Genomic DNA, 142,599 nt, shown 5'->3' with positions numbered 1-142,599 from the left:
CAAGTCAAATGCCCCTTGGTGCATCGATTGAACATTAATGCATAAGCAAGAAAATCATTAATTGTCCAAATAAGACATGCCATTAGTAGAAATTTCTACTTAATGATAGGTCCATATACTCTTCATCCATAAAATCTGGAGATCCTTTACACAAGAGGTTGTAGGTACACATCAATGTCATTACCTGGGCTTCTAGGGCCAGGAATTTTGCAATGTAAGCATCACATAGGGTGGTTTCACACACATCCATGGGGGCAGGTTACAAGGCATTATCATTACAAGTCACATATGTAATTCACCAAGCATAATGCAAAATGTGGCTCAAACCCATCAATTGCCAATCTTAGCCTTACATTCTTCTTATTAGCCACAAATTTAGGATATCTCTAATTGAAATCTTTCCAAGCAGCATTTCATCCTTAAACCTCCCATCCTCATGCCATATCATACTTTTGGCAATCTTACTTGACATAAAATATTGTTGTAACATTAGCATGAGAGGGAAGTACCACAACACCTTTTGAGGTCTTTTCTTCCTTGAAAAACTAACATCTTGGTCAAAATCAACTACCCACTATTATTTCCACTCTCCCATCTTGATTCACCACACTTGTCACACTTGTTCTTTTGCTTATTATCATTCCAAAGAATCATACAGTCCTTCAAACAAGCATCTATTTTCTCCATCTTACACTCAATAGTTGCAATGATCTTCTTGCACTCCATTATTTGGCACCCTCAAGCACAACCTTTAGAAACACTTTCAAAAGTTCATTAAAGGTTGCATCACTCCATCTATACATGATTTAAGGTGGAGAATTATCACATTAAATGACATCACCGTGAAGTATTTGTTTCTAGTCCAAGATGGCTCTTCTACATTAATGAACTGTAAGTCATATTCCTACATGGTTCTTCTAGAGATATTTCTTGTGCATCTCTCTAGTGGTTATCCTCAAAGCACATGGGGTAAATATCCTCAAGCATGCATCTTCCTTACATCTTCTCCACCTCCTACAGTTGTATCTAAATGTGATTTTGATGTGGTTTGATTGACACATGGCCTTCCCTCACCATATTCAGTCTAGACACTATAGTTTTCCATGATCCCCTAATTAATACAATGATTCTCCACCTCATTTCATGACCGAAACCTCACATTGCAACATTTATTGCAAGGGCATTTAATATGATGTTGTGAATTATCAGTGCTATGCTCGAGTGCTAATGCCAATAGTTTCAAGACCTCTAATCTAAATTTATCTAACAACCTGATAGACTAAGGGAAAACACATCAAGAACATTATTATTATTATTATTATTATTATTACTAAATATTTTTTTTTACAATTTCCTAAGCACAATAGGAATACAAAAAAAATGGATGAAGATTACCAATGTGTCTTCATCCATGATTTGTTTGGATGATCATCCATTTTTTGCCTATATTTTGACTATAACCTATTCAACACACATTTAAATGCTTTAGCATCAACCACACAAAAATTAAGAGCTACATTTATTAAGTGTGTAATATACTATTCAGTATTGATGCCTAAATGTGTTTGTATGCCCCTATAGGGTATAGTTTTTGGAACTAGTTTTGCACATTTATTCATCATCGGGTTGAGACTCAAACCTTGACAGCATATAAAGAACAATCATGGAAGGGGTTATTGTTACTCAATAATTAGGCACTGAGGACCCTAATGAAGGAATCTTTTCCTTAGTCATTTTGAGAGCCTAATTTCTTTTTTGTTACTTAACTTTTCACCAAGCTCAGACCCTAGCTCACAAACCCATCTGCATATCCAATCAGATATGAACCATCTAACACTAGTATCCCTTATGACCTCTAGGGCATATTAGTTGTATGGTCAATCCAGCTTTATAGTGACAAGCTAGTTTAGATTTGTGGTGGTTATGCTTCCAACCTACAATTGCCTAGATCGAGTTTGAGAGTTTGAAACAGGGGAGTTTGAGCTAGAAATGGCATTTTCTAGCAATGGCAACCTATGACTCTAATACCATAAAAGATAATGAGAAAAGAATGAATTGTTCGATGTCTTTATTGATCTACTTCAATGAATATATAAGGTACATGTATTTGAGTCTTAACAAAACACTTAAGGCCTTGTTCACTTTTTGGAAAGTTATTTATCCTAGTAAATGCACTTACTCAAATAAGTGTTTCCTGGGAAATACTTACCCGAATAAGTGCATTTAACCATGCTGTTTTACTTTCCAAATAAATAAGACAATAACCATTTTAGCCATAAAAATCCATTATTAAAGGGGGCTATTTTGTCTCATGCAAGTGTTGGCAACTTTCCCCCAAGGTGGGAAAGTTCCTAATCCACTTAGGAGATGAGTATCACTTACCCATGTAAGTGATACTTAGGGAAAATAATTTTTTTGTGGACCCCAACATAAATCTGAAAAAATGATATGGGTATCTTGGTTAATGGGAACCAAAATCCCATTGACCAACTCCCCCCTTCAAAATTCAAATAATAAGCAGGCCCTAAGAAAAAAACATAGGTGAGGATAAGATAGATTAGAGCTCTAGGATCATGTGAACCAAAAGAGTACATAATGTGTCTAATAAGGGAAAAGTAGAATTTGAGTTAAACAAAATTGAAACCTAACTTTTTAAGGAGTTCTTGTACCTTACTTCTATCTCTTTAATGGATTCCTTAAGATTGTGTTTGGTTTGAAAGAAACAATAGGGAAATGAAGGGAAAGGTAGGGGAATGTATAGAAACCTTGTATAGGTTTCCCTACCATTCCCTTCTCTCTACCTTTTTTCTTTCAAACCAAATACAACCTAAAGTGGTGATTATTTCTACTAGAGTTCTCTCTTGCATTATTTTCTCCATTAACTCCAATATTAATTTCCAATGACACTTCGTGAAAAGTAATACGCATGCAAATCATGGATCAAAAACCTTACATATGATTATCATTAAAAGCTTCAAATGGTAATACTAAAGAATATAGATGAATGATCATTAATTGGCAAAATTTAAAGCTTTGAACCCACCACGATGCTATAAAATATAATTGAAAAATCAAAATACCTGATAGCTATGTTACTTTAAGTAAATATTTGCAACAAGTGGTTGATTAATTGGCTATGGTTAAATAAATATTTGCACTAATCAGCTTAGAATTATAGCTAAATGTGTAACCGACAATCGTCAACAAACTATTGGTAATAATAATATATTAAACTCTTAGCAAAATTTGGCTATGATTAGGCCTATCAATGATACTTAAAAATCCGCAGCCCGATCCAATTATCTTGGATTCAGATGATGTATTTATGTAATTAGATCAAATTCAGATTTTGTAATATACATCCAATTAATAATCAGATTGAATTCGAATTTGACTTCATCTGATATGACTAAAATCCGGATCTTGTTATATTATAAAATTTATTAATTTTAATATATAAAATTTGTATAATTATTTTCAGAAATATAAAAAAGCATTTGTATATATTATATTATATATGAATTTATATATATAATAAATTCAGTATGTATTAATTTATTATATATAAAAGTTGAAAAGTAATTAAATTTTTAATTGTTCTGTATTTAAAAATTTGAAGCAAAGTTGGATTCAATCCAAATTCAATTTGAGTCCATTAGGATTCAAATTCAAATCCAAATGGATTTTGGATGGTTTTGGATGCAAGATTTCCATAATCAGATCAAAGTAGGATTTTGTTGAATTCAATCCAAATCCGATTTGATTACAACCCTAGATATGATTAAATAAACTAGTAAGTGTGCATGTGCTTTTGCACATGGCATTTCTAAATGATGATAATGATAGAAATAATGTATCAAACTTTTTCTATAAATATGTAATTTTTTTTTGTTTTTTATTATTAATCGAATGCAAATTGCAAAATCCAAATCTTACATGAGCACCTCATCCAAATATGTGATAATTGGGTCAAGTTTTGAAGTTTCAAGTATCATCGATAGGATTACCTACTTGACTAGATTCTTCTTTCTGTAATGTTTTATCTTTTTTTGTTTATTTATCAAAGAAATATAAGATTTAAATAGAGGGAATTGAATGAGGTGAAAAGTAGTAGTTCAATTTACAATTTAAACCTCATAATTAAATAAGAACTAAATTAAAAATTGAGTATTTTAGTCAAAAGAAAGTTTCACAATATTAATATTTTTAATAGTAGTGTAAATATATAATTATAGGATGCATTCAAATTTTTCTTTTTCTTTGTATTTTTGTGTGCAAAAGTAATTCTAATATGTGACACTTACCTTTTGTTTAATATGATAATTGTATGATATTATACATGTGCATGAATGTTTTTTTTTTTTGCAAAATTTATGTATATTTATACTTCATTATTTCTTTATGGCATTAACTGTTAACACATTTGACCCAAAAGTTGAATTATTGATCTTTTCCAAGTAATAAAATAATTTCATTTTTTGTCAGTTCTAAATTATGTATTTCATTTTCATTATCAACAAAAATAATTATTGTTTATTACACTTATATTTTTTTTAATTTGATTAATAAAAATATCATAAATGTATTTTTTTACATTTTTTGTAATTTTCTATTTTAAAATTTTTATTACCTAACTATGACCTCATAGGTTAATCAAGTTGATTTGGATGTTTGAATTGTTAAGCCACCACTTGGATAAAGAATGGCTTTGTTTTTTAGTTAGTTTTAAAATATATGAGTGTATATTATTAAAAATATTGACATAGATCTAATTAGTAGCATTTATTAGTGAAAAATAACTTAAATATAGGATTTAATAAGAAAAAATGAGAGTTAACACCTTAAGTATAAGACTTAACGGTAGGGATTACATAGTAATAATTGAAGTTACATTTTCAACCCCTCCAATTATAGATGGACTAAATAAACAAATGTGGGCATTTTAGTAGCCACTAAAGCTGGCATTAAAGTTGTATAAAATGACTTTTATACCCTTCCTCAAACAAAGAAATAGAGGGTAACTTTAGTCCAAAAAAAACTTCCACCCTACATCCACACTTTTATATATAGCATAGATATTAGTGATAGTTGATTCATTTTTAGTTACAATGTAATGGCTATTGACAATTGATGATAAATTATTTGCTACAGTTTAGTATATTATTGACAACAATCAAGTGATTATTGATAACAGTTTGAAATTATTGTCAAATATCAGGAACTATTATTTGCTGATGTTTGGTAACAATTGTTCAATTGTCGCTTATTTGATAAAAGTGTGATGGGATTGTTGCCTGAAGTAATTAAAAGAAACAATGGTTCAGTTGTTGGCAGTAACAAGTAAAATTGTTTTCTATGGCATTTATAGTTGATAGGCAATAAAATTATTGCAAATAATTCTTTTAAGCAATGATATAGGCCAATTGTTGTGGGAAAAAAACTTATTTTTCCAAATGGCTTAGTCAGTGGTTGTAAAAGGAACTGGTAGCAATCAATTGTTGCCTGAAACTTTTCACTATGCATTTATTGCCAAGAATTAGCTTTAAGAACACAGTTTTTTTTAATTACTTGTTCCATTGATTATGACTGTTGATGAGCTTTTTTTAGTGTCTTTTAATATTTCAGCAACCAAAAATGAAAAAAAAAATCAATTATTGGACAATAAAAAAGGGAACGAATTAATATTTCATATTAAAAAATCCTCTTTTCAATACAGTTCTTCCTATTGGGAGTACAACTTTATTCCAACCACACATCACACCCTGGGAAAGCTCCCTTTTTCTTCTTATAATGTTTCCAAATGCTTCCATCCTCCAAGAATGAAAGCGAAAAATCAAAGAAAAACAAGGAAAAAAATTAACTTCAACCCATCTCTCTCTCTCTCTCCAACTTTCTCGCCTAGCTAGACACTCAATTCCACACCATTCTTCTCTTTCAAACAGTGTAGTTCTGTTGAATGGTATCAATATCTAGTCCCTTGAGCTTTACCACAGACTCAACATGCCCCTTGAGTGTATTGAGCTCCCTTAGCCTGAAAACATGAAAACATATGTTTTTGGTACAAGATCTATACATAAATATAGACAGACACAGAAGTAAATATAAGCACAATATTTGAAGGTGGACCACTAAGTCCACATTAATACCTTGCAATCTCAGCACGCCTCTTAGCTTGCTCTGCAATCTCTGACAACTCTCTGTAACTGTTCTTATCATTCAAGAGCCCAGATAAATCTGGAGGCTGCAGGCCATGCAAAGTACGTTGAGCCAAAGCCCATTGTGCCTCTCTCTCTTCTCTACCATAATCCTTCTTTGTTGTAAAAGCAGTCTGTAAAAAACAAAAGAAAATTATAACCAGAGTTCCATCTGATAATATTAAAAAAATTACAAAAATGATCCCTAACCTTATTCTCAAGTAGATTGTCCCAAGCCTTGCCACTCAAAGCAAAGCGGATGATGAACTTAAGCGGATCAAGAGGGAAGTAGAAAATAATGCTGTAGACCCAGATCACTCCAGCCCATCCCCATCCGATACCTTGGATTCTAGCAAATCCCCATTTGGCATACACAGCAATCAATGTAGCCAGCTGAAATGAATAGTTATCAGATTAGCCAATTGCATTAGACACTTGAAAGAAAGTGTGGATGAAGCACCAGTAACAATTTGAAATTTTGGGCTAGTACACTGTACACTCACCAGTTGAGCAGCAAGAAAGGCACTAACGAGCAAAAGGCCAGGGCGTTCGACAAAAGACCAGCTCCTTGAACGTGTGACAAAGATGAGTGCCTGACTCACAATACTCACTTGGAGGTAGACAGCCGCAGTGAGCTCATCTTCGTTGTTCCTGATGGATCTGACACCAAAGTGATCCTACCAATGTTTGTGGAAGCATTAAAAAATTGATTCGGGTAGAAAGTAATGAAGGAACAGAGTTAGAAGTGAAGGATATATGCTTTCTTACTGAGAAAAAGTCGGTGTCATGCGCAATGTAGAAAAAGATGACTGTCATCATGGCGAGGTAGGTGCCAAGGACAACACCAGTGGCAAAGATCTCTTGGAGTTTCCATGAATCAGGCACAGGAGATGGCTTGACCCTATCCTTGGATATGGTCATGATGGTTCCATCATTGAGGATAGCAATGATCAGGACCATGAAGGGAGAGAAATCAAACTTCCAAATAAGAGCAATGAGCATGAACCCCAGCACAATACGGATTGTAATAGACACAGCATAGATTGTATAGTTCTTCATTCTCTGGAAGATGGCTCTGCTGGTTAAAACTGCACTTATAATTACACTGAGTCCAGGCTCTGTCAACACTATGTCTGAAGCACTTCTGGCTGCATCTGTTGCATCTGCTACAGCAATACCTATGTCTGCCTTCTTCAGAGCAGGAGCATCATTCACACCATCTCCAGTCATTCCACATATATGCTTTCTCTCTTGCAGTTTCTTCACAATCTCGTATTTATGCTCTACATCATCCACCATTATAGAAAAAAGTCAACTTAATGGGTTAAACAAGGAATGTTCAATTTTGTTTAGTTTATTTAGTTTAATTACCAGGGAAAACACCAGCAAAGCCATCAGCCTTCTCAATGAGCTCATCAACAGGCATTGTTGCAATGGAGTCATCCTTACTCTGGCCTAGAAGAGAGGAAGAAGGATACATGTTGGTACCCATGCCAAGCCTACGCCCAGTCTCCTTGGCAATGGCAAGCTGATCACCAGTGATCATCTTAACGTTGACACCAAGATTGAGAGCTCGGCGAATGGTTTCTGCACTATCATGCCTTGGAGGATCAAAAAGAGGTAATAGACCCACAAACTGCCATGGAGCTCCTGCACTTTCCTTGGATTTTTCTGGTACCATCTGTCCAAGAAGTAAACCATCTAATCCAATTCAATTTTGAGCATTTGGTAAATATATTAGCATAAACAAAGTTTGTTCCATTATTTCACCTGTTGGGCAACACCCAAAGAACGAAGGCCCCGGTCTGCAAATTTGTCAATCATAGAATGTACTTTGTTTTTTGCTTCGTTGTTGAGGTTGCAAAGATCAATAATCTTGCAATACAACATAATATGTTTAGTTGTTTTATCTTAGAGAGAGAGAGAGAGAGAGATTGCTAGTTAGAATTTACCTGTTCTGGTGCACCCTTGCTAGCTCTATGCCAATTGCCATCAGAGTCAATATAAGTTATGGCAGTTCGCTTCTCAACAGGGTTAAAGGGAAGGAAATGTATCTCTTTTATTCCTGCTCTTGCCTGCATGGAAGAAGTTGAAACAATGAAAAGACAAAACTACGTTTACAAATGTGCCATAGAGCAAGAGTACAGTCAGTTTTGGGAGCGATCAGAGGAAAGTTTGAATTCCAGGGCAAATCATATTATTTTTTGGATAGTTTCCTACTTGTCTCTTGATTTTATTATTTGGTTAATTGACACAGAATTTCTATAGATAAAAACAGTCTTACAAGTAAATTTCTTATACAAAGAATTCTGGTCAATGAGGTACCAAAAATTACTTCCTTATTCAGCCTAAATTCTCTTGAATTTTTGCTGCCATTTTCATAAAATAAGGCAAAGAAACAAATGGTTCCTTACCTCCTTGGGGTCAGCTAACATCCCCACAATTGAAGCATCAATAGCATCCTGATTTTCAACTCTGGAAGCTCTAGCAGCAATCAAGACCACAGTGTCTTTGTCCATGTTCTTCACAAAGACCTGTGATCAAACAATGTTTGCACACAATCAGAAGATTCTAAAAAGCAGTCATCAACCATGAATGGAATTTCAGGTTTAATCCCTTTCAATACCCACCTCAATCAAGTTCTTATCGACAGTAAGCTTGTTGAGAGTGAGAGTCCCTGTCTTGTCACTGCAAAGGACATCCATTCCAGCCATCTCCTCAATGGCAGTCATCCTCTTTGTAATGGCACCTTGTTCAGAAAGCCGATGGGACCCAATTGCCATAGTCACTGATAACACAGTTGGCATGGCAATTGGAATCCCACCAATCAGTAGCACCAAAAGATTATCAATGCCATCCCTGTACTTTCGGCGTTGGATGGGGTACATCACAATTATCTCCACCAACATCCCCAATGCAATCGAACATATACAGAAGTTTCCAATGGCTGTCAAAACCTGAACAATGTTGATCATTGTCAACCATCAATCAGTCATCACATGTGAATTCAAATTAGGACAAAATTTTGGCAGTCCATGAGCTCTCTCCAAGCCACACATCAGTACTGTTACTCTTGCATGGAGTTCATATATGGATTAACATGTCATGTAGGGAGAACACACATGGACAGTACAGGCTTCTTAATGTAGACAGCCAAATTTTTTCAGCCAATTAGATAGGTGCAAGCAAGTTTATTTTATCAGCTCCGATCTCCTAAACTTACACCTTTATGCGAAGGGGTACATGCTCAGTTTGGAAGGAGTATAAATACAAATATGTACAGCGCAAATACATACAAAAATAATACAAAAACACAAGGTTTTGCACTGAACATGTTTGTATTTGTACTCTTTCCAAGCTGAGCCTAAGCAATGACAGTTTGACCAATCAAAACTGCCCCCTTGAAATTTTGACGAATTTTCATTGGTTAGTGTTCGCCTTAGTATAAAGGCATAAGTGAGTTCACATTGGCACCCCACATGCACATCTCAGCGTGCATTTGGAAGATCTCCCATACTTGTCATTGGAAGATGTTCTGAATACACAGTTGGGATGTGCTGTGGGACGTGCATGTGAATTCAACTTAAGTGTAGGAGATCTGGATTATATCTTTGCTCTTTCAATGACTTCCCAAAGAATTCCACTGACAAGCATTTCCAACAGCCTCAAGGAGCTAAGTTTTTCTATCCATTTGTTTATTACCATACCTTTTGGAAGTGACCAACTTGGTTGGTGCTATCAACAAGATGAGCAGCCTTGCCAAAGAAGGTGTGGACTCCGGTTGCAATAACAACAGCTTCAATCTCACCTTGCTTACATGTTGAGCCAGAGAAGACCTCATCACCAGGATTCTTGGTTACAGGTAGGGATTCACCAGTGAGAGCCGACTGGTCAATCTTGAGTGGATCTCCCTCAAGAAGGCGGGCATCTGCAGGGACTATATCTCCTAGTTTGATGCTTATAACATCACCTGGTACTAGGATAGCTGCCTCCTGCTCGGTCCATCTCCCATCCCTTAGCACCTTCATTCATTAATGGGTAATTACTTTCAGAACCTGAGTAAGAGGCATCATTTAACACCCCCTCCCAAAACAGAGAAAAAGGCCTACCTTAGTCTTGGGTGCAAGACCTGCCATGAGAGCAGCAGCTGCATTTCCAGCATTGTTCTCTTCAATGAAGCTTATGGTTGAGTTGATGAAAAGAAGTACCACAATACCCACGAAGTCTTGGTAATCTGGGGGCTTGCCCTGTGTTTGTTCCAATTTTTTCCTTTAGTAAATGGGACACACACACACACACACACAGAGAGAGAGAGAGAGAGATACCCCTCCATTAGCCAATGCTATGGCCATAATAGCAGCAATTTCCATTACCCATGAAAGAGGATTCCACATAAAACCCAAAAACTTGAGAATCTTGCTCTCCTGTTTCAGTGTTTATTTTTCACAATTGATATCATGCAAACTTTTAACAAAACCAAATACCAAGGGAATTTTCAACTAATATGAAGATGAGTTGGGAAAAGAAATGCCTTTTTCTCTTCTAGTTTGTTGGGGCCAAATATTTGGAGCCTCTGCTCCCCTTCCTCTGTTGTCAAACCTTCTTTTGTACATTTTAGCTGTTCAAATACTTCTTGCACAGGGATCCGTTCCTATACATAAAATATTAATCATCTTAATACTGAAAGCTTAGAGAAACAAGTATCTAAAATAAATGATAGAACTTGGAGTGAATTAACAAGATGAAGCCAGAGTCATTGCTGAATTTTGTAAGTATCTATAAAAACTCAATATAGAGAGAATATAGCAAGATGAACATAAAAGAGAAATTCTTACAAGATCAACATTCTCGTTCTTGATTTCTTCAAGAGAAATACTCTTGTTGCCAGCCATGGCTACAGACAAGGGAAACCAACACCAGAGATTGTGAAGAAAAGAGCTCTCTCTTTCTCTCCCTCTCTAAACAATAAGAGCTTCAACACAGTCCTATTCAAAGCTCACCCTTCACTTGAACACCGCTCTTGATCTCCATATGATTATAACAAAATTTCTCTTCCTCCTTTCTGCAACTTTTCTGTTATTTTTTTCTGCACATGCTCTCTTCAAAAACCACCTTCGCTTTTATAGCCAAGTCTGAAGTCCATAACGAATACCGACTTGCACGGACTATCAAACTAGTGTCAAGTGTCTCGTCCCCTCCGGCGTATCCGGATCCGATTGTCCAAAGCAACTGGACAGCCCAAGTCACCTCATAAAGATGACCGCATGCTTCATCTGCTGATCGGCAAGATTATAGTAGTGATTGCAGGAAACCCAAACTCCGAATCTGTCCGGATCTTTTGCACATTTTCCTTCGTCACTTTCTCTACATTTTCATGCATATTGAAAATTATTATTAGATGGACGTGATTGCTGTTTGGAGGCTGTGTAACCAATGATAATGCCCCCCATAACAAAATTGCACCCAAAGTGGAGTTAACATCTCCGCCGTGTATTGAGAATATCTCATGGTGATGATGATGGCATCATTGATTCTGATACAGATGTTCTCAATACACGGCGTGAATGTGTTGTGGGGCGGAGATGTGATCTCCCCAAAGTGGGAGATTGAGTGGTTATGATTCATGGGTGATGTGAGGTGTTATGTTATCATTGATTATGGCATGCAGCCAATCCTAATCCTAGTTAGAATAACACGTGTTAGATCCGGAACGCCTAACTGAAACAAGATTTGATGTTCATTCGAGTTATTGAGCTTTGGAGGGAAGGATCACATTGCATGGTGCTATGGTAGTGCTGGCCCCGCTGGATGGAGAGCATGGGTTCGGATTGGTTCCCCATGGGTCTCGTGTAAATTTAGGGACCGCATGTTTGTTAGACAGTGTATGTCATCAACACCAATTTGGCTGATTGATGTAATGTGATATTATACTTTGAAATGTTTCACTTATCTATCCCTTAAATTGGACATTTGGGAGACTTATTAGTTTAGAATGCTTTCATTTATTTGATAAGTTTGGGGAGTTTATTTTGTTAAAACCGACACTATTGTACTACCGAATTGGTGGAACTGTTTGTTTCAACTGCTAGGGTTAAACATAAGGTATAATGAGTGGGTATTTGATGGAACGCTAAACAGTGATCATTTCCAGTTATACCCTATACCTTGGAGACATAGGCAAAACTAGAAAGTAGCACTTAATCCCTAACTTGATAATGATACCATACTAAGTGTTGGATTATGCCACTTTCGATATACCAACTAGGGAGATCATCTAAGGGTCAAATATTTGGATGTATTGTAGCAATTTAGAATATTATTTGAGTGGGTAACCATTGTGATAGAATCAACTATTATTTTCTCTGATGGAAACCTAAAACTGATAGTAATAGATTTCAATTCGTTTTGAAGACAACTTGTAAAATGCATTTGTATTTATAAATAGTTTATCTATACTACTTTAAAAAGCACGAATGGCCACAAGAATATTGTTGGATTTTTTTGACGACAAATTTTACCCCTCTATATTTAAATTTATTTATAAAAATGAGGGTAAATAGGGTAATTGGTTATTGATATTAAATGAGATGAAAAGAGATAATTTTAAGATATTCAATGCATTCAATTCTCTCACATTAAATCCAATATTTAAGGTATTAATTTTCAGCTTCATTGAATCATATATTTAAGGCTTGTTTGTTTCTTCTCATCATTAAATTCTATAATTAAACCCATACATAATAAATTAATAATTTCAATAACATAAAAACTTATACTTTTAAAATCTACCTAAAAAAATAGTATTTTCATCTTGGCGGTGGTAAGAAATTAAACCATTTGGGTCAAATGAGTTAATCTATGTTGCCACAATTAAACAATAAAATTCAAAAATATATAAAATGCACAAAATATAAAAATTAAAAAAGTTGGGAACATTTTTAGCATCATATATTTGACATATTAAATAATAATAAGTATGATAAGTAATGTTTTAAAAACCAACCCAAAAGCCAACCCATTTTTGCCTTCGGGTCATAGGTCACAGGTTCGACTGTCAAGGTCAAACGAGTCAAACCGCTCTGTGTCAACACTATATGTATGTGTGTAAAAATACATATTTTATCAATAAATAATATAATTATGTTTTACATATATTAATTACATATAATATATGTATTATGTTACGTTTATTTATGTTTTTTAATTCAGTTTTTAATTTTTGTTTATAAAAAAATATTAAAAATTGCAATTTGGGGCCAAAAAAGGGGTTTTCGCAAAAATAGCAAGGCAAAACGCCTAAGGCGCTTGGGATGTATAGATCTTGAAAAGTTATTCAAAATATAATAAAAAAGGTAACCCCAATCAAACATCAAAGTGCAAAGTTATGGCTTCCAAAAGTTTGCACAAAATTAAATGTGCAACCTATGACCTACTTACTAGGTCGAACGGGTCAATGGTTAAACCGCCCGAGTTAGACAACTTTTAATTGAAAAGGGGAGTTTCAACAGAACCAGACCTAGAATCAAGGCCGAGTGAGGGTTTAAACGATTCAATCAACCAAGTCAACAACAAGTTAAAAACATTGATGATAAATAAGAAATGTTTTTATTAATGATGGAAATGGAATGTAAAATTTAAAACCAATTGGAATTTGAAAGTAAAACTATTTTCCTATTATCTCACATTAAATCTCATATGTAAGGTATATTCTCTTATTAAATCCTATATTTAAGATATATTTTTCTCATCATGAAATTATACTAATTAAATCCAAAATATTAATTTTAAAATATAAAAATAAATATTTTCAAAAATAATTTGAAAACAAATAAAAAGAACTGGGCATGCCATTAATATTGTATATTCATTATACTAAACAAAAATTAAGCATGAAATGTAAGAAGTATTTTTATAAATTATGAAAACGGAATGCCAAATTAAAATCAACCTAGAATTAATAATAAAATTTTTAAAAATAGAAAATACAAAGAATCACAAAAATAAATATTACACATAAGATATAATATAGTCAAAAGAATATATAAAAATTATATATTAATTATGTCAAACAAAAATTAAGTGTGATAAGTAAAAATTATTTATATAATGTTGATGAAATATATAATTTAAAACTGAACTGATCTAAAAGCAATGATATTTCGTTATTTAAATGGTGAGTCAATGATCCAACTTTTCAAAGAAATTCATGATGACATAATTGAATAATAAATATTTAAAAAAAAAAAGATAGAACACAAAAAATTTTAAAAAAAGTACAGAGTTTTGTCAAAGATATTTTGAAGCATTTCTAATGTTATGTAGTCATCATATTAAATAAAAATAATTGTTAAAATAAAAATTATTTTTATTTAAAACATAAATGGAATACAAAATTTAGTAGTAGTTGTAGTAGTAGTAATTGTTATGGTAATTTAAAATTTTTACATGTGCACATTTAGTACAAGTATTTAAGTTTACTTTTAATCATATTGTTACTTTTATTAATTTACAATTTCTATCTTAACTATGATATATCTAAAATTCAAGTAATTAATATGAAAAAAAATTCATACATGCAACACACATGCTTAATTACTAATTTTATGAAAGTGTTTGTAAAAACAAAAGGTTTTAATCATAGGATCCATATAAGGAAAGAACATAACATTACATCTTATGGTTAAGGATTAGGCCCTTTCCTATGAACAATATATGAATATTATAGGCTGAGAAGTTAAGAGCAAAAGTCTTTTTGAGTTGAAACCTAATGGAATTATTTCTCATGTTAAACCATTGGATTTGGGTTCATAAGATTCTTAAAACTCAAACCCCATTTGTAATAAAGTGTTGGGTTGAATTTAAGCCTAATTATGTTGGGAGTGGTTTACTAAGCATCACTTAGTGAGTTCAGCACATGTGTCTCTATATATGGGCTGAACCCATGTGGTGCAAACTTGGGAGTTTGGTGGGTTCCATGCCATACAAGAAAGATCCCAACAAAGTAAAATAGATAAATACTTGAATGTCTTTATTGCATTCCAACAATGTAAGTTTGACTAGCAACTTACCTAGTTGGACTAGTAGTTGTGTTGTTGGGATTCTTGGCTAAATTAGGAGATTAACATTCCAAAATAATTAGAGACCTTTGGGAAACTAATTTTAGGATTCTAGGTGTAAGATGGTGATATATATATATATATATATATACATGACAAAACTCATTATGAATAATAGCCTTGTGGCACAACAATGTGATATGTAAGTGAAACCAAATTGACTCAATCTCATAAATTCTTGAGCAAGCTCAAGATACTGTCTCACGAACTGCCTCGCAAGATTGCATCATTAATCAAGCTTTGTGAGGTGCCTTGTAGAGTTCTAATGATTTAATCTTGTGAATTCCTACCTTGTAATGCTATAGTATAACCTTATTGGGCCTAGGCTTCCAATGCATTGTTGATTTTGTTAGTAGTATGTGATTTTATTTATGTTTGTGGTTTGTGAAATCGCCACATGAGCCATAAATACTTAGCCCATGAAGAGACTTAAGTTGCTTTCCACACCCATTATGGTTGAATGCATATTATTACCATGATACTTTGTAGAGCATTGTATGATCCCCTTAAGAGTGAGTCCTTCTCTTGTTTTCACTCCAATAGGAGAATTCCAGGACAAACTTAACCTATGAGACCCACATAGAATCTAACTTTGTTAAAGTTAGTGGGAACCACTTTGGTAAAACCTAACTTTTTGGATTTAAAGGTTGTGGATTAGTTCCCTTGCAAATGATATAAGTGCATTAAACAGGGATTAATTTCAGAAACAATCTCTAAAGACCTTCTTTCATTGGTGTGAAAAGTGGACTGATGCAATGAGCAAAGATGCACCATAAATTGGGTAATCTACTTGACTACAAATGATTGTTGGATCACCTCATATAATGATAAGGGCACCATAGACTAGTGGGAGGGGGATATCCTAAAACAAAAGACTCTCTTACAATACCTTAGGACCCTGATATGATGGGTCAACAATTAACTATTGGGAGGGTCTACCCGAAAATGTCTATAAATATTGTCTAATAGAAACAAAGATAAAGATTATTAGAGAGGAGATATGAGATATTTCATAAAAAGTGATGAGGTTTTGTTGCTTAAATAGTTGGCTCCATGCACTTGTGTAATTCCTCACACTCTTAAAGATATGTAAGTTTCTTCATCATTGAGAAAAGAGGGAAATCTTATAAATGAACAAAATGGAAGTGAACCCTAGATAAAGCCCCATTATACGGTGATTAATATGAAATAATAAATTGGTTGTGCATTAATACATTTTGAAATTTTGTTAAAAATGGCAAAGGGACACTTTGCAAAACTTCTTGGGCAAGATTGCCAACCAAAAGGCTTTGGATCCTCTTAGTGAAAGAGCCAATGAGACCAGGAGAAAGGAGTATGTAGAATGGAAGGAGAAAAACTCTTTTGTTATATTTTGGCATCCCTTGACAATTATATTCATAAATAATTTAATACGGTCATATCTTGCAAAGAGATTGTGGATAGTTTAAAGTCTATGTATGAGGAACATAACCATTATGCTCGTCAAATAGTCATCATTGTTGATGACCACCTGATTAACCGAGAACCAACTAGTTCACGATCATGCCATGAAGATGATAGGATTCATTAATGAATTGGAGGGTTTTGGTAGCAAGTTGGGTACATAAAGACAATCTTTAAGGTTAATACATACAAATACAAATTATTATAAGTTACATAAGAATAACACAAAAGATGAAGTAACAAACTACTTCATACTCTGATAATGCTTCTCTACAGTCTCCCTATTACTAGTAAGCCTATGACTAGCATCAAGAAGAACATCTACTTGAAATTTAATCTTAGTTTTCCTCTTAGACAACTCATCAAACTCCTTGAGATCCACAAGATAAGTAGTAATACTATAATGGTTAGCTTTTATTCCCTTCATAGACTAAGAGAAACACAATATTACCCATCAATAGTTGATAAAATAAACAAATAACCAATTCTTTCAACCTGACCTTCAATAAGGAACCCTACATCGAACAAATTGTCACAACTTAACAACTAGTTTAGATAATTTTCCTTTGATGTTGAATATTTTGGACAAGAGTAAATAGCTTAGTACACTATAGCAAATGTACTAAGCATTTAAGTCATGGCCAATTTGCCATGCTTTCGAGAAAGGTGCAGCTTCAACTCCAATAGTCTCTTCACTTCAAACACCAAATCACAAGAAATGGAATAAGTGCAATGAAATGCTTCATGATAAATATCTTTGCAATCATCTAAAACCACTTCAATAACATCCAACCCTTCAATAAAACGACTTCGCAGCTCTTCCAATCACTTTACCACTAGATATTCAACATCATATTTAACCAAAACTCAATTGATGGCCTTAGAAATACTTGAAACTGAAGCATACATCATATCAATAGACTCAGTCACAAAAACTTTATCTACCTTTGTTGATGGAGAAACATCATCATTAATGACTATAACAGAAATCTTAAGTTCAACCTTAGAATCATCCATATCAAAAGAATCAACATTAACATCCTAGCCACTAACTTTAGCAGGTGAGGTACCTATAACTCAATTTCATGAAGAACTAACACCTTATCATACTTTCAAGCAATGTTTTTGTCCTCATCTACACCCTTAATAAACACATTCTTGGCATACACAAAAGCAACCACATTTCCCTTACTACCAACAAAGGGAACAACCTCGCCCTTTACTACATTGACATCAACAGAATAAAAAACCTTGACTCAAGGCTAGCAACATTTACAACTTCTATAGGAACTCCTGCCTTGCCCTCTATCGCAACACTAGTAGTATCTACAATATTTATAGTAGAAACAATCATACTCTCCACAACAACAACTGTAGCGAATTCTCTACACATAATCGAACCCACATTATTATCCTTATGTACAATAGATTTTTATCTATAGACGTTGTGACTACCTCACTTGCACATGCACACATAAAATAATCATTCAGATTCACAAGTATGGGATTTTCGGATGCTAAGGCTTTCAGTATTATGACAATCATAAGTTTTAGATCCATCAGTAATAATAAACCCTAAACCAACATGACAACTATATGCCTTTCCCTTAGGATCAATAGACCCCTTTGTCCCCTATAGATGTGACCCTAGCCCCTGACCAACTTTATATCCTTTCATCCTCATCCAACGAAAGTGAATAGGATTTGACGAGGACAACCTAGCCCTAGAGGCAACCTCCTATCCTCAACCTCTATATCAGCAATAACACTAGAGGCTAGTTCATCCAAAAAAGCATAAAGACTATCCATAACTTCATCATAACAAGAAAAGTTAACACCCAAAAGATTTGTACCAATCCCATTAGACACCCTATCTTCTTTAGTAGTAGGTAAGGCATATACAACATCATGATTAAGAACAACATCCCAAAGCTTGTTACTCTTCTTTAAGTTAGCCAACACAACATTCACATCCTCGCTCAGAGATCTAGCAAGTTCATTAAAAACATCCACTATAGACTCCAAAACATTCTTAAGATTCTCAAGTTATTCAATTTTCTATTCACTATAACACATCGACCAACAACATAGATAAGAAAAACAAAAAAACGAATAAGCATAATGAAAATAAAAAAAATCACCACCTTCTCCACATCCTTGCAATGTTTAACTTCTAATGGATACTCCAACATACTCCCTGCAAAAAAGGCAAGCTTGTCCTCAAGGATAGTGTAAAGATATCTTGATACTTCAACCTAAATAAACATCGAGTTAGACACACCATGCAATAACCAATAACAATCAATAATAGACAAGGCAAACAAACAAATACCCTCAGTTTAGAAGAACTATCACCAGCAGTAGTACCAACATCATTAGAACATTGTACAAAATGATTGATTTTTAAAAATGGAAGACTTTTATCAACCATTACTGCTTTCCCCTTATCATTGTCAATATGGGTGAGTATCGTGTTGATAGAAACAAAGGCTTTAACCATTCTCAACTTTTCTACTAGTCTTACTATAACAGATTGGCCTCTCTTGGGATATGATGATGGTGGCCTCACTACACTTATTAGAGAAGAGACCTCACCTCAAGTCCTAGGCAAGGTGGGTGTATCATATTCTTCATCATCACTTACTATAACTTAATGCATCAATTTCCATGAGACAACACAAGTTTTCTTAGGAGAAGGATCCTTATGCTTCCTAATGCCCTTAGGAGGCATAGCCTTCAGCTTATAAATCCCTTTCTTACCCCCTTCTAGGTGGGAACTATATACACCCCACTTTTGTTCCCTTTAGCCTTTTTGCAACACTTCAAGCTTCGAGCATGCTTCGGCTAACTTTTCAACTAACTTAGGGGTATTTTTGAAATTTTATAAAACTTTAGAGCTCCAAATTAAACTCATCCGACACCATAAGTATGTTGATCACAAAATTCCAATTCCATCGACACCAAGATCACCCAAATCCAACTTTATTTACCCCTTCATCTTAAGACCCAAAGTCGAAACCAATTCTGATCATTCGATCGGTCATTTTGGTCATAAATCTCATCTCACATTAAGTAAGAAATGCAATATCATAGTTATGTAGAACCCAAAATTCCAATCCAACAATACCAAGATCATCCAACTTTGACACCATTAACCCCTTCACCTTGAGACCCAAAGCTAGACTTAATCCAAACCCTCCATTTGGAATCTTCTTCATTGCAACTTTGAACCTAGGGAACCCACATGACCAAATCTTTCTCCCAACCTCTAGAACCATATTTAAATTTTAACCATCTATGAAGTCTCCAATCAATCAAGCTAATCACCTATACTTAGAATATTCATTTTACACAAATTTGTAAAACATTTCACCTATTTTCTTGATTGATTAAGATAGTCTCACATGGTTACCATGCTATCTCTTTCCCACATTTAATCTACCTTCAAAAACATTTTAAACTCAACCGTTGATCTCCCAAACTCAAATTTCAGCCATCCATTACCTTATAGAATTCTCTCCAAAACTCTATAAATACTCGTGCTTTCTCATACAAGCACACACATTCTAGCCTAAGGAGAAAACTCTACACCTATTAGCCTAGAAAATAGCTCTATACCCATCACATTCAATTGATTCCCCGCATTCTCTATCTTTCCCGTGTCCAAATTCAGTCAAAATCATCCACCATATGCTTGAGGCCCCTCTTAAAAAAAATTAAACCTAGGTTCTTTCAATCCGCTTAAAGCTTGAGGTTCACATAGTGCGTTAATACAGCATATCCAGACTTTCAGAAGTGTTTCCTTGCTGTCAGGATACATTTATAGCATTCCTCTCCCCTAGACTGCCTGTGAACTACTAAAAGGCATGAAGAGAGTCTGCATGGCATTACTCGCTTGATGAATGTTTGATGATCAAAGTGAAACCACCAACTACGGTTCACTAAAGATGATGAAGGAAATGCAATAGCTCTTGCCAATTCCAGGTCTTTTCCAATCTGTCATTGAGAAAAACACTTCATTCAACCTGCAATATGTATGGGATTTTCATACAAGGCTGCTCCATAAGTATGACATTTCTTGCTTAATATTTAAATTCTCTTGACATCTATAGATATTCTCTCTTCTATTTCTCATTTTTTTCTTCTTGTTAAGAAGTCAGGTAGGATCGACTTCCTATCCATTTGAAGATGAAACTTATGCTACCTAAATATTGTTAGTTCCTTTTAACCTAATAATCTGCCCTTTTTCTTTACAATACTACTTATTGTGTGGATATGTTAGCCTTCTCTTCTCATTCTCAATTCCATGTGGTAGAATGACTATTTTTTTTAGGTTTGATGATCGTGTGCTTTGCATTATATAGTTATGGCATTATGGCTTTTTTTTATATTATAGTCCAACATTAATTTAAGTGCCTCCATTACATTTAAAAAAAAAGAAAAATAATTAGAGCTCATGCATAAATCAATAGGCTTGCATCTCATAAGTAAAAAGAAATAGGAAATTGTTTGTTTTCTCTATCTCCTTTGTTCCACTAGCGTTAGTTTAATCATCCTCTATCTATATTGCCACATCATGACTAGGGTCGACCATTCTCTTAATTTTTTTTTTATGTCATTCTTCATAGGTTTCTTTTCTCATACAAAGGTAGGCTTAAATTTGCATCCATACATTTTTATACAGGGTAAAATGACAAATCAATAGTCACCAGTTGGACCATCTCGTTTTTGCCACTAATAGCTCCTTTCCCATAGTTCCCTATCTTAAGCACAAGTCTTTAGAGTCATAGTTCAGCCTTTTCGGTGTCATTTTGTTTTACGTTGAATTGGCCTTTAGTTCACTTATTATGTGTGCATGTTGCATCCATTACTTATAACTAGAAATCTATTTTAACCATTACATTCTTAGTTGTATGAGTGAGGTCCCCGTTCTTTTAGTATAATCCAATTATCATCATAGGATATGTTTCATCATACTAAAAATTTGTTGGTTATCAATACTTTAATAAAATCTATCTTATACATTTCATATCATCATTGAATTCTCATAGTCCTTACAAGTGTCACATCTTCACCATTTAGTATAAGTGGTCCATTAATAGCATTGCCCTTTGTTGGCATACTAGTAGATTCGTATAGCCAATCAATCTCTTGTTCCTATTTATTCATACTTTTTTCATTTTCTAGGTTGGTTAGTGATAGATATTTTTTTATTCAATCTAATGGGTAGAATTTGTTGTTTACCATGTTTATTATTGGTGCTCTTGACTATCTTGTTAAGTGTTTAATTTACATTGTGTGCTAGAAATTTTCTTGTCCTCTAAAGAATTTTGATATCTTGCATTTTCTCCATGCTATCTAATTTGTGTGCAAGCATTTCAATAACTTAAGCCCAAAAATTATTAAAGTATCATTGGAACATTGATGAAGTAGAGGCTGGTTTAGTTGGGCACGTGTGGGGTGCCTAACACCTTCCCACATTGTACCTTGGTCCCCAAACCCTAAGAATTTCTATTCCAATAGAGCAAAGAGTCACCAAGAAAAAACATTTGTTTTTTTATCTTGGGTTCCCTAAATTCCCAATTCCCAAAAATTTAGGTGGCAACTCCGTCTCCCTCTGGTTCGGGTAGCCATAGGAACCTTAGACAATAAAGAAGTAGCCCTACCCCAAGAATGATGATAGAAATAAACTTTTGCTAAGCCACTACTTGTGCTATCCAATATTTCTTATACCCATCTAATGTTTGACTGATGCCACCTATTAATCACAAGAAAAGAGGTACAATCCAAAAACAACTCTTTCACCTTTGACACTTTACTGAGCATCCCAACCTCAAAATCCTTATGACTAATAGGAGGGAGCATATCTAACCCCAATTGGTGGTACACATGATTAGGATAATAAACACTATCCACTGAAAGGAATCGTGGCTAAGGGGAGAAAACAACAAAGAATCTTAAAAGTTGCAACCTCCTTAGTCACTTCAAGGTACTCATTGTCTCAACAATAAATACCAAGGAGAGAGGAACACATTTGTCCACACAAGACATAGGGATGAGAAACAAAAGATGATTGATTTTTAATTAAACTGAGCAACAAATCCTTAGGAGTCAACATTTTTCTTTCTTTATAATTGATCCATTGATGACATGATCATGAAGAAATTGTTGTATAACTGTCTGATTATCAACATGAATAGATACATTATGAAGATCTAACCTTGCAGGAGAAATACCAATTGAGGAGAATGTTCACACAAAAACATAAAAATAAAACTAGTATTCACAAAATAATGAGGGGCGTGACCTCCCGAATGTCGAAAATCCTCAACAGCAACATCAAGGCATTGATATAAATAACCCAAGAAACAAGAGGTAAGAGGAAAAGATTTACCACAAGCAATAGCCATAGTTGTTTAGTAAAGACGTTGCACAATACCATCCTCAGGAAAGTAAGGAAAAATGAACCTTGATAGCAAAGCTAAAACAAAGGTAGAAAAGAGCATGACAACATCTCCAAAGAAATTACCAACATCTTGAAAAAATGCTTTATCTTAATGGTAAGCAACATCTTCCCATGAAATCAGTATCAGAGAGTAAGGCATCCAATTTCTCATCTTCAGTCATCAATTTATTAAAAATTGGTCTCAAATGGGGGAGTAAATCAATAGTTCTATACAAAGATAAGAAGCAATGCCATCATCAACACCATGCAAACCAATAAGGACGCATACATCCTCCAAAGTAACAGTAAACTCCCCATGTAGTAATGAACGTATGACTATGATAAGACCGATGGGAAGTTAATCACCCCATAAACACCTTTCTGTTACAACCAAATGCAACAAGTATATCGGTTACTTGTTACCATACAACAACTCTCAATTGAGTAGCGAAATAGGATCAATAAGCATAAAATTACACCAATTGGCCAATTGTTCATAGGAAGATTCATAAGACCTCAAATAAAATGAAGAATTTGCCTCTTAGCCAACTTAAAGTACAAAAAAAACCTATAATAGTTTCAGGAGAAATAAAATCATAAGGAAGATCACTACCCAATTAAAGAGAAACTTGAATAAGAGGATATTTGTAAAAAGGGTTTAAGGCCTCATCATTACTGCACAATTTAACAACATCTAAAATTATAATTAGCATATGTGCATTTGGAGAAGAGATATTAGAGCCCAAAATATTGTCAAACAAAAGAAACTTAGGAACTTAGAAGAGTGAACTGATTTCACACAAGAAGGAAAGAAAACAAGGATATACACAAATAAAGAGCAAGAATGCACAAAATCGCGGTATATAATCACAACCCAACAGTCCGGTAACGGATCCCCCAATAAGAATTCTACCTTATCTAACTACGAAAGTTAAATCATTACATAATATATCAATCCATGAAAAATACACATAGATGCCCTAACAGCCTCGTTGAAAACTTGCCTCGTTGGAAGTTTCCAAGGAAGTTACTAATGATCTATCCCCAACTTAAGTAGGAATTTCGAGTTCAACTTGCCTCATTGAAAACAAAAATGAAAATAACCCGCATACATGCCCTAACAGTCTCACCTTGTATATAAAACATTTATGTTATCAACCTTGCTTCACAAAAACAAAATTAAGGGATCTAATCTTTAACAATTTTATTTTGAATTTTGGGAGCTAGTCTCATAATAAAAATTCCTCAGTATTAGCGATATATTTTGGAAAAAGGCCTTTGCAAGGGACCGCAAACAAAATAGAGTTAAGTCGGCCTCAAGAAGATAAAGCATCCTAGCATCGCAAAACCTTGATAAATCAACCTTGAAAAAGTTGCCTCTCTAGGCCACAAAATCTTCCCTCGCGAGTGTTGCCATATTAAGCTGCAACAATTTGCCTCGAGGAAATCACATTATCAAAAGACCACCTCATAAGAAACTGCCTCGTAAAACTTCAATCTTGTGAAGTTATAACAAGTTTGCCTCATTCAAGCGGAATAGTTGGCCTCGTGGAGTCGTGTTTACTTTATAGATTCCTTGTGGCACTACATATCTTGCAAGGTAAGCCTAGCAATCGGAGAAGTACAGCAAAGGTTAAACTCAAGGTGTGAGAAACATGACTAGTGTCTCAAGGAAACCATGGCTGGTTGTACATGGGCACAGTACCAACATGTGTTGCTCTTTGAGAAAACTTAAGATCGTGCTCTAACCACCTTGTGGTATCGAAAGACACATGTCCCAAAGAGTGAAATTTATGGGATCAGTCTTTAGGAATTACCTACCTAAGATAAGGAATACTCTGGAACTCTTACTTCATGCACATAACATTGTTCCCTTGTTTTTATAAATAGTGAAACCTTTTTTTGTGAAAGGGATGGGAACCCTAGTCCATTAGGAATTCTTTCCCCGCTTCCAATACTCTAGGTCCATCCTTATCCTTGTTGTCTTACACTCCAAAGTGAGCAAAAAAAAAAATAGTGAAATAAATCATATACTTAAAAGTTATGGGTTAGAAGAAGTACACGAATATCCTTTATATGTGTAGAGGTATTATGACCCGATGGGCGGGGGTTATCCAAACATGAACTTGATTTGGGATAAATAATCAAAAGTCTAACCTAACCCTACACCTAATTTGGGTTAAGACAAACATTGAAAGAAATCATAAACTTTAAGGTTATGGGTTAGAAGTTAGACCAAATTACAAGAATACCATTTATATATGTAGGGGTATTATGACTAATGGGCTAGGTCAACCGAACTTGCACCCGATTTGGGTTAAATAATCAAAACTCTAACTTAACCTTACACCCCAATAAGCCTAACCTAACTTGACCATGTAGGGTTGAGTCAAGTTGAATTTACCATTTAAATTGAACCATCAACATCCCTATTTTAGCCACTCTTACTAGGGTTTCAATTTGGCTTGGATTGACTTGGCTCAATTAGAAATGTCATAAGGCTCTTTTTGTAAGCCAACGGGGATAAGGATGGGCTTAGAATCTTGGAAGCAGAGAAGGGTTATATTGTAATTTGGTGTCAATATAGATTGGATTTTGATCCTGATACAAAGAGTAGTCTCATTATTTGTAGATGTAGGAGAAAACAAGACTATGCGCATGAAATGAAGCGACTGGAGCATGTTCTTGGGTCTTCCCAGGGAGCAACATGTGTTAGTATGATACTCAGATACAACCAACCATAGTTTTCTTGGGGTACTGATCACGTATTTGATGCCTTGAGCTTAACCTTCATCATACTCTCTTTTTTGCCTATCTCGTCTCACAGTCAACTAAGTGTCTCATGGGATCTATAAGGTGGGTGTAGCTTTACAAGATGGGCCATCTTTCTTAGGCAAGGTGGCTTCTCATGAGGCATAATTTAAGTCATTTGGCGAGGCAACTATTGTGAGGTAGATCATTGTAATCTAGTGAGGTGATTTGTGAGTTTGACCCAATGTTGCCTTGCAAGGCGGTTTGCGAGTACCTTCTTGTATTGCCTCTATCATCAGGTGATTCTTGGATCTCATTTAATGTCATTTTGTGAAGTGGCTCATGATGTGAGGATATTTCTTCTTTGTAGGACTAAATTGACCTCGCTTTGTATGCAATGCTGTAAAATATTCTTTTTGTCATTCTCGTCGTCTATGTTGACGAGAATTTACTTCTTTGCCCTGAAATACAAGCTTATTGTCTTACATTTTCTACTTCAATTTTGTTATTAACAAGGCCCGTGCATCGCACACTTAATCACAGAGAAAATATATATTGTTTATATTAAAGAAAAAATTTATTAAACTACACTTACTGTTTAGCTAATTGACAAACTGTATCTTTACTATTTATATATTGTCTTAAAGTATCCTCAAGTTTTCTGACAATTGTCAAAAACCTCTTTGCTGTTAATGTCCATTAAGGGAGAGACAAAAAGACCATTTTACCCATTATTTTCTTTCAAAATTTTAAAATGAAAGAGGAAAAGAGAAAGAGGGAGAGAATACAGGTTGAGAGAGGGAGGGAGTGTGTACCAACGGCGCAACCGTCTAGTTGACGGTGAAACAAGGGAGAGCGGAGACAAGGAGACTGTAATGTTGGTCACATCCAGAGAGAATAAAATCTTTGTGTATTCCAGACCATGCTTTCTTTGCACCTATAATACTCCATAATTTGGGTCTCTAAACCAGTGCTTTAGCATGGCAAGAAAATAGAAAGTGGAAACGGAAAGTGTAAGGCAAGAAAAGGCGGAGCTATGGGCCATTCCAAGACGAGGTTCTTTTAGGAACTGGCCTTGTACACTGCAAGCGCTGCTCTGAGCTACTTGGTGTTATTCGTTGGCCTCCGTCAATTAGACCTAAATCGCGTTGCCAGCAAGAAAATCTAGGAAGAGAAGAAAGAGATCGACAAGCGCTTAGGTCGTCCACTTATCCAGACCAATCCCTACGAGGATGTCATAGCATGCAATGTTATAAATCCTGATCATATTGATTTGGAGTTTGATTCTATTGGAGGCTTAGAAGATGTCAAAAAGTCACTCTTTGAAACCACTACGGAGACCTGATTTGTTTTCTGGGAAGCTTCTCAGGCCTGAAAAAGGGGTATTGGGATATTGCTAATATGGGCCACCTGGAACAGGAAAGACAATGCTTGCTAAGGCCATGGCAAAGGAATATGGAATTGTATTTATTAATGCGTGAATCCGTCGCCTACTTCCTCCACCGGTGGTGAATGTCGAGCTTCAACTTATTCCACCTTGAATCACTGAATCTCCGACGCTCATGTTTTTCAGACAAGCTTTTGGTTTTGGACCAAACTTGCGGAGCCTAGAGCAAATTTCAATACGGTGGGCCAATCCATACTTCGCTACCTTTTTTTGTATAAATGAAACTCAGAAGGTTTTGATTCAAGGAGCAATTGAAGAACCAGAGCTCGATTTACAGGTTGAAGACAAAGATTGGCTTTTCAGGTTCAAATCCTGAGAAGGGGACAAGGGTAATATTGGATTTTAAAAAATTTTTAAACTCATCTCGTGTCACAGTGTACGGACTTTGATGGAATAGTTTAAAAAATTTGCCCCATATTAAATTTCTAGGCTGAGTTGGGGCTGTGCGGGATAGGGCCTGGACCCGGTCCGCAGCTTATACCGGCTTGATGCCCGGACCGGGAATTTTCAGGTCGGGTCAGCACGTGCGGGTCTGTCCGTACTCCGTATCTTACTTCCATCGGAACAAGAACATCACTACTATAGCCACTCTGAGTTTTTTGTGAAACCTGAAACGCCCTTGTGAGAATTGACTGTTGAGAAGGCGGGTTTTCGAAGAAACAAAATCTTCGAAGCTTTCCCAGCGTTTTGGTTCATCTAGGGTTTAACATTCCAGTTCGATACCATCCAAGGAAACTTGTTTGGCTTCGTCATTCGTTCTAAATTCGATGGATTCATTTTCGGTTTCTTCGTCTGCAGCAATGGCGCAGCAAACATGGGAGCTCGAGAACAACATCGTAAACATGGAGGGTCCTTTGGCGGACTCGGACGCCATTTATTTCTACGATGAGGCCGCGCAGGCCAAGTTCCAGCAAGAGAAGCCATGGGCAAACGATCCTCACTACTTCAAGAGGGTTAAGATTTCAGCTCTAGCGCTACTAAAAATGGTTGTTCATGCTCGATCGGGTGGAACTATCGAAGTTATGGGTTTGATGCAGGGGAAGACCGACGGTGATGCCATCATCGTTATGGACGCTTTCGCTTTGCCTGTTGAAGGCACAGAAACTAGGGTTAATGCCCAAGCTGATGCTTACGAGTACATGGTCGATTATTCTCAGACTAATAAGCAGGTAAAACGATAAACTCTCCTCCTCTAGGAACCGTAATTTGTTTGGCTTTCTTGCATTCCTGATGTATATTTAAGAATGGTTTCTATTGCATTCTGGGTTTAGGCTGGGCGGTTGGAGAATGTGGTTGGATGGTACCACTCTCATCCTGGTTATGGATGCTGGCTTTCGGGTATCGACGTTTCAACACAGATGCTTAACCAGCAATTCCAGGAGCCGTTTTTGGCAGTAGTTATTGATCCAACTAGGACTGTATCTGCTGGAAAAGTTGAAATTGGAGCTTTCCGAACGTACCCACAAGGTTATAAGCCTCCTGATGAGCCTGTGTCGGAGTATCAAACTATCCCACTAAATAAGATTGAAGACTTTGGTGTACACTGTAAACAGGTGGAATTGTTGTTTCCCATTGTTGCATTTAAGAATTGACAGTGTGGTTGTAGTTAATTTAATGTCATATGGTTGTGCCACTGCAGTACTATGCATTGGATATAACATATTTCAAGTCGTCTCTTGATTGCCACCTGTTGGATCTGCTTTGGAACAAGTATTGGGTGAATACTCTTTCTTCTTCACCATTGTTAGGAAATAGAGACTATGTTGCAGGACAGATATCGGATTTAGGTGAGCTCTATCTTAGTTGTCCTTGTCTTGGCAAGGGCTTATTCACTTCTCTATATCTTTAACTTTTGAATGGAACTTTAGTTTAACCATTTAGTTCACTGGAAGTTGTAAATAATGGAGAGTTGGATACCACCTTGTATTTACTATGTTCTGTTCTGTCTACTAATGTTCATGATTCTGTTCATTTGCAATGAAAACATTTCCTTATGTGATGCAGCGGAAAAGCTGGAGCAAGCAGAAAATCAATTAGCTCATTCACGCTTTGGGGCTTTTATATTTCCCTCTCAGAGAAAGAAAGAGGTCAGTTAAGTTCCGATTGAACAATAACAATACATGTAAAATAAGTTACAAGTTGAATGTCTTGACCCTCAGTCAGAGGTTTGCTATTTATGTCCTTTACTTTTCTGGAATATATCTTAAATACCTCAAGTGTACTGCTTAACTCTTAAAACTCTTTGAATGTGTTGATTTCGGTGGTATTACTGTTTTGGCTGCAGTTTCTATAAATTAAATCAAGATGTTTGTTTTTTTAGTTTTCATTTTCTTCTTTATGAGTTTTATTTCCAGTGTGGGATACTTTGGAATAGATTTTGAGGAGAGATTGTGGGACACTTAAGGATTTTGTAATAGGTAACTTCATAATTGTGTCTGTTTTAGTTGAGATATCTTTTGATGTACTGTTTTTGGTGAAAACTCTCCACTTATGTGTATCCTCTGTTTTTAAATGAAATTGCATTTTACTTAAAAAACAAAAAAGACAGATAGGTTTCCAGTGTGGGCCTGCCTATGACACAGCTTTTAATGTTGGATGACATAATCATCATTTGCTTGTATCCTTAACTTTTTATTTCTTTTTCAAAATACATAACTTTTCTTAGTTCCCCTAGAACTATTCTTAAACTAGCTAAAGGAATTTGTGCATAAATCTTGATTCCTGTTGATTGTGATTCCTGGTACTATGTAAATATGGTTACTCCCTTACTTCAGGAAACTGATATTTGAGGCATGTATGTTCTTCCATATTACACACATGTGAGAGGGTGATATTAATGGACTCATTAATCATTATAAGGATGTCAAGGGTATCTCACAGATGTTCATATATCTCATAGTTGGCAAATGGTTGTTATCTATAGAAGGATTGATTTCTAAGTTGGATTTTTGATCCTTCTATATCAGATAGAATACTTTGAGCCCTAATGGGGAGTTGGGGGTGGGGGAGTATAAGGATATTTGGAAAATGAAACTTATCCTGGTGTCCACTTTATTTGGTATGAGGTAACTGCACCCCAAACTTGATGTACCAGCTTCATGGAGGCCAATTTTCTACAACATCTTTTCCATGTGCAACCTTTTTTCAATCTTGAACACTTCATTGCTTGCTCTCATTCTTATCTGGCTCAATTAACTAGCTCTTTCCAACCTTCCCTCCATCCTCTTCATCACTAGTAGCCTACTCACAGCTCACTGCTTGCTTTAGTTTTCAAGGCATCAAGGTGAGGCTAGGCGATAGGGGGCACCTTGTTGCCTAGTTACCTAGGTGATGGATTTATTTATTTATTTTGAATAAAAACTATGAGTTGTAGGTAAATCCCTAGGTTCCAAATCAAGCAGCAACCATTTTCCACTGGTGTTTGTCTTTAATCTTCAAAAAAGATGTATAAACTTCATTTAAAACATAGAAAGTCAACATATTCATGAAAAAATGAAAGAAAGAAAAGTAATTTCAGAAAATAGAGGGGATGAGCCACTATTTTTGTCCTATGAAAAGAAGAAAGTAATCAATATTTGTTGATTGGACAAAATTTGGAGTTATTTGTTGCTTATTGCTTCAGGTTTTGAAGTTTTTGTGTGTTCAAGATAGCATACATGTTGTAAGAGACAAAACTAAAGTGTTTTGATTTAAGAGCCAAAAATGAAATTTGGGGGATGGACAATGGGAAATGGTTGGAACTGAATTCAGTGGGCCTTTCTGAGGGTCTAGTGATTATTCGGGATCCTAGGTTACTTTAGAAGGTAGGATTGTTTCTGAGGGTTAGTTTAGGTTACTTTAAGGAGAAGGAGGCGCTAGAAAAAATGTTTGGATGATGTTTTGACCAAGCAAGGGGTGGGCAGAAGCAATTTGTTCTGGTCTATATTGTAATTTTCCTTTTCACTCTTTGGGGGGAGCTAAGAAAGTTTATCTCCCCTTCTCTCTTTGAAATTTCTTCATTTTTATTTAATGAATCTCATTTTTTTTGATGAATAAGGATAGTTTTATTACTTCAAAAGAAAATGGAGATCTCATACAGCAGCCTGTGGAGAGGCGCAAGCTGCAGCCTCTCCCAACTGATTACAAAGAAACTTAAAAGGAAAAGATGAACATTACAGCTGAGCCCAAAACAAAACTTCCCTATTTGTCCCTTGCTTAGCTAAGCCATCAGCCAAAACATTTGCTGATCTCCCCACCTATTGTGTACTAACAGACATATTCCTTGTCAGCCACTTAAATTTTTTGACTTCATTTCTGTAGCACCATATAGTTTCCTCAGGGTTCTGCAACCACCCCACCACCACCTTGGATAGACTTGAGGAAGATGGAATTCTTTCCTGGGAGAGAGATGAAATAGAAAGGCTGGAGTTTGAAGTAAAAAGTCTAATTTACAGATAAGAGGAGAGTTGGAGACAAAAGTCCAGAGTGATTTGGTTAAGAGCAGGTGATAAAAACGCATTTTTTTTCATGCCTATGCTAGTGCAAGGAGGAGAAACTTCATCTCCAGATTTCAGGTGGAAGGGGAGATGGTAGAGTTCTGGAATGAATCCAAGAGAAGGTGGTTGGTTTCTACAAGGCTTTATATACCTCAAAAAAGTGGAGATGGATGCCACTTGGAGAGCTGGTCCCAAAGAAGCTGAATGAGAATTCAGCATCCTGGATTGTAAGAGAATTTGAGTTGGAGGAAGTTAAAGAAGCCTTAAAAGACATTAACGGGGACAAAGCCCGAGGCTTGGATAGTTTCAACTTTACTTTCATCAAAGCCTGTTGGAATTGGATGGAGAGAGACTTTAAGCAAATGTTTAAAGAGTTTCATAGAGAGAAGATCTTGGAGAAGATGGCTAATGCTACTTTTATATCTCTAGTTCCAAAAAAAGATGGAGCAGTGGATTTAAAGGACTTTAGGCCAATAAGCTTAATCAGCAGCCCTTATAAGTTATTGGCTAGTGTTATCCAAGAGATTGAGGTCAGTATTCCATGAGGTAGTAGGGAAATCCGTTGGCCTTTGTGGAAGGAAGACAAATTTTGGATAGAGTCCAAGTGAATGCATTGACTCTAGATTGAGAAGTGGCATACTAGGATTAGTGTGTAAGATTGACATGTAGAAGGCTTATGATCACGTATTCTTAGAAGAAACTCAAAGATTGATGGGTTCGGAGAAAAGTGGAGGTCTTGGATGCATGCATATGTGTTCACAGTCTTATTCTCAATCCTTATAAATGACATCCTCAGAATTCTTTCAAGCTTCCAGGAGTCTAAGACAAGGAGATCCAATATCTCCTTTGCTATTTGTTATGGTTATGGAGATTTTGAATCTTCTGTTAGAGAGAAGTGGACAAATGGGCTTGATTAAGGGATTTAAGGCTGGAAGGGGTGGGCATTGCATTACCCATTTGCAGTATGACACCTTGATTTTTCTGGATGCTACGGTGGAACTGATGGTGAATTTAAGAGCAGTATTGGCAAATTTTGAAATGTTAACAGGGCTGAAGATCAATCTTTCAAAAAGCATAATGATCGAAATTGGAGAGGTGGAGAGGGATGTTATGGTGGAATGTGATGATGCTCTTGAATGCAGAATTGGTGGGCTCCCTTTCACCTATTTGGGAATACTGATAGGAGGTGCTTCAAATTCTGACATAATAAGGAAACCAATCTTAGAGAGGGTTGAAAGGAGGTTGGATGGGTAGAAAGCTAAATATTTTCCTTGGGGTGGGGGAATAAAATTAATTAAAAGTGTCTTGTCAAACTTACCCAACCTATTATTTATCTTGGCTGAAAATACCAACTAAGGTGGCAGAGAGAATTGAGAAAATTCAGACTTCAGAGGGCTTCCTATGGGAGGGGGTGGGGGAGAAGGGGGAAAGAAATTTCACTTGGTGAATTGGGTTAAGGTCTGTAAACTGAAAGAGAAGGGGGAACTGGGGCTAAGAAAAATGAGAATCTTTAATAGGACTTTAATGGGAAAGTGGCTTTGGAGATTTGGTTTAGGGAGAGAGGAAAACTCATTGTGGAGGAGGGTGGTGGTTGGGAAATATGGGGTGGTGAGGTTTGGCTGGGAATCTAGAGAAGTGAGGGATTCATATGGGGTGAGTGTGTGGAAGGGGATTAGGAGATTTAACAGGGAGTTTAGATGTCTGACAAGTTTTGTAGTAGGGGATGGATCAAGAATCAGATTTTGGGAGGATGATTGGTGTGGAATAGGCAAGCTCAGTGATTTAGGGCACCTTGTCGCCTAGTTGACTAGGCGATGGATTTTTTTAGTAAAAAACATAGATCCTAGGGTAGTTCCCTAGGTGCCATAACCATATTTCCTTAATATTTATTCATAATTTTCATAAGAAAAGTATAAAGTTCATGTTAAAGTATAGCAAATCAACATATTCATGAGAAGAGAAAGAAGAAAGAAATGAAAATTGAAAAAACATGGGGGCTGAACCCTTATTTTTGTTATAGGAAAAGAAGAAAAGAAAAAGGATATAAATGCTGGAGGGGGGCTCAAAAGTTGTAATCTCTTGGGAAAAATGTTATAGACATGTCCCGTGGACCCTCAAGCATATCTTCAGAGAAGTGGAGAGAATAGCAAAGGATATAAATGCTGATTTTAGGTGGATCAGGAGGAGTGCAAATGGGTTAGCAGATACTTTAGCCAAACAAGGGGCTGCAGGGCAGCAACTATATTGGGCCTCGTTGTAACTTGGATTGTAATCATTGGGGATGACTATTGGGTCATCAGTCTATAATTAACTCCACATAATTTAATTAATGAAGCAATCTTTTTGCTGATAAAAAAAAAGAAAAGAAAAAGTAGAACATATGGAAGAAAAAGTAGAAGAAATTCAGAAAGAAGAATATATGGAAGAAGAAAATGTGTTGAGTAGACAAAATTTTAAGTTCTACCTTACTTATTGGTTCAACTTTTGAAGGCCCTGTTTGGCGTGTCTTTCCGCGCGGTCTTTCGGCTGCTTACAAGCTGGGAAGACCGAAAATCGGTCTATTCCCATTTGGCACGTGGAAGATCTCGCCGCCAAAAGACGGGGCGCCGAAAAGACGCGGGAAGCCCATTTTGGGCTGATTTCAGGAAGCTCCAAATGAAGCTTCCCGCGTCTTCCGCGTTTTAATCTCATGCGGAAAGACCCGAAACGACGCACGGAAAGATGCGCGTCTGCCAAACGGTGGGCTGCCCAGATCTTATGTCAAAAGCTCAATGCGTCTATTGACTGTCAGAGCTACAAGAAGATCTTCTCAAAAAGACTTACCAAATGGGCCCAAAGTCTTTGAGGGTTCAATACAACATTTAGCAATGTTTTTGTTGATTAAACCCTAACAAATAATAAAATGGTAAAAAGAAATTAGTATATAAACATACAAAATGAATATTTTAGTTTAATAATGTCTATTTTAAAATTGAATTTTGATGGCAGCTGCCAAGGTAACCCAGGGCCATCCGGAATTGGTGGGATTCTGAGAGACAAAGACAGCAATATGTTGTCTCTTTTTTCAGGACCAGTGGGTGAAGGTGATTCTGTAAGGGCAGAGTTACTAGCAGCGGTACAAGGTATACAGATGGCTAGTCAAATTGGAGTGAACAATTTGTTATTAGAAGGGGATTCCAAGGTAGTAGTGGGCTGGCTGAATAGCCCAGATACAGCTTGCTGGGGCTATAAGGACCTGTTAAAGAAAGTTAAATGGATGACAAGAAATATGACTTTCAGATTTCAGTGGGTCAGCAGATCAGTAAATGCAATGGCTGATTCTCTGGCCAAGCAAGGGGTGTCAAGGGGAGATCTGTTTTGGGCTACTTTGTAATTTGTGTTTCAGGCTTGGACTTGTTTAGTGTATATGATTCAGTCCTCAGGGGAGGTAACATCTCGTGCCTCTTCCTAGGCTGATTGTATTTTCTTATTTTAATTAATAAAACTTCTCTCGTTTATAAAAAAATGTCTATTTTATAATTATTTATAAAAAATGTCTATTTTATAATTATAATATAAAAAAAGAATAAAAAAGTATTTTATAGTAGTAAGTACAGAACTTCTTGGCAATTAGGCAAGGTGAGCCTCCAAGGGTGCCTTGTCGCCTAGGTGTCGCCTTGACAACTATGTTTATGTCCAAAATTATATAAGCTGACTGAGGCTGAGGTATCTATCAGTCAATGCTATGAAAGAAGGGGGGATCAATTGGTATGGAGCTCAAAATTTAGGAGGCTTCTGCTGGATAGAGGAGTGGAAGAATGTATCTCTCTGCTAGGAGAATTAGAAAGTGTGAAATCTCAGTGCAGCAGAGGAATGAACTTTGGTGGAAAGAATGTAAGAATGGGAAATTTTCAGTTAAATCATGCTATATGTCTCTCAGCAGGTCCAGACTAAGTCAAATCAAAGGTGTTTGGGGAAACCTGGTGCCCTCGAGAGTTGAAGCTTTGGCATAGATGGTGGCAATGGATAGCGTTTTGACAATGGATCATCTGAAATCAAGAGGATTCCATTTGGCTAACAGGTGCTGTCTATGCAAAGAGCTGGAGGAAAATGTCAGTCATCTACTTATCACCTGCAAGTTTGCTAGTTTCATGTGGAGAATGTTTACTACTATCCTTGGGGTTCCTTGGTTTCACCCAGTTTCAGCTGCAGAAATCTTATCTTCGTGGCCAGTGGCCTAAGCAAGGAGGAAGTAAGAAGGTGAAGCTGATTTGGAGCTGCATCCCTTGTGCTATAGTTTGGAACAATATGGAAGGAGGGGAACAGAGGAACACTTGAGGACAGAGCTTGCAGTATGGATAGGATGTAGCTGCTGTTACCAAATCTGTGGCAGACTGGGTCTTGGTTCTCCCAGAATTTAGGCAAATTGATTGTGGGTATTCAAATCTGGGGAATGAGTTAGGGGAGGTTCTGGGTATTCAAATCTGTAATGTGGAAAACTCATTCTGATTTTCAGATTGTATTGTATTTGGGTGATGACTTGTCACCCATCAGATTGTACTACTTTTGTTTTTAATGAAATTTTACTTATCAAAAAAAAGATTTTGGTTTCAGTAAGATGGTGTGGAGCTGCATCCTATTTTCCATCTGTTGGGCCATTTGGAAAGAGAGGAATAAAAGAGTGTTTGAAGATAAGCATTGGAAGATTGAAAAGATTGTGGCGGTCATTGGCAAGTGCGTGGCAGATTGAGTGCTTATTCTCCCTGAATTTGCACAAATCCGCATCTCAGGTCTAGGAGTTAATTTTGGGGATGTACTTGAGTTACAAAATTGTAATTCTGAGAGTTTCTTTTGACTTGCTTTTCCTTAATGTTACCTTAACACCTGAGTAGATTGTAATTACCTTTTTTCTTTTTACTATAAAAAGGTAGCATACATGTTGATTGAACCCTAACAAATAACTTAATAATAAAAAGAAACTAGTATTTTTACTCACAAATTAAATAATAATGTCTGTTTTGTTATTATAATCTCAAAGAGTTAAGAATATAAAAGTATATAATAGAACTATATACAAAATACCTTTGTGATTAAGTGAGGCAACCTCAATTGGTGCCATGTTGCCTTCCAAAGAAGCACCTAGCACACTAACCTTTCAAACAAACCACTTCAACTTCTAGATGGGTCTGCTATTGCTTTCTGGAATTGTTTCTATCTTGTTCCGCTTTTTTTTTTCTTTGAAAAATAAAAAATAAATTCATTAAAAACAAAAAGAGAGTACACAGGAAGGTGATGAGAAATCACCCTAGAGAAGAAAGCAACAGACCAACAACAACCAACTCACACACAACCAAAAAAAGAACCAAGAAATAAACACTATAAATAGACAAAAACAAAAGCACAAAAGCCTCCCTGACTCAAAAACACATCAGTCTACCCCTTCAAATGCTATTTTACAAACACCCATTTTACAACTTCTAGACTTCTCTAAAGTCTTTGAAGTGGCATGTGATGCATCCGGTGTAGGAATTGGAGGGGCTTTTATGCAAGAAGGCCATCTCATTGCATTCCATAGTGAGAAACTAAATGAAAGCAAGCAGAAATATTCAACTTACGAGGAGTTATATGCAGTAGTGCAAGTTCTACGACATTGGTGACACTACTTAATATCTAAGGAGTTTGTGCTCTATACAGATTATGAAGCTTTAAAGTACTTGAATTCCCAAGTTGGTTTCATTCCTACAATAATACACCTTTGAATTCCCAAAAGAAACTATAGGCATGGGAAGCTGGTAGCTCATGACAGCATCCTCACCTCTGATCACCTGAAATCTAGAGGTTTTCATCTTTCCAATTGGTGTTATATATGTAATTAAGAGGAAGAAACAACAGTTTTCCATTGGTTCTTTTCATGCAATATAGCAAGTTTCATATGGAAGTTCTTTTCTTTTCTATTCGGGGTGAGTGGGTTCAATCCCTTGACTTCAGCAGAAATATTCTCTTTGTGGCCAAAACTCAGAGGCAGTGAGGGAGCTAGGGTGATGTGGAGTTGTGTCCCTTTTGCAGTATGTTGGTCTATATGGAGGGAGAGAAATAGAAGAGTTTTTGAGAATAGATCAAACAACATTGAATACATGGTAGCTGCAGTGACAAATGTGATTTTAGAATGGGTTTTCAGACTTCAAGATTTTGATCAAGTATCTAAGGCAGATTTGTTGGAAAATTTCTGGAATACCCTTGAATTACAGCCTTGTAATGTAGAATCATTTTCAATTTGAAGTTTTGACAATGTATGCGGTGTGTCCTCTAGACAACCAATGATGTTAGGATGTAACTCTTTTTCCTATTAATGATTTTTTTTCTTGATTCTTAAAAAAATAAAAATAAAAAAAGAAAGAATACACCTTTGTTCTTAAGCACCAAGCTGGAAATGAAAATAAGGTGGCGGATGTGCCAAGTCGGATGGCTTACATACTTCATTCCATGAATGTCCAAGTCACTGGTTTTGATCAACTAAAAGCAAGACTATGCTGGTTGTAAGGATTTCAGTATCATACATAATGGTTATCTGTTTTATGATACCCACTTATGTCTACTAAATACCTCTTTACAAGACTTTGTTATTGGGAGTTACATGCTAGAGGTGTAGCAGGTCATTTTGGTAGAGATAAAATCATTTCTATGGTGGAAGATAGGTTTTATTGGCCTTAATTTGAAGAATGATATTGCTTGTATAATCAAGCAATGTAGGACATGCCAACTTGCCCAAGGATGAAAGGAAAAGACTAAGCTATATACACCCCTACCTATCCTCATGAACCATGGCAGGATTTATCCATGGATTTTGTCCTTGGATTGCCCAAGACTGTTAGGGGTCACGATACAATCTATGTTGTGGTGGATCGTTTCTCCAAGATGGCTCATTTCTTATCTTGCAACAAAACACACGATGCTTCACATATTGTTACTATATTTTTTAAAGAAGTGGTTCGGCTTCATGGCGTGCCTTCTACTATTGTGTCAGATTGGGACACCAAGTTTATGAGTTATTTTTGAAAGACACTTTGGAAACTACTCAATACTGAGCTGAAATTCTCTACATTGTTTCACCCCCAAACAGATGATCGGATTGGGTACTAAATAGAAGCTTAGGAGATCTTTTACAGTGCCTAATTGGTTATCATACTTCTAGATGGGATCTAGTGCTTCCAATAGCTGAGTTTGCTTATAACAACTCTGTAAATAGATCCATAGGAAGAAGTCCATTTAAAGTGGTGACTGGTATTCAGCCTAAGCGGCCAATTGACTTAGTTACCTGACCACCAGATACCTGTACTAGCATTGAAGTAGAAGCTTTTGCTAGGCACATAAGAGAGATACATGATGATGTTAGGAGAAAAATTGCATTGAACAATGATCGATACAAGGCTAGAGCTGATATTCATCGACGGTTGGCAAATTATCAAGGCTAGAGCATCTTCCTAAACGTGTGTACAAGAAGCTCCACTCAAAGAGTGTAGGACCTTACAAAATCATCAAGAAGATAAGTTCTAATGCCTATGTTCTACAGTTGCCAAATGACATGGGAATTAGTCCTATCTTCAACGTTGAGGGCTTAACTCTTTATCATGGACATGTGGATTCTTTTAAGACTCCCATACGTAAGTTGCCAACTATTGCAGCTCCAAATGACATTCCAGAGGATGTTTTAGATGAGGAAATAATATATACTGCTACGGGAGGGTATCAGAAATTCCTTGTCAAGTGGAAAGGCAAGCCTATGTCTAAGAGTTCTTGGATCACTGCTGAAGACTTTCATCGTCTCAACATAGATCCTTATGAAAGGTACCATGCTTTTAACTCATCGGGGTTGATTTCTTTCAAGCCGGGGAGAGATGATAGGAATCGATCAGCACCCTTGAAGACTTATTCTAGAAAGAAGAAGGCCTTACAATAGGTCCTGATATGGCATGGTTTCTTTTTTCTTTTACTTCGCTACCGGGATGTGGCATCGGACCCATGATATGGCATAGTGATGGTACTTGGGATTTGGACTGAATTGAACACCAAAGGTATTTTTGCCATTTTACAATTTTTTTGTAGGGTCCAATAGTAGGGCTTGATTGCCTATTTATAGTTTCTTTATGTTTAAAATTTCAGAGTCATTGCATAAGTAGGATTAGAGTTATTGAGTCTTCTATGAATTGAAATATGATATGATAGCTTAGTTTGAGTCCTACTAGGATTATCAAGTCTAACAATTTGACTCCTAAGACTATTGTGAATCTAATAGTTTGACTCCTAAGACTATTATGAGTCTATTAGTTTGATTCCTAGGATTATTATGAGTTTAGAGTCTATAAATATGTATGGACGTTTTACACAAAAGGCAATGAAGTTTATGAGTTTTCTTCAGCTTATGCTAATTATGGTGAGTGATTCCCATGCCCTAGAGTGATTCTAGGTATTTTCTTTCTTCTTTCTCTCCCTATTTTCTCTCTTATTCCTTCAAGAAGCCATTACAGCCATCAACAGCCATAAAATTCTGATCAAGAAGACCATCAACATTCTCTAAGGACTAGAACTGAGCTGGTCCTACATCACAACCCCATATGTAACTCAACAGCCTTTTTTGAAACTTTTAATGCCTGTGTCTCCAAACCTTTAAAAGCTTGAGATTCATGACCACTGCCTGTCTTACCCTCAGAGATCTTCACTTCAAATCTTATTCCTTTTCTCTTATAAATTCTTTTGTACTTGTTTGTAAGACCAGCGCCAGACAAACCATCTTTCAATCTTGAGAAAATTTTGGTACATGAATGAGATAGGACTTGCTTATACCTCTAGCTTTCATCGAGACCTCCAAATAATGTTCTAAAAATCGTAATCATATCACAAATCATAAAGAGGTTTGAATCGAATTGTATTGTAAATTGCAAGATTTTTTCTAATTTTTCTAAAAGTTGTAAAGAAAACTATAAAAATGCCCAAACCTCTCGAGGAATAGAAAAAGTGACTCTACTAATTTTCAACCTATAGACATAATATAAGTAGGTAGTAATAGCAAGCCTATGATCTTACTACAATACTTCTAATCTACTATTGAATATTTAGTTATCCTGTGATCTTGTCTCCAAGTTTTTAAGGGAATTAGCTAATCACTAATTCCCTATAGTTTCAATTTAAAGTTTCAATAATTTAAGCCAAACATGCAATTCATGAAAAATACTAAAATAGGAGAGAGAGAGAGATGATTGCTTAGCCTAACATACATCCAATAACATGATAATTCAACAATTAACACATTTATAAAGACTTACATGAGGAGTTAGCAAATTATAAGCCAAACCATGCCCATAAAAGTAACATAAATAAAGACTTAAACACTACCACACTGGATCTAACAAAGAAATCTTCAGAGTTTCAGAATTCAAACACAAACACCTTACCAAAACAACATGGGGCAGAGCCCCTGTTTTCATGCAAAAAAAGACTTGAAAAACCATGGAGTAGAGATCCTATTGTGCATACATAAGGGGATGGAAAAACAATGGGTTGAGTCCCTGTTTTCTGTTAAAAAATGGGGGAAAATGAGGAGCAGATCCTGTTTAGCATAAGAAAAGGAGAGAAAAAAAAACAGGGTGGAACAGGGTGGAGCACCTGTTTTTATGTTAAAACAGCTGAAAACATGATGGAGCAGAGATCCTGTTTCACATTAGCATGGAACCCCTTTTTTGTGTCAAATAAAAATTGGAAAAAATGGGGAGTAGCCCCTGTTTTGTATCAGAAAAGAGAAAACAATAAGAGGTTGGGCCCCCTATTTTTGTGTGAGAAAATAAGGAAGAAAATGCTTCTGTCCTACGTTTAAGGATGAAGGGGCAAAAATATTTGTATAAGAGGAAGAATATGAAGGGCAGAGGCCTTGTTATAGGTCACTACGAAAAAAAAGAAGGGCAGAGTCCCTGGTTTGGCGTAAAAGAACATGAAGAGTCTACCATAAAACAATAGAAGCTTCGGTGGTTCTTAAATACTTACAGGTATAGTGAAGCTTCGGTGGTTTTCAAATGAAGAAGGGTTTCTCTTCTCTCCTTCCCAGGCATTTTCATTCGGAGGTAAGTCTCATCTGATTGCTTGATGAGACAAATAACCCTTAATAATTAAAATGACAATATTGCCTCTCATTTATAAAAGCAAAACTTTAAAATAGGAGGACTACAAGTCCTTTCCTCCTAAAACACTTTACTTCATTAATCACTCAAATTGTTTAAAAGTTGTGATTTATGATTCGATCTAATGATTCGGATATAAATCGCATGATTTTTTCTAAATACAATTCTTGTAACCGATATGTATTGTTTTACTAACGGTTTGATATGAATGATACAATTTGAATAGTAAATCATACGATTTTAAAGACATTGGCTCCAATTGATCAGCAATTCCTTCCTTGATTACCAGCTTCCTTTTCCTTTTTAGATCAAACCCTATCTTTCTAACAATCACTTTGGACCAAACAAAAGCCTCACTATCCTCTGAGTTGCACCTCAAACCTGTACTTTCAACTGAAGACGACAACACTCTTCTGGATTTCTACCATCATCCCAAATACATAAATATATAGATATATACATTTATGGATGCAAAGATGCATATCCATGTGTGCATGAACAGTGAATACAGATATACATAAGTACTTATATGCATAACTACATATTTATATGATATTTGTACATGTAAATCTGAAGTTAAGTCAGGTTCGGGTTGGTCAATGCTTCAACCCTAATCCAACCCAAAGTTAAGTCACGATCATATTTTTCAACCCTAACCCGAACTTCAACCCTACCCAACCAAATCCTATATTTTGTGCTGGGTGTGGGCTAATCCAGTCCAAGTTGCAGCCCTACTCTAAGCCTTCATCTTTCCCTTTGTACCTAATTCTATCTCAAATGCTTTCAAGCTCCTCTTGTTTCTTTTTGAGGATTAGAATTTCCTCCTTCCTTTCACAACCAGCACAACCGACCCTCTCCTCAGCTTTTTCCAGATGGGATGCTGGAGTATTTGAATCAGGTACAACAGACTGATTAGTAACAAAAACCAAATGAACAGACTTACCTGGGCAAGTGGGAAATGGAGGAACAACAGTAAAAGATTGAGTCTCAGAGCTGGAATTTGGGTCCAGAGCCCCACCCGCAGACTTCTTTTGCAGAGAAAAATTTTCAGGGAGTACAAACTCATTGTCAGCCACAGCAATAGACACTAAGATAGTTTTCTCCTATCTACTGCTTCTGTACAAGCCTGCATAGTAGTTCTGCCCCCCTATGAAAACATCCTCTGGAAGCTGCATATTAGGAAGGAAATTCTTTTCAGGGTGACAAGTCCCCTGTACAACATCCATAGTTTCTGTTCTCTGTTCCAAACCTGTTCGCCAAACAGATCCCAAGAGAAGAGCATCTAGACACCTGTTCACAAACTCTGGCTGTTGGTTCCTTTTTCCACTCACATTCTTTGACAGCCAGCTCCAACTACCTCCTCCAATAGTAAGAGCTTGGTGCCATAGCTTCATTCGTCAAAAATGGTCTTTGAGCTTTGCGGATAGATACTACCAATACTTACTGTGTCTAGATCACTATCATCGTCCTCTTCCGTCGAAACCTTGTCCCCAACATATTAACTATTTGATGTAATGCAATGGAGAAAAAAAGAGATTGAAAGTTTTTCATGCTTGAATATGTTTTACATGTTATGTTATGTATTTTAATTTGAGATAATAGCCACTTGTGCTTCTTTTCTTTTCTTTTTTTTTTTTCTTTTTTGCCCTGCACTTTTAAAACAATTGGATTAAGACTTTGGAGCTGTTTAATGAGTATATGGATGACTTCATCAGATGATGGGGAGTAATAGTAGCTTCTTCTGGCTCTATAGGAGTAGGGGATTCATTTAATGAGAAATTCAGGCAGTGTTACAAGGAGCTGAATTTACCAAAGAACTGAATTGTGAACAGCTCTTAATTGAAGGTGATTCCGAGCTGTTGATCCAGTGGTTAAAAGAGCTAGAAACGGCAGCCTGGTCTTATAGGGGGGTTTTACAAAGATTCAGATGGCTAACTACAAACATGTCTGCCATTTCCAATGGGAAAGAAGATCTGCAAATGGGTTAGCAGACTCACTAGCTAAACAAGGGGTGCATAGGAATCAGATGTTTTGGGCTAAGATGTAATTCTTTGTTTTGATCTGAGGCTGTATCTCATGCCTCTTGTTGGGAACCTTCTCTGTATATCTCTTATAATTCTATTAATAAAACTTCTCATTTTTCTTAGAAAACAGTAGCTTCTTCTACCATGGAATCAGATGTGCAGTTAATGTGGGCTCCCCTAGCGACAACTGGATTAAATTAAATTTTGATGGAAGCTCTTGTGGAAACCTGGTCCCTCGGGTATAGGGGGAGTTTTCAGACAGCAAAGGAGTGTTAATGACACTATTTTGACCCAATGTTTTAAAATGTGGGGACATGGCAGGAGGCATTCCACTATTTGGAGGCATAAGGCGTAGTTTAGAACGTAAGAGGTATATACCTCCTTAAGAGGAGGGGGACGACGAGGAAGGAGCGGGGAGAAAAGAGGAAGAAAGATATTTGGTATATTATATAATAATGTGTTTTATAAGGCATGGGAGGTGTGCCTCCAGGCAAGGTGCTCCCAAAACGCCCTGAGGCATATGCCAGAGGCACTGACACCTTTGAGGTGTACGCCTCATGCACTTTTTTCATGAGGCGTGCTAGAGGTGTATGCCTCATCCACCTCATGCACGCCTCATATAAAAAGACCGAAAAAAAAAGAAAAAACAAAAAAAATGAAAGGAAAGGAAAAGAAAAGAAAGGGAAGGGAAAGAAAAATAAAGAGAAGAAAAAAAGGAAAGGGAAGGGAAGAAAAGATAAGGGGAAAGAAAGTGGTCGACAAGACCCCCCTTTCATCTAGTGCTATGAATCTTTATTCTTCTTAATATAAAATTTTAAAAGTAAAGAAAAAATGAGATCCCCCTTCCTCTTCTTCCTCCTGACCCCCTCCTCGTAAGGAGGCTTAGGCCATCTTGTGTTCTGAACTACGCCTCACGCCTCTAGGTAGTGGAATGCCTCGCATCATGCCTCCGCATTTTAAAACATTGATAATAATATACATTTGTATTTAATTTGTCAAGTTATTTTTTTAATAGCGCATACTAAAGACAAAAAGGTCATCTTTCGACTTTTGACCGAAGAGAGACTGAGAGAATTAGTAGCGTTCGCGTAAATAGAAGGTGGAAGAAGACTACTGAACCGAATCATCTAAAAGCCTAAAAGTTATGTCCATCCTTTCCTTTTAAGAAGATCTGGTATAGCCACATCCCTTCAAGAGTTTGTTTCTTTGTCTGGGAAGCTTGTCTCCAGAAATTAAATACTTGCAATCTCTTGCAGAAAAAGTTTTTGGGAAGACTGTCCATCTCTCCTCATGTTTGCATTTTATGCTTCAGTGATAGTGAATCAGCAGATTACATTTTTCTTCATTGCAAGTTCACCCAAAAGATATGGTTCCATTTATTGAAAATGGCAGGTTACAGCTGGGTTATACCAAAGCACATTATGGACTTTCTGCATCAATGGCAAGGAACAGGTTTAAGTAAATGGGGTAAAGTTTATTGGCAATCAGTGCTACATGCAGTGTTCTGGGGAGTTTGGGATGAAAGAAACAAATGCTTCTTTGACAACAAATTCAGGCCCCTGGAGGAGTTAATTTCAAACATTACTTGCCTTTGCAACCTCTGGACGGTGAACTCAGATCTGTTCAAAGGACTCTCAGTCAATGATCTCAATAGAGATGCTTACCCCTTTCTGTTTCTCCCTCACCTCCATCAAACATCCTTGAGACATCCCGACCCCATCAGTGGAGTGGTGACCCTAAACTTCGATGGAAGTGCCTTAGGTAACCCTGGCTTAGCTGGTATTTGAGGCACATAAGGGATGAAAGGGACAACATTTGTTGGACTTTCAGCGGTCCAATTGGTTTGGCTGATTCCACAAAGGCTGAAGTGATGGCTGCTCTCACAGGAATCAGAATAATAAAAAATTTGGGAATTCAGAATTTAATCATTGCAGGTGATTCAGTAAATACTATAAAATGGTTAAGAGACAAAGAGGGGGGACCTTGGAGATTGAGTCACTATTTGGCAGAGGCTAGGGACTCTTTGGACTGTTTAAATGTAAAATTAGTTTGGATTCCTAGGGAACACAATCATACAGCAGATGGCTTAGCCAAATGTGGTGTGTATTTGGAGCATTTGTATAGCGACAAGCTTCCTCCTTTGTAATTTGTAGGGGTTCTTCCCCTGCTTTGTACATCTTCTCATGTACCTCTTCTTCCTTTAATGAATCCTGGTTAAATTTTCTCAAAAAAAAAAAAATTTTCCCAACTGTTTGTTTGCACAAAAAACAGGGTCTCCACCCTGTTCTTATTTTTCTTTTTTTTTTTCCTCTGTTTTGACCCCCAAAACAGGGGCTCTGCCCCATTTTAGATCTACATTATTCCCTGCTTTTTTTTTTAATGTCAAATCACCCCATTGTTCTTCTACGTTTTTTCTTGCTGTTTTTAGCACCAAAATAGGGTCTCCACCCCATATTTTTTGTAAATTATTTATATTGATTACTGTTTTGTTTGCATGTAAACATAATTCATCAAAACAACACCCTTCTTCCTCCTATGTTACAATTTATAAGGCTCCTTTGGAAAACCTTTTTTTATGATGATTGGTGAGGCTTCTGCACAGAATTTGGTTTGATTGCCTAGGTTTATATTTCTTACATTCCTCTCTTTTCTTTCTAGTTTTGTTTTTTGTTTCTGAACACAGACCTAATGTTTGCTCTTCCATCGGTTGCTCTTTCTTTTCTTCCTCTTCCATTAGTTGAATCTCAATACATTTTGCAATACCATTTTGAAGGCATCATAATAATAAGCATCATCCATGCCTTATCCCAACTATATGGGGTTGGCTGCATGAATCCTGTTTCACTAATCCATTCTATTTAAAGTCATATTCACTGTTAAATTATTAGTGCTTAAATATTATAAACTAAATTTGATAAACCATTTTACCATTTATCCACTGGTGTGAATCTTATATTTCTTTGATTGAAAGATTTCAAAAATATTCTTTCCAAAAATCAAAAGTATCCATTCACAATGACAAAATCTTTGTCCATTTTCCAAAATGATCCAACATGACCAGATATATCCTTCAATTGAGCCTCATTGTTTGGCTATGTCAAAGACAAAAAGACCTAGACAAGCTTTAGTAACATCTAGTCAAAGGATTTTTTTTTGATATTTGGAAATCCTATAAATCATAATGTGCAAGGGTAACCCAAAGAGGTGTCCTATTCAGCATCTGTCCATAGATACCTAGATACATACTGAGTAAACTACTCAAGTGATATAGACATATTGCCCTTGTACTCAAGATGATACCTACATTCATGTCAATCTGCTTATGTTAGCCATCCAAACTGACATTTGAGGATATATTTGGAACTACATACTGGTAATGTCATGTCCCATGCTAGTGGTTCTAAACCAATAGCCTAACATCATCTTAAAAATATAGTCCATGGACATTTCATAGAATTTGTACCCATTACTGAAATCATTATCATCCAAGCCTTATCCCAACCCATTGGGGTCAGCTACATGAATCCTATTTCACCAGTCCATTCTGTTTAATGCCATATCCATTGTTAAATATATTGGCACTTAAATCATTTCTTACTACTACTACTTCTGTCCTTTACCCCTTGCCCTTAAACCCGCATCATGTAACAAAAATCACTTTACTCTAAGAATTGAATAGTAATCTACAAGAGATTTTCTCTCACAAAAATGAGCTATCTCTTGACATAATTGGTATATATGAGCAATGTTCTTTTGTTGAGGGAACTCTACTACTGCTTCCGATATCTGTTTTGTAGTATTGAAAATTGAAAAAGAAAAGACCTCTACTGATGTGTGGGAGCATTAGAGTGGGGAAGCCAAGGTATCACTATAGCTTTCTTAGAAACCACTTCTCATACTAGGGATTATCCACATTGGGTTCTTCAATTATCCCCATTAGGATATGCTTGTTTACGTTTGCCTAAAACTGAGCAGATTGGGACTGTCCAAGATAAATTATCCCAATTTTTTTTTAGTTTCAATTTTCCTTTTGCTGTTGAGCCTACTTAACTTTTGTTTCAAAACAAATTCTATTATAAAGAAGCATATAATATGGAGTTGATCATATTATGACACTCCAAATTTCTCTACTTAAATCTCCTATTTTTTACATCATTATTAGCTATGATTACTGGGGTTTCCCCATAAGAGGAATGCTATCCATTTATGAAGATTTTTATTCTACTTGCTACAGATGGCTTAAGTGACTGGGCCATTTGTAACAGGTAAAATAAGAATCTCACCTTGTGGCTATAGGTTCTCTTGGGCTCTTACCCATGTCTGCTGTGCAGGAAGAATCTCAACTTGCCAAGATCACTCGTGATAGTTCAAAGATAACTGTGGAACAAGTTCATGGTCTCATGTCACAGGTTAGATTGCTGTTTTATTCTAGATGGTTAACCCTGTGCTTAGTGGGGGCTTCTCAATCTACGTTTTATCCTTTTTTTACTCAGGTTATCAAGGACATCCTTTTCAACTCCGTGCGTCAGTCAAACAGATCTCGTGTGGTGGCAACAGAGCAATCAAGTCCTGAGCCCATGGTTGAAACCTGATATCAAGGACATACTTTTCTGCTACTCCTGCACGCTGTGAGATAATCTGAATACTTGCGGAGGCATAATCATTTGCTTTAATGTAAATCCCATTTAGATAACATGCAACATCGAATTAAATTGTGATATTGAGGATCCATTTTATTAGCGCTTCAAATACCTTCAGTTTCCCAGAAGTAATCATGTGGATCCTGTAATTTCTGTTTTGTACTTTTTTCTCCAATTTCAGTAAGAACTCCGGTCATACAAATTGTTATTTTGGTGATGGGGTTGTTTTTAGCAACGCTCTAAATATTGGGATTGTTAAGGGTTTTGAGAAGGCAATTTTGAGAGACTGTAAGTAGCAATTTTAAGACACCTATCATGATACTTTGGACACATGGATAAGGAGGAATTATCAAAGGATGCACATGAATGCATTACTTTTTTTTGTTTTTTTGATCAAAAGAAGGGAGCTAAAAATTTGGACCATTGGGATGCACATGAATGCATTTTAGGGGTGCTCATGAAAAATAAAAAATTTGATCGAAGCTGAGAAACTGAAGAAATCAAATTGATAAAATGTGGATAATCAAGCCAATCGGTTCAATTTCAGTGGTATTTTTCTAAAAAATCGGTTTTTTGTTTGGTTTTGGTTAACCTAGAAGAAAGTTCAACGATTAATTGAATCGACATCTATCTATCTATCTATCTATCTATCTATCTATCTATCTATCTATATATATTTAAAAAAATAGCAGGGACTCATGCCATGCATGGGATTTGTTGAGGGAAAATGAAATAATTAGTACAATGTTGTTTAAAATAACTAGTTTTTATTTTATTAATTTGTTACAAAAATAATTTGGTAATTCAGTAATTTGGATTATATCAATAATGAATGGTCCAAAATCCTTACTTCTATTCAAGAAAGTTGGGGGCACTAGAATGTTCATTGAGAGGTAACCCTAACTTTCTTAAATAGAAGAGACAAGGATTTGAGACTGTTTATTTTTTGTCAACTTTTGGATGGCTGATAAAGAGAATTAGATGACACTTGAAGGGCATTTATATCTTTTCAAATGCCACTTAATGGCTGGTTAACGGACTGTTTAACGGTAGGTACTGGATTGGCACGTTTTGAAAGTTTGGGTATTGAATTGTCGCATTTTAAAGTCCAATGACCAAAGTATAGGGTATTAATCGAGAATTTTCCCATAAATTAATCTAAACTCAAGCTAAAGGTTTAAGACTTCAAGTTGCACCTTTAAGAGCAATGTGACTTTTGTAGTTGAATTGAATCAAACCAATTGCATCCCATGCATTCATTATTTTTGTTTTTTAACTATTTTTAGATAAAATTGTAAATATAGAAGTGGAAAGTGCTATGGGGGATGGGTTAGTACCATTGTGTAACCCAATGAACCAAAAAAATAAAAGATCTTGGGCCAAATTTTGATGGTGTATTTGACAATTTTTAAGGTTGCCTAGCTTAGCCCAGCACACACTCAAAGTGTAATAATATTTGTCTAGGCTTGGGATAGGGACAAACTTGCCTATGTTAATTATAAAACTATAATTTTTTTATAAATTGATTTTTAATTTAATTTTGATCTATTACAAAAAATATATAAAAAATTCTATCTATATATTAATATAAAATTTGTTATTTACATGTTATATTATAATATTTACCATATATGTAACTTCCAACTTTACAAATTGAGTTAAGGGTTGTTTAGCTTGGGCCCTACCCTCTAGGGTGTCAGTGGAGTCTGAAAGTTCGATACGCGGCTTGAATCCAAATTTGGTTATCCAAGACTTGGATGTTAGAACTTGCATCCAATTAATAATCAGATTTAACCCCATCTGATCCAATTAAAGTCCCAGTCCAATAAAAGATTTTTATTTTATGTATATATATAGTATAATTATGTATACATATGGATATTATGTATAATTATATAAAGTTTATAATTGATAAATTTAATATTTTATATTTATATACATCTATTATACATATATAGTTTAAAGAATTAGTTTTTTTAACTTTTTAATTTTTTGGTCTTTTTAAATACAAAAAGATGGTTGTGGATTAAATCCGAATCCAATCTGAATTCAACCTGTTTATAGTCCTATTGCCCATATTATGTGTGGGCTTGGTGCAAATTCAAGCTTAATCTAGCTTAGAAGAAAACAGTTGCTTGAACCAAAAAATTTGTAGGTCTATCCAGGCTGGGGCTAAGTTATAAATGCCCATCTCTAAGTAGAATAAGTCTTATGACATTTTTAATTGGGCCATTATTAGTTTTATTATTTTGATAATTTTTATATGGAATGCAAATGGTTTGTTTTGCTACTTTTAATATTTTTGTACGTTTTATTATTAATTTTTAATTTATGAAATAATATTTTTTATTAATTTCTTAATTTTTGATAGTTGCTAGATAAAAATTTACTAAATTTTAATATTTTATTAACTTTAGATTTTTTTATCAAATTTAGGTATTAAGTTTCAAATTATAATTTTATAATAATTAGCCAATTAAATAGAATTTGACTATGAAACAAATAAAATGAATTTGGATGAGAGTAAGATTCTCTCTCTTTAGAATAGAATAGGTTAATAATGGATGAGGCCTATAGAAATAAATGGAACCCTCTCTTTTCTCTCTCTCTCTCTCTCATTATTTTTAGGTGATTTAACTATTTATGATATTTTTATTAACTAATTTTTAAATTGTTATTTGTTTAAAGACTAGCTAGGTTGAGTCCACACCAGCCTTGAAGTATTTAGGGCCAAGCTTGGCTGTAAAATTTGTGGGCTTGATGCCAGTCCAGGCCTAGGCTGGACTGAAATGATCACCTCTAAGCAAATTGCTTTTGGTTTATTAGAATAATGAGGACAGTCAACCAATTTTAGACAATTTAACGGAGTAATTTAGATGACAGAGAGTTATTGGAATGATTAACGAGGAGAGTTATTTTATTTAATTTAAAAATTAAAAATTCAAAACAAAACCACAAAATAGATAAATGATAGGGGAGAAAGGAGAGGCCTACTGACATGATAGGCCTAGTTTTCATATATAGATATAGATTATTAATATATGTTTTATTAATCATAACAATAGAGATAGAGGTGTTCAGTTGTCTACTTTATCTTCAATCGTTGTGCATCGAGACACATTTTTTTTTTGGTTTTCAATTCAAGGTCCTGTTGTTGGTTAATTTTTTGTCTATTTATGCATATTTTTATATTTTTTCGTGTTTTTAAATAAATTATGTAGATAGTAATTTAGTTTTGCATACTTTTACATTTTTAATATTCCAAATTCTTTGACTTCAATTTGTTTGGCTGTAGGCATAAGCCAACAATCCCATTTTGTACTAAATGTGTAGTTTTTTTTTTTTTTTTGAAATACAAAGGCCCATAATATTAAGATGGTTTATAGGTGGCAAATTTGAGAATAATCTCAACTTGGAATATGTTGGAGGGAGAATAAAGCTCATAGATAACTATTGATAAAATTTCATTCTGAACACTATTATAGATTGTCATGGTTTTCGAACCACCATTCATTCGGACGGGCGAACCGTTTGGCCCGGAAACCATTCAAGCAACCGATTTTGTTTTATTCCAAACCCGATTTTTGGCCAAAAATTGTTGAATCAGTCAACGACTCCGTTGACCTAGGTAGTTGAATCGTCGACCTATCAACCCGTTCAATGATTTTTGGCCATTTTTTATTTTTAATTACTTTTTATTATTTTTAGTAGTTTTGTCAGAATAGGTTACCCGTTCAAGCCAGATGGTCGAATTATCCACCTGAAAATCGGTGGCCAGAACAATTCCGTTTCTAGGTCGTTTTTTAAAACCATGTAAATTGTAGGTATTTGAAGAAGGAGGTCAATAGAATATATTAGATGTTAGCTAATTTAAGTTTAATTGATGGGTTGAGGTGAGTTATGGATAATATGATGACACAAATGGATAATATGGTGGGCCACTTCACACAAATGTAAAGGATAATATGATGACACAAATATTGCTAAAAGAAGTTGGACAAGGACCCAGTAGTAAATAGACAGATAGTGGATTTAATGAGTTGTTTGGTTATGATGGAATTAACGTTAATGACATTGAGTAGGGTGATGATGTGTTTGGTTGTGTCATATAAGCTGAGACCATTAAAAAAAGTGATCAGATTAGGGTTAACAATGTTGGAGGTATAAGTATGTTAGTATCGACACTGAGATGGATTGCCTAAATAATGGTAGGCGCTTGGCAGGAAGAGTCTCTAGAGGCGGGAAATAACATCCTGAGGGACTCACAAGCAAGACGCGTAATAGCAGTGTAGGTCCTCTATTTATAGTTTACGTAGAGGCCTTTTCTTTTTAGAAAGTTCCTTTTTAGTAGGGGTGAGCAAGAAAAATTAAAAAATGGAATCAGACTGAAAAGTTGACTAAAATCGTTTGATTCGGTTTCAGTTTGGTATTTAAAAAAAAACCGAAGGTATTGGTTAATCAAAATCGAAAACCGGTGGTTAATCGAATCGACCGGTATACATAATATTTATATATATATTTTGTATATTTATGTATATCACATTATAAATTAATAAATATGCGTTATATATAAATGTATATTATAATATATAATATATTATTTTTATTTAAAATATAATATTTTATACATATTTCTAATGTTTTATTATATATTTATATATTTTTCTATAATATATATTGTGAACAATAAAAATTGAAAAACTGGTGATTAACCAAACCGCTCAACCGGTTAACTGATCGACTTCAGTTCGGTTTTGGTTATCGGTTTTCCAAAAATTGGTAACCCTAATTTGGTTTAAAAAATATGCTCACGATTTGGTTAACCGAATCATGAGCATCCCTACTTTTTAGGCTTGCTTTCAGAAGGTTAACCTAATTCATACCATCTGTACTAGTCGGGGTGTTGCCATGTGCCCCTTTAGGGTTTTGGTACTTGGGTTCTCACCCTTCCCAATGCACTAGATTTGGATGTAGACATGTTCTGATGATATGTGATTTGACCAAATATGACTCAAGTATTTGCTATTTGGGAAAGCTTTGTGATGAATTAGGAATAAGTCATAATTTTCAGCTCTAATTATAACCCTTCAGTTGAGAAAAAGAATAAACACTCCAATAAATGGCTAGGACAACGCTCAATGAAAATATTCTTCCTAAATATTGTTGGGTTGAAGACTTAAATGCATCAAGCTATGTTTTAAATAGCGTCCTAATTAATCCAATCTTGAATAAAACACCCTATGAGTTGTTTAATGGAACACAACCAAAGATATGGTATTTTAGAGTGTTTGGATTGGATGCAAATGCTTCATTCTCAACACCAAATATAATCTTGAAAAAGTTGATGCAAATCTAATGTTGGTATTTTCCATTTCTAAGGTTAGATTAATCGAGATTGGTCAAGTTTGAGCCCATATAGTGCATCTCATGCATATGATTTACATTAAGTCTTAAAACATAAAAGCAACATAGACCATTTGGATTTTGATGCTTTCTTCTTTCAACTCTTGGTATCAAACTACTATGTAGTGTATGCCCTTAGTTCCAATCAACTTGATGTACATGCATTTATTTGTAAATGAATAAAGTACATTATTGTTTCATGGCAATATTTAAACTGGACACTTAAGAGATTCGTGTTAATTTAGAATGTTCACAACCATTGGATAGACTTGAAGAGTTTATTCTGACAACACTGACATTGGTGTGCTGCCAAGGAATTGGACTAGCTTGTCTCAATTGCTAGGGTTAGACCCCAAGCACAGCTAGTGGGTGTTTACAAGAAGCATTGAATATGGACCAATTTCCAGTTATGCATTAGACTTTGGAGATAGATGGGCAAAACTGGAAAGTTACATATAACCCAGACTTGGTTATGGTACTGCACTAGGTGTTGGACTGAACTGTCTTTTATATGTCAACTAGTGAGATCCATCAATAGTTAAATACTTGGATATGTTGGGGCAGTCTAAGAATTCATCAGAGTGAGTGATCATAGTGATAGGATCGGCCCTTTTTGTTGGACAAAGTGAATATCAGAGTTTACATTTTCTTTGATGGAAACCTAAATTGTCGGTAGTGGATTTCACCTATGTTTGAAATTTGGTTTTGCAAAATATATTTATATGTTATATATATTACTATTTTAAAGAAAATGTTTGCAAAAGGTTTTAATCCCAAGATCCATTCAAGCATAGAGTGTGACACTGTACCTTGTAGCTAGGGGAGAGGTCCTTCCCTGTCAGGAAGTGTTGTGATCATTATGGGTTGAAAGGTTAATTGTAAGGGATCATTATAGGGCTGATTACCTGATGGACTTTGTCTTACATGAGTCCATTATCCTTGGGTCTTCATAGAGTGGCTGAATCCAATGATCATTTAGGTGTAAATTTTGGGCCCAAACTAGACTAATGCTGATTGGGTCAGGGGTTCATTGCCCAGAATAGTAAATTTGGCCTAGTCTCTTTTAGTGGTTGGGCCAAACCCATGTGGGCTTAAGAGAGATAATTGCATGGTCCAACGCCATACAATATCAAGCCTAAAGTGGCCATGCAACATCTTGGGTCATGAGCTTTTAAAGTAAATGGGCCTAAGGCCCATAATTAATAAGATTAAGTAAACCGTCACATGACAACTCATGTGCTCTGGGTTGAATATGGGTTTGAAAATATGTATGGAGCACCTGTTAGACAATTGTATGCCCTTAGCTTCAATCAGAAATATGTACATTATGAATTTATTGTAAATGAATAAAGTACACATTTGATTCATGTTCATGTGGTGTGTTTCTGTGTAATACCCTTAAACTGGACACTTAATGAGACTTGTGTTAGTTTAGAATGTTCACAGCCATTGGGTAAGTCTAGGGAGATTTATCCTGCCAAGACTGACACTGGTGTGCTGCCAACTGTTGGGGTGGCTTGTCTCAACTACCAGGGTGAGACCCGAAGCACATGCAGTGTAGGATTAATAGAACCTTTGAACCGGACCGGATTTCCAGTATTGCCTTGGACCTTGGAGATAGATGGGCAAAACTGGAAAGTTACACCTAACCCCTAGACTCGATTATGATACTACACTAGGTGTCGGATTGGGATGTCTTTGATGTACCAATCAGTGAGATCCTTAACGGGGGTCAAAACCTGGGTATGTTGGGACAGTCCGAGAATTCATCTGAGTGGGTGATCATAGTGACAGGATCAGCCCCTTTGTCGGACAAAGGTAATGATCGGGGATGCACTCTCTCTGATGGAAACCAAGACTGCCGGCAGCCGATTTCAATTGTTGAGATTTTGTTTTGCAAAATATATTTATATAAAGATATATATACATATGTTATGGTTTCGAAATGATTTGCAAGAGGTTTTAATTCCCGGGATCCATGTAAGCAGAGAGTGCAGCACTGTTCCTTGCAGTCGAGAGAGAGGTCCTCCCTTGTCGGGTAGTGTTTGATCATTATGGGCTGAAAGGTTAAGTGTAAGACCATTGAGGATAATACCTGATGGGCTAATCTTGCATCTGTCCACAGTCCCTGGGTGTTACAAGGTGGCTTGACCCAGGGACCACTTAGGGTAAGTGTTGGGCCCATAGAGCCCATAAGATGGGTTTCAAGGGGTGCACTGTCCATAACAGTGTATTCGGCCAGGCCTTGTAACAAAGGCTGGGCTGAACCCATGTGGTTGATGTGTAGATCAATGTTTGGGTCCCACGCCATACAAGGAAGCCCAACTGGGCAGCAGTTTGGAAGGCTAAGTGAGTACATAACCTTAATGGGCCTTAAGCCCATTTCGAACTGGGCTGCTGATCCCTTTAAATCTATAAAAGGAGGAGGGGGCGGCAGCCTTTAGACATGCAACCTAAGACTCTTGTCTTCAGAGCTGAAATCACAGAAGAGAGATTTCTGCAACCTCTGCAAAATCTCTCTTGCCGCCTTTTTCCTGCCACCGCCATTACCTTTATTTCGATCTCCAGTTCTTGGGAGAAATCAAGATCTGATCTTGATACCAATCTTTTGGGAAAAGATTGATTGGAGCTGTACTCACAAGCCATCCAGTTGATTCTTGCGAAGGGTCAAGTTCTTTTGAAGAACATTGTTGATTCTACTCCATCCTGCACTGCGCCATCTTCAATGGGAGCAGTCTTTGGATCATTCCTTGGGCATGAACACCTCCATTGAGAGATACTAATTCTCCGTATTAGGTACATCCTCCATCTTACTCCTTTTGGTTCAGATCTGGTTTGGTTCATGGTTCAAGATTGATCATTGAAAAATATGTTTTTCTAAAATAGGGAATTCGATTCCCTGCAAAGATGGGAGAAATTTTTGAAATTCGCCCAGTCCATTCTGCAAGACTTGGGCGTCCATGTGATGGATATCCCATCCTTCAGCACCCATCATCTTAAGAGGATGACTTATTTTTTAATAGAGTCCAGATCCAAATTAGATTTGGATAATCTCCTAATTTGATTAGAAGAGTGCTCTATAAGGAGATAAAAGAAAAGGGCACGAAGTAGACTTGAACACCACTCTCTCTTGTTCTCTTTTTTCTTCCAAGAAACCCTATCACGACCTAGGCTTTCGAGAACTGATTTAGATAAGTTTTTTTTCTTTGTTTTTGTAAGAAAAACTTAAGAAAAATTTCAGGCTCAATCACCTCATTCGATTCAAGCAAGTTGGTTCACAGTTTTGTTGAAAATATTGTTGCTGAACTAGCTTCACTTACACACTATGACATTTTCAGTGGAAGCTGGTTTTTAGGACTAATTTGGGCTTGAACTTTTACCTTGGGATCTACATTTGTGGTATTTGTATTAGGTATAATTCTCCCTTCTTGATTTGATTTCAAATCTGGTCCGGTTCAATGTAAGATCAACCCAGAAAATTTAGTTTTCAATTTCACCAGGAAATCGATTCCCACAAGGGTTAGAGAATTTTTTGAAAATTTGTCCAGCTGTCTAGCATGGTTTGGCCGTCCATATGATGGATTCTAAACCCTTCCAACACAAACTTCTTTCTTGGAGAGTTATAGGTTGATTTAAGATGATTCATCAAAACACATAGGGCCAATATGGTTCGGTTCAAGGTTCAACTTGTAAAGGGTTCAAGTACGTGAGGTTTCGATTTGTGTCTTCGGTTTTAGGAGGGAATTAAGCATTTCTAAGTAAATATCATCTCCCATTCTTCATATAGGTTTAATTCAATTTTGGTTTTCTCTAGAGAGCCTCTTAGTCACTTGCTTGAATTCATGCCCTCATTGAAAGGCATGGGAGCACGAATCTAGGAAAGGGGTTGGATCATAGATTCGTGATTCTATCGGTTTAGTTGCTTACATTCTCCTAACTCGTGCATCATGATAAGTTGTTAGTTTCCTTTCTTCTCATAATATGTCAACTAAAAATGTTCATGTTTCATTTAGACAAATAGTTTATCTTATTATCCCTCTTACTGCTTGCATTATAACATGCCATGTAGAATTGTATTTAGGCATGTAGATTAGGACTTAGCCTTTTATGGGGCCGGTGATGAATGCAATGTTTTAATTCCTTAGACCTTTTTAGTTCATTTGCATTAAGACTATTTAAAGGCATGGGGGAATGAAATAGAAGTTGGGGCTTCAAACCTAGGAATATGTGGTGCCTTACCCCTTCCACACTTGTACCTTAATCTCTTACTTAGGCTAGTTACAATTGATTGCTTTGGAGTCACTTAGGGAAATTTGAGATTAAAACTTCTTTCTTTACTTGGACTAAAATGTTTTTAAAATCCTCCCTTCTTATTTTCAAACTCTTTATTTTTCTTATCTTTTGTGTAAGAATTAGGTGGTGATTCTTTCCCTCCAAAAACAACCCCTTTGCTGTAGGCTTGCACCCATGGCCCACCACAGGCACCTATACAAAGTATTTGCACAATTTTACATATTGCACATTTTTTTATAATTTATTATTTTTCATATAGTTTGTGTGACTCATGCATTTTGTATAATTCATTCATGTTTTGGGGATCGAACCTCACCCAAGACCTTCTAATTTGGAGACATAGAACAAAGGACATAGAATTTTAGGCTTAGGTGGAAGCAAGGCCCAAGTGAGTGTCAACACTTAAAACAACCATAACTTTTGATCTAGGTGTTTTTTTTGACACACAATATGTCAAACCGATGACACCAAAAGATCTACAAATTGGTCCCAATCAACAAACGACAATTGCACGATGGGTGGAATAGTCACACAATTAATCGATGTGTTGTATGATTGATCTAATGTGTCGCACAATTGTCCATCCACATATCACACTCATATTGAATTTTTTGAACTTTTACCACCTTTAGAGTGATTTTTCTTGTGTGTGGTCTTGATTTCGACCCTCCAAAGTCGAGAGAGGCCTTTAGAATCTTTCCAAATTGAATCAATTTGATTTATTTCAAATTTAAGAGGCTAAATTAAAAAATTTTGCTTAACCTTGACATAGCCATGTCTAAGTTCAAATCCTCATCTTTTGGAAGTTTTGGCCCTTCCAACACTATAAATAGAGGTTTTGGGAACCTTGGGGAGGAAAAGTTACAATGTTCAAAAAGAGTGAGTGGAAGTTATCCCATTGTATAAAGTAAACCACACTTTAGGGGAAGAAAGTCCTCCTTAAGTTCTAGATTTTTGGAGTATTACTTCTTAATCTTGAGAAATTCCCTTTCATGTCTCTAATTTGCATGGGGAAAAGCTAACAGCTTTGGAGGTCAAGTTGAGGTGTCTAGTTGTGAGTATGCAAGAAGATAAGTGCAATAGGAAGATTGTCTTTGGGAATAATGTATTACAGGTTGGTCTCCCTTCTCTTTTGTGTTTAGTTCTTAGTTTAATATATTATTAAAGTTTTGGGATAGGATTTTCATTAGCTTATACTCATATGACTCTAAATATGAGTGCGATTGAATGAATATGAAAAGTCCCTTTAGTATTAATTCTCCTAGCCATTTGTTTGCTTAGTGTGATCCTTTTATTTTCCTATCTTTAATCATGTGCTTGCTTGTTTAGAGAAATCCCTCTTGTTATATCCTTATTTATTTGCTTGCATCTTCTCATGTTGGCCCTATGTGTTTTGATGATGACAAACAATGAGAGTATTGATTATTGGTACTAAGCATGCAACTATGTCCAATGAGGTAGAGCAGCTTAACATATTCTATGAAGAAGAAAAGCATGAATGAAGAGTTGGGTAGCTATCAATCTCATTGAATATCTCCAAAGAAGATATTTGTTACCAAGTGCTAAAAGAAGAAAGAAGCATTTAAGCCTAAGTGGTTTATGTTGTGTCATATTTAGGACATGATGTAATCACAAGCATGAGATGCATAGTATAAGCTTAAGCCTGACCAATCTTGGTAAAGCTAAACTTTAAAGACCAAATGCACTAGATTTGTTTCTTAGGCTTTCTTTTGGACTTAAAAAGTAATTAACCTTAGTTTGAAAGCCTAAAAAGCAAGTTCAAGATTGTTAGAAAGAAAATATTCAAAGTTCTAAGGTTGTGAATAGTGAGTAGTCAACTACTCACAATCATGAGTTGACTAATCCTGGTAGTCGAGGCATGTATCATGAAAACATTGTTCATGAGTTGACTACAAGAAAATATGAGTCAACTATAGAAAATGATCAATTGACTAACCTTGATAGTCAAGAGTTGGTATGGGTTGTTAGCCGACTATTAAAAGTGAATGGTTCATTGCTAGAGAAAATAAGATTCCCTCATGTGAGTGCTAGTTGACTACTTGCAGAATGTTTTGATGATCAGAAGGAATATCAATTATTTCCTCTTATGGTATGCCTTTTAATCGATGAGAACTTGATCTAAACATTACCAAGAATGGATTGAATTCCCCTAATGGTTTTCTAATGGTCAAATGCTCTCACCACTATAAATAAGTGGTTTTGGCTTAAAAGAAAGACAAGAACTTGATTAGTGATATTCAACTAAGAAAATAGAGCATTATTGTGTATAGTGAGAAAAACTGAGTAGCCATCTTGGCTTATTTGTTTCTTACTAAGATTTGAGAATCTTTTCAAGAGTTTGAGCTTATAGTGTTTGTGCATCCTCTTGCTTTGATATTAGTTCGTGTTTTGTATTAGTAATTATTTACCTACTGAGATCCATTATTATTATATTGTGCTTTAATTATTTTGTTTGTTGTATTTGAGATGTTCAAAGAAGGTGGCACCATTGTCGGTAGGAATAACACCTAAGGAATCTAACCAGGTCTAGCAAACACTTAAAACCCCTGCTAGTTGTAATGATTGGATTGGCACTCAAGAAGTCCAATCAGTGTTTAGTGGAATTTTCAGGAGGTTTCCTAAGGAAATGATGTAGGCCGGGGTTGGCTGAACCTCTAAAAAAATCTTTGTATTCTTTACATTTTTGTAATATTTACTTTATTTGCTTATTCTTGTTATTTGATTGCATTGCTATTTGCTGCATTTGCATAACACATACATGACTTTCATTTCATTGTTCTTGCATTTTATCATTCTAGAAGGCTTTAGGAAGAAGGAAAACATTTCTATTACCCAATTCACTTCCTTTTGGTTAGGATATTTGGGAAACAACTCATGCATCATGTAGAATTATCTTGTTTACATGTTCCTCTTTATGATTATGTTCACATGCCCATGCATCATGTAGAGATCATAACAAAGTATTTACCTTCAATTTCTTGATTGCATTATAGCATGCTACATAGAAATATTTAAGCACGTAGCTTATGGTTTAATTTTTACCATGGAATAATGAGGAACACAATGCTTTATTTCCTTAGATTTTTCTAACAGGTTTTGAGCAATGATTGAGGTATCCCTACTTAATTTCATACTTTACAGTTTACTAGTAAGAGTGCACATGCTTTGCACGTGGAAATTCTAGATGATGATAATGATAGTAATAATATATCCAAAATTTTCTATAAATTTTATGTATTTTTTATTTTTTATTTTTTATTATTAATCGGATGCAGATTGAAAAATCCAAATATGATTATACAAATACCTCATCCAAATATGTGATAATCGGGTCGAGTTGTGAAGTTTCAAGTATCATTGAGAGACTTACCTTCTTGGTTAGACTCTTCTTTTTGTAGTGTTTTACCTTTTTTTGTGTCTTTTTTCTTTTGTTCATTTATCAAAAAACATAAGATTTAAATAGAGGGAATTGAATTAGGTGAAAAGTAGTAGTTTAATTTATAATTTAAACCTTATAATTAAATAGGGACTAAATTCAAAAATGAGTATTTTAGTAAAAAAAAAGTTCCACTGTCTTATTCATATTTTTAATGGTAGTGTAAATATAGAATCATAGGTCATGTGTTCAATTTTCTACAATTTTTGTGTGTAAAAATAATTCTAATATATAACACTTACTTTTTATTTAATATGATAAATATATGATACTATACATGCGCCTGAATGATTTTTTAAAAAATTTATGTATTTTTATTTTTTATTAAATTTTATTATTTATTTATGACATTAAAGGTTAAAGCATTTAACCAAAAAGTTGATCTATTTATTATTAACTTTTATATTTCATTTTGGTTAGTTCTAAATTATGTAGCTGTTGCATCTCATCCATCACCACTAAACAAAGGAATTGGAGTTGAGGTCCAGTCAACACATGCAACAAGAAGGCCAGGTGTAGCCATTTTCTGGGGCCCACTCCCACTGAGCATCATCTATTTGAGTAGGCCATTGATTAGTTTAATAGGGATGGCAATTTTCCCCATCCTCGATGGGGACCCGACTTCTCCGACCCGATGGGGTCGGGGATGGGGATTGTTTTGGCGGGGTGAGGACGGGGACGAGGATTAATAGGAATCCCCAATTGAGGTCGGGGTCGGGGATGGGGATTAAGGTCCCCGCACTGCCTCGACCCCAATTATATATATATATATTAAATGCTATTTATATTTAATATGTATTATTATATTATATATATCAAAACATATTTATAATTAAAAATTTTTATTTATTTTTCAAAAAAATTGTTATCTAAAAAAATTCGAGGATTTGAGTCCCCGCGGGGAACCCATCCCCATCGGGTATCGGGGATGGAGGACAAATTTTATCCTTGACAGGGATCCGGGACAGGGATGGGGTTAATTTCAAAATCGGGGTTGGGGACGGGGAATATGATCCCTGCCCGAACCCACCCTGTGCCATTCATACATCTGGAGGACCAAGTGCGGCTGGTGATTATTCTTGTACTCAATAATCAGGGGCAACAACCACCTGCAATTGTCGGAATGTTACTAAGAGCAGCTTCCTTAATGGGCTGATGATCATTTCTAGGGGTGTTCACGAGTCGGTTCGGGTCGGTTTCTTGGGATTTTCTCAACCGACCCGACCTGGTCGGGTTAGCTAAGGTGGGAACCGAAACCGACCCACTGACAGGCCAAACCGACCAGGTCGGTTTGAGTCGGGTTGGGTCGGTTTGGTCGGTTTTGCTCTTGTATGTATAAAGCCAAATAAAATCTGATTTATTTGATAATTTGAATATTTGATATTCAAGAGTCCAAAATAAATCTAAATTTAATTCAGGTAAAGAATAAAAAATTAGAAACCTTCTAAATTCTAAATTTCTAATCTAGGTAAAAAACTAAAAAATGACACCTAATTGAATTCTAATTGTAATTGCCTAATGGGCCTTCTAGAGTTCTAATTCTAGTAGAAGTCTAAAAGTAGAAGATTAGTAGGAATTAGGAAACTACTCAAACTAGGAAGTAGGAACTACCAAACTAGTAGATCTCTAGGTTGGTTCGGGTCGGGTCGGATTCGGTTTTCTTGCGTGAAAACCGAATCCGACCCGTGATGTCAGTTTCGTTTTGTGTCCAACCCGAAACCGACCGGTACGGATTCAAACCCGGACGACTCGGGTTGGGTCGGTCCGGGTTGGTCGGTTTGGTCGGGTTGGGCATTCTTATGAGCAACCCTAATCATTTCTAAAGATCTGTGAGGATCAGAAGACAAGACTCACTAAATGAGGTCTGCATTTGTAGATTGAACAATAATATCTTGGGGATTTTCTATTGCAACAATAACCTTAACCCTAACTGCAAGTTGCAACTTCTCCCATGTTTTCCCAAGGTTAATACTGAATAGGGTAAAATACAAATACCTCCCTTGAAGTTTCTGACAATAATAAAAACCTCCCCTATAGTTTAGCTTTAGCAAAATCCTCCCTTCTATTTTCAAAAAATTGACAAAAACCTCCCTTCTTCCTCTCCCTCAAGATCCAAGCAAAATTCGCCCGCCAGCTATAGAAACAAAAATAGACGCTTCTGGGTTTTTTCTCTCGCTGCAAAATGTAGTGCTTTCTCCTCCACTAATCTCCTCTCTTCTTTACTCCTCCCGGGTTTAGCTTGTTTAACAGTGGCTCTTCTTTACTGGGCTTACCCAGGTGGACCGCTTGGATTTACCTAGTGGCTCTTCTTTGCTGGAAACTCGTTTTCTGGTGGGATCCCTAAGACAATCTTCGACGCCTCTAATCTTTCGTTCCTGCTTATTTCGAATAACCAACTTATACGGAGCATCCCGGAAGAAGTTGGATCATTGAATAATCTCATTGAGTTCTATGCTGGTGATAACAAGCTGAACGGCCCGCTACTTGCAACACTGGTGCATCTTATGAACTCACCACACTTGATCTTCACAATAACCAGCTCTCAGGTCAGCATCCATTAGGAATCCGGTCAATGAAGAAGTTCAATGAACTGAACCTCTCAAACAATAGACTAGCCGGTGAAATTCTAGAAGAACTTGGGACATTACCGGTACTTAATTACTTTGATCTCTCGGGCAATCTTTTCTCTGGTCAAATCCCACTTGAATTGCAGAACTTGAAGCTTAATCGTTTCAACCTTTCAAACAACCGCCTCCCTGGAGATATTCCCCCTCTCTACGCTAAAGATGCTTACAAGGGTAGCTTCTTGGGCAATCCTGGTTTATGCAAAGATTTGGCAGGTCTGTGTCCAACCAAAACTGAAGTAAAAAGCCAAGGCTTTGTTTGGTTGCTAAGGTCAATCTTTATACTTGTTGCTCTGGTCCACCTGGGTAAGCCCAGTAAAGAAGAGCCACTGTTAAACAAGCTAAACCCAGGAGAAGTAAAGAGGAGAGGAGATTAGTGGAGGAGAAAGCACTGTATTTTGCAGCGAGAGCAAAAACCCAGAAGTGCTCTATTTTTTTTTCTATAGCTGGCGGGTGAATTTTGCTTTGGATCTAGAGGGAGAGGAAGGACCTACAGATTTCTCGTGCAAGATTCCGTGAGAAGAACCTACAGATTTCTCGTGTGGGACTCCGTGAACGCTTTAATGGCGAAGCAGTTGAAGAAGATGAACAATGTTCGAGCGGATTATTATGGAGTGCACCGCTATTCTGCCGCTCTGTGTGAGGAAGAAGATGAATAGTGTTTGAGTGACAAGGCTATTTTAGTAAAACATATGCACATTAATTCGTAAAAGTGTAAAATAGGTATTTTGAAAAAAAATGATCATCAATTTAATGTTTTCCGTCTGGGTCATTGACGGAAGGGAGGTTTTTGTCATTTTTTTTTTAAATAGAAGGGAGGATTTTGCTAAAATTAAGCTATAGGGGAGGTTTTTATGATTGTCCAAAACTTCAGGGGAGGTTTTTGTATTTTACCCTAATGAATATACCGTCAGTTCGCCTCTTGAAGACATTGGAAATCGTGGTTCTTGGTCTCAAGAAGGACGTTCACGACCAACATCGATCATCTGGATGTCGGCCTCCTACCTTTTGTGTTGTCATGGCTGCTGTTAGAGTTTCTCTCGACCAAGTAGATCTTATAGCAACAGTAACAGAGGAAGAAAGAAAAGAATGAGTGAAACCCTAAGCCTCTCTTCTCTTTAGTATTGAGATGGCTGAGGGTTGCTTGGTAATAGTTGAAGTACCTGAATCTCATGATTTTAATGTAGAATACAATAAACAATATCTTCTTCTAATGATATTTTCAAAACCAACTGAATAAAGTTAAGTATTATAATGGCATATTTTGAAGAGATTAAATCAGTCCCTCACAAGATTACGCCCCACAACGTATCATAACACATCTCCGCTGTGTATTAGGAACATCTCCCAATAATAGTATCAGAAATGGTGATGTCATCATTTGGAGATGTTCCTAATACACAGTGGGGATGTGTTATGATATATTGTGGGACGCAGTCTTGTGGGGGGCTGATTTGAACTCTATTTTGAAGTTTGGGCTCAGTTTGAAAAAAGTACAAATGCAAATATGTACAATGCAAATACATATAAAATAATATAAAGGGTAAATTATAAAGATCCCCCCGTACTACAGGTTTGTGACAAAGACCCCTCTGTACTATGACCATGAGATAAAGATCCCCCTTGACTGTTAAGTCAAATGACGGAATGCATTAAATTACCAAAATACCCACTAAACTTTTTCTATTTTCTTTTTTTTGCCATTTTTCTCTTAAAACCTATTGTTTTCCCTTTCTTCTCTTCTTTTCCCATCCCTTACTGTCCTCTCTCATTCTTTCTCTCTCCCAACTCTCCGAAATGAAATGACGGAAGAAACCCATTTCTCATCTTCCCTTTCTTCTCTTCTCTGTCTTTAATCTCGTCTCTATAGCCATCGCCAACGATGACGTGATCATGGGAAACTACAATGCTTGATAGCCCAACAATAGATGTCTACCCATATCATCGAGAAGATTGCCCAACTTCAAGCTCTTAGAAAGCTTAGCCTGCACGACAACGTTATGATAGGGGCGAGAGGGGATCTAAAGTTAATTGCCTGAGATACGGAAGCACTTGGCATCTGGATAAAGCTGAACCCATTCAAATTTAGCCATTACTTCATCTAGTCTTTCACCAACATTGGCTTCAATCCTTCCCAGTGCGCCTGTTGGATCATCATGTATGTGTAAAGGATTCTCGAATAAAATCAAAAGGTCAATACGATCGAGAATCCATTAAATTTTCTGATGCCCCAGAACCCAAAAATCTGAAGTGAGTACATCAACAGCCGAAAAAGGCAAAGCTTATCTCTATCACTAGATAGATGCTTATAGTCTAGAGTCATCAACCGTGGTTTTGAACGATGAACTTTATTGTTAATGATGCTCATATTGGTATACCACTTGACAAATTCTATGTTGAACCCAATGGATCAAAGGCGATGTTGCATTCCATGCATATATAACAACTCTCACGTTTGAGTTTAAGACTAACATCCAGCAGTAACAACCCCTAAAAATCTTTGCGTTGGTTCTATTTTTGCGCTTGGAATTTATAATTTTGGACTAGTGATATTCATGTTAGAGCCATTTCTTGGTAGCTTGGTGCAAGTGATGACAGACAAGTACATATGTTATAAGGACCCATAACCCCTGAGGACCAAGAACTACAAAACTACATGCAGATTCACAGATGCAAACCTAGACTTGCTATCCCCTTTCCCCACAATTAACTTTATGTCTTTCTATTCACCCCTGTTCTCACTAATTGGTCTGGAAGGCTGTTGGCATATCTAGGTATTCCATTTGAATGAAAAGTTCATCTTGGAAGCCAAAGCCTTTTGCTCTAGGACCTTCTGCTCTTACTGGAAACCAACTAACTACTCATTAACAAAGAACAATCCTCTTCAACTATCAACCCAGTCCAGTCTGAAGAATAATTATCTTTAATAACAGTGTTTGAACTCTGAAGGAGGGCAAGAAGTCTTTTCCTTATTGGGTATGTACAAATTAGCAAAACAGTCCATTAATGACCACCGACTCCTAGAGGTCCTAGGTTACTAGAGGGTGTAGCAACAACCAGCTAGCGTTTAGTTTTTATTCTTCCCAGTCCCAGATCAAGTGCCCCTCCTAGTCTATCAACATTTTGTTATCTTTTTGAAGCATAACAGACAACCAACAAAGATCCTTTCAGAATAGGTTTCTGGTGTTTTTATATTCTTGATGCATGCATAGCGTGGAGGTAGAATTCTCTAATGAAAGAACCACAGAAATGTGATAACCGAGAATAGAGAATGGAGATCCCGACACTGTTAAGGGGAAGGGCAAGAAGAGAGATCGGGGAAAAGAGAGGAGAGAGAGAGAAATGTGAAGGAACAAAAGGGTAGTATCAGAAGGTCAGGAAAGATGAATAGTGTTTTTTTCGTCTAGTTATTACATAGGTAGTATGGGGATTAAAAAATATTATAACGGCCTTTTGGACAGAAGGCTAACGGAAGGGGGTCTTTGTCTCATGGTCATAATACAGGAGTTTTTATTGCAAAACAAAGTACAGGGGGGTCTTTGTCACAAATCCCATAGTATAGGAGGGGTCTTTGTAATACTCTACTTATTTGCATTTATACTCCTTCCAAACTGGTACTAATTTGGGATTTGGTGAGAACTCCTTCCCTCAACTCTCAACTCTATTTTGGCCTCGTGCCCAACTACTAGCTATGCACTCTTGGGTTGGTCGAGCATGTCTTGATTTTGAATTTTCTTGGTCATATTTTGAAAATTTGAAAAAAAAAAGTTAAAATAGATATATATTTCACTGTGATGTCAAATTTATGATGTAGTATGAAAAGAGTTTTTACCAATCAAAACCCATCGATGAATTTTGATAAATAACACCAATCAAACACCTTATTGGTCAATTGATTTTTCTATATCATATGTTTTCCATATCATATTTGAACCTTTTTTTTTTGTTTAAATCGAAGGATATTCAAGGTATTCTTTAAACACGCAGATATTGCTGCAAAACGAGGGGTATTTAAATATTTAAGCAATAAATAAATAATACGAGGGAGTTCGGACCATCTACCAACAATGTGCATTCCAACACCCTCTCAACGTTATCTGACACCGCACATCTAATACATAACGGGTCCCACTTTTGTAATCGGTCTCACTTTCATAGCAAATCATATTCGGTGGTTGTTGGAACATATTTTGTTGGCATCACAATAAGAGGACAAAGATCTTGACGCAATTAAACAACGAAGATATGAAGCGGACAAAGATGTGCAGCAGCATGGGGATGCCGGTGCCTGGAAGGGGGTTTTTAATAAAACCCCACGGAAACCGATTTGTGGAAGATGCTCTTTCATTCTCGCGAACTTAACTCTTCCATCTACGAAGTCCGAACATCTTTCCTTTCCATGGGTTTCCTTCGTAATCTTATCTGAGTTCGTTTTGATTCTCGCGTTTTATCTCTGCAACTGAATTTGCTTCGAAATGACGATCACCAAAGAATCCACACCGCCACCGGTGATCGGTAAAGCTGGGAGGTACACTGTGTTCATCACTCCTCCTGCCACTCCTAAACTCCCTGTCAGTCCTGCGTCAACTCCAAAGCCCCCACTCACTCCTCTGGTAACTCCGACACCCTCTGAGCCATCCGCTGAGTTGCCGAAGATTCCATCTTCGAAGGTGGTTTTGCCGCCGGTTCAGCCTCCCCCTCAGCAGTTCGAGAAGTCGCGGTCGAACTCTTCTATGTTTGGGTTATTTTGGGATGCTGTTGCTAAAGTGCAAAATGGTAACTTTCTCGGTTCTTACGGTTTAAGTTGCGGTGGATCTTTCGGTATTTAGGGTTTTCGTAACGGTTTAGGGGGTTTGTGGCAGCGCATTCGTGTATTGATGAGTATCTAGCGGACTGGTTTGGGTTAAACCAGTCGAAGTATCAATGGGCGTTGAACGACTACTATGAAAGCACGGGAATGGTGAGTTTGATTTAGTTGTTCGTTTTTTCATTTTGATTTAAATTGGTGGTTTTTGATAGATTTTTCGACCCGATTCGTCGATGTCGAGGTTTAGAAGCTTGTTTGTTTATGTTGATTTAAGGCAGTTTGTTGATTCTCTTCTTCTTCTTCTTCTTCTTGGGTTTTCTGGAACTTATATTTTAAGGTTGGTTGGTGGGATCTGAAGGTATGAGTATCCCTTGTAGTGAAGGAATAAGTGAGATAAATTTTAAAAAATTGCATGTCGTTTTCAATCCAATGTCTTTTCATTGAATTTGTTAACATTCATGATTTAGTTGTATGGTTTTAAAATGTTTTGTAATAGTGAAGGAATAAATGAGATAAATTTTAAAAAACTGCATGTCGTTTTCAATCCAATGTCTTTTCATTGGATTTGTTAACATTCATGATTTAGTTGTATGGTTTTAAAATGTTTGGTAATTGGTATGCTCGGAAAAAACGCAAAACGAGTAATTATCCCTTCAATTATTTTTCCATTAGATTTTCGTGTCATACTGGAACAGCTTCTGAATCTTGGCTAAAGAAAATAATCAATGCTTCAGCTGGAATGATGAAAACTTGTTCAGCAGGATATAATCGAGTAATGTTTGGCATCTGCTGAGACCACCGTGGTCGCAGCATTCCCCTGTTAATTACATGGTTTGATGGCTCCTTCATTTAATTGAAAAGTTGCTAACCTTATATAGGAGGCTCATAAGAGGACATTCTTTGACCTATTTACATAGATAAGTTCACAACAGAAAAAAAGAAAAAACAAAAAAAACAAAAGGTTCCTACAGATGAGCTATCGAAATTTGTCATGTAAGAGTAGCTTCATCAATAATTTGCAGAATGTTGGTGATTACTCCCTCCACAAAAAAGTGCTGCTCTATGAATTTTCCTATTGATCAGTCTTCTTAAGGTCCTGATGATTGCCCAAAACTCATCTTTGCTTGGTTTGTTGGCAATTTGTTTTTGACTTCCTATCAAAGGTTCCATTTATGAATACTTTGTAATTGGTCCCTTGGTAACGTTGGAGATGACTTAACAGTTTCATTCTTTGGTCATTTGATTTCTCTTGAGTTTTATTAAGATTATTAGGAAGGAAGGAGCTTAGTATTTTGAATTACATGCAATGGTTTGGAGTTCTTCCTCTGTAGATGAGGCCATTTCTCTCATCCCATGTCAGCTATATGATGATTGGAATTTTTCCCATGTATTTTTCTTTAAGAGCATGAATGTTTCCATTTGCTGGCCCACTTCGGTCATTGGTTACAAATGTATCATTCCTCCAAAAGTTCCAGTTCTTTGGGTGGAAAATGACTAATAAGAAGATAAATACATCGCAAACCCTATCATAAATAGGATGTAGTCTTTGCCTCGTATTTTTTCCATGTGCAAGGCAAGTGGCTCTATCAAGGGGGGATGTGTTCTTGTTGGGGTGTCCAGTTCTGGTCTGGAGACTACCCAGACCTAGGTAACTCAAGAATTAGAGTATCCAGGAATTAGAAATTTAGTATTGTTTAATTTAATGAAATTGATGTTATTGATAAAAAAAAAGGAATTAGAAATTTCGTATTTGTGTTTGAATTCTGAAACTACAAAGATTTCTTTGTTAGCTCCGGTGTGGTAGTGTGCAAGTCTTTATTTATGCTAGTTTGATGGGCATGGTTTGGCTTATAATTTGTTTACTTCTTAATTCCTTATGTAAGTCTATATAAATGTGTTATTTTGTTGAATTAACATGTTCTTGGATGTGTGTTAGGCTGAGAAAGTCTCTCTCTCTCTCTCTCTCTCATTTTAGTATTTTTCATGAATTGCATGTTTGACTTAAATTGTTGAAACTTGAAGTTGAAACTATAGGGAATTAGGGATTAGAAACATTATGATTCTTTTCCCTTAAAAACTTGGAGATAAGATCACAAGATAACTAATATAGTGGATTAGTAAGAACATAGGCTCACTATTACTACCTACTTATATTATGTCTATAGGTTGAAAATTAATACAAAGTCATTTTTCTATTTTTTGAGAGGTTTGGGTATTTTTTATAGTTTTTTTGACTACTTTTAGAAAAATCAGAAAAAATCTTATGATTTATGATATGATATGATTCAAACCTCTTTACAATTTACAATACGATTACAATTTTCAGAACATTGCTCTCATCATCTTTTCCTTAGAAACCCATTTGGATAGGCCCCTCCCCATCAAAGATCAAGGTTTTCTGTTGGGAAACTTCTCTCCAAATTATTAACACCTGTGGTAGACTCCAAAGCTAGATAAAACCATGGTGCTTATCCCCACCATAGTTTTCAAGGTGCCAAGGTGAGGCTAGGTGACCATCATGGTTTAAAATGTCCCTAAATTTCCTACTATTTCAACGACATATTTCCATTTCCATGGGTAGCGACATGAAATTTTTTCAATCTGTTTGGGAAGTCTTGGGCTGTCCCTCAAAATGTCTTGAAGCTTTTTTCACAAGACCTACTTGGCTGTTACACTAATAGAATTAAATTGTTGTGGCATTGCACAAGGGTAGCAATACTGTGGAGCATGTGGGGGGAAAGAAATGCAGGTGTTTGTTAATGAGTTAGGGTGGGTGTTTTGACTAATCTGATCAAGGGTAGCCCATTGATTGCTAGAATGTGAAAAATCTAAAGATATTAAAATGGATTGTTTGTTACGAGGGTGGCAATCCATTATTGGCATCCCAGCATATCAAGGATATAAATTGCTTGGCAGCCACCACAAGCAATCAGTCTCAATTCTCAAGCTCAATTTTGATGGCTGCTGCTGGGTAACCTGGGTGAATCAGGGGTCAGTGGTGTGGTAAGGGATGAGGCTGGTTCCATCAAGTTAAGTTTCTGTGACGCAGGTATCTCTTTGAGGGCTGAATTGTTGGTGATACACGGACTTTAACTGTTAGCACTACAGAATTGTTTGGGATGGTTATTGTAAAGTAGTTATCTCATGGGTCAACTCTGATGCAGAACCAGCTTGGAGTTTCAGAGTCCTGGTTAGGAGGCCATAAACCTGGGGAGAAACCTGAAATGCTCGTCCAAGTGGATCCCAAGATTATCCAACTCTCCCTAGGAAATAGTTTAGCTTGAGCTGGAGTTAATTCTCAACGGTTTTTATGGGGTTTGCCTGATCCTGTGGTTAATTTGTATCCTGAGTAGAATCACATTTTTCGTTTGATCAGCTTTCTGATGCCTTTGTAGTGTCCCTGCTCTCTACTCTGGACAGAACTGGGTTATCTTCTCTTTTATTAATACAATGCTGCTATTTATCTCAAAAGAAAAAAAAATTCTTTGATCAAAAGGACCAAGATTTCCTAGGGAAGAATTGCCAAAGTTAAGCATGGTGGACTCTCTAGAACTATCTTGATCAAATAATAGTGTCACTCTCTGTTCATAGTCAACTGAGATGCATCAAAGGCTTTCATTTTTCTTTGCCCGTGGATTGGTTTGACTTTACCAAAATCAGATGCCTTGTTTAGGCATGGCATGCCAAAGAAATGTGTTTCTATTATGCAAAGAAGTTGGACCCTGCTTATCTTCTGACTTTCTTTGCTTGGGAGTTCTTTATTATAAAGCTGCTCTGCTCCTTTTATGTGCATAAAAATTACATGTGTGAAGTTCATATTCTTGCTTGGATGGAATCATCGACATCCATATAAGGATGGTCATGAACGAGGCCTGGTTATGGGCATATGACTTTTATGTAGAAAATATTAAATGCATATAATATTTCACATGTTAAAATATGTGTAACTTTATGTATTACATAATGTAATATATGGTTTTCAAGGGGCCAAGGTGAACCTAGGTGATGGGGGAGTGCTTAGTCGCCTGGTTGCCTAGTGTCGCTTGGTGTCTAAAAAAATAGAACAAAGGGATAGGCCTCTATTTTTTCCATTGAAATAGAAATAAAAGAAGGTTTTAGTTCAAAAAAAGGATGAAGATGAATTTTTCTTCAAGAAAAAGAAAAAGAAGGGTTAAACCCTTTTTTTTCGTTTTAGAAGAAGAAGAGGAGTGGGAGGAGGAGCCCTTGTTTTTGTTCCAGTCCACCCCTATTCTTTGTTCCATGAAGAACTGGAAGAGGAAGGAGGGGCAAAGCCCATGTTTTGTGTTCCAAAATGAAGCATAGCCTTTGTTTTTGTTCCTAATAAAACGGAAAAAGAAGGGGCGGAGCCTCTGTTTTTTGTTCCAAAAAAAGAAAAAGAAGGGGCAGGGCCTTTGTTTTTGTTCCAAAAAAGAAAAAAAAGGGGCAAAGCTTCTGTTTTTGTTCCAAAATAGAGCGTACCTTCTACCATTCTATGATCGATTGATTTCCCTTGCTTCTTCAGAGACGTACAACATGTATCACTTGGAACCTTGATAGAGTAGGGGTGGATTCGAGCAGAGCTGAGCCAAATACTTGGCTATTCAAGCTCAGCTCGCAGAAATTGTGCTAGGCTCGAGCTTGAGCTCAATTCGAACCAAAGACTTGAGCTCTAGTTTGGCTCGATTCAAAAGCTCGCAAGTTCGAGCTCGACTACAAGCCAAGCTTTTTCTAAAAAATAAAAATAATTTTTATTTTACGTACAAAAAATCATAGTTTTCAAGGCGCCAAGGTGAGGCTAGGCAATAGGGGGGTGCTTAGTTGCCTAGTCACCTAGGCGATGGTTTTAAGTAAAAACATGTATCTTAGGATAGTTCCCTAGGTTTCATAATCATATTTCCTTAATAAATATCCATAATTTTCATAAGAAAAGTATAAACTTCATGTTAAATATAGAAAATTAACATATTCCAACATATTCATGAGAAGAAAAAGAAGAAAGAAAGGAAAAAAAAAATATAGAGGCTCAACCCCTATTTCTGTTATAGGAAAGAAGAAAAGAAAAGGTGGAAGAAGAAGAGGAATTTAGTATATAAACAAACAAAATTAGTAAAGAAAAAGAAGAAAATGTGTTGATTGAACAACATTTAATGTTCTTCTTTATTGGTTTAGGTTTTGAAGTCTTTGAGGGTTCAATACAGCATTTAGCAATGTTTGTGTTGATTAAAACCTAACAAATAATAAAATAATAAAAAGAAATTAGTATGTAAACACACAAAATGAATATTTTAGTTTAAAAATGTCTATTTTATAATTATAACCTCAAAAATTAAGAATATAAAAGTTTTTTATAACATGCTATAGAAAACTATTCGGCAATTAGGCGAGGCGAGCCTCCAAGGGCACCTTGTCGCCTAGGCGTCACCTTGACAACTATGTTTTTGTCCAAGGGCACCTTGTCGCCTAGGCGAGCCTCCAGGGACTTCACTCCTTGACCCATCCTCGGTTGGGTCGGGTATCCCTATTAATCCTTGTCCCCGCTCCACCAAGGCAATCTCCATCCCTGACCCCATCGAGGTTGGGGGGTGGGTACCTAATGGGGATGGACAAAAACAGTTCTTATGGCTGGGTAGGGACATAGAGATTCAGTACAGCTGGGTGAAGAGGAGTGCCAACTCATTTGCGGATGGGTTGGCCAAGCAAGATGTGAATAGGGAGGCTGTTTTCTGGGCTAGTTTTTAATTTTCTTTGCTTACCCTGAGTTTTCTGATTTTTGGGGAGCTAAGTTATTTTATCTCACTTTGTATTCCTTTCCCTCTATTCTCTTAATTTAATGAAATTGATGTTATTGATAAAAAAAAAAACGAACTTGTTTCTTCCTTACAATAACTACCAATCAGAAAGCTTACAAATAAGAAACTAATAAACAAATATTATCTTGTGAAACAAATAAAAATAATGATTTGATGCATCATGCCTATGTTTATTATCTGCCAACCCCATGAAATGGTCAAAAATCCAAAGCCGTATTTTGAGTATCAGACATCCACTGATGGTCCAATACGATATATATGGGCATGTTGTGTCGAAATTTTGAACTTGATCACCCCTACATCCATTCTATTCTTTAACAACTGGATTTTTTCATTTTATGGCAATCAATTTTTCTAGTGTTTTATTTATACTGAAACATTTTATCTCTTACAATTGCATACCAGAAATATGGAACAATGTTGGTCCTGGTGGATCCACATAATATTCCAGATGTGTAATGTAAATTGCACTGGTAAGGGCAATAAAAAAAGATGTGGAAATTAATGATTATTTCCTCAATATATGGGGTCAAAATCATCTTTTGTTTGTGTGATGCTTCAAAATTTGATCGACTGCGGACTTCCCTGCAGGAGCAAGATGTGAAGACCAAAGAAATGGTCAGCAAAGGGCAGTGCGTGTAACCTGCTTTTGGGAAAGGTAATATGCTACTTGAAATCCATTTTTGTTTTGTGGAAAATGATTTTAAGGATTTTCTGAACTTAGAATACTTGGGTGTGCAGAGGTTGCTGTAGTGGCTCTGTACGAGTAAACAATATCTATGATAAATCTAATGGATGGAATAACAAAAATTTCTTTGGCTGCAAGCGGTCTTCGTTCAAACTCGATGGGTGTTGATGTGAATCTTCTCAAATTGGCATCAGCTAACAAGTGCTATATCAGCTATGTTCTTACTACTACTACTATATCAGCTATATCAGCAGTGCGTGTAACAAGTCCAATTTGTAGTAAGCATTTTGTTTATGTTCTTCAGCAAGGATCAAAGGCTCAAAGCTTTATAGTCTATAGGAATTTACAGAGGCCGAGTTTGTAACACTTTGAATAACTTGTTAAATTATTTTGGGAAAATTTTTGATCATTATCCTATACTTTGGCTTGAGTGACAATTTGGTCTCCAAACTTTAAAATGTGACAATCTGGTATGGTGGTACCTGAACTTTCGAAATGCAATAATCCGGTATTAGCCGTTAACCTGTCATTAATTGGCATGTGAAAAGACACAAATGCCTTTCAAGTATCATCTAATTTTCTTTATCAATCTATCCGCTAAAATCAAAACAAACCCTTTGAAAGTTTGAAGATCATAGTCACATTATTATAGAGAACCTTGGGAAGGTTTTGCGACCAATTTACCTTGACTTGACACCCCAGCAGCAATGGCAGAGATCAACGCCAATTTACCTTGGATGGTTTCCTTTACACCTAAAGGGCAACTCAGAAGCTCTAGGCCAAGAGTGAACTCAAACACATCTTGGCTCAGTGTTACCTCATTCCAGAATGCAATATAAACCACCTGAGAAGTACGGACAGGCCCAATGCTGATTTCTGATTTCCACTAGAGTTATAAGCATTCAAAATGGCAACAACTTACACTCTATGCACCAATGCCCGCTCGTGAATTGGCATCAATTTCGAACTGGCATCTACTCCAACAGTATTCTGTGCGTATAAATTCTAACCCTGGGCTGAACCGTCTTTCTCCCACTGACCCTCACCCCTGTTGGTCTAGCCACTTGCCATCCTCATCCATGGCATCTTTCACTGTTAGTGCCGGAGGGAGTAGACCGATCGGAATGATTGGTTTCCAGTGGAGCTTTTTCCGTGAGGAGACGTAAGAAATCGGATTCGAACTCCGTACAGCTTCGAATGACCACAATATCGTAGCCTTGGATCGTTGATCCAACTCGGTAGGAGTTGGAGACACTTGAAGCATTTTGGTCTAAGCCATCGACCATTCTAAGAGGCGAAATGCCAATTGGAAAGGGAGTTGCTTGGGCGGAACGGTGAAGTCTTATTCCGGCTTCGTCCAACAGTCATCCCCACCCAACAAAGCACTCGGAGGCCCAAAGAAGGCATGCATTGATGCATTGAAGATACTGAAGAAAGCAGAAGGCATGCCAAGCTTGGCTGTGATGGGCGATAACCAGTGAGGCACAAAATCGTGAAGGATCGATCCAGTTCGGGGATGAGCCCTCCAAGAAACGAGTCAAGGGTCCCTCCAACCCATCGAAGGCTTTCTTAAGGTAATGGACCTTGTGGTATGAGAGATCAATAGTTGTCTCCTCAGCGTTCTCCGGCAAACCGTCGATGGGAGGTAAGGGGAGCTCCACCAGATGCAGGAGAGATGGTAATTAAGCTTGGAGGGATCTTGGGGAGTCTTTGGATGTTTCTAGGTGTAGAAACGAAGGAGACGCGATGACCCCTTTGAGCTAAACGCTTGGAGAGCTCCAAAAACGACATCATGTGCCCAAAAGCTAACCATGGGAACATTATTACGTGAAGCTCATTATTGTTAGCCCTGAAGAGAGAGACGCCATGTCCACCGCACAATACCAGACCAGCCGTCATTGTCTGGTATTGGGGCACCACACCTGGTTGCGCTGTTGTATAATATAATAGTACATTTGCCTCCCCGCGGCCCGCGCCATCGTAGGCGATCTGCGTATAACCTGCGTCCGCCATTTCTGCTGGCCTTACCATTCCAACCCCACCTTCTGCATACGCCCCTACCTTCGCTTGTGCCGCTACTGCAGGTGCAGGTGCTGCTGCCGCTGGTGCATCCACACTATAGACGGGTGGTGGTGCTTCCCTATAAACCTCTGGAACCACTCGTGGCATGGCGTAGTAATTTTGGCCTATTTGACCTATTATTGAGCGCCCATTTGGCTGCTCTCTGAAGAATATGAACAGTGACTTTTACTCTTAACAGTAATGTTTCAAAAGTTCCGGTAATGGATTGTAAATTTTCCCAATTATTTTTGAAGGGCAGGAATATATCAAGGGAAAAGAGGGGAAAAAACAGAAAAGTGGGCATAGTCCGTTTTATTTTTAAACTACACATTTTGACTCTTCTGCATGTTCCCTTGTTGGCTTTTCACAATATTTTTTTTTTCGGAAAAGTACAGGCCTAATGCATCTGAATACAATTACAAATTTATAAACATTCAAAAGCTCAAAAACCCATACTCTATACACACTTACCCCAACTATACTTTAGGCACATAGAATGTACGATTATTCTCATTTTTTTTTTTCAGGTCCGCTAAATGGTCAGTGACCTAATTGTTTGGGGCTGTTCAGTGTGACTTAATCAGTTCTGTCGCCTATATATGTTCACTACCCCCCCTAGTGAGTGCATGTCCAGCCGCTCCCGCCTATTATAAACTAGTTACTGGACTATAACCGAGTTTTCTTTCTTCGAGAGGTGTTTTCTATCGTCAAATTGGAGGTTGATTTGATGGCTGTTGCCTGTTGGACATAATGGCGTGTCATCACCAGTCATCCTTGGAGCATTAGGCTTATTTGGCAATAGCACAAATACAAATATGGACGATGCAAAGCCTTTTATTTTGTATTTCTAAATTTGTATATGTTCTCTTTCCAATATTTATATTTGTACTATTATATGTACTAGGCTCAATTTGGAAGGAGTACAAATACAAATGTGTAGACCGTAAAACTTTATACTTTGTATGCATTTGCATTGTATATATTTATATTTATATTCCTTCCAAATTGAGCCTAAGATTTAATTTGAAAAGAATACAAATACAAATATATAAAGTAAAATGCTTTAATAATCATGGTCTGGGCCCAGGGCAGGCTTTGGGGCTATGATAGATGTTATAGTTTCGGATTTGGGGTCTGGCTTGGATCCGGAGCATACTTTGGGTTGTAGTGGGTCTGATGTGAATCTTCTCAAACTGGCATCAGCTAACAAGTGCTATCGTCTATTGTTCTTACTGGCATGCAACCATTCCATCTCATTGAAAATATTTCAAATTGTACTAAGGATTTTCTTCATGTTCTTCAGCAAGGATTAAAGCTAAATCACCCTCCCAATGGGAGATGGTGTAGTTGATCTAAATAGGTTGATCTTACAACTAGTCTTAATTGATTTTTCCTTTTCAACTTGCTTGGATGTATGCAGCTGTTAACCACTTAATTTCTCGAAGTAAGTTGAACTAGGGTTTTTGGATAACAAGAGAGTAGAGTGCAAAGTGCAAGGAGGTGCACTAATGTATGTTGACCTCTACCTCATCTCTTTTATATACATTTTAATTCTAAAGTAATTAGGACCATCCAAATTTGATTTGGTTAGGTCTCTAATTGCCTTAGTTATTATGAAGATCCATATCCAAATCCATAGCCATATTTGATCTAATGCACATAGTTTAACTAGGATGATGTTATGTAGGCATTGGGGGAAACACCATTATATAATAACATTACTTATTAAATAAACATTTATTCGATTTGTGTGAAATCTAGTCGTAGGGGAAATATCATTTTTAATGTTTTCCCCAACACTCATTCTTTTATTTACTGTTAAGCATATGTAGCAATTAATGGCACATAATGGCGTCTAATGGCGCCTAGCTATCAAACAACATTGAATAAACGTTTATCGACCACTCTCTTGTCTTTCATGATAAAAAAATATAAAATGTTTATTAAAATAAATGACCATAGTACTAAATAACCCATAGCTAATTGGCTAAGGTTCATTACTTAAGTGGTTCATTGTCATAATTGTTAAAAGCCTTATTGGGCTTGAATAATGTATGGCATGGAACCCATTAAAGCTTTATATCAAACCATATGGGTTTGGCCCATGCAAGAAAGCATATGGGCTGAATTCATCGAGTCAACCTTGTGAACCCCTAAGCCAGTAGAATTGGGCTTAGTATGGGCCCAACACTTATGTCTTAGTAACCCTAAGTTTTAGTTATCCAACGAAGCCCAAGGTTAATGATTAACATAAGAAAATCCCATCAAGTTTCATCCCTTTGATGGTCTTTTGATTTTAACCTCTCAGTCCAAAATGATTAAACACTAATCACAGGTAGGGGTGCTCATAAAAAACTAAAAAATCGAACCGAACCGAGAAAACCAGGCTGAAAAATGCGGTTAACCAAATTGATCGGCAATACATTGATATTAACTTTACCAGGATAAATTCCTCAATTTTATTCAGTGATTGAGAACATTCTAAAATAACATAAGTATCATAAATGCCTAATTTATGGGATAACACATAGAAAACACATCAATCACAAACATGAAACAATAATGATATGATTTTATTAATTCATAAACCTCAGTATACATTTACTTAATTGGAGCTAAGGGCATGCATTGTCTAATAGTCTTTGGAGTTGGAAGTTGTAGTACCGAACCACCCTCTCAGACCCCCTCTAAAAGGTCTAAGTTGCCTCTGAGCTCCTCACTCTTTTATGTTGCATCATAGGTATATTAGCCTAAAGGATCTATTAGCTAATCTTTGATGGGATGGCTGCTTCAGTGCCAAAGGCAAATTTAAAAGGTATCTCGCTGGTGGTGGTCCAAGGTGTGGTTCAATAGGCCTGCAACACACTAGGAAGTTCTTCAACCCATAGGGCATTGACTCTTGTGATTTTGGTCTTTAAGACATGCAATATAGTCTTGTTGGTCACCTCGGCCTGTCAATGAGTTTATAGGTACATGAATGAGGTGAATCATTACTCCTTACCAAGGCTTGCACAAAAGTCTATGAACTTTGAGTCATTGAATTGCCGGTTGTTTGTTTGTAATCAAGGTGTGAGGAATGTTGAAGTGAGATGATATTCTTCCAAAAGAAGCTTTGGATTTGACCCATTTTGTGAAGTAATCAATTGCCATTATCAAGAACTTCCTATAACCTAAGGCAGGGGAAATAGTCTTAGGATGTATATTCCCCATTGTACAAAAGGCCACGAACTACTAATAGACATGAGGGACATCGTAGGCTAATGTGGTACATTAGAGTGAATTTGACATCGATTACACTTTTGGATGAACTTAATTGAGTCTTCCTTCATGGTGGGCTAGAAGTAACCTTGTTTGAGAGCTTTTTATCCTACGGCCCTGCCCCATATTATTGCCGCAAAGGCCTTCATGTATCTCTTAGAGAGGCCCCCATCACACCATTTATCAAACCAAAAGGAGACATCACTAGTCCAAATTTGTAATGATTGTGTAAGAAGTGGCCTCGAAAATACTCTTGCCATAGTCCATTTCTAGTTTTTTTTTATATGAGAAAAATGTGCTACACAATATGGGGGGAAGCACTACCCAAAAGTCACTAAAGCAAATAAAAGAAAGGTCCCTAGGAAGATTACAAGAATTAAAAGAAAAAACAAAGTGAGGAGAAGACATCGCCCTGTGAGTGAGCCAATCCACCGCCTGGTTCGCCTCTCTGAATACGTGCTTGTAACATACACCTCTCTCCAATGACTCCTTTAGCTTTAAGCAATCCAAGATGATGTTCCTAAGATTCTTCGGGGGTGATATTTTCCTTTTTAAACAGCCAATAACGATCTTTGAGTCACCCTCAATCGTAGTTGAATAGTCATTAAAGTTAAGGGCCAGATTGTGAGCTTCCCACGCAGCCCAAGCCTCAGACGCATTAATAGTAGTGCCAAGAGTGAAGCTTTTGAATTCCAAGACTTTGCCCACATGGTCTCTGACAATAGCTGCAACAGAACAAAATCCATCCCTCAAACAAGAGGCATGGTGAACCAAGCAGATGATCATGGGAGATGACCGATCAGCCCATGGTCAGAATTTATAGGCTCAAAGTACTGTTAGGGTAGGTGCCAGCTCGGAATTGATGCCAATTCATAGGCGGGCGTTGGTGCATAGAGTGTGGGTTGTGGTCCTTTTGAATGTTTATAACTCTGCAGTGTAAATCAGAAATCTGCATTAGGCAAATCCGTACTCCGGATGATTAATATACCAAATTCAGGATTAGTCATCAACATAAATGCAGAAGAGCACCCTCGTATCTAAATTGCCTCGTGGATGGGCAATGGGATTCTCCGCAAGCAAAAATTCTTTATACATTGTGAAAGCATGAACACCACCTTACAAAAGAAATTGAGATTGTCTCAATGTAATTGTCATAGTTGATCAAAAGAATGCACTGGCAATATTTATGTGAGGTTCCACTTATCCCAGCATTCTATAAACTCTGATATTAATACTTTGAACCTTGTGTAGAACTGCTAAATGCTAATGCTCATGGCTTTTCATTTTATGGGACCAACGATCTCTACAGAGCTTATCCTTTTTGATGTAGTGAGACCTAGAGACTAGGCTTCCATAGACTCAAAGATAGCCAAAAGTGAAAGTCTATATTTAGTATCAAATAAGAGTAAAAAGGTACATGGTAAGACAAATATGCAGTTCGGTTTTTCTTGTAAAGGTCTGTCGTATCACAATTTTAGGTACAACAGTCATCTCAGTCATTCCCTCACATTTCTGTTCTAATATTCCATGCAGCCAGTTCAAGTACTTGGCTGAGGGTTTGTAGTTTTCCTAATACCCCATGTGCAGTTTTGCCTGTAAAGAAAAACACGAACAAAAAGCAATAAAAAGCAATAGTAATACGGGTTTGACCATATATCTAGATCCAGCATTCAACAGAAAGAAATTTACAACATTTTCCTACACGTCAACGGTTCAATAGGAATGCAGGTCGCACCAAATAGGCTGCTTGGTTCAAATACTGTTTAAATTATTGAAAGAGTTGAGCCAAAAATTATTCTTTTCTGAAGCTAATTTAGTTTAGGTAATCCAAAGAATCAAGTCTTAAATGAGTTTTGAGCTAGAAAAAACGAATTACTCCCAGTTATTTTCTACAACCAAAATTTAAAAATCCCTAAGAAATACAAAATTCATCAGAATTGATTTCTCTGTGATAAGCTAGATAAGAAAATCTAACAAGGACGGTAAGGACACTGCAGTGTTATGATCAACCAATTATCAGCATCAGTGCAAGGCAGGTTACTTGAAATGAAAAACTTTACTACATCAGGATCAGTTTAGGGTTCACGCCCATTAAGAAGTTACACTCAACCCAACCTGTCCCAGTTGCACCCTTAACTATTTGAAGCATGAGTTGAGGCAAAATTGATTCATTTATGAAGATAATGTATCTTGCTCCAAACAATCAAGTCTTTTATAATGAGTTTTGAGCAAATATATAAACTAAAAATTAATTCTTACAATCACTAAACTAATCAGAATTAATTCTATAGACAATTAGCTATAGATAGAAAATAAAATATAGAATAGAAAAGGCCAACAAAAAGATGGCTAGGTCAGTGCAGTGTGAGACTTTATGATCAGCCAATATCATGATTATAACCAATCCTTACTTGATGTGATCATCTGGGCAGGATGATTTTTGAAATAACAGATTTACGGTATTCAAAATTTCAAATAATGGCTCTCATTCCCCATTTGATGCTAAAGGAAAAACGCTGCTGTTCATCCATTGCATTGGAAAGAAAGATTTTCACTCCAAATGAATGTACCACACAAGAAAAACCAGTGGCTTGGTATGTTGTATTGAAAGGAAGACCAATACCAGCAAATCAGAATTCCCTTCATATGTTCTTTTGATAAGAACCAGCAGGACTATGTATGCAAGTATGATCCATGTGATGAAGACGGCAAGCGTGTATATCTAAAATTGTGTTTTATAATACACTTGCACTGAAAAAGCAAGATGTCAAGTGGTGAGTGAGCCTGTACCAATTACAACACTCATTTAGAGTAATCAAGCAAAATAGATTAGGAAAAGAGTTGATATCAAAACAGGAAACAAGTGCTCACATGTAGATGACACGCGCAAAAGCATAACAACAGGACAACTCCATATTGTCTAGTGGAAAAGTAGCATACCATAGGAACAAACAGTTACAATCCCTCCAATTCTCAGGCATAAACAAGGGTCTGAATGATGATTTATAGAAATGGTTTCTCCTTGTACAGATCTGTTTTTTTTTTTTTTTGCCTTTGGAAATACAAAAAAAAAAAAAATCTTTATCTCTAATTCTAGGTCCTCCTGCTTAAACAGATAATGGGACCTTGATGATCCCTTTATTTGCCTAATGCATGGAAAAACAGGACAAATGCTACAATATGATGAACATGACAAGGACAATAGTTTATGTATGCAATGTAACTGAGGCAGGGATCAATCCAAATCTTAACAGGACTATTACCATTTTTGTAGTGCAAAAATAAAGAGAAAGCAATGGTATGAGTATAGGTTGGAATTGACATACTTCCAGACAGCAAAAAGCAACAATGCATGCATTCAAAATATGGCAGAGCTTTTTTTTTTTTTTTGCCTTTTGAAATACCTAAAAAAAAACATTCTTTATCTCTAATTCCAGGTCCTCCAGATTAAACAGATAATAGGATCTTGATCAGTTGATGATCCCTTTATTCACATAATGCATGAAAAAACAGGACAAATGCTGCAATATGATGAACATGAAAAGGACAATAGTTTATGTATGCAGTGCAACTGAGGCAGGGATCCCATCCAAATCTTAACAGGACTATTACCATTTTATAGTGTAAAAATAAAGGGAAAACAATGGCATGAGCATAGGTTGGAATTGGCATACTTCCAGACAGCAAAAGACAACAATGCATGCATTCAAAATATGGCAGAGCTTTTTTTTTTTTTTTTGCCTTTTGAAATACATAAAAAAAAAAAACATTCTTTATCTCTAATTCCAGGTCCTCCAGCTTAAACAGATAATAGGATCTTGATCAGTTGATGATCCCTTTATTCACATAATGCATGAAAAAACAGGACAAATGCTGCAATATGATGAACATGACAAGGACAATAGTTTATGTATGCAGTGCAACTGAGGCAGGGATCCCATCCAAATCTTAACAGGACTATTACCATTTTATAGTGTAAAAATAAAGGGAAAACAATGGCATGAGCATAGATTGGAATTGGCATACTTCCAGACAGCAAAACGCAACAATGCATGCATTCAAAATATGGCAGCAAGTTAGCTATTCCTGTTGCCTACAGAATGAACCGCTAAGAGGAACTACTAAGCTAAATGGAATCCCTACAGAAAGAATACCTAAGAATCTCTAGACAGGAAAATGGTTGCCAAACAAGCATCCAGTCCATTCTGTTTCATCAGTCCAAAATCTTTTTCTTTGTAGCTAAATCATAAAGTTCAAGCTAAATTTAGTGTCACTCTTGTGAAGTAAGCCTTTCCTGCATCTGTCCCACATACTTGTTTGCAACTAAAATTTTGTTATGAAATGCCTCTCTTAAAAAAGCCTTTCCTGCATCTGTCCCACATACTTGTCCCACAGATTTCCACATTTTTTGGAAGTAGAGAAGAAATCTAAAGGAACCCATACCAATTATCAAAAAAAAAAATCTAAAGGAATCCATATACAGAAGGTGCCCAAAAAAGCCTCACTCAGTTTTCTGTTTTAAATCAGGGTAATATCAAACTACAATTTTCCTCAATTCTACAAGCACACTTTCAAAATGGCACCCCAAAAGAACAATTCATTGAATCTCTGAAGAAAAGGTCATAAAGCTAAATTTCTCATGCAATTTATTCTTAGATTTGTTGATTTTGAGACGACAATTTATGAAGTTTCCCCTTATTCAAGAACAAATACACAAGACGACACTAGTATCATCCGTACAGAAAAAAAGTCCCGCTTTAAAAAACAAGAATAGAGAAACAGATAAGAACCAGGGCAAAAGTAGAATATAAGTAATCCAGAAAACAAAGTTCTGTAATTGCACCTGTATCATTTCGTTCCACAAATCCTTCTATGCGCCTTCCAATCGGTTCGCACTGCATATTTCTTCGAACACTTATCGCATTTATATTTCTTCTCCCCATGTTTCCTAAAGAAATGCTTCTTTATCCCCGTGAGATCACCCAAAGCTCTTGATGGGTCGTGATGGACACAAGTGGGCACGGGGCACACATAGACTCGCTTTCGAACCTCCTTGGCCGGTCCCCCTCCAAGTTTCCAAGGAAGGTTATGGCCACGGCGGTGAAGTTGCAGGTTCTGCTCGCGTGGAAATCCCCTTTCACAGATCTCGCACACGAATCGGTCCGTCGCCGTTAGGGATTCCGGCGACAACGCGATTACCTCCGCATCCGGATCTGCAACCGGAAATGAAAAAATAAAACTAAAAATCAAAAATACAAAACCTCGTATCTTTTTTTTTGTTTTTTTGTGGATTAGCTTTAAATCTTACCTGGCGTTCCCGGGAGACTTCGCTTTCTCTTCGTCGGCGTCGCCGATGACTGTGGAGGTGTTGGAATAGCAGAGAACACAAGGGCTCCTCTTGGAAGTGATGAAAGCGGAATCGGTTGACTAGCAGATGAAGAGGCAGTAGCTCCCCCTGAAGCCAACAGTGGAACCGTTTGGTCAGTGGCAGAAGACGCAGTAACTTTTCCAGAAATCGCCAACGGCGGAGCTGCTTCTGTTTGGTTAACAGAAGAAGATACAATAGCTTCTTCTCCCGAAGTCGGCGCCGATGAAGCTGCTTGGTCAGCTTCACCTTCCCCTCTATTCGGCGATGCTGGAGTTACCTGGTTACCTGAAGACGACAAATGAGCTTCTTCTTTTCCTGAAGCTGACGATGGTGGAGCTTTCTCGTTACCAGAAGAAGAGACAGTGGCAATTTCGGCCTCGCCTGAAGCCTGGGAAGCATTAATGGTGGATGAGTCCTCCAAATCAACTGGCATATCTCCCAGAAGTTATAAGGATTGCTACGAAATCAAAACTATGGCAGACTTGGAATTCCAGGATTCTTTTCCTTGAAATGGAAGAATCCAGCTGAAAGATTTTAGGGTTTTTTTTCCGTCACTTTGAATCAAGCTTCCTAGGGTTTCTTCTGAGCTCAATATCGCTTCCTAGATTCCTAGGGCTTCCTCTCAGTCACCATCTACCCTTCACGAACTACTTGTCTTCTTCTCCTTCCAGCAAGGAATCGAGCCAAACGATCCCTAAACGACAAAAAATGTTGAGGTGTTTTGTCGTTTTGTTTTTACAGTCACGTAGCCATACGGCTCCGTAGCCCTACCGTTGATTTAACGTGATTACAGATTTACAGTTCACAAGTGTAACAGTATACCGCGGCTCCATCCGAATTCAGTGGTTTTGGATCCTACGGCTGTAAACGGGTGGAATCGGATCGGATATAGATACTGAGGTAGAATGTAATGTGATTTATTTATTTATATTCGAATCCGAATCGGATCATGTACACCGGATTTACACTGAATTCGGATTATGGGATATTAAATAGGATTAATAAATTAAATTAGAAATAATCAAAATATCATGTATTATTAATAAAATGGATTAAAAATGGCTTTGGTATTGTATTTCATGAATAAAATGAATAAAAAACAACATATTTAAATCGAATCAAATTTTACCAAATCCAAAAGGGGTGATTCCTATTAACCAACCCTTAATGGGAATGAATTGGAATTCAAGTTTAGAAAATTGGATATCATTTTTTATGAAGCGCAATCCGGCCGATCGCTGTCAACGACCTTGCCTTTGAATTGAGTAGCGGGGAACCTGAAACGGAGAAGATAAGGAAGCTCTGGGGAGAACCCGGTGTAAAGGCTCCGAAGCTTAAGTTAGATTCCTTCAAAGGCAAGATAAACCATATAGTGCAAAGTTTGCATACCTCCTCTTTGGGGGTGGAGAGCCTTTTATAACCACCTCGCGCACTCACTCCTAGACTTATGTCAGGTCGAGAATGAGTATTTCCGTACTTCTGCCAGTTCGGGCGTCATCACCTCTGTTGGGGCAGAACTGTCACTGCTCCTTTTGTCGGAGTCATCTCTGTAACTGGAGATAGCGGTGACAGGTGACGGTGATAGGTGGTCGTTTGAAATGCGACCGTCAAGCGTCAGATCCCAAGTCAGTCGGGTACGCCGCCCTTGGATACGAACTCCTTCGGTGTCAGGTACGGCGTGGTTCGTCCAGTTCAATGCTCCGGAAGCGAAGTACCTGGGGCGGCGCGTGAGGTGAAGTCTTGAGTTCGGATAAGGGGGGTCCTGAACTGTCATAAGACGGGCCAGTTCGGGTCTCTGCTTTTGTGTGACTCGGGGCCAAAGGGGGGGTTCGGGCTCCACGTAGGGAGTTCGAGCTCTAAGTGGGGAGTTCGGGCATCTTGCTAGGGAGTTCGGACCGCTGGTCTCTTCCCTTTGGCGTTTGTACCCTCGGTACGCTGTTTTAAGTGCCAAGCTACTTGCTTTTTTGCCACGTGCCGTGATTTGCAAGGTCGGGCCAAATCTTCCTTCATCAATTGCCCCCCACTCCTCGTGCTAAGGGTCGCCCTAGCGCGGGGAGTTCGCAAGGTGTCAGGTAGATTTGTCCTGCACTTTGAATCTTGGTTCTGCCGGCACGAGGTGTGTTTGTCAGGGTTTCTTGGGCTTCTTCGAGCGTCCATTTATGCGGAAAGCGTGTTGGTTTGTCTAAATGCTGATAGATGTGGCGGCGCGCGTGTTGTTTCAAAATTTCAAAAAAAGCGCGCCACTTGGGGGCGCGATAGCGGGCGTTTTTTCAAATTTGGAAAAGACATGCCGCTGCCGTTTTTTCTGAGGAGACGTGCGCTGGCGTTCCGTCAGTTTCGGAAAGATGTGCGCCGGCGCTGTCAGTTTCAGGAAGACGTGCACCAATCACGTCTCGGTCTCGGGGGACGTGCGGTCAGTGCGGTCGTAGGCCGTCGGATTGGTTTTGATCTAAGTCGTTGCCTTTCGGTCACTGTGAGCATAAATAGCGGGGGGGGGACCCCAGTTGTTGTCACTTTTGTATTTCTCTCAAGCTCGCGTCTAAGTTTCAGCTCGCATCCAGTTCGCGTCCAGGTATTTTCAGTTCGCGCTCAAGGTCTTCTATTCGTCCGAGCTCCTGTGGTCTACAGCTTTTGTCCGGGTGAGTACTTTCCTGGATCTTATCACTCCCAATGTCTAGCTCGGATGGCTCAGATAGTCCTTTCAGCGGGTCTGATGTAGGTTCTACGAACCAAGTTGCATCCCCCGATAGCCCTAGCGTGCCGGAGGTAGAGCTCGAGGAAGAGTTCGAGCCCGTAGGCCGTGGCGCTTCGGGTAGTTTGGCGTCCACCTCTCACCGGGGTCGGATGTTAGACAAGTTCAGCCCTTCGACCATGACGCCCGAGGGGCTCCAATCCCTCATTACTTACTATAAGTTGCCCGGGGAGTATGCTTATTTCATACCTTCGGGTGGCTTTCCTTGGGAACACGGTCCTAATGAGATCGTGATATTCCGGGAGCAGCTCACCGCGGGGCTGCGATTGCCTTTCCACCCCCTCTTTGTCGAAGTTTTGAACCACTTCGGCGTGACAGTCGGCCAGCTTCACCCGAATTCCATTCGAAACTTGGTGGGGACAATCTCCCTTTTCTGCGATGAGAGCTTTCCGTTGGACTTGGAGATTTTTTCTTCCATCTTGATGCTTAAGAAGCAAGCGGGTCCTCTCCTCGGGCGCAGGCGGGCTTACTACCTGTCTCCTCGCTCGGGCTTTAAGCTTTTACACGAGCTCCCCAATAAGGTCCCAGCATGGAAGCAGGACTATTTCGGGGTGCGAAGTGTGCTGGGGTGGCCTTTTCAGATCGGGTGGGGGATGGCTGCTCCTGACTCCGGGGTTACGCTTGACAAGGAGACGGCGAAGGGCCTCCGGCAATGGGCGTGGCTTGGGCTGAAGTGTCAACAGTATCTGACGGAGGCCAAGCTCATTGCGGCCGGCCTGAGCTCGGGTAGGTTCTTCACATAGAGACTCTTATCTTGCTGTTTTTCTTGCTTTTTTACTGATGGCGAGCTTCTTTTCGCAGGTGTGATGGATTCGCGAGGGACCCGGGGTGGGCACTTGTTTCAAGGTGTGAAGAGGAGAAAGCGGGTTGCCAAGCGAACTCACGCCGAGATGCCTCAGGATGCGGAGCCCGAGGTGCCGGGCTACCAGCCAGAAGATCCGTCCAGGGAGCCCGAGATGGTCCCTCCGATGCAGAAGCCGGCAGGGGGCCCCTATGCTGAGACTACATACATAGGGGCTCCTACATACTCTGGTGCTCCTGCTTACTTCGGGTCTGCTCATACGCGAGCTGGGCCCTCGGGCTCGGGGGCCCCGGGGGATTTCAGGAGTGTGTTGACGCCGACCCATGCTCTTCAAAAGAGTAAGGAGGCTATCTTCCCCGAGGAGGTCGCGGCGTGGACTGATCTTCCTCTGCATCAAGTGGCCTGTCGTGCCGTTACCCATGCCATGGTGGTAAGTGTTCTCCTTTTTTAGAGCTCTTTGGCTTTTGTTTCGTTGGTTCTTTTGATCATTCGGTCTCTTTTGGTAGGTGAATTCTTCTATTCACACCTTGGTAGCTCAGGTGGAGAGGAGCTCGAGGCAGGTGCGAGCTGCCGAGGAGGCTGCTCGTGCTGCTGAGGAGACTGCTCGCTTTTCTCGGATCAGGCAGGCGAGGTCTCAGAGAGATGCCGAGGCCATGGGAGTGGTGGTGAAGCACATGGCGGACTTGAGGCTGGATCTGCAGCATCAAGTCGAGTATCTTCAGGAGGACATCAGGGAGAGGACGTAGATCTTTTCTCAAGGCATCGAAGATGCCAAGAAGAAGGCCGTCGATGAGTACATCACTTCGCCGGGTTTTGATGATCTGATGGTGGATTCATATAGGAGGGGTTTTAAGCTAAGCCGGTGGATGATCCGGAATACGTATCCCGAGCTCGATGTTAGCGCCATATCCACTTTGCGCATAACTCAGGAGATGGCTAATGCTGCTGACGCCGAGCCAGACTCCGAGTGCGAGGCGGGGCCTTCGGGTTTTGTCAAAGTGCCTTCTGATGATGAAGAAATAGCTCCTGGCTTGTAATTTTTTTTTTGTACTACCCTACCTTTGGAATGGAATCACTTGTTTAAGTGTTGGTTATTCTTTCTCCCGAACTGAGCGTATTTTCCGAACTAAACGTATTTGCCGAACTAAACATATTTGCCGAACTGTTTTCTGCCCGGGTTACCGCACTCGCGCGGTCTGTTTTCTTTGCTTGCTTGTGCTGAGATTCCTTCGTTAGCTTGGCATTCTAGCCCGTAGGCTTTGGTGGTGATTTTATCCAGTTTTCTTGGTGGTCTATAGGTAGTATCACCTTAGGTTGACAATGTTCCATGCTCGGGGTACTTGCTTTCCCTCTAGGGTTTCGAGCTCGTATGCCCCCCCGAGTGCTTTCTTTACTCGGTAGGGTCCTTCCCAATTTGATCCGAGTTTTCCTACGCCGGGTTTGGGTACCATGACCTTACGGAGGACCAGGTCGCCGACGCGGAAGTTCCTCTTCTTTACTCGCGCGTTATAGTACCGAGCTACCTTTTGCTGGTAGGCCACAGTTCGGATGTGCGCGAGGTCTCTCACCTCATCTAGTAGGTCGAGGTTGGTGCGTAACTCATCTTCGTTTGTTTGCTCTTCGTATGCTTCTAGTCGCAGCGTAGGTACTTCGATTTCCGCCGGGATTACCGCCTCAGTGTCGTAGGTGAGGTTAAAGGAGGTCTCTCCTATGGCGGTTTTTTCCGTGGTTCGATGAGCCCATAGAACACTTGGTAGCTCGACCGCCCACAACCCTTTAGCTCGGTCTAGTCGTGCTTTCAGTCCACGGAGGATGGCTCTGATCATTACTTCTGTTTGGCCATTTGCCTGCGGGGTGTGCGACCGACGTGAAGTTCTGATTAATTCCCATACTTTGGCACCATTCTTGAAACTTGATATCCTCGAACTATTTGCCATTGTCGGAGATTAGTACCCGAGGTAGCCCGAAGCGACATACTATGTTCTTCCAAAAGAAGTTCTGTATGTTTCGGGTTGTGAACGTTGCTAGAGGTTCAGCTTCTATCCACTTTGTGAAGTAATCTACTGCCACCACTAAGAATTTTCTCCCGCCTGTCGCTGGTGGGAATGGCCCCAGAAGGTTGATGCTCCATTGGGCGAAGGGCCATGGACTGGTGAGGTACTTGAGGTCGGCAATAGGCTGATGGTGGATATTGGCATGCTTCTAACACTTGTCGCATTTTCGGACGAGCTCGACGGCCTCTGTCTTCATCGTTGGCCAGTAGTATCCTTATCGAAGTGCTTTTTGGGTGAGGGCTCTGCCCCCTAGGTGTCCGCCGCACAAGCCTTCGTGAGTGTCGCGGAGTACGAGCTCGGCTTCAGCCGGTCGCAAGCATCGCAGGTAGGGGAGCGTGTAGGATCGTTCGTACAACCGTTCGTCTATTATGACGTATTTGGCCGCCTGGCACTGCACCCTCTTGGCTGCATTGCGGTCCGCAAGGAGGGTTCCGCCTAACAGGAAGCTCGCGAGTGGGTCGATCCAGCTCGGCTCTGCTTCAGAGACGGGAGCGACCTCTTCTGCCCCACCGAGAATACTGGGTCGAGGTAAGTCCTCTATGTAGACGGTTCTCATGGCATTGTGACTCGTGCTGGCAAGTCGGGACAGGGCGTCGGCCTCAGTGTTCTCTAACCTCAGGATTTGCTTGATGAAGTGTGACTGGAAGTTGAGCAGAGCCTCCTTTACTTTTGCCAAGTATGCAATCATAGTGAGCTCGCGTGTTTCGTATTCGCCTGTAACTTGGTTGACCACGAGCTGGGAATCACTACAGATAACTACGTGCTTTGCTCGGACCTTGTGCGCTAGGTTCAGCCCGGCTATCAGTGCCTCGTACTCCGCCTCGTTGTTGGATGCCGCGAACTCAAAGCGTAGTGCGTATTCCAACTTTGTTCCGCTCGGGCCGCGTAGCACTATTCTAGCCCCGCTGCCCTACTGGTTCGAGGAGCCATCTACGTGAAGGATCCAGGGCTCCTCATCCCAGTTCACGCTTGGTCTAACCAGGAGAGATGCTATACTAGCTGCTACTTCACAAGGTTCAGACTCGATTGACTTGGGAGCTCCGAGCTCGCCCGAACTGGGGATCTCGGGCTCGACCGGCCCAGGGGCTTCGAGGCTAAACGTGCATTCGGCGATAAAATATGCCAAGGCTTGGGCCTTAATAGTAGTCCTTGGCTTGTACTGGAGGTCGTACTCGCTGAGTTCAATGGCCCATTTCGTCAGTCGACCGAAAACCTCGGGTTTGAGTAAAACTTGTCTCAGAGGTTTGTCGGTCAGGACGATGGTGTGAGCCTGGAAGTACGGGCGGAGTTTCCGAGCTGCTATCACCAGTGCGTATGCTAGCTTTTCTATCTGTGGGTACCTTGTCTCTGCTCCCTGCAAAATTTTACTAACATAATATATGGGTCGCTGGACCCGGTCTGTTTCTTTTATTAGTACCGAACTGACCACCTCGTCGCTTGCCGAGAGGTACAGTTCTAAGACCTCGCTTTCCTCAGGCCGGGCTAAGGTTGGCACACTGGCGAGGTAACCTTTTAGCTCGTCAAACGCGAGCTGGCAGTCTTGGGTCCACTTGAACCCTTTGCCTTTGATTGCTTTGAAGAAAGGTAGGCAGCGGTCTGCTGATTTGGACATGAAGCGGCTCAGAGCGGCTATGCGGCCGTTTAGCCTCTGAACTTTTTTTACTTTCCGAGGTGGTCTCATATCTAGGATGGCTTTTATCTTGTCCGGGTTGGCCTCAATACCGCACCGATTGACAATGTAGCCTAGGAATTTGCCCGAGGTGACGCCAAAGACATATTTGTTGGGGTTCAATTTCATGCTAAACTGACGTAGGATTTGGAAGACCGAATCTAAGTCTTGTATTAATTCTTGTGAAAACTGTGTCTTGGCGACCATGTCGTCTACATAACACTCTATCTTCGTGCCAATCAGGGGCCGAAACAGCCTATTTACAAGTCTTTGGAAGGTCGCCCCAGCATTTTTTAATCCGAAGGGCATGACCTTGTAACAGTACAGGCCGAACTCGGTTATGAAGCTGGTTTTTTCCTCATCGGACTGGTCCATCCGGATTTGGTTGTATCTTGAGTAGGCGTCCAGGAAGCTTAGCAACTCGTGTCCCGAGGTCGCGTCCACTAGGCGGTCAATTCTGGGGAGGGGGAAGCAATCTTTCGGGCAAGCTCAGTTCAGGTCGGTGTAGTCGACGCACATGCGCCACTTGCCGTTCGCCTTTTTTACCAACACAGGGTTGGCCACCCAGCTCGGGTAATGGACTTCCCTTATGACGTCTGCTGCGAGGAGCTTCTCGACCTCCTCATCAACCGCCCTCCAGCGCTCTGGGGCTAAGTTGTGTTTCTTCTGTCTAACGGGTCTGACTACAGGGTCAGTGTTAAGTTTGTGAGTTATAAGGCCAGGGTTAATACCAGGCATATCGGCCATGAACCATGCAAAAATATCTAAATTTTGAAGTAAAAAACTCACCAGTTCGGTTCGTAGGGGCTCCCCGACGGAAGCACCGATCTGGAGTGTGCGAGCTGGGTCCGTAACCGAAGTCGGGATTGCGACTGTTTCCTCTATGGGCGGAGCTCGTTCCTCGCCTTGCTCCGTAGGCCGCTCTAGTTCGAGGTCATCGGCTGCCTTGGTTTTTCCCTTCAGGGCGGCAACGTAACACTTGCGGGACTCGAGCTGGTCGCCCCGCACTACCCCCAACCGAAGTCCGTAGGGAACTTCATGGCTGAATAGTAGGTGGAGACCATCGCCCGTAGGATATGCGTGATCGGCCGCCCTATTATGGCATTGTATGGGGAGGGGGTCGCGACCACCAGGAAATCATGGTTGAGTCTAACCGCACAAGGCCATGCGCCGACTTCCACAGGTACTGTTATTTTTCCGAGGGGCCTGACTTCCTCTCCGTTGAAACCCACCAGGGGAGTGTTTGCGGGCTTCAGTTCACTCCTCTGTAACTGTAGTTGGTCAAATGTTGATTTAAAGAGGATGTCCACCGAGCTGCCCGAATCTACGAGTACGCGTCTGACCTCAAAGTCGCTGATCCTTAGTTTAATGACAAACGCGTCATCGTGGGGGTAGTGGACCCCTCGCGCATCGTCCTCTGTGAAGAAGATTGGTTCTTCGGTCTTTGGTCTCTTTGGGGGGTTCCGTTCCTCGAGGGCCGCTTCGCGAACTGAAGTCCGGGCTGCTGCCGAGGTACATCCTGCTACCACCGAACCTCCCACAATTACATGGATGGTTCCCCGAGCTGGCCTCTCTTCCGGAGGCTGTCACTGCAATGGTTCGGCAGGTCTACTGCTAGATTCGGGGGCATCCTTTACGTGTTCCCCTGGCTGACCTGCCTTATTATTATTGTTGTGCTATACAAAGTTTCTCAAGTATCCACGACGGATGAGCCCCTCTATCTCGTCCCGGAGATTATTACACTACTCGGTGCTATGCCCATGGTCTCTATGGAAACTACAATACAAATTCTTATTTCTTTCATTCGGATTTCCCTTTAGGCGAGGTGGCCACTTCACGTATGGGGCGTCCTTGATCGCCATTAAGATCTCGGTCCGCCTTGTGTTCAGTGGCGTGTAATCCGTCCGAACTGCTAGGGGAGCTCGGAACGACTGGTTCGGCTTTGGCTCTCGGGCCGGGTTTTTCCGGTCGACTAGGTTAGAGGGCTCGCCTTCCCTCTTTCTTTTCTCGTTCCCGCCCTCGGTTCATTGGTTGATTTCTTCCTCTGTCCTCATGAACTTGTCCGCGAGCTTGAGGAATTCGGCCACGGTTGCGGGCTGGTTAGCTACCATGTGCCATTTGAATTCTTTGTGCGTTACCCCTCTTTTTGCCGCCGTGAGCTGCACCGTGGGGTCCAACTGCGGTATCTGCAAGCATGCTTCATTGAATCGCTTGATGTAGCCCCGTATGGATTCTCCTTCCCTTTGGACTACTCCGAAGATGCTTTCCTCTGTTCTGGGGCACCGTTTGCTGGTGACAAAGTGTGCGGTGAAGACCTGCACGAACTGAGCCCAGCACTTTATCGACCCGGGGGCCAGGTTCCTGTACCAAGTGCGGGCTACCCCCCTGAGGGTGGTGGTGAAGGCCACGCACATGCACGATTCGTTGGCCCTGGCGAGGTGCATTTGGGATTGGAAAGCGTCCACGTGGTCGTTGGGGTCGAAGGACCCGTCATACTTGTCCAGAGGTGGGAGCTTGAAATCTCTGGGCAAGGGGACCGCCAGGAGTTCTGATGCGAGGGGGGAAGGAACTGAGAGAATCGGGGCAACCCCTACCTCGTCCGAGCTCGTCTCTTCTTTGCCTCTGAGCTCTGGCAGGACACGGGTGGCGGTTTGGCGACTTCGCCGGCACCTTCGCTGTTGGGTGGGCCTTGTACTGGCGTTGCTGGCCTCCGTGTCGCCGAGTTCGATGGGCCCAGAATGCTAGTAATCTGCTGCTGCCAGTGCACCGAATCGGTTTTCCGTGAGTGGGAACTCGGGCTTGGAGCGCCGAGGTGCCGATCTCGCGGGCGAGGTTCCCGACCCGCCTACGAGCTGCGAGGCGGGGATGATTTTTTTTCTCTCTTCGGCTTGGGGACGAGGCCTGGCTATTAGGGGGGTTCTGGGGCCTGGAGGCCTTTCCTTGGTGGGGGTGCCCATCCTGTGGGGAGGCCGTGGCCGGCCTCGGAGCAGGGTGGCGAGGTGGAAGTAGTGGTTGGTTCAGTGGCAGTTGAGGGAACTGCTGTTGATAGTGATACTGGGAGATGTTGTGCAGCACTTGGTGCTGGTGAAGCTGGTGTTGTTGGAACTGTTGCATTTGGGCTTGCATTGCCCGCATGCACTGCATCAGGTCGTCCAACCGGTTTTGGCTGGCTGCCAGGGGGACGACAGTCGGTTCAGTAAAGGTTGTCTCAATAGGGGGAGGAAAGGGGATGCTTGTGGCAGGAAGGTTTACGGGCGCCACTGCTTGTGGCGCATTCAAATTGGGGATTCCATCCACCGAAAGGGGGATGGTGAACTGTCCAACGCACACCACGGGAACTTGAAGTTGTTCCCCGGTGGTGTTTGTCTCTGTGCCACGTCCGGCGTTGCTGGAAGAGGCCATGAGTGTTGGGTTTTTTGAAGAAGAAAAAAGGGGTATGAGAGTTTGGAGGGAGGCTTTTTTGAAGCATTCCCACAGACGGCACCAATTGATGAAGCGCAATCCGGCCGATCCTAGCTGTCAACGACCTTGCCTCTGAACTGAGTAGCGGGGAACCTGAAACGGAGAAGATGAGGAAGCTCCGGGGAGAACCCGGTGTAAAGGCTCCGAAGCTTAAGTTAGATTCCTTCAAAGGCAAGATAAACCAGATAGTGCAAAGTTTGCATACCTCCTCTTTGGGGGTGGAGAGCCTTTTATAACCACCTCGCGCACTCACTCCTAGACTCCTGTCAGGTCGGGAATGAGTATTTCCGTGCTTCTGCCAGTTCGGGCATCATCACCTCTGCTGGGGCAGAACCGTCACTGCTCCTTTTGTCCGAGCCATCTCTGTAACTAGAGGTAGCGGTGACAGGTGACGGTGACATGTGGCCGTTTGAAATGCGGCCGTCAAGCGTCAGATCCCAAGTCAGTCGGGTACACCGCCCCTGGATACGGACTCCTTCGGTGTCAGGTACGGCGTGGTTCGTCCAGTTCAATGCTCCGGAAGCGAAGTACCTGGGGCGGCGCGTGAGGCGAAGTCTTGAGTTCGGATAAGGGGGGCCCCGAACTGTCATAAGACGGGCCAGTTTGGGTCTCTGCTTTTGTGTGACTCGGGACCAAAGGGGGGGTTCGGGCTCCTCGTAGGGAGTTCGAGCTCTAAGTGGGGAGTTCGGGCATCTTGCTAAGGAGTTCGGACCGCTAGTCTCTTCCCTTTGGCGTTTGTACCCTCGGTACGCTGTTTTAAGTGCCGAGCTACTTGCTTTTTTGACACGTGCCGTGATTTACGAGATCGGGCCAAATCTTCCTTCATCAATTTTAAAATAAAACGACCTAAATTAATGAATAGGATAAAAAATCATCATCATCATCTAAGCCTTCTCCCAACTATATAGAATATATTTGGGCATTTAGGTGTCATATCCACTGTTACATTGTAAGCACTCAAATCATTTGTTATGATTTTCATCCAATAGTCCATATGATCACTCAACATCTCTAACGCACAAAATCAAATCTACATAATGGTAGGCCTTTCATGGTAAGTTCAATGGATCTCACATGCACCTTATTTGCCCCCACTCCCTTAATCCTATGTTAAGTGTAATATAATAATATAAAAAAATATATAAAATGTTATTTCCACTTGTCCTTTGGTTTGCCCCAAGCACTTATATCTGTTTCAACTTGATCACATATTCCTAATAGGTGTTGTAGATGGTCCTCCATGAATATGATCAAACCATTTCAATCTACTTTCTCTCATTTTATCACCTACTAGAGTTACTCTTGGGTTTCTTCGTATAACTTCATTTATAATCACGTCCTTCCTAATTTACCATTCGTCCATTTAAACATTTGCATTTTTGTCACACCCATTTTTTTTCAATATGATATGCCTAACATATCATATCAGTATCTAGAGGGATCAGTATAAGGTATACCATGACTAGCACAATACACATCTAGTCGTGCATATTAACACGAAACGTATGAGTATTAGTGCATATGGCATGGTATTGGCCAATACACACTTCTCTATTAAAAAATTTGCAATTAAAGTGATTCAAATCCGTCACTTAATCTCAAAAACCTTGAGCCACTAAGCCACCATATAACTTGTGATAATAAATGAAATAAAATAAATTGTATTTACTTTATCGTCAACATGCAATAGAAACAAATACTACATGTTTATTCAACAAATCCAACTTAAAATTAAAAAGAATAACATTGAAAAATTAGTATTTTATAAACGTTAATGGAATAAATAATCTATCAAATTTACATTTATATTTTTACTCTCAATAAATTTATACAAATAAAAATATTAATAATATAATAATTATTGTAGTACTTAAAATTTATAAATTTGCACATGATATGTATCTTATAATTTTTATATATTTTTATAAATTATTAATTAATATTTTAATTTATACTAAATTTTACAAAAAAAAATTGTTTATAAAATATTCAAGAATATAATATTAAATTGAATTTATCAAATCCACTAATCTACATTTATATTAAAAATGATTTTTTATTTTAGAAAATTTATAGAAATAAAAATGCTCATAATGGAATTATTATTTTGGTAATTAAAAATTATGAACTTGCATTTAATTCTTAGAAATTTTAATAGATTTGATATATTTTAAGTTAAGATTATATAATTTTATAAATTATTGATTGATATTTTAATTTACATTTTACATTAACATATTTATTGTTTATAAAAATAAAATAATTGTTTATCAAACATTTGAAATTTAATATTTGTTTGACTATTTTATTAATGTTGAAAAGTAAAACAAGTAAAATAGAAAATAATTGATATAGTAATTAAAATATATTAATTGCATAGGTTTTGATTGATGGAATATCAACAAAATTGTATTATATCTATGCATCCCATTATCTTAATTGTAATATATGTTTTCATATTTACCATTAAAATATACATTTGCCATGTACTTATCCTTATTTATGGCTATTTTGGACCTAAATTTAGTGTTGTTGATATATTTACAGAATTTGTATGTATTTTCCTAGCATATCCAAATGTTTCTATATCATTTGCCTATATCCATGCATTTCCAAAGGGTATATGTATATGTTTTCACATCCAAGTTGTCTAATACGATACTCAATACTGATACTTTGTATTACCCAAGTGGTCAAACCCAAGAGGGGGATAAATTGGGTCCTTCAATCAATCTTTCACCTAAGGTCTCCCTATTTGGGTGAGTAAGTATGCGAGTGAGTGTGAGTGTTGTGTTTCAAGATAAACAATTGGGTGTAGTAAATAATCACAAGTAAAATGCAAGAATAGAAAACATGAGAACACCACGCATTTATAGAGGTTCGACTCTTATAGCCTACATCCTCTCCTTAGGGACACCGCATAAGATAGGTGTACAAATGGATCGGATCATGATCCAATCTGATCTGAATCCGATACTATTTCTGTCGAATTTGGATAACCCTCTGTAAGATTATTTTTGGATTGGATCTGATAATGGGATTCGATTGAAAATCAAATTGAAATCCAATTACCCCATATCTGATTCAAAAGGATCCAATCCAATCTGATATACATACATACACATGTACGTATGTACACACACATAACATATTTATTTATAAAAAGACATGTATATTTTTGTTTTTCTTTATATAAATTATTATATTTTTCTTCTTTTAATAATTTATTAAAATTTTCAGAATTTCATTTAGATCTAATCATATTCAGATATCCGACATCCTTAACGAATCTGAATTCGAATTGCCAATTGTGAGATCTGATCATATAGGATTTAGGATATGTGCTATCAAATCAGATTCGGATATACCTTGATTCAAATCCAATCCGACCCAAGTCATTTGCATCCCTAACATGAGAGTTTTAATCTATTATACAAATTAGACCTCTAGGTGCCAACAGGACCTTTCCCGTGTTCAATATCTGAATACTTCAACGTAAAACTAGAATTCCTCTAAGCAATTAGAAGCTACCACTCTCTTGCAAATACAATGATATTACAATCAATAACCAATAATATTTTGCCTCTATAATGTTAATAAAGCAATACAAGCCAAACTATCTTAATATGCAACAGAACATAATAAATGCTTAGGCTCTATGTGGCTTTTTGGGATAAAACTGCAATTTTGGCTTTTCTCACTCAATACTTTCAAGCTCAAGATTTTTTCTCTTTATTCAGTTCAGGGAAAGCTCAATAGATCTTTCTTTTGGTTATCTATAGTTTCCATCTTGTTTTTCTTGTTAAACCCTTTGAATCTCTCATCTATTCCTTAATTTTTTTCTCATTCTTCAATATTATATATCTAGGGTTATCAAAATGAACAATATGATCATTTTTAATCTATTAAAGATTGACCAATCTTCTATTGAAAAGTTCTAGAGATGAATTCCAAGAATTTTCAAAGCTTACTTGAAAAGGAAAGAGCCCTTATAGCTTAAACAGTAAATAAAACATGTTAGCAGATTTCTTGTGCGAAGTAGTTGACTTCTCAACTAGTATACTATTAACATTAAGTAGTTGACTGCTGCCATAGAATGTTTTTCTTGTTGTGAATAATCAATTGAACCACCTTAGTCTTGGAATGTTTTTCTTGTTGTGAATCAATATTTGACTAAATAAATGAAATCGAATTCAACTTTGTGTTTTCCCTGTCCAGTAGATGTCGATTCTAGTTTGAATATCTTTTTTTTATTCATGATTCTAGTTTGAATATCAGTAATGATAATCTTATGGAATCAGAATCGGAATGGTCCATTCCCATAATTTATTTGGTTCAGATAGAAATGAGAATAGAAATTAAAATAAGCAGGAATGAAATTTGATTCCCAAGGAAAGGGCAGGGAATGACCATTCCCTCAAATGGGGGAATACCATTCCAGCAAAAATGGGAGTGGAATTCTGATTCCGCCTAACCAAACAATTGGAATCGGAATAGCCCATTATAATTCCGATTCCAGACCCCTATTCCTGCAAATCAAACGGACCCTAAATTATGTACAAAAGCATATATAAATATGTAGAGGCCAGACCGGCCCTAAAGTTTGTAGGCTTGATATAGGGTGAGGCCTGAACATAAAACCTAGGCCGAAACCCAAGCCCGGAATATCGGGGCGGGCCGGGCCCGGCTGAAAATGATAACTGCGGGGTGGGTCTTGACTCTTTTCATTCACTGAAATTTCGCGCCATGGTTTGAAAGTTGAAAAAATTCCAAACCGCGGTAACAACCTGCACTTCCATACTTGCTATCAAACTCTTTTTCACAAAATAGCGCGTACACTGCAGCGATGAAACCAGAAAATCCCCTTCATCTCACCACCCAGAAGTGCACCACTGGTTGTCCGATCCTCGACCGATTCCTTGCTGGCGGCATCCCCTGCAACTCTATTACCGAACTTGTTGCAGAGAGCGGATGCGGCAAAACCCAACTCTGTCTCCAGCTCGTCCTCTCCGCACAGCTCCCCATCTCGCAGGGCGGCCTTGCTGCCTCCTCTCTTTACTTCTACTCGGAATTCCCCTTTCCTTTCCGTCGCCTCCAACAGCTCTCTTCTTCCTTTAGCTCCTCTCATCCTGACCTTTTCTCCACTCACGATCCCTGTGATCACATCTTTGTCCGTGGACTCCAGTCCGCCGATGAATTGCTTGGCCTATTAGACAGAATTGATACCTTTCTCACTAACCCACCTTCTCGGTTACCAGTAAAACTGATCGTGATTGATTCAGTTGCCGCACTATTTCGCTCGGAATTTGAGAACACCCCAGGTGATCTGAAGCGAAGGTCATCGCTCTTTTTCGGGATTGCAGGGAAGTTAAAATTGCGGGCAAAAAGGTTTGGTCTAGCCATTGTGATTACGAACCAGGTTGTCGATTTGATCGGATCAGATACTGCCAACGGTGTGAGAGTTGGAAATTTAAGCTGTTTATATTCATCGGGAAGACGGGTTTGCTCAGCCCTGGGTTTGTCATGGGCCAATTGTATAAATTCTAGGCTTTTCTTGTCAAGGGTGGACGAGATTGCTGGTAAAGAGACTGCTGTGAAAGACGATGAAGGTGGGAATTCAGTCCTCGTATGTACCAGGAGGAGAATGCACGTCGTTTTTGCGCCACATTTGCCGGAATCGTCCTGTGAGTTTGTCATTGTGAGAGAAGGGGTTTTTGGGTTGGATGAACGATGATCCTTCTGTTGTTTTCTATATTTATTGAAGACAGTTTCCGATTAAAGGGCGGTGTGATCTTGTTTTTTGGTCGGGTAGCTTTCTTATTTGATTAGGTCTGTTGAGAGATACAACTTCGAGCAAGAAAATGGCAATAGGTAATTTTCTTATTTGACTTTTGGTGTGATTTTTCATGCCTTATGTTTGTAACTATTTCAGGATAAAGATAAAAAAAGAGTTTCATTTTGGGCCTTGAGGATCAATTGAATACACATTCTTGGGTTTTTTCTGCTCCAAATGTTCATTTTTTATCATCCAATGTGTCATCTAATTCTCTTTATCAACCATTTTTTATCAATGTTTGTATGATTGATAAAGAAAATTAGATGACGCTCGAAAGACATTTGTAAACGGCTGATTAAAGGTAACTGATGAAGCGCATTTCGGTAGTTCCTGTCCGATAGGTGACTCGAATGCCTGACTGAATAACCCCTACCTGGAATGTGGCTTGGATGCCTGACTGAATGGTTTTTACTTGGAAGGTGGTTCTGACGCCTAACTGAATGGTGACGAGCTAGAGAAGTGGCTTTGATGTCTAGCTAAGTGGTGACGAGCTGGAGAGGTGGCTCTGATGCGGCCTGCAAGGACACAGTGTCAGAGTGCCCGGGTTGCTTTACCTGGGGTGGGCACTCCGAAGCTTAAGTTAGTGATTCAGAGATTTTTAAGATAGCTAAATGTAAGAGAGTTGGAGAGTTGTGAGAACTAAATTGCGTCTCCCCCCACAGGGTTGGAGGTAAGGCCTTTATATAGGCACTGTTTGGCGTGAGCATCATGCAACACGTTTGGGATCTCCGGAAGGACGTGCCTAACTGCTCCGAAGTCCTTGGAGGTAGTCGTGCACGTAGGCCAATCATTGTGCCTTACTCGGTTTCTCCCAAAACATTCGGTGTGAGAGCTGACTTTCGAGAGACCCGGGAGTAATGGGATTCATGCAGAAATCGACAGTGAGCACGTCTTGTAGGTCGCTAGGTCGGCGCTAGAGGCAGGTTGCCAGGTCGACAACAGAAGCAGGTCGCCAGGTCGGCGCTAGAGGCAGGTTGACAGGTTGGCACTAGAGGCAGGTCGCCAGGTTGACGCCAGAGGCAAATCGCCAGGTCGGCACTAGAGGCAGGTCGCTAGGTCGGCACTAGAGGCAGGTCACCAGGTTGGCGCTAGAGGCAGGTCGCCAGGTCGATGTCAGAGGCAGGTCGCCAGGTCGGCACCAGAGGCAGGCCGGCGACAATGCCAGGTCGCTAGTTGGGACTTCATCATTTTGGCTAAGGCAAGTTGTCGCCTAGGTGGTTCTGGGTGTCACCTAGTTGTTTCGAGATGCCATGTGTCATGATGTTAGTGGAGGGCCAAATCTGCCCTTATCAATTGCCCCCCACTCCCAAGCTGAGACCAACTCAGCGGAGGGAGTAGATTTGTGCTTTGTTGTAGGTCCTTAGGCCTGTTACCAACATATTTTGAGGTCGGCTTAGGGGTCCTTGATGCTGAAGGCAGTTTGGCTTCCCCTTGTGATATGTGTGTCAATGTTGGAATTTAAATAGCGGGTCGGTGCCACGGTTGCGCTGTATTAGTCCTTTAAGGTGTTGGTCATCTACCCCTACGATAAGCCACAAGGAGCTCAACCTGTGGGGGCAGCTTTACAAACTGCAAGTTGAAAGCTCGCACGGGAACCTTGAAAGGCTCAACCCGCAAGGGCGATTGTAGTCTGTTGGCCGCTGACTCTTGCGGGAACCACAAAGGGCTCGACCTGTAGGGGCGACCTCGCGAACAGGGCTGACAAGGCTTGTCCAGGCTGATTACGTGTGTCGCTAGGTCGGCAGAAGCAGGTTGCCAGTTCGGAGGCAGGTCTCTAGGTCGCCGGGTCATCAGAATTTTGGCAGTCTAGTTTTGTTCTTAGCACCTCAACCTACAGACACCTTGGCAAGACTGACCTGCAAGGGCAGCTCCACAACCTGTTGGTCATAAACTCTCACGTAAAGCATGGAGGGCTCAATCTGTGGCGCGACCTCATAGTTTGCTGGCTATCAACTCCCACGAGAACCATGAAGGGCTCGACCTGTGGGGTGGCCTCACATTCTATTGGCTGTCAACTTTCGCAGAGAGCATGTAGAGCTCGACATATGGGAGTGGCCTCACAGTTGAGGAGATTTTGTCTAGGCAAGGCTGCGAGAACTCGTTTGGATTAATCACTTTGCTTCTGCCCCCCTAGGGGGTTCTTTTGATCAAGCGCTATTGTTGTTGCTTGAAGATGTTATTACTCGAGGCTCAGAGAATTGGGTGAGGACATAGCCTTTTGTAGCATTTCCCACAAACGGCGCCAATTGATGAAGTGCATTTCGGCAGCTCCCGGCCGACAGGTGACTCGGATGCCTGGCTGAATAATCCCTATCTAGAATGTGGCTTGGATGCCTGGCCGAATGGTTCCTACTTGGAAGGTGGCTTTGACGCCTAACTGAATGGTGACGAGCTAGAGAGGTGACTCTGTTGTATAGTTGAGTGGTGACGAGCTAGAGAGGTGGCTTTGATGCGACCTGCAAGGGCACAGTGTTAGAGTGCCCGGGTTGCTTTACCCGGGGTGGGAACTCCGAAGCTTAAGTTAGCGATTCAAAAAACTAAATTGCGCCTCCCCCCACTGGGGTTGGAGGTAAGGCCTTTATTTAGGCACTATTTGGCATGAGCATCACGCAACACGTCCGGGATCTCTGGGAGGACGTGCCTAATTGCTCCGAAGTCCTCGGAGGTAGTCGTGCACGTAGGCTAATCTTTGCGCCTTACTCAGTTTCTCCCAAAACATTTGGTGTGAGAGCTGACTTCCGAGAGACCCGGGAGTAATGGGGTGCATGCAGAAATCGACGGCGAGCACGTTTCGTAGGTCGCCAAGTCGGCACTAGAGGCAGGTCACCAGGTCGGCAACAGAGGCAGGTCGCCAGGTCGGCACCAGAGGCAGGTTGCTAGGTCGGCGCCAGAGGCAGGTCGCCAAGTCAGCACTAGAGGCAGGTCGCCAGGTCGGCGCTAGAGGAAGGTCGCTAGGTCAGCACTAGAGGCAAGTCGGCGATAGTGCCAGGTCGCTAGCTGGGACTCCATCATTTTGGCTAAGGCAAATTGTCGCCTAGGTGGTTCTGGGTGTCACCCAATTGTTCCGAGATGCCATGTGTCATGATGTTAGTAGAGGGCCAAATCTGCCCTCATCAATAAGTATTAAATTGACACTTTTTTTTTTTTACAATACAGAATACTAATCAAGAAATTTTCCATTTTTTTTGTCAAAATCTCTACGCCAATTACAGAGGTCTCCCGTGCTCACTTTTTTTTACATTATTTTGCTTCAGCAATTTGGTCTGTTCTTTTGGTAGCTTGATTAACTTTGTTTGTATGTCTAGGATATAGTACTTTGTTTGTCCATTTTATTATATTCTACCTTATATTGTAGCTGAGCATTGGTGAATGAATTTCGCCTTAAAATAAAAATAAATGGAAAAAACAAAACGTCCAATAAAGATAAGCGTCAAGACTCCTAGAAGCAAATACATCTGAAAAGACACAACAGTTTATTAAGTGAAAGTGGAATATGGCCAAACCAATTAGTAAATAGCTTGGACTTTTGTATTATAATTGTCACTATCAGATTTTCTTCCTAATCTTTGGATTGAACATTTAATGAATAATAATTTGTCCAATCTTTAGTTTTCTTGCAGGCTAAATGGCAACTACCCCAAGTCATTAACCCGTGAAACCCACCAAACTGAATTATATACATGGGGATAACTTGTAGAACAAGCATATTCTTGACTTCTAACACCAAGTCCAAGAAAAACTACAGGAGTATTACTGTATTAGATGGCCTGTTCCAACTATAAAAACACGTACTTGGCTTTTATTCTTGTAGTTTCTCACGAATCCAGATCCTCTCACTCATCACTAGCTATGGCTTTCTCTGTAATAAGATCAGCTCGAAGCATGGTTCGGCCTGCAGAGAAGACACCCTCTGGCATGCTTGATCTTTCATTCATGGACAAACTACCAGTTGTGCAGCACGGTGTTAGATCATTGCATGTATACAGCCATGGCCATGAACCCGCGAAGATCATAAGAGAGGCTTTGTCCAGGGCTCTGGTTCCATACTATCCACTTGCGGGGAGGCTGAAGAAATCAAGCAATGGAGATATCCAGGTTTCCTGCACTGCGGAAGGTGTTTGGTTTGTGGAGGCGTCTTCCAATTGTAGCCTGGCTGCTGTCAACTATTTTGATAACAATTTCAGTACTACTACTCTGCACGATGAGGATGAGCTTATTCCGGATCACCCTCCAGAGTCGGATGGCCTGGATCTGCCCATCAGAATGCAGGTACTTATTTGAAAGTTGAAACTCATCTAACTCGTCAGTCGCTACGAAAATCACATTCATCAATGTTTTGTTCAATTGGGTTTGTAAATTCTGAACAAACTGAGAGTCGTGTAATTCAGTAGGGAAATAACATCAATCTAATTGGCAGAGAGCGCCCCGAGAATATGACCAATAACAGTCCACACATTAATTTCTGATCACCAAAATAACAGCAGACAACTCTCCTAATTCACCATGTTAACAGCTGGGGCTAGAAATCATCCAAGTGTTTGTAATTCTTTATAAACGCAGGTGGTTGGATCGTTCAATAAGAAAGTAACCAATTGATTCGTTACAAGTGTTTTTTTGACGGTATCATAGTCAAATTCTCTATCTATTTATATATTAGTAAATGTGCATGTGCATAGTTTTATGAGTAATTTTGGATAGTAATAACTGTAATAATAATATCAAGGATGTATATATATATATATATAATTTCTTATATGATCTTTTATATTTCTATCTAAACTTAAATTTTATTATTTAATTATGACACTTATTTTTTTGTATAAATGAAGGAATTACATTAGGGATGTCTTCTAATTTTTTTATATATTTTGTTTTTTTTATTTTTTTCGATAGTTTTTAGTAGTTTTATCTATTTTTTCATTTTTTATTATTTAATTGTGACATCATGGGTCAACCTAGACTATTGAATTCTTGAACTATTCCATGAATGGAAAACATTGATACAATTTTAAATTTTGTATTCTATTTCCACCATTGATAAAAATAATTCTTATTTATCACAATTATTATATTTAATATGATGGATGTGCCAAATATTCTATTAAAATTTTCTACTTTTTGTATTTCTATATTTTTTAATTTTATTTTTCAATTATAACAACATGGGTTGATCCATTTGGCTTTAAATTTTCTATTTCATTATATAATTAATACAAATAATTCTTTTTTATTACACTTATCTTTTTTTAATATGAATTAATATATAATATTAAAGATGTGCCTAAAATTTTATACTATATACATATTGTAATTTTTTAATATTTTTATTTAAAAAATATTATTTAACTATGACTTCATCAAGGATGGAAATTTCCCCCATAAAATCGGGCCCCGCCCCGCCCCGAATGGGGCAGGTTTTCCCCAACCCTAAACAAGGACGGGGCAGGGATGGGGAAAATAATTTTTCCCTGAACCGGGTATGGGACGGGGATGGGTTTTGTATATAATTCCCCGAACCCGAAGGTAAATTAGTAAAATATCTCTAGGTTTAATATTAATATTTAAAATATCTCTAAGTTTTCTCTAAATTTTTAAAATCCTAGGATCCCATAATTTTATTTTTGAATTACCCCTAAAGATTATAATTCAATTATAAAATACCCCCAAATTCCTATATCCTATGTATAAATTGTCCATAAAATAGATAATTTTTAAGTAATTGTCTTAGAGCGGGAAAAATTCGGGATTCCCCATCCTTGATGGGGAATGGATGCCTTGCTCAGAACACGCCCTGCCACCGGGGACGAGGCAGGTACGGGGTGTGACTTCGGGGTGGGGACGGGGTGCCTTGCCCCAAACTCGCCCCGTTGCCATTCCTAGACTTCATGGGTTGATCCAATGATGGGAATAATTGAACCATTGGCCCATCGCTTAAGGAGGAAAATGGTTTCATTTATGGATTAGTTTCAAATTTCGTATTTCCATCATTTATAAAAGTACTTTTTATTTTTCATACCAATTTTTGTTTAATATGACAAAATATAATATTAGAGATGTGCCTAAGATTTTCTAATTTTTTACTTATGTACTTTTATCTATTTTTAAATTTTTAGTATTTAATTATTTTATCATAGATTCTCCTACTTGATCCAAACGGTAGAACTACTTGCCACTTAGAAAAGCCAGTTTAGTTTTTAGTTATTTTAAAAATATATGTTTTATACAATTAATATTAATGTTCATGGGTTTAATTAGTGAAATTTAATGATGGACAAAAATACCTTAAATATAAGATTCAAAGACAGAGAATGGGAGTTAATGCCTTGAATATGAGACTTAATGAGTAAATAAAATGCACTAAAAAGTAATATCTAGCTTACAATTTCTGCCCTCACAATAGAGAGTGACCAAATTCAAAAAGAGAGGTACTTTAGTTAAAAAATTCCAAAAAAGATAGATATAGATATCTATCTATATAGATTGGCTTAATAAAATATTAAAAACAATTCATGAACAGAAATGATTTTTAAAAATATAAATTTTCTTTTAGGAGAAAATCAATGTGTGTAGGTTCAAGCTGGGAGTTCACTTTGGCTCTTTAGGAAATCCTCCAAGCACACCTACAACGGTGTTCCACTCTTGAATACCTCAAATACAATAGACAACAATATAAATACAAATGCCTCGCTATAGACATATAATAACAAATGCTAATCAAACTATATCAAAGCAAGGGAATGCACAAGTACAAACTTAAGCTCTTGAAGAGGTTCAACAAATATAAGTGAGAAATAAATAAGCCAAAAAGGCTACTCAGTTTTTTTCACTACAAGTTAATTTAGCATAGAAATCTGTTCTTCTAGAAAGACTTTTGCTCACATTATGTTCTCTTTTTATAGCTGATATTTACAAATCAAGTTCCTTAGTTTCTTTAAGACAAAAGTACAAAACCATTGATTTATAATTATTGAAAGCATATCATCATTACAAAGTTGTCTAAAAAGGATTAATCCATACTAGGAATTATTTAGATTGAATTTCCAACAAGATCAAAAGTATGCCATAAGAAGTAATAGCCGTTATGCCTTCAAACGGTCAAATTGGGTAGGGTCAGTTCAAGGCCGGTTTGAAGTTGATTCCATTCAATTCCATGTAGAACTTATCCATTTGCTCACCCCCAATACCATGTAATTTAATAAATTAATATTATATTATTAGATTGGACTTATTTTAGAAAGCCCGAGGCTAACTTGAAAAATAGTTAGCCCCCGTGCTTAGAATCCAAGCCCATATATTATGTAAACCCTTAGTTGAAAGGAAAAAAAAATAATGAAAATGTTATGTAAAACTCAAGTAAAATAGCTATCGTGTTTACACTTTTGATGCATTGATAGGAAATAATATTGTGAAAATATAATTAATTAATTTATTTAGTTGTTTTCATACCATCCTAACTGGTGCTTTAGATGGTGATTGAAACATCAATATAGGAAAGAGAGGATTCCTAATTAAAAAAAATTAATTTAAATAATTATCAATTGTTACACTAATTATTTAGTATTAAGTATTAACAGTAATTAATGGTCATTTAAAGTAATTAACGATCACTAAATTACTGTAATTTATAGAAGTTACCGCAATAAATACATAGTTTAGTGTTAAATAACTACATTACATAATTTATGGAAATTTACATAGTTTATAGTAATTTACAGTTATTACCAAAAATATTATTAATTAAAATAACTAACAATATTTAACAGTAATTTAATAATTATCAACAGTTACACAATTTATTTAACGTTGATTATTAATAGTAATTATTCCATAGTAATTAACTGTAATTAATTATGTAACTATAATTTAATGACAATTAATTACTATAATTAATTAATAATAAACAATAGTAATTCAACAATTAAACTAATTAATAAATGATTGGAAAATTTTAATAAGTTCCATTAGTATTGGATACTACATTTATAATTAATTACCATAATTATTGGAAATATATTTATGGGTTTGGGGGATGATCCTTGGGTAGGAATGATAATGATTAGTTTTGAAGTGAGGATCAAACTCCCCGTCCTGCTCTCGAGTTTCAAATTAATTCTTGTCTTTGACCCCAATCCCCATCAGGAAAAAATTTAGCTTGTATCCCCGATCCCCAATGGAGATAGGTTCCCCATCGGGGACTTGAATCCCCAAATTTTTTTAATTAAAAGTTTGTTTTTAGAAAGGTATTTATTTAAAATAAAGAAAAATTAAAATGCAAATAATATTTTAAATATATAATATAATATAAATAATATTATATATTATATATTTAATATAATATATATAATCGAGGTCGGGGCAGGGTGTGAACTTCACCCCTGTCCCCATCCTAGTCCCCAATCAGGTATTCCTATTAATCCCATCCCAAATTCCCCATTCCCACTTGGTTAGAGAGGCCAGATACTCAATGGAGATGGGGGAAAATTGCCATCCCTACCCTTGGATTGTGAATCCCCATAGAGCAACAAATTTTAACCCCAATAAACCCTAACATCTTTTTCCTTGCACTGGGCCTGTTAGTTAACTCCAATGAGAGAGAGAGAGAGAGAGAGAGAGAGAGACTGACATGTTTTCCTATGTTTGCTTTGAAAGAAAAAGTAGGGGAACCTGTACAAACCTCGAAAAATCCCTACCTTTCCCTGCCTTAATTTTCTTTCAAACCAAATACAGCATAAAAATATCCCTCCTTTGTGGCAGGTTCATCTACAACTTATTTTTCAATCTACCGTTGGTTATTTTACTCTTAATTAACTTGTAATAAATCACTGCTTCTACTTATCAGTGCTATAGATAAGATTGGCTTTTGCATTTATTTCAAGAAGTTAAATGATATTTGATTTATGATTAAAACTTATTTCCTAATAATATGATTAATTCCAATAAATCCGATAACCTATCAAAAAATAACATTAATTCCAATAATTAAAAAATGATATGTATTTTGTTATCTTAACTTAAAATTTTATTCAAACCCTTTTAAGAGCGTGAAAAGCTGACATATCTATTATATGTATATTAAAGAAAGGTCATCAGGCTAAAGCCTCTTTCCATTCAGACATGTGGCGTTCTAATTTTACAGAAAACAGTATTTTAGAAATGATTAGTTACATTTTCAAATAAAATTCAAAATTCAAATCACTCTTTCAAAATATTTAAATTAATAGATGCATGCTCAACCAAATAAAAAGCATACATGGTGAGACCCATTAAAAGGACTACCACAAATACACTGGTTCAAATATTTGTTTTCCCCTTTCATTCAAAATCTTAAAATAGATGCATAGTCAATCCAATAAGAAAAATACATGGTGGGACCCATTAAAATTATCATAAACTTGGCCAAATTGTCTCACACTTCTTGGTTAATTGAAATTAATTGACAATTATTCAAAACCACAGTTATTGAAAATTGTGGTTAATTGAAAATAATTGACATAATTATTAAAGACAAATTAAACTGGTTTTTTTTAATACGCAAAACAGGTATTTTTTAAACCACCCGGACCACATAAATTGACCCATTATGTCTAACCCGTAAACTATATTGGTCATTCAATTCAACTTGACCCACTTTTTTTATAAGCCAACTTGACCCCTTAATTCAATGAAAATTTATTAGTTTAATTTAACAATTTATAGGTCCACATAAGTTGATTCATTTATGTTTAATTTGTACACCATATAGGTCATTGACTTTAAATTGGCCCCGTAGTTCAATTAAAGTTAATTACTTTAACTTAAATAATTTAATTCAACTAATAGCTTATCTAATTCAGATTAATTAATAATTTAGTACATAAAACTAATTATTCAATTCATTAATTCATGTACGTAATTAATATATAAAATATGCATTATTAAGTTTACAAAAAGAAATACAAAATGATCCAATAATTATTAAAAATGATTATTCCAAAAAAAAAGAAAATGATTGAATAATTAGTAAAATGGTTAAATAACCAAATGAAGCTAATTAATAATTTAATTAAAGTTAATTAAAATGTGATAACAAAAATTAAAACCAACTATTTAAATAAAAAATAATTGGATATGTATTACATGTATAAAATGTAATTGTCTATGTTAGCATCATCTCTCCATCTTTGTACAAAGAAAAAGCATAAATTGTTAATTGCAAATTAAACCTGATTTAACTTTCTAAAGTAAATAAAAAACTAAAATCAAATTTATCATATAAGCATAAGTTGTGGTCTCAAATGAAATAATAAATGATGTGGTCCATTCTTCTAGATAAAATATGGTAAGTCTTAAATAAAAAAAAATCTATAAAAAAAACAAAAAACGTAATATATATATATATATATAGAATATTCAAAAAAATTGAAATAATTCAGATCGTTCTTTTAATAACCCTTCTGTATGACAGATTTACTTACCCAAAACTCTAATAAAATCCTTGTTTTATCATTTACAGGTAACCCAGTTCACATGCGGTGGATTTGTCATAGGCCTTGTAGTCAGCCACGCCATGTGTGATGGCCTAGGAGCTGCTCAGTTCCTAAAAGCTGTGGGTGAGTTTGCTAGAGACCTCCAGCAGCCAAGCCCAAGCATTGCCCCTGTATGGAGCAGAGAAGTTATTCCGACTCCTACACGTCTATTAGCACAAGCAACGACCAAGCAAAAGCTACTGCCACAGCCACCACCTCTCTTATTGCATGACTACAAGCTAGAGAAAGCCGCTTTTGACATTTCATCAGACCGAATCAGTCAGCTTAAGCGTGAGTTCCAAGAGTCTACGGGCCAAACTTGCACAACCTTTGAAGCCATTGCTGCCAGCATCTGGAGTAGCCGAACTAGAGCTGTAAGCTTCCATTGTGACACAAAAGTTACACTCATGTACCTTGCTAATGGCCGTCAACTCTGCAACCCGCCATTACCAGAAGGTTTCTACGGTAACTGTTTCTTCCCAGTAAGCATAAAGGCATCTAGCAAGACTGTATCACTGGCGTCAAATGCTGAGGTGGTTAAACTGGTACAAGAAGAGAAATCTAGGCAGAAAGAAGAATTCAGCAAATGGATGGATGGTGTTTTCTCGGAACCTGGTGAGAACCCATATGATCCCTCTATCGCTTACAAAAAGTTGGTCATCTCTGAGTGGGGTCGATTAGGGTTCAATCAGGTTGATCTGGGGTGGGGTCCCCCTGTCCACATGATTCCACTTGACGGTTATGGCATCGTCCCTCTTGTGATAATAGGGACCCCACCTACTCCAAAGAAGGGTATCCGTCTGATGACGTGGTGCGTCAAGGGGACCCACATGCCACATCTTGTTGAGGAGATGAAAAGTAGTCTGGCTTGAAGAAAACAAGAAAAAATGTGTAATAAGTAAGCAGAAATTAAAAAAAAAAAAAAATTATCCTAGAATATATTCTTAGAGTTATTATCCACTTGTAATTTAATTGTTACGCCACCTTAAATTCAGTTATATATCTCCCAATTTGCACATGCAAACTCTCCAAAGTCAATTCTATATCTATAAATACCTCTCCAATCTTGGAATGAAATCACGAATTCTCTTACTTCTTCCTTTCTTGTCTGATATTTTTCATGGAAAAACCCTGCCACCACTGTCACAGAGCAATGTTGAATGCTCTATGGATCAAGAACAAAGTTGGTTTCGTAGATAGATCAATTGAGAAACTAGATTTCAAGCAAACCGATGGAGCAACGAGCTTGAAAATGCTACAATTCCATAGTGATTTCATGGATTTACAATGCCTTAGCACGCGATCTACATGATAGTGCAGCCTACATGAACAATGCTAGAGACATGAAAAGATCTTGAGGACAGGTATTTCCAAAGCAATGTATCTGGGGTCTTTCACCTCAAACGCTATTATTGTGATCATTGCAAAAAAACTGAACACCCCAAAGACCGATGCTATGAACTAGTTGGTTACCCTCCAAATCGTGATAACAAAGGGAAGTCTCAATCACCAGCCGGTCAAGATCGTGGATCAGGATCAAGACCAGACAAATCAAGTGGGAAGTATTCCATCCAAAATGTCACTGCCACTGCAACTCCGAATATGGGTTCTAGATAATACATAAATATCTGCAAATTTCGTTGATAAGGCATCTGCCCACCCACTTGGATCCTTAATTCAGGAATCTGGGGTCTAGATAGATAGTGGAGCCTTTAATCACATGGTCCCCACATCCATTACTTCAAATAGTGGAACTCTGAATTCTGTGATTGTGATTAAACCTGTTCAACTCCCTAAAATTACCTCCCAAGGGGATGATGTCACACTTACTCCTGATTTGACTTCACACAGTGTTTCGTTCATACCCAATTTTCAATGTAACCTGATCTCTATAAGCAAACTTATTACATCTGATTACAATTGTGTTGTGTTGTTCTTCCACACCTTTTATATTTTACAAGACATGACAACCAAGAGGCCGATTGGGGTGGGGGGTTACAAGTGTAATGATCTTTACTACTTGAATGTTTCATCTCCCATCATAGCATAGCGCTACATTCCACTAGCTAGTCACACCACCATACCTACAAGCATCTAGCACCATCTATTGGCTCATGCTCCTTATAGTAGAATTTAAAAAATAAAAGAGTTGTCCATGTTTGTACACAATAAAACAAATTGTTGTAATGTTTGTTTCAAAGTCAAGCAAACATGAACATCTTTCCCATTGAGTTGTTTATAGACCTTTGAAGCAGTATTCATGTGATTATGGAATTAACCACCAACAATTTTGCGCTAAAACCCCTCAACCAAATGGAGTTATCAAACCTAAACATCGCCGCCTAGTAGAAGTGGCAAGAGTCTTACGATTCCATGCTGGTCTTCCCATCAAGTTTTGGGGTGAATGCATACTTACCCCCACTTATATCATATATACCCATTCAAAAGCAGATAATTCAACAGCCATAGCTTGATGCCAGCACTGATATTTGTTTTCCCGAGCAAAAGAAATGGGCTCAGGCCAAATCGATTTAACTCCAAGAAATTTACAACCAACAAGTTGTAAATGGGTCTACAAAACCAAATTGAACCTAAATAGGTACATTAAAAAGTTCAAAGCCCTACTAGTGGTCAAGGGCTATACACAATTGGAAGGGGTTGTCCTACTAAACCTACTAGTCCCCAATTGCTAAACTTGTTAGGTGTAATGCCTTCTTGCACTCGCTGCAGCCCACAACTGGGAACTACATCAAATGAATGTCAACAATGCGTTTTTACATGGCACTTTACATGAATAAGTATATATGCTCCCTCCAGGTTTTTACCCTAAGGTGACAAGTGGGTGTATTGCTTACATAAGTCCATTTATGGCTTCAAACAAGCCTCAAGGAACTAGCTTGATACATTGGCTCAAGCCCTCAAGAACCAGGCTTCACTCAATCCTCGGCTGACAATACCTTATTCACATACACTCAGTCTAGGTATTTCCTTGCCATTTTGGCATATGTTGATGATCTTATTATCGTTGGAGATGATTCATTCGCATTGTTGTATTTAAAACTTATCTCAGTTCTTTCTTCCCAATAAAGGATCTTGGACATTTAAGCTACTTCGAATTCTTGGGGATAAAAATCTCTTTGTCACAAGCTGGAATCTTCTTGTGCCAACCAAAGTACACACTTGATATACTTACAGATGCTGGTATGCTCAATTCTAAGCCTAACGCATTCTCAATGATCCAGCAACAACACCTACAACCAGATTATGGGCCACCTATATCCCACCCAGAGCAGCATCGATGTTTCGTGGGCGGGCTAGTCTATTTTACAATCACTCGACCTGAACTCACATATTCGGTCCATGCACTAAGCCGGTTCATGAGCCAACCTTACTGACAAGACGATGATGTTGCCATGCATATCCTTCGCTACCTCAAAGGTTCTCCAAAAAAGGGATACTTCTTTTCTCCACAAGTCATTTTGTCTTGCGAACTTATTGTGATTCGGATTGGGCCGGATGCTCCATTACTTGTCAATCTACCAGTGGGTACTTCACAACTCTCGACCATTCTCCTCTTTCTTGGAAGACCAAGAAACAAACCACAGTAGTTCAATCATTTGCAAAGGCTAAGTTTCGTTCCATGGTTGCTGCCACTAGTGAACTGGTTTGGCTAAAGAAATTCTTTGCTTCTTTGGGCCTTTCACATCCTAAGCCTCTCCTTCTCGCTGTGATAATAAAGCTGCTCTACACATCCCAGTTAATCACTTCTTTTAAAAATGAACAAAACATATTGAAATTGATTATAATGAGATCATCTCTATGCCAAGAGGATATCTACATCTCACATACCCAATGATTGACAACTCGCTGATGTTTTCACTAAGGCACTTGGACGAGACAAAATCCATGGGCTACTTTCCAAGTTGGGCATTCTTCCCCATGCTCCAACTTGAGGGGGCGTCTTAGAGTTATTATCCACGTGTAATTTAGTTTGTTATGCAACAGTAAATTCAGTTACACATCTCCCAACTTGCACATGCAAGCTGTCCAAAGTCGGTTGTATATCTATAAGTTAATACTTCTCCAATCTTGGAATTAATGAAATCACGAATTCTCTTTTATCTTCCTTTCTTGACTGATATTTTTCATATATAGAAGGCAGAAGATGATAAAATACTGTTGTTTAGTGGTTGTAATATGGTGATGATAGTAATAAGAAGATAAATGTGTGTTTTAGTATGTATAGACATATAGTGTGTATCAAGGTTTTTGAACTGTCGTTGATTCGGATTGTTCGGCTTGGGAATCGTCTAGGCAACTAGTTCTGTTTTATCCCAAATTTGATTTTTGGCCAAAAACCATTAAAAAAGTCAATAACCCGTTAACCTAGGTGATAGAACTGTTAATTTGTCCAACAGTTTTTGGCCATTTTTTATTTTTTATTTTTTATTTTTTGTAAAATAGGCTGTTTGTTTGAACTGGACGATTGGACTGTCGACCCAAAAACTGATGGCTAAAATGATTCCATTTCCGAATCGTTATACAGAATAAAATTAGTCTAGGTCTCTTGATGGGACTTAAACTTTGTGACCACTTGTCTGTACATAGATCCATCAATCATGTTTATGTTATGTAGATTTTTCCAACTTTTCTTGCTGATTTGTGGCTATCGCCTAACCGGACGAAGGAAGGTGGCAGTTGGGACACTTGGGACTTCAATTGGAAGTGTTGCAACCCAAGAAATTTTGTGAGTTGTGTGCATATAAGATATATAAAACTCCCCTTCACTTTTGGCCAATTCTCTTTAAATCACCCTCACTTTTTTAAATCTCTATAGAACCCCTTGTCAGAAATTGCCATTAGTGAAGTTTTTTGTGAAATGACCATTAAATCCTAGTTACTCCTTTCAAAACATAAGAGTAAGGTGGTGTTTGATAACACTTTTTAAACATTAAACATCTGAAAAACTTATTTTTCGGAACTAAGGGGTGTTTGAGATTATATCTATTTGAACATTTAAAAGGTGTCTAAAATTGTAAGACACCTTTTAAATGGCATTTCAGATGTGATGAAATGGCATTAGTGCCTTCATTACTATCATCTATTTAATAATAATAATAATAATAATTATTATTATTAAATATTTATTATTAATATTTATAATATTAACAAATTATCTATTTCTAAGGGTAAAATAGTAAACTTTACACTTTTAGATATTGGAGAATCACTCCAACCAAAACAATCTTATCTTTTCAAAACCTCTAAAAAGCAGAAAATCATTTCTACTTTTTAAATTTTTAACATGAATAATAACTTTTTGACTTTTCAAACTTCAGACTTCAAATTTATCAAATGCCACCTATGGCAAAAGTTGGGTTCTTTTAGTTTAATGTAAGGAGTAAAGTCGATTTCTAACACTAACAACGTTGTATATAGCCCAGTTCTATAACTTTCACCGGATTTCAAGCTCCCTATATAAAGCCCAACGTTTTTAATCTCTCTCTCTCTCCCTTATATACAGCTAAAGCTGGCAATAGAGAATTTTTTTAATTGAGCATACATGTTTTAGGTTGAGTGGGTCATAAATTCAATAATAATAATAATAATAATAATAATAATAATAATAATAATAATAATAATAATAATAATAATAATAATAATAATAATAATGATGATGATGATGATGATGATGATAATGACGATTATAAAAGATAACTGAAATGCAAAGAATACCAAAAATCTGCAAAAATTTTGCAAATAAAGTATGTTAAAAATAATTTAATAATGGAAAAGCATAAAATGCAAAAAAAAAAAAACATAAAATGAAGAAAATTAAAATCCAAGAAAAGAGGACAGAAAAGTATATAGAAAACTAAATCCATGTCCAATTTTCAACTCCAAAGAATCCATTCTCAAAATGAGTTTTGGCAACAACTTTAAAAAAAAAATCAAATTCGTACTAAGAATCATAAAATCCATTCTATTAAAGCATGAAAAATTAACATAGCCTAAAAACATAGAAGGGTTTATAGCTAAAAAAAGAAAACCTAAGAAGAATTGACAAAAATTAAGAAACTGAGAAGTACCCTTCATAGACATGAGACCAGATAAAAATGAAGCCCCTTTGTCTCTCTCTGAATTCTAATTTAGAAAGAGAAAAGGAAAAAGAAAGAAATGCAAGAAACAAAGGAGGAGAAGAAGAAGACATCCCAACATTCATATACAACTCTTGGTTTGGAACAATTTCTGAGATTGGGTGTCGAGTTGAATGACTCATAAATGGGGAGTCATCTTAAAAATTTTGGATACAACTCACCAATGAAGAGTCACTTCATAGCTTATAGAGATGACCCATAAATGAGAAGTCATCCCTTAGATGTTGGAATAATTGACTCATATTATGAGAATTGCTCCCATTTGTTTGAATTAAATCGGGTGACAGACAAGGAGTAGTCAACCCCATAATTAAGAGATGACTCCACAAGTTGGTAAAAAGAGCATTTGACATTTATTGCTCAGCTTGTCGAGTAATGGTATCAGTTCATTTGCTCAACTTGGTTCTAACAACTTGTGGAGTCATTGATGTACACTTTGAAAATTAAGATATATATATATATATATAATCATGCTTTCATGTAAATAAATAAATAAATAAAAAAAGAAAATTCTTTTTTAGCTATATAAAAATATAGGACGTTACATATAATCAGGAATTTAGATTTTTATTAAAAGCAGATTTTATTGGTTTCCTAAGAATTTAAGATACACATTCATATTTTTAATTCCATCATAATTTTTCAACATTTCCCAAGTGTTGATAGCCTGGACACTTCACATCAAACTATTTGTACTTGTATTATCCAAAGCATATCCCAATATGTATTTTGAAATTTCCTTTATTGCATTTCCAAGGCACAACAAATAAACAAAATAGCTTTTGTATAGAGCCTAATGGAGTCATTAGAATTAGATTTCTCTAGGTTTAAGCCTACGGGATGAGGATGGTCGTCTGTTGGCCCTAAAGTTGAGAGCTTTAAGTTAAGGCAAGTACGAGCAAAGGGATTAAGCTTACACAATTGTGATTTGTGGGAACTAGGAAGAGGATCCCTCTCCAGTGCATGGTCTAGTTTCCTATTTATAGAATCAGGAAACCAGACTACGTAAATAGGCTGGATATTCTAGAACCTCCTTCGACTTTAACAAACATACGGCGGAGCAAATCCTGATGAAATCCATGTTTGTTGGTGAACACCTTACCTCTTCCAGTTCCAGCTCTTTTTGTGCATAACCATAACTCTGAAAAACTTGTTATGCTGAGATTTTCTATCCAGATTCAGTACTTAGGTTGTGTTTGGTTTGAAGGAAAATGTAGGGAAATGAAAGGAAAGGTAGAGAGACCTTTACAAAACTTGTATTGGTTTTCCCGTCTTTCCCTTCCTTTTCTTACCTTTTCCTTCAAACCAAACATATATAGCCTTAGGGTTCACACTCGTCGATTATGATCTCCTCGTCATACTTTTCTTGTACCTTTTCCACTTCTTTTCTCACATGTGTATGTTGTTAAGTGTCTTTGAGAATTCATCATTGGGAGATGTTCCCGATAGACGGCGGGGATGTGTTGTGGGGCAGAGATGTGATCTCCCAAATATGGTACTTAATCGTGCGCACTTCTTTTGTTTGTCTTGTTCCACACTATGCATGCATGACTCCACAAAATGGTATTATCAAAAAAAAATATATATATATACCTCCACAAAATGGGCACAACTATGTGATGCATGTCATATTTTGCTTAGGTGAGGCATATTTTCGCGAGGTAGTTCCTCGCAATGTATGGTATGATGGTTGGTGAGTAGACCTATTCATGGGTCGGGTGGCCTGACGGCCAGGCTTGAACGTGGTTATAGGCCCGTGGGCTTAAATTCGAGCCAAAAAGCCCGACCCGCAATAAATTCGAGTCGGGCTCGGGTTTTGTCAAAATAGCCCGGCCCGAGACTGGCCCGGCCCAACCTAATATTAGACTTAAAGTGAGTAATGTGATTATGTCCATTTGAATACATTTTTTTATTTAAGAATGTAAATATGTGTTTTAAAATATAAAAGAAAGGGGAAAAAACCATCTTGTAGGCCCATTGTTCATTTAAATAGGAAAAAAAAAACAATATGAATCTTTAATTCTAATTTGAATAGGGAAAATTGTTTTTTTTTTTTATTAGGTCAGGCTTCGGGCTTGGGCCCAAGTTATAGTCCCATTGGTCGGCTCGGGCTCGGGCCTAGCATATTTCCCTTAATGACAAGTGAAAGCCCGGCCCATGAACATGTCTATTGGTGAGGTGACTGTTGCAAGACGTCTCACGATTCGATGACAAAACCTGCTCTTATGCCTCACGCGATGGATTGCGATGTCTCGCCTTGTGAAGCAGCCTTAGCGAGGTGGCTTGCTAATTTGGCTTCATGTTACTTTGTGGGGCGGATAACAAATGCCCCCTCTTTTGCCTCAGTTCATAGAGCAGATTGTGATCCAACACGGTGATTTGCGAATCTAGCCTTATGTTGCCTCGGCAAGGCAGGCCATAGATGCTTCTTCACCTTGCAGGATGATTTTTACTTCTCATCCTTATTGGTAATGTGAGGTATTATTTTCGTCGATCTTATTGCTTATATTGGTAAGAACTTTGTTTAAAACTCATGTTTATTGTCTTACTATATGAATGTTGTTTATAGTGAAGGTATAGCTTTTAAAGTAGTTCCCCATGAAAGATCTTGGAGAAACATCATATATCTTGGGACTTCAATTCTATAAAAATGGATTGAAACAATTAATTAAGTTGTCATAATTTATTTACATTGACAAGATTGTCAAAAGGTTCAATGTTTTCAACAAGGGATTTATCCCTTTTAGACATAGAATCACTTTCTCCAAGAGAATGTCACCTAAGATTCTTGAGGAGATAGAAGACATAAAAAAAAAGTCCCTATGACTTTATTATAGGGAGCATCGTGTATGCCATGTTATGCACTCAACCCAACATTGCACAAACAGTTAGTGTCATAAGTAATATCAATCCAACACAAGACAAGAACATTGGATATCTATGAAAAATATACTAAAATGCCAAAGAACAAAAGACTGCCTCGTCTTTAATGGTAGTTCACTATAAATTATTAGGTATACATATGCCAATTTCCAATTAGATTTGAATGATAGAAAGTATACATATAGATATAATTTTATGTTCTAATCTTGTGTTATCAACTAGAGAAGTAGTAAATAGGGGCTCACAACAAATTCTACAACTAAGGTTGAGTACATTGCTACAAATGAGACTGTCAAGGAAGTAGTTTGGATGAAGAAATTCATCCAAGAATTAAGAATTATACCCTTTAGCATGTCACCATTCCACTATTGTGTGACAACGTTGGAGCCATTACTTAAACCAAAGAGCTAAGAGCCCACTCGAAGTCTAAGCACATCAAGAGGAAATACCATATTCTACAAGAGATAGTTATGTGAGAAGATATTCAGATTTAGAAGATGGAATAAGTGGATAATTTAACAGACCCATTGAATAATCCAATTACATAGAAAGTGTTTAAGGAACATGTTAATAGTATGGAATTACGACTTGTACCTGATTGAACTTAAGTGCAAGGAGTTGTCAAACAATGTATGCCCTTAACTCTAGTCAGATTGAAGTGTACTAAGATTTATGAATTAATAAAATTTGTACATTATTATTTGTTATTGGTGTGTTTCTGTGAATTACCCTTGAAAATGGACATTTATGAGACTTATGTTGGTTTAGAAAGTTCCAATCCATTGAATAAACGTAGGGAGTTTATCGATTTATCCTAACAAGACTAACATTGATATACTACCTAAATGGTGGAGCAACTTATCTTAGTTGTTGGGGTTAGACCCTAAGTATAGTGAATGTTTGTAACTAAACATGGACCAATTTTTAGTTGTGCCCTTGGACCTTGTAGATAGATGGGCAAAAGTAGAAAGTTGCATTTAACCTTCGACTAGATAATGATGATACACTAGGTTTTGGATTAAACTTCTTTTAATATGCCAACTAGTGAGGTCCTCCTAGGGTCAAATACTTGGATATGTTGGAGCATTTCAGAATACTACCTGAGTGGGTGATCATTGTGATAGGATCAACCCCTTTCTCAATAAAGAGAACATCATGGTTAACACTTTCTCTCATAAGAACTTAAAACTATCGACAGTGAATTCCAACTTGTTTTTGAAATCACCTTGCAAAATATATTTATATTTATAGTTATTTTATAAAAAAAAGTTTGCAAAATATATTAATCTTAGGATCTATCTGAGTAAAGGGTGTGACATTACATTTAATAATCAGGTAAAAGGTTCTTCCCTGTGAGTAGTGTTTGATCATTTAGGCTTAGAGGTTAAGAAAAAAAAAGACCATTGAAGGGTTGAAACATGATGAACTTTATCTTATGTTAATTCATTATCCCTTGGCTTTGTAGGGTGGTTGAAACCAATGATCATTTAGACCTAAGTGTTGATCACATACTAAGCCCAATTCGATTGGCTCAGGGGTTCATTAGGTTTACTTAATGAATTCAGCCCATGTGATTTTTAGCATGGGTCGAACCCATGTGGACTAATATAAGACCTTTCCAAATCCCACCATACATTATTCAATCTCAATAAGGCTTGAAATAGTTATGTTTATGAATCACTTAAGTAATAGGCCTTATCCCATTAGCTAGTTAGACTAGTCATATGACAACTTAAGTTTTCGTGTGCATTGGCTAATGTAATTAAAGACCTAACCAAATCATATTTGGATAGTCCTAAATACACTAGAATTGGATTACATATAAAGAAGATAAGAAGTAGAGATCAAATAACAGTACTGCATCTCTTTCTTTCACCTTGTTCTCTACTCTTTTGCTACCCAAAAACCCTAGTTCAACCTACTCTTTGAGAAGATATTATTCTCTTGTTCTCTATTGTATTTCCTTTGAAAAACATCAGAGAAATTAAGTGGTTAACAACTACATAGGGATGTAAACGGATCAGATCATATTCAAATAAGGGTATATCCGAATTCAATAAACTATATGTCTTATCTGATCTAATCCAAAGATCCGATTGGATCTCCCAAGTATTGATTCAGATTCAAATCTAATAAGGATATTGGATATCTGAATATGATCTAATCCGATTTAATTTTTTAAAAAGTAAATTATTAAAAGAAAAATATAACAATTTAAATAAAGAAAAATAAATTTAAAAGTATTTTTCAACTATTTTCATCATATATATACATGTTTTTTATAAAAAATAAAAAATATAAAAATGCAATATAAATAAATAAATAACATATATATTATCATATTAGATCCTTTCAGATCGAATAGGGGTGATCCAATTTTTAATCAGATCTGATTGTTCGATCCAATCCAAAAATCCGAAATGAGAATATCCAAATCCGACAAAATATGATCGGACTTCGAATCATGATTCAATCCATTTGCACCCCTACAAGTGCACATATCCAAGCAATAGGGGAGTTTGCAGGTCGGTTGTGGTTTTGCTCAACCGAACCGACCTGATTGGTATGATAAACAAGTAGCCTAAAACCGACCGATTATAAGGGAAAACCAACCCAAACATGAAGGGTCAGTTTGGGTCGATTTTTTGTTTTGGTCAGGCTGGTTTGGGGATGGCCAATTGGTCATCCTAGGTGATTTATTGATTTTCAATCTCCTTTTCCTATTTTGTATATGGCTATTGTCTGATTTGGCTCATTGCGTGTTTGAGTCAAGGACCATCTTTTTCTAAGTCATATAGGCAGTTGAGTGATGCGTCTATATTATCCCAAACCCAAAGATAGTTGCCATTTTTGTACAAGTCTCTTCAACTTCAAGACAAATGTAAAAAAAAGTAATAACTAAAATAGAGTCCAATTGTCTATATTTGTAAAAAGTATTGTGTAAAGTTTTAAAAGTGGAGGGAGTCTCATTGTTTCTATACCAAAACCAGAAGTATTATACTTCTATTAGCCATAGTCGGTTCGGTTCGGGTTGGTTTTGGTTTTGATTTTGGTTTTCATATAAACCAACCCAACTAGTTGGGTTGTTTATATTTATAAATCAAGACCAACCAAAAGTTTCAAAAAACCAATCAGATCGGGTTGGATCATATCAGTTTGGTTGGTTTGAACAGTTCTTGTGAACACCCCTAGCAAGCAAGTTCGAGATGTAAATTGGGTCAAACTAGTTGCAAGATCGACCTCGCGATTTGAGTTTGAATTTTGTGTGTGAGCACCACTCAGGGAGCTACACTTTATGGTCTCCACATCAGGTATGCTCATATTTTAATTTTGATTCTCCAAAACCAAATAATCCAATTCTCATTGTTTGCACTAAAAACTTTTAGAAATTTGGCCACTAAACTCTAACTTACTAACTTAGTTTGGCCTATATACTGATATAACAATTTAAACAATATTCAACTCGACAATAATTCCAAAAGAAAGGAGAGTGCCACAAATGGCCCAAGCATATCGAAATTAAGGCCCTATGCACCGCAGATGAATAAGGCCCCATGCCATGCAAACATCAAGGCTTTATGCCTCATAGGATGACATTTCTATCAGGCTTGGACGTGATAGACCCGATTACACTAAAAACTACAATTGTTTATTTAAATAATAACTTAAAATTTAACTTTTGCAATATAACCTTAATAAAAATGATAGAAAATGTTAAATTATTTATATATTAATAAATTAAACACTTTTTACTAATATTATCTTATTTATTATCTATCAAATTTATCATTTCAAATATAAAATATGATAAAATTATAAAAAAAAAATTAAAATATTATATATATATATATATCAATTTCGGATCTAAATTAGTTCAGGACAGGCAAGAACTAGAACCAAACCAATTATTAATCAGGACAAAATCATGAAACCAGAACCATTATAATTTATTCGGTTGGTTCAGGTTCATTGGGTAAACCCAACCCATTGACAGCACTAATCAAATGTTTTGACATCAACCCTGGTCGGCTACGACAAGTTAATGTCTTGATATCGCTCATAATCTAATACTAGTTTCCCTTGCCATTTAACCAAGAATTTATGAATTCCTGCAGATCTTGTAGAAATAAGTTGCACATCAAAAACATCACCAGTGGCTTCTGGTCTCTTCTGCACAGCAAGTAGCCTAACTTCATTTTCTTCCTGGTGATGACCATGGAAGGGGCGCAAAAGTCAAATCTTCTACATTGAAAATATGGCTTATGTGGAGGTCCTCAAACAATTCCAATCAATAGGCTTTTGAATCAAGCCTCGTTAGTATTAAGGCCTTGACCTCCTGAAATGTAATTTCTGAAATACCCCCTTTAGAAATTGTTCAGGCCTTATGCGAACCATCACCTTGTCCCATACATTAAACTTCATAAACCTTCTATATATGTGCATCCGCCTTGAAGGCAATCTTTTGTCAAACATCTTCATATATATATATATATATCATGGGTGTTTGTGTTTCTAGCGAAATCTTAAGCTTCCTAATTGAGCTTGGAAGTTATAGGCATGGCTTCAAGATCAATAGGTTGTCTGGCTTGAGCTCCATTACAATCTCAAATGGTGACATTCTTGTTGCTATATTTATTGAGCTTTTTAAGCAAACTATGCTATGGATTTGTACTAGCGGTGGCCCCTGCAATGCATGTGTTACTGTTTAAAAATGTATTTTTAAGAGAAAAAAAAGGAAATAACAGTGATTCACCAAAGTTTTTATATATTTCTATTTCTTTGCATACAAAATAGTAGAAAAAATAATTTTATTTTATTTTTTGGTTATTGAGCTTCAAACTTATTCCTTTTTATATAGCTTATATGTTATGAGAAGTACATAACCAGCTACTTAGCATGAGAACCGAATGGTGGTGGCCCAGTTGATAGGTTCTCTAGCTAGTTGTAGTGGAAGACTTGGAACCAATTCCCATGGGGTTGGGGGGTTAAGGGCTTGGGGGATGGGCTGCCCCCCCATTGTGCAGCCCTATAAAGCCAAAAAGATGTGCTTAGCATGAAACCAATAACCAACTTAAAAGTTAAAATTCAAAATTGAACTGACGAATATAATAAAAGGCTCAATATTAACAAAAATAATCCATGAAACAAATTTCCACTAAATTAATAAAACAAGATAAGAACTTAACAACCCATGGAAAGGAGCAATGGTTTCTTTAGACTTTTATATAAGAAGATCCGTTCACCTACAAATTTGGGTTTCAACATTAATTTAGGTCCAAGCTAGGGTTCATATTTAGGTTGGCCCTTTACCTAATCCAATCCATCTAATTTGCACGCCTACTTTATTAGAGAGAGCCAAAAGGGACTAATAATTAATAAAGATTTAAAAGGAAAAGAGGGATTTAATTTGTTGAACCAGAATAATCCAAGAAACAAATCTACATTAAAAGAGAGAGAGAGAGAGAGAGAGAGAGAGAGAGAGAGAGAAGAACAATTCACTCCATGTACTAATTTGGGTTTTGACATTAGTTTGGGTAGCTAGGGTTCATATTTAGGTCAGTCCTAACCTAATCCACCTACTTTATTAAAGAGAGCCAAAAAAAGATTAATAGAGATTTAAGAGAAAAAAGAGTGATTTAATGAAAAATGAGATGTTACAAAAGTTCACCAACCTAAATATGGATTTTATGTGAGAGATTTAAGAATGGTTTTATTAAAGAGTAAATATGGATTTATGTGAGACAATGGTTTTAATTTTGACTTATAATATTTTTAATGATTTAATTTAAAAATATATATCCACATGTGTGAAAAAAGAGACGAGGAGGTACGAGTGAGAGGATCCCTAACCTCCCCTCTTTCCTCTTTCTATTATAAGCCTTCTTGCCAGGCAAAGAAACTAGCATTAAATCTCATTTACTACCCTCAAAATAATTCTCCTAAAAAATGCAACTTTAACTCCCCATACATTTCCATATGCTTTCTTTAATTTCAAGAAACTCCAACACCAAGGTTCATGGAACTTGCATTAATACCCAATTCATGTTCCAATTTAATGGGTTTGGATTTTTTTGGGTATGGATATGGGATAGAAATATGGATGTTTGGATAATGGGAATGAGTAAAAGACATGGATTTGGATACGAGTAAAGGTATATGGTCATGGGTTTGGTCTTGGTGATGGACTTGGACTTTTGGTATGGTTTCAATCTCTTTTCTTCTTGCAGCTGTAAGCTTTCAGCCCATAAAATGCTTCGGGATCACATATGTTTTCTCCTTTACCAAGAATGTTTCTGCTGGACAAAGCATGACCTCAAAGTCCAACATTGTTGTATATATTTTTTTTATTATGAACAAAAGGAGTTCTTTTGTACAATCATTTGTCATGGGTATTGATTTTTGTATATGTCCTTGATTTATATTTTAGGAATATGATCAGTTACTGGTTAATTCCACTGACATGATCAATATCTAGACCTCATTTATTGTCAACCAATTACTCACTTAGAACAGTTAGTCTGAGTAGGTTGTCATACATGTACTACCTTGTGAGAAGGGACAATATCTCTGTTGTCAGTGCAATGTACTCAAAAGAGCATGACCGGTTGCTTGTATGGACCATGGACAAACACTGAACTGGACCAGAATGTAAATGACATCTAGATTTTATGACCGGTGAAGCCTGTAATGTTGCTACTGATCTTTAGATTTGATAATATTATTTCATCTTATTCTAGACTTATTTGCACACATCACCAACTAATGAATCTCAATTCTTAGATGTACTTGGATGTGTTAGTGCATACAAAGAAATAATGAAGATAAATAATTATTGTACGTGATCCACCACTCCAATAATTACAGTGAATACGTTAGGATAGGAGTGTCTTCTTGGATGAATGTAAAACCCTAACGGCAAAAGATTGATAAAAGTTAATTTGTTTATCTTGTTTTGCAGAAACCTTTTAGATGTATTATATTATTAGTTTTTTAATTTGCAAAATTATGTGATTTACTGATTCATTTGAGCAAAAGACAGGCATGTTGCCCAAATGGAAATAAGTCCTTTCTTCGAGGCAACAACGCTATGTGTCAATGGAAGGATTATTTTACAAGTATTTAACTAGACATTTATACTTGTCAAATATCACCAGATCAAATTGACAACTCTATTGTTTATACAATTGTATAAACGACCGTATGGCTATCAAAACAACCATACAGCTTTGCAAGGTTACTACCTGGTTTTGAAACAAGTGATTTTGCCATTCGATTTGGGAACCATTCGAATCCCACACAATCTGAATGACCTCTTTCCGTTTGGAAATTCGGATTTGATGTTTAATCTCTCTTTTAGAATTGGATTAAGATTGGGAAAATTCCTAGTCCTACTCCAATTGGTGATTTGGTTCAATCATCAATGGCTTAATGTTAGTCTATAAATAGTGGGGGAAGTCTCCTCTTTGAATGACACGAAAATTAGTGAGACCAACTGACAAAAATTTAAGAGATTAAGCTTAAAAAATTTCATAGGGAATTTCAATCTAAAGAAAAAGAAATTACCAGTCATACATAAGCAAGGATCTCAACAATGATTGTGCACCAACAATCAAGTTCCTAATCTATTTGATCGAGGCAATTTCAGGTGTGAACTCCATTTGAGTTTTTTTTTTTTCTTTGAGCGAAGATAACTTTTATTGATTTAAAACAGGAAGTACACGAGTGAATGTACTGAAAGCTAAAGCAGCTGAGGAAGAATAATAGAGGCAAGCAGAAGTCACTATACAAGCTTTCCCTAAAAAACCCTGATTTTGCAAGGCTGTCTGCAACAGTGTTTTTCTCCCTAGGGATCCAGACCAGATTTACATTCACGACTCAAAGAACTCCATTGGAGGTTTTTGCACTTCTGAAGAACTTTATTTTCAGGTGAGAAACAATTAATTAGAGTTAATTGAACAAAACTAGAAAGGAAAAAGATTATGGTTTCTTATTCTTTGTTGATGCAATTAATTGCAATGAATCATTATATGTTGTCATCTATGTTTTATCAGTATAATCTACACCCGTTTCTTGTGGAACAGACATTGACAGATCTGATTTATTAGCATAAACCAGTATAAATTTATCTCATGGATTTCAGATGTATAGTTTATCTTGTCAAACTTTAAGAGTTCTGCAAGTCAACTTTCAAATTATAACCACTCATTAGACACCTCAATCAGCTGTCACACCCAATTAATTTCTCTGATATCTTGATGTCGGACAAGTAGTCCTAAGGAGCTAGGTGGGATGAACAATTAAAGGAATGACTCAAGAAAGTTAATTTGCAGCTTTAGAAATGTTTATGGAAACAATCTAAGGCGTGCAATTTGGCCTATAAAGGTTTCTGATCAGATTTAATTATTCACAGATTCTCCTAGAACCAATTGATATCTGTGAAAGCCAAAACAGTTGCTCTAGGAATATAATTTCTCTATGAAATTTTGTGAGCAGTTTTGAAATAGAGGGAAGTCTCATGCACGTCTGTGATTCAGATTTGGGAAGCAATTTTGAAGGGGGTTTAACGAGATTGTACAATGCTAACCAGTGTAAAAGGGAAGATCATGTTCAATTCAACCTTCTCCGGAAGCTCTAGATGAAGAGGACAGGAGAGAAGCAGCGGTCAGTCAACCAAGTGTGGGTCTGGTGATTTACCCTTGTCAAACAGCAAAGAAAAGCTCTTGGGGTTAGAGATGGTTTAGTAACAGACGCTTCGGTGGAATCTTTTCATAGCAAATAAGTGGTGAAAAAAGCCTTTCTCAGACGAAATCGCAACTTAGATGGGGGATTTGACCCCAAGTCTTTCATCCACAAATACCACCAAACTTGCATTCAATCAAATCAGGTACTTCTATTCCCTCACCAGGTTCTTCTCTTACTACACCTTGTGTTGCGAGGATAACATTTTTGCAGGTAACAAAGAATGTCAAGATATTTAAAAAACACCAAGTGCCATCTTATGCTGGGAAGAGCTTCCGTCTAGGAAAACGCAAAGTGAAATTGAGAATTTAGGTGAGTATGGGGAGGGAATTTAGCTTTTGATGTTAGACTATTCAGAGGAAGGGACGAGAGGGGGGAGGGAAGAGGACAGAGATAGGGAAGAGACAGGGAATGTTGGGATTAGAAAAGGGGTAGAAAAAGAGGGGATTTAGAATGATTTGGGGAATCCACATACAATGGGTATCCAATTGGTTCAGCTGAATAAAAAAGAATAATCAACAAAACCCCAAAAATGGTGTGAAGTAGAAATCCTTACTTGTAGGTCTTAAAACGATGAGAACATTTGCTTGAAGAAGGAAAAATGGTGGGAGTCACCTAGGGGGATGTAAGAGGCTTGGGGAGTGCAAGAAAGACAAGAGTTGTAAAGAATTATTTTTAAAGACTAAAGTCATCTATCATTTTACTTAATGAAACAAAAATTGAGATTATTAATGAGGTTTGGATGAGAAGTATCTGGCGTTTGAGGAATGAGCATTGGGCTCTACCCTATTGTGGGATCTCCAGGTGGAATTCTTACAACATGGGAAGAGAGTCAAGTAGAGTTGATGGAGAAAACGGTGGGTTCTTTTTACAGTGACAATGAAATTTAGAGAAAAGGAGTGGGTTGCACAAGGAGCTCTTTGGCGGTAGTAGAACGTGTGTTTGGCGAGAGATTTTAATGTCATAGGTGACTAGGCACTTTTCAAAGAACGCCTCGCCCAAACGCCAACAACTATGTTAGGCGCATGCTTAGGGGGCTGAAGTAAATATTTACTATATCAATATTTATTAAGAAAAATAAAATATATAATATTTTATTGGGTGTTTTAGTTTTTATAATAGAACCTATTGCATGTTATCATGCTTTTGTTTTGAGGAAAGTAAATACAAAATTAATCTTCGAGGGTTTTACTTTGACAATTCTTCTTCTTCTTCTTCTTCTTCTTCTTCTTCTTCTTCTTCTTCTTCTTCTTCTTCTTAGTTTTGTTCTCTGTTTCCTGGTTTAAAACAGTGGTTATGCCGCATTTTTCTCCTCTTCCTTTTTGTATCTTTTCTCCAAGTTTTTTGAATCATTTTATTGGACTAAAACAGGGGCTCCGCCTCCTTTTGTTCTTAAATTTCCTGCATGTTTTCAGCTTTTTTTTTTCTCATTATTGGTGTCTGAAACAGGGGCTCCGCCCCTTATTTTATTCTTCATATTCTTCTTTTATTTTAGTATTTTTTTTCACCAGATTTTCTGGGTCTAGAACAGGGGCACCCCCCCCCCCTTTCTTTTGTTCTTAATTTCTTGCATTTTTCAGCTTTTTTTGTTCTCACCATTGGTTTCTGAAACAGGGGCCTTCTTTTCTTCTTCTTCATATTTCTTCTTTCATTTTAATATTTTTTCACCAGCTTTTCTGGGTCTAGAACAGGGGCTCAGTCCCCTACTTTTCTTTTTCATTTTCTTCTTTATTTTAGTATTTGTTCCCTATGTATTGTTGATCTAAAATAGGGGATCCGCCCCCTTCAGTTCTTTCAAGTTCCAATGTCTAACTTGTAAGTTGCAACTCTAATATATTGTTTTGCCTACTTGAAGCAACACTGCAAGAAATACAAGCACAAAAGTAAGTGCAGAATACATAAAACCCAAAAAAAAAACTAGTTCAAAAGGGGTAGAAATCCATCGGCAAGCCTTATTTTTAAATTCCATCACCTAGGTGAGGGCTAGGTGCCTGCCTGGGTGCCCCATGGTCACCTAGCCTCGCCTTGGCACCTTGAAAACTATGGTCACCCGTTTTTTGTTGAAAACAATACTAGAACTTCTAGAGTTTCCAAAAGCATGAAGACCTTCAATAATTTTATTTCAAATTGTATGTTAAGAAATCTTCCTTAAATGCACAATTTACATGGTCCATGCAAGAAAATGCAGTTCGCTCTAGACTGGACAGATTCCTAGTCACCCACAGGGTGGGAAAAGTATTTTGAGCCTGTGATGGTGAAGACATTGGCTAGGCCTATCTTTGATCATTGGCCTCTAATGTTGCAATCGGATAAGATTTCTTTTGGGCCTAATCCCTTTAAAGTTGAGAATATGTAGACCACAACCTTTCTTCAAGAAAAATATTGAGGATTGGTGAAAAGGGTACCCATTGGAGGGGTGGGAAGGCTTTCAGTTTATACAAAAACCAAAAGAGATTAAGGGGAAACTGAAGGAGTGGAATCACCAAATTTTCTGTTCAGTTGAGGAAAATAAATTGAATCTGTTGAATCAAATAGAAATGTTGGACAAGAAAGAAGCAAAGGATGGCAGGGGTTTGGAGGAGGAAGGGAAAAAAATATTGGAATTGAAGGTAGAAATGGAATTGTTACTAAGAAGGGAGAAAATTTGTTGGAGACAAAAATCAAGGTGTAAATGGTTAAAGGAAATCCTAAAGTTCATTGAACAAATAAAAGGTTGGTAGGAGGAGAGTAGAATCAATGTGAGGAATAAGGGGGGAGATTTACTAAGAAACTAAAGAGATTGAAAGAATGACCAAATAATGGAATAAAAAAGAATTTGGGAGGTTAGAGGATTCAAAAGAGAGAACTGCTAAAAGGATAGAGGAGCTAGAGTAGAAGGAGGCTACAAGAGAGACTAGTGTGGAGGAAAGAATGGAAAAGTGGAGCCTAGAAATGGAATTAGAAGGGATCTTAAGGAAGGAAGAAATCGCTTCGAGACAAAAATCAAGATGCAATGGCTGCTGAAAGGAGATGGCATACAAAGTTCTTCCACTCATTGGTAAATGAAAGAAAGAAATATCCGATCTCTAGCATAGAGATAGAAGGTCGGGAGATAAATAGGGAGGAGGAAATTGTTAAGAACTTTGTGAACCATTTTAAGTCAATCTTTGCCACCATAGGAAATAGGCACCTTGATTTGGGGGATTTGGATTGGAATAGAGTGCTTGAAACACAAGCAGCCCTCTTAGGAAGGAACTTCACTGTGGAAGAGGTTCATAATGCAATTCTCTCAATGGAAAGATCCAAAGCTCCCACTCCTAACGAATTTTCTACAAGTCTATAGGAAAGATGTTGGAACTCCAAAAGACTACAAGCCTACAAGTCTTATAGGAAGCCTTTATAAGATCATTGTTGAAGTCTTGGCAGGCAAGTTGAAAACAATTTTGCCTTCAGTGATATCTCGGAACCAAGGAGCCTTAGTTTAAGGGAGACAAATTATAGACCAAATCCTAGAGGCAAATGAGTTTGTAGCTAAAAGAACAGAAACAGGGAGGGAGAGGTCTAATTTGCAAGTTAGATTTGGAAAAAGCCTATGATATGGTGGGCTGGTCATTCCTTCTTCTTTTGGAAAATTTTGGCTTGAGAGAGAGATGGAGAAAGTTGATTAAAGGGTGCATTAGCTCGATATATTTCTCAATTCTGATAAATGGAATAGCTAGGGATTTCTTCCCAGTAAAAAGAGGATTAAGAAAGGAAGATTTTATTTCTCCATTCCTGTTTACTTTTGTTGCCAAAGTTCTAAGCAGATTGATTATCAAGGCTGATCTAGACAACCTGGTCAGAGGTTGGAGGATTGGTAGGAATTAGGTTGTTGTTACCCACTTGTAATTTGTAGATGACATAATCATTTTCTATGTCATGGTTGCTGTTACCCACTTCTATGTCATGGTTGTTGACTTGTTGTTACCCACATTCCAACCAAAGCATTAACTTTACACCCAATGAAAAGTTATGTCTAACTCCCTTGTCAACCATTTGATTTCCTTATTAAGTTCTTTATACCACTACTTTGGAGTTTGGTATCATCTTCAACCACAATATTTCCAAAATTCATCATCTTTACAAATCTCAAATCTTGTAGAACAGTTAATAGCTTTGCTCTAGAGTTCCCAATTCCAATAGGGCCTGGAAATAAAGCTAATATTGATCCATACTCATCTCTAAACACACATACTCCTGATGGACCTTGATTACAAAGGCTACTTCTATCAATGTCAAAAATATGACTAGTCCAAGATGGTTGCTACTGCCGTTGATGCACTATTCCTTTGGTAGATGAACTTGCCACCACACTCTTTAAGTTATCACCCACTAAGAATGGGGCAAATATGTTCATTGTTCAACCAAAGCACCACCTTAACTTTGATGCATTCAAAGATCCTTTCCTTAGAACAACTTTTCCAATTGAAATTCCTTGCATTTCTTCTTCCCAAATCATCCAAATGATTGCTTCTCTATTGCATCTCCACATAATCTTCCTCCTTTACCTTGGGAGAAAAACAGCCACATTCGAAGGGGGAGACCCACCTGTTATCAAAAAGCAAGATAAACCACTACCAAATGAATAGAAGATTAGTAAATGGATGACGGCTCCATGCTAGCAAAAAATCACATAATACAAACACGAGGAGAAAAACACCAAGTAGGTCTCTTCTTTTGAATCTTGTCAGAGGTATTAGTTTTCCATGATACACCCCCTCAGAAAAAATCCCCGATTGTAAGACTATCTTCATTTTTTCATCAGCAACACAGAAATGATTTCGTTAAAAATAGAGAAAATAATTACAACAAGAGGTTGTGGAAAAAGAGAAAAACAGCTTCAGAGAAGCTGACCCAACCCAAGAATTACAATTGAGCCCAATACAAGGAAGTTTCTTTGTACCCCTTGCTTAGCTAAACCATCTGCCAGACTGTTGGCAGTTCTCCTAACCCATTTAACTTGGATTGCCATGTCTTTTGACAGCCATTTAAATCACCTGAGTTCATTTCTTAGATGCCATGACACCCCTTCCCCCTTTACGGCCATTTCACAACAGTTCTCAAATCACCCTCAATGATCAATCTATCAATACCCAAATCTTCGGCCTACTCAACCCCATATATACTGCAGCCAATAGCACTGATCTAACCATATCTTCTTGTTCATCTGGTCCTAAGTATAAGGCTATGATGTTTCCTTCTTTATCCCTAATAGCCCCCCCTCCTATGCCTGATAGGCCCAGATTGCCAACACAACTTCCACCAAAATTCAGTTTCTTCCAGCCATAATTTGGGGGTGACCATTCTTCAATTATTTTCTGTTTTCTGGATGATGAGGCAGAAATTACACCCCAAGACCTGAAGAAGTCCTCAACTTTAAAATCTGCGAAAAGTTTCAGACTTTTAGCCAAATGTGCCACTCTTAGAGTTATGACTTCTACCAGAGTTTCCTTACTTCTTTCCTTATCTTCAAGGATTCTTGAGTTCCTTTCCACCCAAACTATCCAAAGCACCACTGCTCTAATACATCTCCCCAAAATCCTGTCCCTCCTTTTAGTACAGCTAAAAACAATAGGGATTAACAATCCTTCCAAATTGCCAGAAGACCATCTGCAACCAAAAAGAGAAGGAACCAATTCCAAATAAAGCTAACAAAAGGGCAGGAGATTAAGAGATAAAAAGCAGTCTCACCATTTAACTTACAAAGGAAGCACCAGCTGGAGGGGGGGTGTAAACACCAGTTTGGTTTTTTTCTTTGAAGCAAGTCAAAGGTATCACAACCACAAAACACTTCCCAACAGAAAACAATGATTTTTTAGGGGATAGGAAAACACCAAACTTCCTTGACCAGGAAAGAAGGAGAAGGGGAGGTGGCTACCAAGGGATTAAAGAAAGACTTACAAGCATGGTTCAATGTATTTTGTATCGGGAGAGGTGTATCGGCACTTTGAACCATGTGCCTTTTATTTTTTAGTTTTTTTTTCAAATTTCAGTTTCAAGGCTGTTATCATCTACTGATTTTTGCTCCTTCGTTGCAGCCTTATGGAATTGGAGCTTTAATTTATTTGGATGTAGGTGGAACCCACCGTCTAATGTAAGTATGTTGTTTAATCCATCTACTTTAGGGTGGCACACGAAAAGAGATAAAATCATGTGGAAATATATTAGGGCAGCTATATTATGGACTGCACTGTTTGGGAGGAAAGGAATGCTAGAACTTTCCCAGAGAAGGAAAGCAGTTTTGTTGAAGTGAAGGACTGTATCTTAACTAGAGTAATTCATTGGATGAAGACATTGGCCTTGTTTGTTGAATTCTCCTTCGATGATCTTTGGAGGAATTGGTTAGAAGTGGCTAATACCTCCACTAGGAAGAATAGAAGGGTGGTAGAGTGGGAACCTCCTCCAGAAGGTGTCATTAAATTGAACTTTGATAGGAGCAGTCAAGGTAACCCTGGGCCTTCGGATCTAGAGGGTGTGCTAAGGAATAAGGACAGCAACATTATTTCCTTGTTCTCAAGACCAATGGGAGTGGGAGACTCTACAAGAGCTGAGTTACTAGCTGTTGTTCAAGGGATCCAGCTTACCAACCAACTTGGGGTGGAAAGTCTTTTAATTGAAGGAGATTCTCAAGTGGTAGTAGGATGGCTGTCAAACCCGAATACCGCCTTTTGGGGCTATAGAGACCTCAAAAAAGTGAAGTGGCTAACCAGTAATATGAGAGTTGATGTGAAATGGGTAAGCAAGTCAGCAAATACCATGGCTGATTCCTTGGCCAAGCAAGGGGTATCTAGGGAAGGCATTTTTTGGGCTAGTTTGTAACTTGTTCTAGCAAGTTTGGAAAGCTGTATCTAACTTTTCTGGAGAGGTCGCATCTCATGTCTCTCCTTATTCCTTATCTTTGGTGCTTAATAAAATTCATTCATTTATCAAAAAAAAAGGTCTCCGAAAACACATGAAAGCAAGTGTATCGGGAACCTAAAGATATGATACAATACACCTGATGCGGGGCTTACCATATAGATACTTGCAAGTTTCAACGTTGCATACATGAGAACAAAGCATCAAGATTAAAGCCCCAAACCCTAGAATCCAAGCCACCTTCTCCCAAAACCACTAAATTTAGCAAGCCTAAAAGCTCGGACACACTAGGGATTTCCGATTCTGTAAGGTTTCTGACTTTCTGTTAAAACCAAAGTTCCAGTTCAACCCTGAAGGCCCCAAACCCTACAATCCAAGCCACCTTCTCCCAAAACCACTGAATTTAGAATGCCCAAAAGCTTAAACACACTAGGGATTTCAGATTCTGTACGGTTTCTGGCTTTCTGTTAAAACCAAAGTTCCAGTTCAACCCTGAAAGAATGTTGGCTCAAAAACTCAGACACAGGTTTACACTTAAGATTGGAAAGAGCAAAAACGTGAAGGAAAGCTCTCCCCCGAAGGGAGATCCCCAATCCATACATCCTCCCAAAACCTAACTTCCTGACCCAAAGCCAAACCATACCTGACATGATTGAGGAAACCAGGAAGAATCTCATGAATGGCCTTTCAAGGAGTAGGCAGAGTAGCTCTATGAAGACAACCAGCATCCCATCCGTTGCTTGACATGCCATGAATACTTGCAACAACTTTGTGCAAGTTTCAAATGCTTGAAACAACTTTTTCAACCTGACATTACCAATTCCCAAGCCATTTTCATGCCCAAATCACATTTCCTTTGCACATCTGAGAAGATCTTATGTCCTTCTCAACACTTTTTCAAATGTTAAGTTTCAAATATTCTCTTCATGACTCATTAATCAATAATATTCTCCAATCACAAGTGGCTAAGCAGCAATATCAATATCATGGTTATCAAGGCACTAAGGCAAGGCAAAGCATCACCTTAATGTAGTTGCCAATGGATCAAGACCCAGACAATTTGATAAGTACATGTGCAAAACCAATTCTAAACCAGACCCTATAGGGTCTGTAATTGGGATTATTGGGTCCTACTTGTTAAATTGACACATTTGGACAACTTGATAGGATAATATTACAAGTATATCATGAGAAAATAGATAATCTAATGGAAAAAGAGAAAAGTAGGTATTATATTGGAGGTATCTTTATAATTTGCCAAAATACATGTACATAATTATATACACAATATTATGCAACACAAAAAAAATGTCATTGCCTAGGCATCACCTTGACAAGTTGTAAGTGGACGGGCTTTGGTGAGGCAGTCATGGTGGCTTGACTCCAAAGGTCAAGAGAAATAGTGGTTACAGAGGTCGGTAGAAGAGGGAAGGGATGAGAGAGAGAGAGAATCTGGGTTCTCTCTCCTCTATAATGGGTTTATTGCCTTGTGTTTATGGGTACTGCCAATGGATTAATGGGTCCTCATATGAATATGAGGCCCTATTTATAGTGATTTGAGGCTCCATCTTCTAGAGTCTTCCTATTCTGTCTTTTTCCAGTTTCCCCCTTGTGCACATTACAATTCTAGAATATTGTCATTCTAAAAAGGTCCTAGCTATCAAATTGTTTATAAACTTGTAAACAATTAGCAGATAATTGATTTAACCTAGTCTGGTCTACCCCAGATTTATGTCGGGTCGACTGGTTTAATGTACTTGTATAAATCCATTGTCTTACACAAGCATGATAAACATCTGATCTTTATGAACTCTATTGAAATAATTTAGTTATTTGTGTTAGGGTCTGTTTGGCTAGTTAAAGTGTTTTCCCTTCTTATTTCTGCCGCCCTATATAATATAATAAAAGTTGGCGCCGCCAGCACGGTTCTATTGCTCCAAACTTTTTCTTCTTCCTTTCTCTCTGTTTTCCTTCTCTTCTCTACTTCCTCATATTTCAACTGGATTTATTATCAAGATGGTATCAAAGCAAGGCTGTTGAATCTGGGCAACCAAGTTTTTTCTCTTCAAGTTGTTGAATCTGGGCGGAACAGAGGACTGAATCTGGGCTGATCAAATCAGATCTGCAACTAGTACAACCCTAAAGTTTTTCTTTCTTCTTTTATTTCTTTCCTTGGTCGTGTACCAAGTGGAGAGCAAATGAATCCACACCACTGAATGTTGGTAGACTTTTGTGAGGGTTATATCTTTTATTTGTTGGATCGTGTGATCCTGTAAATGTTGGTAGACTTTTGTGAGGGTTATATCTTTCATTTGTTGGATCGTGTGATCCTGTACCTATGAAATGGTGACTGTAGGTCGTAGATGACCTGTTTTCTCTGCTCGTTAGTCTGATTTCATGTGTGTTAGGATCTCTCTTATTGATTAATGTTGTGGTGGAACTTACACATTATTGATTAATGTTGTGGTGAAAATCAGTCTCGTCATAGGTCGTAGATGACCTGTTTTCTCTACTCGTTAGTCTGATTTCATGTGTGTTAGGATCTTTCTTATTGATTAATGTTGTGGTGGAACTTACACGTTATTGATTAATGTTGTAGTGAAAATCAATCTCGTCATAGTTCTTCTTTGGAAGTTGGTGCTATTTGTTTTTGTGCTCAGATCAAGTCCAAAACTGAATTGTTGTGTGTGGAGCTTTTGTTGATATAAGGAGGGACCCTAAGTTGAGAGTTTAGATAAAAAAAAACATGTGCTTACCATGTCGTCTAAGAATTCTGCTACTTCAGAGATTCCAAGGAGCCACAATGGAGTGAGTGGGGGAATGGATATGAGTTTCCCCATGGTTGTTATTCCTTTTGATGGTCTGAACTACCTTGAGTGGTCTAGGGGAATAAAACTCTACATCACTGCTAGGGGGAAAATAGGATACATCAATGGGAGAGTGAAGGAACCGAAGTATAGAAGTGCTAAATATAATAGGTGGAACCAAGAGAATAGTACGGTGATGTCATGGCTCTTGGTTTCCATGCTGCCACAGGTAAGGAAGACTTTTATATGGGCTGAAACTGCTTGTGAGATAATGGGAACAAGCAAAGTCCACCTATTCAGAGCAGAAACACTATGCCAAGACATATCAATTGCAAGCTGAATCCTCTAGTTGCAAGCAAGGGGAGAGGAGTCTCTCGTTGTACTATTCTGATTTGACATCGATATGGAAAGAACTTGATCACTACCAGAATGTGAATTGGAAGTGTGATGAAGATGCAAAGGCATATAAGTCACTTGTATCTCAGCAACGGGTCTTTTCCTTCCTCCTAGGGCTGAATCCTTCATATAAGTCCATCAGGGTGCAGATCTTGGGTAGTAAAGACTTGCCAACAGTTCAGGAGGTATATGCCTTAGTACAGTCAGAAGAGAGTAGAAGAAGTGTGATGAATTGTGTAGAGAGGGAGTCAGTTGCCCTATCTGTCTGGGGAAATTTAGATACAAATGTGGGAGGTGTTTTTAAGAAAGGTGACTCTCAAAAAAGAACAGATGATAAGAGTAAACTTTGCTGCACTCACTACCACAAAACACGACACACGAGAGATACATGTTGGGATCTCCATGGAAAACCTAAATGGGCACAGGATTTGGGTAGGAAGTCAACACCTAATCAGGGCAAGAAACCAACAAAGCAAAATCAGAAAAAAGTATAACTCGGCTAATATGGCGTCGACAGAGACTAGTCCATTGGTAACTCAAGAGAGGCATCCCAGTTTTGACCCCAAGGAAGAAATTATCAACTCCTTTCGTGACCATTTGGAATTGTATGGTAGGACTCTCCGCCAGATGGATTCCAGTCCTACTCCCTCTACCTCTTTCGCGTCTACATCAGGTAACGCTGCCACTGCCTTCCATGTGTCATCTCATACCACTGATTCTCCTTGGGTTATTGACTCCGGAGCCTCAAACCACATGACCGGTAAGTCAAATTTATTTCAGACATATAACCTTCTCTCTGGGAGAGATAAGGTGAGACTAGCTGATGGTTCTTTCTCTACCATAGCTGGCCAAGGTACCATACCTCTCCCACTCGGCCTTACCCTTTCTAATGTTCTGCATGTTCCGAAATTACTTATAAATTTGTTGTCCATTAGTAGTATAACTCACTCCTTGAACTGTTCAGCCACTTTTTTTCCATCTTCATCTGTGTTTCAGGATTTAGCCTCGGGGAAGACGATTGGTAGAGGAAGCATGGTGGATGGTCTCTACGTGTCGGAGAATAAAGTTGGTCTTGTGGCTATAGAGTTCATGAATTTGTCAAGTGAGAGTCAAGCCTATTTATGGCATAGTCGTCTAGGTCATCTTTCTTTTGAGTCATTAAAAGTTATGTTCCCAAAGTTGTTTGAATCCTTGTCAGTGAGTCAGTT

General features: G+C 37.8%; 7 protein-coding genes and 1 pseudogene across 22 annotated transcripts in view; 4 read left to right on the top strand and 4 right to left on the bottom strand.

The window, feature by feature from the left end:
- Positions 1 to 5,654: 5,654 nt before the first annotated feature.
- On the bottom strand, positions 5,655 to 11,288 carry LOC104599152 (plasma membrane ATPase). Its single transcript, XM_010261559.2, has 15 exons — positions 11,030 to 11,288; positions 10,726 to 10,845; positions 10,520 to 10,618; positions 10,304 to 10,441; positions 9,902 to 10,216; positions 8,825 to 9,151; positions 8,609 to 8,728; positions 8,147 to 8,269; positions 7,965 to 8,069; positions 7,566 to 7,875; positions 6,963 to 7,477; positions 6,698 to 6,871; positions 6,405 to 6,587; positions 6,147 to 6,328; positions 5,655 to 6,031 (listed from the first exon to the last, which is right to left on the bottom strand). The coding sequence occupies exons 1-15, from the start codon at positions 11,084 to 11,086 to the stop codon at positions 5,935 to 5,937; spliced, it is 2,865 nt and encodes a 954-aa protein (XP_010259861.1). The 5' UTR covers positions 11,087 to 11,288; the 3' UTR covers positions 5,655 to 5,934.
- Positions 11,289 to 27,976: 16,688 nt separating this feature from the next.
- On the top strand, positions 27,977 to 48,885 carry LOC104599151 (COP9 signalosome complex subunit 5-like). Its single transcript, XM_010261558.3, has 6 exons — positions 27,977 to 28,565; positions 28,668 to 28,949; positions 29,036 to 29,183; positions 29,401 to 29,483; positions 48,375 to 48,452; positions 48,537 to 48,885. Exons 1-6 carry the CDS (start codon positions 28,164 to 28,166, stop codon positions 48,633 to 48,635), a joined length of 1,092 nt encoding a protein of 363 aa, XP_010259860.1. The 5' UTR covers positions 27,977 to 28,163; the 3' UTR covers positions 48,636 to 48,885.
- A 19,808-nt stretch (positions 48,886 to 68,693) lies between these two features.
- LOC104599150 (uncharacterized) lies at positions 68,694 to 76,202 on the top strand. Of its 2 annotated transcripts, XM_088896934.1 has the most exons (5): positions 68,694 to 69,236; positions 69,323 to 69,420; positions 75,483 to 75,550; positions 75,669 to 75,735; positions 75,819 to 76,202. In XM_088896934.1, exons 1-3 carry the CDS (start codon positions 68,936 to 68,938, stop codon positions 75,534 to 75,536), a joined length of 453 nt encoding a protein of 150 aa, XP_088753060.1. In that variant the 5' UTR covers positions 68,694 to 68,935; the 3' UTR covers positions 75,537 to 75,550; positions 75,669 to 75,735; positions 75,819 to 76,202. The 2 variants fall into 2 exon arrangements, with proteins under 2 accessions (XP_088753060.1, XP_010259859.1); XM_010261557.3 differs by lacking the exon at positions 75,483 to 75,550 and having other exon boundaries at positions 68,696 to 69,236.
- Positions 75,842 to 78,305, bottom strand: LOC109114825 (putative UDP-rhamnose:rhamnosyltransferase 1; annotated as a pseudogene).
- Positions 78,306 to 81,294: 2,989 nt separating this feature from the next.
- On the bottom strand, positions 81,295 to 87,150 carry LOC104599149 (uncharacterized). Of its 12 annotated transcripts, XR_016082620.1 has the most exons (5): positions 86,393 to 87,129; positions 85,928 to 86,297; positions 83,708 to 83,835; positions 82,114 to 82,199; positions 81,295 to 82,013 (listed from the first exon to the last, which is right to left on the bottom strand). XR_016082620.1 is itself a non-coding variant. In XM_010261556.3 (3 exons), exons 1-2 carry the CDS (start codon positions 86,883 to 86,885, stop codon positions 85,933 to 85,935), a joined length of 858 nt encoding a protein of 285 aa, XP_010259858.1. In that variant the 5' UTR covers positions 86,886 to 87,129; the 3' UTR covers positions 81,295 to 82,199; positions 85,928 to 85,932. The 12 variants fall into 12 exon arrangements, 5 of the variants coding, with proteins under 5 accessions (XP_010259858.1, XP_010259856.1, XP_010259853.1 ...); XR_016082617.1 differs by having other exon boundaries at positions 83,496 to 86,297; positions 86,393 to 87,150; XR_016082621.1 differs by lacking the exon at positions 83,708 to 83,835.
- A 14,797-nt stretch (positions 87,151 to 101,947) lies between these two features.
- Positions 101,948 to 103,160, top strand: XRCC3 (homolog of X-ray repair cross complementing 3 (XRCC3)). Its single transcript, XM_010261550.3, has one exon. It carries the CDS (start codon positions 102,038 to 102,040, stop codon positions 102,923 to 102,925), a length of 888 nt encoding a protein of 295 aa, XP_010259852.1. The 5' UTR covers positions 101,948 to 102,037; the 3' UTR covers positions 102,926 to 103,160.
- Positions 103,161 to 106,825: 3,665 nt separating this feature from the next.
- LOC104599147 (acyl transferase 4-like) lies at positions 106,826 to 114,541 on the top strand. The gene is made up of 2 exons (XM_010261549.3): positions 106,826 to 107,296; positions 113,520 to 114,541. Exons 1-2 carry the CDS (start codon positions 106,877 to 106,879, stop codon positions 114,402 to 114,404), a joined length of 1,305 nt encoding a protein of 434 aa, XP_010259851.1. The 5' UTR covers positions 106,826 to 106,876; the 3' UTR covers positions 114,405 to 114,541.
- Positions 114,542 to 126,723: 12,182 nt separating this feature from the next.
- Positions 126,724 to 142,599, bottom strand: part of LOC104599146 (uncharacterized) — a 21,234-nt gene continuing 5,358 nt past the window's right edge. Inside the window, exon 3 of one of the 4 annotated variants that reach the window (XM_088897719.1) lies at positions 126,724 to 127,257. The gene's annotated coding sequence lies outside the window, so the exon portion shown is untranslated. Of the gene's footprint in view, positions 127,258 to 127,499; positions 133,173 to 135,369; positions 135,905 to 142,599 lie in introns of those variants that run through there. The other 3 variants (XM_010261548.3, XM_010261545.3, XM_010261546.3) reach the window with 3 other exon arrangements.

The sequence above is a fragment of the Nelumbo nucifera genome, chromosome 2 (assembly GCF_055504915.1).
Source record: "Nelumbo nucifera cultivar China Antique chromosome 2, China Antique-T2T, whole genome shotgun sequence".
Taxonomy (NCBI): domain Eukaryota; kingdom Viridiplantae; phylum Streptophyta; class Magnoliopsida; order Proteales; family Nelumbonaceae; genus Nelumbo; species Nelumbo nucifera.
The sequence above is the reverse complement of the archived record's forward strand: the minus strand, read 5'-3'. Positions and strand labels throughout refer to the sequence as shown.

Bases quoted from the DNA above. Each gene is read 5' to 3' on its own strand.
- LOC104599152 (XM_010261559.2), bottom strand. From the start codon at position 11,086: ATGGCTGGCAACAAGAGTATTTCTCTTGAAGAAATCAAGAACGAGAAT. The intron at 10,217-10,303 runs GTAGGCCTTTTT...TAATGAATGAAG, and splicing joins GTCTTGCACCCAAGACTAAG to GTGCTAAGGGATGGGAGATG. The intron at 7,876-7,964 runs GTGAAATAATGG...CTTCTTGGACAG, and splicing joins CTTTGGGTGTTGCCCAACAG to ATGGTACCAGAAAAATCCAA.
- LOC104599151 (XM_010261558.3), top strand. From the start codon at position 28,164: ATGGATTCATTTTCGGTTTCTTCGTCTGCAGCAATGGCGCAGCAAACA. The intron at 28,566-28,667 runs GTAAAACGATAA...TTCTGGGTTTAG, and splicing joins ATTCTCAGACTAATAAGCAG to GCTGGGCGGTTGGAGAATGT. The intron at 28,950-29,035 runs GTGGAATTGTTG...GTGCCACTGCAG, and splicing joins TTGGTGTACACTGTAAACAG to TACTATGCATTGGATATAAC.
- LOC104599150 (XM_088896934.1), top strand. From the start codon at position 68,936: ATGACGATCACCAAAGAATCCACACCGCCACCGGTGATCGGTAAAGCT. The intron at 69,237-69,322 runs GTAACTTTCTCG...GGTTTGTGGCAG, and splicing joins TGTTGCTAAAGTGCAAAATG to CGCATTCGTGTATTGATGAG. The intron at 69,421-75,482 runs GTGAGTTTGATT...ATTGCATACCAG, and splicing joins ACTATGAAAGCACGGGAATG to AAATATGGAACAATGTTGGT.
- LOC104599149 (XM_010261556.3), bottom strand. From the start codon at position 86,885: ATGCCAGTTGATTTGGAGGACTCATCCACCATTAATGCTTCCCAGGCT. The intron at 86,298-86,392 runs GTAAGATTTAAA...TTCCGGTTGCAG, and splicing joins AAGTCTCCCGGGAACGCCAG to ATCCGGATGCGGAGGTAATC.
- XRCC3 (XM_010261550.3), top strand. From the start codon at position 102,038: ATGAAACCAGAAAATCCCCTTCATCTCACCACCCAGAAGTGCACCACT.
- LOC104599147 (XM_010261549.3), top strand. From the start codon at position 106,877: ATGGCTTTCTCTGTAATAAGATCAGCTCGAAGCATGGTTCGGCCTGCA. The intron at 107,297-113,519 runs GTACTTATTTGA...TATCATTTACAG, and splicing joins ATCTGCCCATCAGAATGCAG to GTAACCCAGTTCACATGCGG.